This window comes from Podarcis liolepis (genome assembly GCF_965112155.1).
Source record: "Podarcis liolepis genome assembly, chromosome: 6".
NCBI classification, from domain to species: domain Eukaryota; kingdom Metazoa; phylum Chordata; class Lepidosauria; order Squamata; family Lacertidae; genus Podarcis; species Podarcis liolepis.
The window spans coordinates 78,574,033-78,718,211 of record NC_139559.1 but is presented as its reverse complement, the minus strand read 5'-3'; positions in this window follow the sequence as shown (position 1 = coordinate 78,718,211).

The window sequence follows — 144,179 nt, the reverse complement described above, 5'->3', positions numbered from 1 at the left end:
CATTCTGCCCAGACACTGAGGTCCAGGTCTGGGGGCCTTCTGGTGGTTCCCTCGCTGTGAGAAGTGAGGTCACAGGGAATCAGGTAGAGGGCCTTCGTGGTTGTGGAGCCCACCCCGTGGAACGCCCTCCCACCAGATGTCAAGGAAATAAATAACTATCTGACTTTTAAAAGAAATCTGAAGGCAGCCCTTTTTAGGGAAGTTTTTAATAGGAGGGCATAAGTAATAAATTATTTTTATTATTACTACTAATACTAATACTACTACTGTTATTATTATTATTACTACCACTGAGCTATAGCCATTTCCCATCTGCTTTAATGTTGTATTTAAAATGTTCAAACCCACTCAGAGGCCTATAGGTGAAGGGTGGGTAAATAAAAATATTAATAATCGTAACAATCACTCTCGCCTGAACATATGTGAATTCCTTTGTTACTAGACCTGCCAGCAAATTTTGCGGAAAGTGAAAGTGGTACCAAGTCTGAGCGTTCTTCCCGAAGCAAAATCTTTGAGGAATTCTAAAGAAAATGATTTCAGTGACTAGGAATATTTATTACAAGGAGTTCTTCAAACCACTATTTCTGAGCAAATCGCCATGGATTAAATGAAGCGAATGCCTCCACCTCTGTTGGGATCAATCCCCTGCCTAGCCCTCAGCTCCACACTTGAAATGTTAACAATCCAGTGACAGATTTGCCTGGCTTATTCAAATCCTGACCCAGTTTCTCAGTCATTAGGTTTACAGCGGCAACAATGAATGTGTTAAGAGTAGAAGCTCCAGGTTTTGCCACACATACGAACAATGTTAGTTTCCAGCTATGTGAATGGGAAATTAAAGAAAAGCATTCCTTTTCCAGTTACCTATGAAATGACTTTCAAATATGAGAGAGCTCAGTAATTAAAAAAAATATCTAAGGAGAATAGTAATATTTCCCTTTTAGAAAAAAGTATTTTAATTAAAGAGAGGGCTCTGTTGGGGAGGGGGGTTTGTGGAATTTTTTTTTAACAAGATACTGCAAAAATGTTAGCAGCAGCCTCGTTCAGTGTGTGTGTAGCAGGAAGCCTCATAAAGATAAGTGAGCCAGGCTTTTGCATTAATGTTCTTAAGTAGCACAGTTTAATATTCACATTAAAATGGACTCCATTTACTTTGGAAGCTTTTAGCAATGAAATGGTTAGTGACACCAGGCTGAGTTAAGAGAAGAATAAACTTGGGATATATTCTGAATGAGATGCTCTTTCGACATTATCCCAGCTGTCTTCTCCATTCAAGCAGCTCTGAAATGGCTGGGAGAATGCTTAAAATTGGGGTAGGGTGAAAGTTCCCAGAGAAGAATTTTCTAACACTTTTTTGAAAATTTTCATTTACAAACGCCTCCCAAGCCACTGGAGAATTTCAGCTGTTCCCTGCAGAAGATTCAGTGTAAGGCACCCCTGACCCCATTCCTAAATGTTGGTTGCAATTGTGGGACCTTCTTTAATATTGTATAATGCTGTCAAGAGAAGGAAGGGGTTTGACCCTCCTTCCAGCTTTCCCCAATTTGTCCACTGCTTCCTTCAGCCACCAATATAAAACAGCACTATATTTTCATTAAACATGAAGTAAGCTGAAGAGGATTTTATTAGAAAAACACATGCACACATTCAGTAAAGTTGACTTCCCTAATTTCACTGCCCAAAATGGCCTGGAGAATCCTGGGAGACCACATGGGCAAAGCCCAGTCAATGGCTCCTTCCATGTAGACCTGGAACCGTGCCGAGAAAGGGACTGATTCCACAGGAAAGCTGCAGGCTATCCATTCTCCACCCAGAGGATTGAGTCATTGAAACTTTCTCAAGCCACCCAGGAGCTTCTTACAGATAACCTACTCTATGGGTTATATGAGCAGTGATGAGCCAGAATGCTGGTGGCTACCAGGAAGTTGTTAAATCACATTCTTGGTTGCAGACTGGACAGAAGGAGTTTGCCCACTGGGATTTAGTCAGCAAAAAAGACATAATCATCACAACCAGGCACCACATACAAAATTCCTACTCAGCTCCAAAACACAACTGGCTGATCCCACACTGCTTTATGAGGTTGGTGGGGAGGGGGGGGGAGTTAGGATGCCATGTAGCCCAAAAAAACAAAACAAAAGGAGGAGGAGGTGCTAGCTTAATAGGCCAGATATATACCACCCCATACCACCTGTGCCAGGTCATCACATAGGACGATGCAGTCTTGCAGTGAAAATCCCTCAGACTATGTGGTGGGCTGGGCTATATTTTGAAGAAGAAAAAATGAATTCCTATGCCCCACAAATAACCCAGAGATGAATTTTGAATAAAAGCACACAATCTACTCATGTCAAAACACCAGGCAGGCCCCCACAAGTAAACCAGAGATGCATTTTAAATAAAAGGACACATTCTACTCATGTAAAAACACGCTGATTCCCAGACCGTCTGCAAGCCGGATTAAGAAGGTGATTGGGTCGCATCTGGCCCCTGGGCCTTAGGTTGCCTGCCCCTGCCCTAGAAGGTGGGTAGAGGCAAAGATGTCGCTACTGGAAGATGGAGTAGTCCCTGATGGAACGGACAGGACTGCAGTTCCCGAACATTCCCCTTTATTCAAACATCTGCACTTTGCTGAAATCTGCTCTCCATTTATCTCTTCTCATAGGTGATACCACAAACCGAGCTTCCTCAAATCACTTTAAGCTTTCATTTCCACCGACAACCATTTGAGTCCTCCCCCTGCACTCTTTGTGGCCTGTGGCTTTCAAAATGAAGGCAAAAAAAATGAGGGCTGAGAGCACAAAGCAGATTTGAGTTGTGTCACACTAGCCGCAGAGAGGAGCCAAGTTGTTTTCTTCCTTGCGTGTCTACTTTGTGATGCATCTTCAAAGTCATTACCGAAATGCAGCCTGTCTTCATTCACTTAGATATCCTTCATGTGAAGTGCACTCCAGAGGATGAAATTAATGATTACAGTAACAACACCGGTGTGCTCAAAAACACCAGAAGCGTAAGCAATGAAGGTCGCTTTTATAAGGAGCTGCTGTAGGCACCCGCAGCAGAATGCTGCATAGAGTTCAATCAAAGAGTCCCTCACACATGCAGTCAAAAAAAGGAGAGGCCTGCACTTGACCTCCATATCAGAGACACGTCTTCCAAGTGAATGATATGCAATTGAACGGATGCCGAAAACCTGGTGCTCAGAGGTGCTGGAGCCTACAATTCTCACTGACCTCAATTAGAGATAAAAAGTACGCAGGAGCTAACCAGACATTGCTATCCTCTATTTTTATCTTTGAGATCTAAGATGTGGCATAGCTGGTTTTCATAGTAAAGGCCTGGTTTTGTAGTAAAGAACAGGCAAGATGAAAGGAAAGAAAGGGTGGAAAGGAACACAGTGTTTCCTATTTACACCAGCATACTAAGAAATATGGGACTTGTGGATAATTTGTGGAGAGGGCAGATGAATGCAGGGGATCAAGGGTGCATAGAGGACTTTAAATTCCTTTCCCATCTCTCCACAATGCATGTTACCCACTCTGAAGTAATCTCTCACATAGCTGTGCATGGGGGGGTGGGTTTGAGAGGTTTCAGGGGGTATGCTTTTGAAGACCACAATTTCTAACCCTCTTGAAAACTTAGCAGCACCAAAACTTTAAAGGACATAAAGTTCTCTTGTATGTCTAAAGGAAGAGGACCCACATCCATTTTGTTTACTCTGCCCTGCAGTTTCATTCTCTTCACACACAAGTTCCTCCTTCGACAGCCCCATGCACACCATTTATCTAGAGATTGTCCCACCTGCTGCAGGTGTAGGCCTTGCAACTCCCATCCTCCTCCTCTTCCTGCTGCTCCCATTCTTCTCCTCAAGAGAACAGTGATATCCCCCTCTTTTCTTCCCGCCCCACCATTCCTTTTCTCCCTTGTTCCTTTTTTTTTTTTTTTTGCTGCTCACAGTATGTCCATCACTCCCTCCCTGCCTCAGTGCCTCACTCTGAGGAAAGGCCAAGAGGATCCTTCCTCAGAGCAAAGCATTCCGGGTGATCTGACCAGGGCGTGGTGGCACAAGTTGCATCATGAACTTGCACATTGATAAAACACCACACAAAGAAAGTATCAATAGAACTATGTATATGGTCATGTCAAGTTAGCGTTGGGTGTCATTTTATCAATGACACAAGTGCATGTGATGAAAATCAGTAAAAAAATGTGTAAAGTGTATTTCAACCCACAATCAACTGCTGCTTACAAATGTTGGGTTGGCTATGTGGTAGCAAGCCTAAACCATTTGCCCTCCAAATGTTGGTGGACTACAAATGTTGGTGGACTACAATTCCCACCAACTCAGATTATGTTTTCATGTTGGCTGGGGTTGATGTGAATCAATTTCCCAAGGGCCAAGTCTATACCCTGGAGTTGGTTTACTGAAACCATATTCCAAGTTTGGTTTTGATGGTTTTGCCCCTACCTATAGTGAAAGAGCAACTAGTATGAGTTCTGACCAAACTGTGGGAGGCAGTGGAAGACAGGAGTGCCTGGCATGCTCTGGTTCATGGGGTCATGAAGAGTTGGACACGACTAAATAACTAAACAACAACAACAACATAGTGGAAGAAGAGAATCTCCTCAAATGCAGATGTTTGGTCATTGCCATTCCATTGGTGACCTGACTGGAGGCGTTCAACCAATACACAGAGCAATTAGAAGATAAGGACGAAAGATAAGGAAATACGTTTTCGTGAATTCACATATTATTAAAATGAGAAGGTTGTGGCGGGCAGATCAGAAGAGCCAAAGGATTGCTGAGTGGTTTACGAATGACAGCAGTGTGATGTAACTGTTTACTTGTGATGGGAAGGATTGCTGTAATTGCTGTAATTGTCTGATTGGTTAAGTGGTCATCATTTGTGTAGTTGCACCTATATAAAATATTATGCCAGGCAACATCAAAGTGCAGCCTCTCTGATTTTGAGGAGGGTGACCCTATGTACATTTGTATTCAATAAAGGACTTTCTTTTCATTTGCAGCCTTTTCTTTTGGGTTTCTGGGCGGGATACCTTCAGTGTAGGAACTCCTTTTAAATTTCTCCATATACTTATACTTGGTTATGCTTTACCAGGTTTCTGATCTCCTCCTCAAATTATCTCCCTCTGCCCTCGATTCCCTTTTAAACAGCTTATTATTAGGGGAGCATCCCTGTGGGCCATGCTGTGTTCATTTTATCCTTGCACTGAAGAAACTAGCCATTTTAGGCACTTCCTGATGAAAAAATACTATTATTAACATAAAGCCTTTTTTTAAAAAAAGAAAAAAGTTTAAAACATTTTTAACTTTGTTCATGGCTTGCCTTCTGCTCTCGGGTTACCAGCTGACCATTAAAAAAAAGAAAGGCTTTTGGTTTTAACAGCAGCTTGATTGCTTGCCTCAGCCATGTCAGACTAACATTTGCCTTCTTTAAATTAAGAAGGGCTGGAGCAATGGAGCTCTTAATGAGCAATCATAATTGCCCTCTCTGGATTTCCCTGATCAAGGAGCACAGAGTGAAATATGTGGAAGCGAATGCATAATAATTCCAGCAGTGACACAGAAGAGTGAACATTATGTGGGCCTGGTGAGAGAAGCCAGGCCAACTCTTAAAGTGATCTCTGCACCATTGCCGAGCGCATATATGTCTAAAACAGCAAAGATTTTTCTGAGGACAAATTGGAATATAGGTAAGGTATCCTTTACAGCATAGGTAAGCAAACTAAAGCCTGGGGGCCGGATCTGGCCCAATTGCCTTCTAAATCTGGCCCATAGCTGTCAACTCTTCCCTTTTTTTGTGAGGAATCCTATTCGGAATAAGGGAATTTCCCTTTTAAAAAGGGAAACGTTGACAGCTATGATCTGGCCTGCGGACGGTCTGGGAATCAGTGTGTTTTCACATGAGTAGAATGTGTCCTTTTATTTAAAATGCATTTCTGGGTTATTTGTGGGGCATGCCTGGTGTTTTTACATGAGTAGAATGTGTGCTTTTAGTTAAAATTCATGTCTGGGTTATTTGTGGGGCATAGGAATTCGTTCCTTTTCCCCAAAAAATATAGCCTGGTCCCCCACAAGGTCTGAGGGACAGTGGACTGGCCCCCTGCTGAAAAAGTTTGCTGACCCCTGCTTTACAGCAACAGTGTCAGACATCACCACCCCCTCCACCCGTGAGGAATGTACAGGGGAATCCCCACTTACACAGTGGTTGTATTCTGGGACATGCACAAATGGGTATTCCCCCATTCCCACTCTGCCCGCCACCTTTCAGCGCCATTTTTGGCATCCATATGAGCAGGAGCGCACTTGCTGATTGTCAGGGACTTGGCAGAGGAGGAATGGTAGAGACACCCCTCCCCAGCCTGACCCTTCCAGAGAAGAAGAAGACAGTTCCAAATTACAAGAGGGGTTTGAGGGAGGTCACAGCTCAGAGGAAGATGAGGAGAAAAGTTTGGAAATAATGGGAGGGGACAAGGAGAGGCAGAGCTGGAGCAGCTGGCTGACACATTATCACTAGAAAGCATTCCAGACCCACCATCTCCCAGAGCCTGGCAAGCCTTAAAAGTAGGAGAGCAGAGAGAATTATATGAAAATGATGTATCAATGGTATATCACGCCTGTAAAAATGGCACAAATGTATAGAACAGGCTCCAATAAATGTTGGAAGTGTAAAGAGAAAGAAGGCACATTTTATCATAACATATATTTTTTTTTAAAAAAGGGGGGAATGATTTATAATGAAATGAAATGAAAAGAATGTTTAAGATAACCTTTCTTAAAAGACCAGAAGCTTTTTTTGCTAGACATTATAGGTCAAGACTTGCTAAAGGAGCAGAAGAAACTATTTATGTACGCCACAGCAGCGGCTAGGATATTGCTAACCCCAAAATGGAAGACGACAAGATACCAACTAAAGAAGAATGGCAAGAAAAACTAATGGACTATGCAGAAATGGTGAAGCTAACTGGGAAACTTAGAGACAAAGACAATAGAGAATTCAAAAAATTCAAATACAAGGTTCTTTTGAACCTTTGGACCTCCTTTCCTCCCTCCAAGGATTCCATATTTGAATTTAAGTTTGCGGCATCTTTTACCCTTATCTATCTATTAATTAACCATAATATCATAAATAATTCCACATTACAAGTGTCCTTACATCCTTGCCAAAGATTTTACCTGTTTACAGTTTACAGTTTACCACTGTAAACAGAGTACACTGTGATCCCAGTTGATTTGCAGAGATCCCTCTTTAAAATTGGATGGCTATAAGAAGTGATTCTAGGGTGGCTTGGGTGCGAAGGAGGACATGACTCTTTTCTTATAATAGTTATATAAGAAAGAGTTTCATCAGGCACAACGTGATGTTGAAGGGGTAGGAAAAATGGCCTCTACTAAAATTTCCACTTAACTATGAAAAGCAAGAGAGTGCCATTGTTGTTTTTCATCTGGCCATGGTAGAACACGAGACTCTTAATTTAAGGCTTGTGGGTTCAAGCCCCACACTAGGCAAAAAGATTCCTACATTGAAGGGGGTTGAACTAGATGACCCTCATGGTCTCTTCCAACTATGATTCTATTGTCATCTGGAAGAGAATGAATGAATCCAAAAAGCTTCATGGTGCTTTCTGAATATAGTGTGTATATATGTTAAAGGGAATGTAAGTTATGTGTATAATAACTGGCTATTGTTCACATGATCCTTCCTTGAAGAGGGAACTGTGTGCATTTCCTGGTCAATATACATCATCTCCATTAGGCCTGGAGGAATGTGCCTATCTAGGCTGAATTATTACATTTTCTGGCCATTATGCATAATATGTTGCATATTGACTGAATGATTTCATATCTACAGGCGTCTTAACTGTTTTTATATATGCAATCATTTTATATATATTCTTATTGTATTGTGAAATCACTTTCAAATGAAATAATAATAAAAACAATAAAAATAGACTACAATAGAGCCACATAAATAAAACAACTGCTGTATGTGTTTTCAGAGAGCATATTCTATAACCAATTTCTACAAACACACATATATATAATTAAATCTGTAGCACAAGCGTACCTTTCTGAAACTTTCCCCCTAAGCAGTTTTTATGAAAGTCAGACTCCCTAAGGAGGCAAGTATCTTAAAGGACAACGAATTTAAACTTTCAGTGAATCTAAACTTCTATTGCTAAGCACTATACTTGATCGTTAGCAGTAGTGAGCACTGTACATTTGCTTCAAGTTAGTCTCTGCTTTTTATAGCTTAAAGCAGGAATTCCCATAGATGTCTTTTTCATCTAGAGATACATTTTTTGAAATAATGAAATTTTAGATGCGCTAGAAGGAAAAGGCCACCTTTCTCATATATATATATATATATATATATATATATATATATATATATAATCATTCCCTGTTAAAGAACCAAGACAGGCCCAAGAAACAAATGAATGTGTCTTCCGCTCACAGTACCAGTGATTAAAATTGACCTTCTCCAATTAATCAAGTTAAGTTTTAGTTGATTAAAGTTTGCAGCCCTATTCATTTTATGTGTGCTTCACAGTGTACCACCTCCACACCTCTTCAAGTCCCTGTAGATAAAAAAGCTGTGTAGATACTATTTGGGTTACACACCATGAACCACAGAACTGCCAGTGACAATAAATAAGAACACTTCATTATTCTCTCTCTTTCTCTAAGGGATTTCTAAAACATCTATCACCTTAGTTTCGAAACACAAAACATATAATAGCGACAACGGCAGAAGAAATAGCAAGGAGTGTCCTTTACATCAAAGGTGTATTACAGAGCTCTCCAGGACCAGCCAATATACTGTTTGAAAATAGACTCCTTTTTTTTTCTTCCTTTGAGAAAGCAGGGAGGAGAAATAAATTGCAACTTTGACTCTTTTGCAGTCGCTTTGATGCCTTTTCAGACCCCATGTTAATGGAAGGGTTCTGATAACGGCGGATTTTCTTTGCGCTTGCAAAATGCAATGACTCCACAGAACATGACACCGGTTTTAGGGGAAGGGGCTGAGAATGTTGGTTTATTTTTGGACTGTGGATGTGATGAGCTTGATTCTCTATACACCGAACAGACCTTTCGAGTCATTTCTTGCTATGTGGTTGGAGCAGACGTTGCCTCGTCTTGTTGCTGGGCCAGCACAAGACATTTTGCCGCCTGAAGCTAGGGGCGAAATGATATCCCCACTCTAGGGCTGGGAAATATTTGGTTTTCAGCATCGTGATATATCACCATTGTGATATACCGAAATATCACGATGTCTGAAATAAGGATGGAGCTATGTAAAGGCAAACAGGCTGTTGTCCTGGCAACTGCTACTACTTAGGAGTCTAAAACTGATATATTTTTACTTACCTTTAATTGAAATACTTTATTATCACTTGTACAATTTGTATACAGTGAGATTACACAAGCACCCCCCACTCAGCTCTCTTAGTCTTAATTCCCCTCGTTTACTGACGCACACCCACCAAACCTGAAAGTCAGTTGCCCTGTTGTTATCTTTTCATTCAGCAGCCTAACAGCCCATGGATAGAAGCTGTTCTTTACCCTGTTGGTGCAACTAATCATGCTTCTATATCTTCTGCCTGAGGGCAGGAGATCAAGAAAGTGCCGGCCAGGGTGTGAATCATCCCTGAGAATTTTCCTCACTCTCCTGAGGCAACGTTCTTCCGCTATTTCATCCAGCGGATTCACGGGACAGCCCATAATATCTTGTGCTGTATTCACCACCCTCTGTAGGCACTTCTTATCAGATGCTGTCAAACCAGCATACCACACCGTGATGCAGTATGAAAGGACACTTTCTATTGTTGACCGATAAAACGAGATCATTAAATGTTGATTGACATCGTTCTTCTGCAATACTCTGAGGAGATGGAGTCTCTGTTGGGCTTTCTTAACCACCTGGGTTGTATTTATTTTCCAAGTAAGATCTTCACTGAGATAAACTCCTAGGAATTTAAAGGAAGAGACTCTCTCCACACAGCCCTCCCTGATGTACAGCGGGGCTAGTTCTCCTCTTTAACATATCACTGCAACCATTATTTTATAGTTCAAAGCAACAGGGGCAGAAGGAATCATGAGAGAAGCGCTGACTGGCCTCACGGTTTTTCCCATATCATAATTTTTTACATAGCACACACATACACACACATTGTGATTCGCAATCTATCGCCATGTCGAAAATTATGAAGCCATTATCATGAGGGGGACTTCAAACCAATTTGGGGTGATGTCTTGATATATCTCCCATCCCTAGTAGTGACTCAGTTGTTTCCCAACCACATACTTAACAGCCCCAGATCTTCTTAGCTTTGACAAAATGGCAGCCTCATGCACCCTCAGTAAAAAGCCACAGCTTTATTCCTACTAAACAGAGATCTTTATACAGACTCAGTGATAAGCAACCAGCATTTTAGACATTTCCATACATTTAATACATGCCGAATGCGCACTCGGAAACATAACACTTCTAAAATATATCAGAATCCTGGGAGAGAAATGGTTATTGGAAATGGTCATTACTCATGAACTTCCACACACAAAATTTAAAGGTCACCAAAAATTGAAATCTCAAAGAATATCTTCCTCCAGGGAAACATTATTATGAACCGAAAGCATTTCTGGAGTATAGTCTGAAGAGATCATGAACATCAATGCTACCGGACACGCTAAATATTGCATGTCAAAGAAAACACTGACATGCCCTTGACTAATGTGTGTTAAAAGCCCAGAAGCTGACAAATTCGTATGTTTACCTTCTGAGAGACAGTAGATAATTACCTGCATGTCATAGTGCTTAAGTAGTACATTTAGTCCCTGGCAAAGTGAACACAATAGTAGAGTGCTACAAGGTCAAGATGCGATTAGGGGATGGCACTAATTACAAGTCCTCGTGGTGATGGGACGAAAGGGAGCTATTTGGCCCAGCTGGGACAGAGGAAGACGAGGCAAAGAAGAGCTGTTGTCTTTTCAAGGCACAGGATACACAACCTAACCAGCTGACAACACACTGGCAGAGAGCCGGTTCTAATGACCTGCTTCCTCTGACTTCATGGAGGTGGGCTGCTCAATTGTGGAATGAAGGCGAAACTCACACAATGCTTATCAGTGGCACCACTGGTCACAGGGCTGAGACTCCACAGTCTGCCCTCCAGACAGGCTGGATCTACTCTGTCTAACATTATTTCCACCTAGTAGAACGATATGAGATATGTCATTCTAAAACATCAGAGGGCATACTTGTTAATTAAAACTTTTTTACCTTGTTTTTTTTGGGGGGGGTGGGTAATACCCAGACACACCATGAAATGGTTGAAAATTAAGCAATAAAAAAGACAAGGTAATAACGCATTATGAAGATAAAAAGGAGGTCGCTGTGTGTCCATCTACATTATCATAACCATCCCTTAACCCTTCCTTAATGTTAAAAACCATGAGTGAAGATCTGCCCACAATTGTGCCCCATCAGTGACAGTCTGCCACAGTGTATTTCCTCTCCCTTTTCTAACAGATTGCATGGCAAAGCCCCCGACAGTTACACCAGCTTGTTTTCCAGATAGCTGTGCCTCTGAGCCCATGTGGGATTCTGGGAAATGAAAAAGGTGAGCACAACTATGTGGAGAATTTCTCCGAAGCACCCCTGCTCTGTTAAAAAAAGTGCAATGTTGGCCACCACTGCATTAATGTGAGCAGATGCATGGACAATCTCTGTAATAAGTTGTGGAAAATGCAACATAGACCCACTCCTACCTTTTCATGTAAGCCTTTTTCTCCTCGCTTTTTCTGAAACTGATCTTAAAACATTCCCAAGCTGCATTGATTCTTATCTTGCAAAGTTTTAGCTCATGGGGTGGGGGGACTCTCCTCAAATGGAAGGCCCATTTACCTATAGAAACTTGGGGGGGGGGGTAGCCAGTGTCTGACTAGACCCTTGAGACTTTCAATTCAGTTCTGCTAATAGCATTAGAAATGTTAATGTAATTGCCAGAGCAACATTATGCAATTTAGATGTAAGATTCATGACCAGCATTTGATTTACCAAACTCTTCTTTCAAGTAAATGTGAAATATATTCCTAATTGGCATTTTAAAATCTCTGTTTGTGCTATTATTTAATCCTCTAGGAGGAAGAAATGGCATTTTCCCATCAGTTTAATAGAACTCATTTCTTAGATAATACACTCCCAAAGGGATGAAATAGGACAAAATGATATTCTTACATATATATTTCGGGTGTGTCTGTGTATGAGGCACAAGCAATTTAACATCAGTACGACAGGGGAGATATTTTCTGTCTTCGTGTTGAAAAAGAAAGAAAACACTGGTATGCACCTACAGCTGTACAAAGGAGTTTAATTCTAGGTATTTGGTATACAGTGTAGCTAGGTTTTCTGCTGCTCCTTAAAAGTTTCCCCTGTGACAAATAGGGCCGTTGTCTGCTGCTGTTTTCATTTTATGGGCATGCAAAGAAAAGGATGGAAGTGATCAGCAATGGAGACTGGATCACAGCCAGGAAGAAGAAGAGAAATGAAACATCTCTGAAGTTCATTTCGAAGCAGTGTTAGAACTAAGCCCAAGATCAGTCAAGACAAATATCCATCCAAGCATAGAGAGGCATCCCTAGTCACACCTCTTAGCTTCCTATTTGTTTAGCTAACCAGCCTTAGCCCTGGCATCCTGATCCTGATCACCTTCTGGATTTGTGGCATCAATTGTTGGTGCCTGCTAATGCTATAACACATTTAGCATAATGCACCAGTGGTTCCTTGGATCCATTCCAGTCTGGTGTCAGGTCTGCTCAGATCACTGAAACTACCTCATTGCCCTTGTTGATGACATTATCAGGAGACATGGGGAGCAAGAATCATTCTCATGATGGCCTTTGATACTGTTGACCCTGGTATCCTTCTGGAGCACCTCAGGTTGGCGGGGGTCAAGGTCACTGCACTTAAGTGTTTCCACTTCTTCTTGTTGTTTAGTCATTTAGTCGTGTCCGACTCTTTGTGACCCCATGGACCAGAGCACGCCAAGCACTCCTGTCTTCAACTGCCTCCCACAATTTGGTCAAACTCATGTTGGTAGCTTCGAGAACACTGTCCAACCATCTCATCCTCTGTCGTCCCCTTCTCCTTGTGCCCTCCATCTTTCCCAGCATCAGGGTCTTTTCCAGGGAGTCTTCTCTTCTCATGAGGTGGCCAAAGTATTGGAGCCTCAGCTTCAGGATCTGTCCTTCCAGTGAGCACTCAGGGCTGATGTCCTTAAGAATGGATAGAATCCTCCTAGAGGATTTTGATCAAACCTATCCATTTCTTGTAAGTTGTTCTAAACCATTTTTAATATTGTAACCCACCATGGGACATTAGGGTAGAAGGAAAAACAAAAACAACAATATGGCCCTAATGGAGGCAGTATCCACAACAATAGGGCCAGACCCTCCATAATCTGGGTCTGTCCATTTTCCATGGACAGTCCCAGATTTATAAAAGCTATCCCGGTTTCTGATTTGATCCGGAGATGTCTTGCTTTTCCTTAGGATGTCCCTATTTTCATCAGAGAAATGTTGGAGGGTATGGTGATGTCCTTATTTTTTATTGGAGAAATTGAGTTATGCGACCCACAAGCCAAGGAGATAAGTAACTATACAGTACAACCTTTAGATGACATCTGGATGCAGCTATGTGGATGGAAGTTTTTAAGTGTTTAATGTTTTATTGTGTTTTTCTATGTGTTGGAAGCTGCCCAGAGTGGCAGTCAGATGGGTGAAGTATAAATAGTAAAATTGTTGTTGTTGTCCCTATTTTCATCAGAGGTATTGGAGGGTATCAGGGCCTTCTATAGAGGGCCAACCCCAAGAAGCATTCTATTTGGGTAACACCAAATAGGTGTCACTACAGTGGTACCTCTAGTTACAAACTTAATTTGTTCCGGAGGTCCGTTCTTAACCTGAAACTGTTCTTAACCTGAGGTACCACTTTAGCTAATGGGGTCTCCTGCTGCCGCCGCACAATTTCTGTTCTCATCCTGAGGTAAAGTTCTTAACCCGAGGTACTACTTCCGGGCTAGTGGAGTCTGTAACCTGAAGCGTTTGTAACCTGAGGTACCACTGTAATAGCAATCTGTGCAATTTGAAGTTTACCTCACAAACACCGGTCTTTTGCTGCCTTCAGAGCTTTTCCCCTTGCAAAGGAACCCTGAGGACCCCGGTAATGGCACGGCCAGGATGCAGGTGGCAAAGAGAGATTTCTCTCCAGAATGCAAGCCCAGAGTGTTACCTTCCAGTATTCTTTGGAATTGTTTTATGCTCCCATTGCAAGTCTCTGCATTACCGGCTAATTAATGATTTATGAAGGACTTGGAAGAGCTTTAAAGGACTTTGCGTCAAGAGAAGGATGTTTTAAATATTACGGAAGATCCCAGTACTTATGTCTGAGGCAGTACAGAATCTAGAGTAGAGTATCAGACTGTTTTTACATCCCCTTGGAGGGAGACAATAAAAGAATATACTGCACCAAAAGGGCTTTTAAAAAGGGAATGTGTCTAAGGGGAACATGTAAATAAGCAAGATGTTGCCATTTTTTTTATGGGATGCAAATGTCGGCGTGTGTGGTTGCCTGAGTGGGGAACCGCCTATAGATAAACAGACACAAAAGACAAGGGCATTTGAATCACACTGGAAGACCATTCATTCAGTAGCCTCATTTTGGGATAAATGACAGCTATATGAGTTGGGTTTTCATTTGGCCACAGGAGTACAAGTCAACGTGCAAAGTCCCCAAAATAAAAGATGATCTAATATACAAGATAGGGGAACCAACCTGAAATGGTGCAGGGCTTCCTACTTATTCATGATTTGTAGCAGTCCTCCGAGAACATTAGTAACAGCCTTTCAGAAGTACTGATTACAAAGTGAGATGCTCTGCATATTAACAGCCAAGTTTTGCCCAAGAGGACGGCTGCAACCACTCCGACAGGAACGGAAAAAAAGGAAAGGAAACGAATGAATAAAGCATTGGCACAGGGAGTAAATCAGCTGGATGAATTGAATGATAAAAACACAATCGAAATAAAGTGAGTCGAGCAGGTGACACTGCAAAGAGAGATAAGCAAGGAGGGAGCCAATTATGAGTGCCAGGACTTCCCTACGCATTGCTGAAACCTCGTGAATGGATCTCCACACCAGGCAAGCAAGCAGCAGGTTAGAGGCAGACTGCTGTACTTTGAGGGGGCTATGGAGGGTTCAATGTTGGGTCAAATATTGAAACTAGTGAAACACTAGCTTAGTGTTTTCCAACCTGGCAGCCTCAATATGTTTAGGACTGCAACTCCCCTGAGCCCCTGCCAGCATGGCCATCTGGTAGGTGCTAGGTTGCCAGAGGCTGGCATAGTTGCTACACCAATGCCATCTTGAACTGTCTTCATAACATAGTTCTGCAGTGTGCCATTTGTGTATTGCCTCCAATACAATACTTTTCCCCCCCAAGAGTTACGGCACGAGAGTATTTACGGCTGTAGAGGGGAGAGTTAATTCTTCCCAACTCTTCCCTCTCTCACAAGAGGAGACCGAGAGGAGATAGGATAACCATCTTCAAATATCCCAAGGGCTGTCACACAGAAGAGGGAACAAGCTTGTTTTCTCCTGCTCTGGATTGTAGGACCTGAAGCAATGACTTCAAGTTACAAGAAAGGAGGTTCCAACTAAACTTCAGGGAAAGCTTTCTGACATTAAGAGCTATTCGACAGTGGAATTGTCTCCTTCAGTAGGTTGTGGACTCTCCTTCCTTGGAGGTTTTTAAGCAGAATTTGGAAGGCCATCTGTCATTGGTGCTTACCTGAGATTCCTGCATTGGACTAGACGACCCTCAGGGTCCCTTCCAATTCTATGATTCTGTGAACTCTGACCCTCCCAATACCAACTATGCCACCTCTACAATGATTAGGCTTGGAAGCCGCTTTCAATCATTGCTAATAAGGATATATATATATATATATATATATATATATATATATATATATATGTATAAAAGTGTAATTGCAATGGGCAAAAGACAATTGTAGAGGTGCAAGTATGGAGAGACAGATTACCCTTCCCCTCTCCATCTGTTCCCCCTGCCCCTAAAATGGCCTCTTCCCCACTGCAACTAGACTTAGGCGGAAGCCTTCTGTTGCTTCAAGCAGAGGGTTTTGTCCAAGCCTACTTGTTGTGAAGGGGTGATCTTCTTGGAGATTGCATGTGGGGTAACTCTTGCCTCCTCAGCTGCAATATCCAGGAAGATCACCACACGAATTTAGCCTTGGGGATGGAGCACAACCCTCTATTTCATGCCTAATTTCTGGTGGGGAGTTGGTATAAGGTATAAACCTTTAGCCATTTTTCATTTCTGTGTCAATTAAACCATCATCCTCAACACTGACTGGCCCACTCTTTTCTTCCAATAATAGAATATTATTAAATTTCGCAATAGAAGCAATTCTTCATCTGTGCCTTCAGATGTTTGGCGTTGCCACAGCTCCCCAAGGAAAACTTGCCTTTGTCTCCATTGTTCTTATGGCCACCCAACGCTCAGTCAAAGCTGGCTTAAGTAATTACCAGCAAAGAAGAGGGGCCTGATAGGGTACTTGCAGATTTTTTTTTAACGATTGGCTCCGAGGTGTATTAATTATTCTGAAGAGCATTTAACACAGCTTAATAAGACAACACATTGACCATAAATGTCACTTCCATTTGTTTCTGTTGTTGAGGAAGCATTGCCGTTGAGTGCTTAATGGCCTGTATCATGCAGGTATATTATTAGCTTGCATTGGCACATTTTACTCAATTGTCATTAAGGCCCTGAGATGCCTCTCCCTTCGTTTTCATTTGGAATTTCAGATAGTGAACAAGATCAGTGACAGCCTTATCAGAACAATTACATTGGGCTGCATTTTGTCACTCAAGGAATCAATGGATTTTTCATCTCAAGCTGGTTCCTGCTCTGCATATGTCAATGCCAGAATGCTCTCTCATTTACCAAATAGGCCAGCCCTGTTTTTTTTTTTTAAAAAAAATGACTGCTGTTAAATTACCACCATGGTGTTTTTTTTTAGTGTTCTACTTCACAATGCATCTCTGAGCATGTAAGCTTATTATAAGCACAAAAGAAGGGGGGGAATACCACTGGCGGGTGAATAATGATGATACCTTTAAGGGGGAGGGGAATTGTTGTAGAGATTCAAAATAAAAGCATAGATGGTCATTCGTAATACTTTTTTATTTGCATGTAAAAGTTCTGCCAAAGTATGCATCTCGTTGAGCATCACACCCTTGCGTCACTGGTAATTCGCTACCCCCATTTTAGAGATGAAAAACTGAAGCTGAGAGTAAAATGTTGAGGGTGACTTAAAGAGACCATCATTGAGGTGTGTGCAATGTCATGCTACTGCTTTAATTCTCAGAGTTCTGCTTTAATTCCCAGAGTTTAATTCCCAGAGTCCTCTGGGAAGGAATTGATTGTTAAACCACTCTGGGAATTGTAGCTCCATGAATGTAATATTTGCCTCCTAACAACTTTGTGCACCCTTGCCAAACTGTAGTTCCCATGATTCTTGGGGGGGGGGGACTATGCCTGATTAAAGTGGTATAACACTGCTTTAAATGTATTTTGCAGGCGTGGCCCAGGACTTTTTGTCAGACCTTATGCTCATATTTTCTCTTTAGCCCTCCATTGTTCTTTAGCACATACTGCTTATTTCAGCCTTAAATATTCTGGTGGCCACAGCCTTAGATGAACAACATGTCTCTACTTTGCAAAACCCTCTTCTTTTGTTCTTTGCCCAAAAGGCAGTATGAATTCTTTCAGAGTGACCCTCAGAACAACAATACGATTCTAATGCCCTGATCAATATAATTAACTACCCAGTGGAAAGGATTGTGGAAAATGGTTGTTGTTAAAAAAAAAATATTGAAGCTATTATATTGAGATGTACAGGTTTTGTTGATTGAATCCCACTCAAAAATAGGGAATAGAAGTGCTTGTTGGATAGACCTGATTTATTGGCAGCTATTTATGACCATGCTATGCCATAATCGTACATAGTTTCAAGCACTCTTGGGAAAGAATTGGCAAACGAAACCCAGAAATTTAAAAGAGGTAGGGAGACAGGAAACCACTGATCTTCCAGGCCTCTAGCTTGCTACTTAAAAGCAGAAGTTGGAATCCTAACTTCTGTAGCATCCGTAGTAAATGCCAAGAGACTGAAAAGCCATTTGCAAAGGTGTTAAACTAAAATATAAAAACCCTCCTTAAAATAATAGAAAAGAAGCCATGGATCAGATCATTTATCATGTTAAACTCTCCTATTGGCTCAAAGCAGAAAATCTATTTCTTTCCATTTTGAAAAATACCCCCTCTATATCTGTCAGATGCCTTTGCTAAAGTCCCTCACAAAAGCGGCTAAGAAATTGAATTGTCGGTTTTAGTCTTTCATTCTGTGGGGCCCTGACAGAATACAGGCACAGGAATTAATGCGACCAATGAGACATTTGTTTTCTTCCTGTTCCTTGTCACAGCTAAGATGTATTTAGAACAATGAGATATAAGAGGCTATGATAATAATAAAAAAGTGCAGAACTGATATCAACTCAGCATTGTCATGGGAGTAGCATTAAGCAGTAGATACACTGTGTGGTCTACTTTGAAAGAGGTGAGCTAAGGAGATTGTGGGGTATACACACACACACACACATACACAGACAGACATTTCCCCCCATTTTAATGCCCAAATTCAGCAGCATTATCCATTGGTGAGTGCAGCAAAGAATAATGACACTTTTTCAAGGACAAAAGTGTGAATCTTAACGAAAACTCAAATGTCAGAGCAAACATATTGGGAATAGTATGATTTTGGAGGGGGTTTTGTAGGAAGATAGCAGGCTATGGTTTAGATATATGTAAGAAAGGACATATTGTTTAGATATGAGGGAGAATAATATTCCAGATGCCCTTTCTAAGACCTCCTGTATTGTGTCAGGCTATCTCCACTGAGATGTAGGAATGGTTCTGCTTTTCTTCTTGTTCGGCACAAAGTGATTTATTTATAGCACACAAGTGAAAAGTGACTGACAGAAATCTTTTTGTTGAGACTTGGACCGCTTTCATAAGTTGTTCAAGTATGACACAGGAAAATGACAGAAAAAAGGGCAAATGCTAGGTGAAAGTGATAATAATTCTGCATGCATAAATGTAACAGCAACTTTTCTGGTAACTAAGGTCTAGGATTCGAGGATTCTATGATTAGCCCCAGTCTGTATCTATCCTGCATCAAGCATTTTCTGCCTTCTGAAATATTGTATTTTGATGGATTCCACACACACACACACACACACACACACACAGCTTCAATCCAAATTGAGAAAAACATTGACCAAGATGCATTTTAAGCTGGTAATGTGTACAAACCCTTTGTGTTGCCTGCCTTCCAAGAAAGGGAAAAGAAAAGGGAAAAAACTCCATTCAGAACAACATATCTAACCAGCATAGCTAGCATTTAATCTTCTCCTTTCATGGTTTGTGTTCATTTGTATTTGCACAATGAAGATTAATTGTGATGCAATGCCTTTTGACCATCCCCATGCAAATATTTGCAATAATTGAAAAACTGACTACATGGCTGATGGTGGAAGCTGAGTGTCAGCTGCACGATAATTTGCTATAAACAGCATATCATTGGAAAAGCTCAAAGCAGTGTACATGGCGCTCTCGAGAGGTTTCCCATCCAAGCTGTTTGGGAGGTTGCACGCTGCTGGAGAAGAGTGTAATAGAAAGAAAAGCACAGCAGCCACACAGCCGCCTCACAATGACAGTGTAAACTTGACCCGCAAGCCCAGCAACATTATAAAGAAATTCCAATGTGTCCCGCGAAAGAAGCAGAAAAATAGAAGCCTCTTTTGCATCAGAAGACAAGCAATGGCTTGTGACCATTGAGACTGCTGGGGTGGAAAGCAGAGCCCAGCCTTAGGTGGTGGCAGAGCTAATGACAGGCAGAACTAATGCTAGTTTTGTCCTGCAATGGAAGCTAACAGGCAGGGCCAGAAAGGTAATACAAGGTGTGACCGGAAAGTTCAGTGAATGGTCACAGAAATTGGACAATGAGAAATATTTGAGCATACATACGGCACAGGCCTTCAAAGTAGGCCCCCTCTGATATATTGCACTGTTTACAACGTTTGTAGAACTGTTGGAAACTTCTAGAGGAGTCCTCTTTTCGTACTGCTTTCAGTTCCCTCATCACAGCAGCTTGGAAGTGTGAAATGTTGGAAAATCTGTGCCCTTTCAGTGCAGATTTCAGTTTTGGAAAAAGAAAGAAATTCGGTGGGGCCAGATCGGGAGAATATGGAGGGTGGGACAACTCAGTAACCTCAGTAATGATTTCATGGGGCATATACAATTCTTCCACCATCATTCGGAAGGACAAGCGCCATCCTGCATCAATAACTCACAAACTCTGTTGACATTTGCTGCTGTTCTCCTCGTCAACAGTCTGCCAGACTGAGAGTCATCTTCAATGGTTTGCCGCCCTTCACGGAAATGCTTAAACCACTCATACACTGTCTTTCAAGTTACAGCTTCATCTCTGTACACAATTGTGAGCATTTCGTGGGTTTCCGATGCCGATTGAATGTTCGAATACTTGTCAATATCCAATTTCTGTAACCATTCACTGAACTTTCTGGCCACAACTTGTAATGATAATGATAATAATAATAATAATACCTTGCCCATCTGACTGGGTTGCTCCAGCCACTCTGGGCAGCTTCCAGCATATACAGAAACATAATAAAACATCAAATATTAAAGAACTTCCCTATCCAGGCCTGCCTTCAGATGTCTTCTAAAGGTTGTATAGTTACTCCTTGATATCTGATGGGAGGGCATTTCACAGCATGGGTGCCACTACCGAGAAGGTCCTCTGCCTGGTTCCCTATAACCTCACAGTGAGGGAACTGCCAGAAGGCCTTCTGAGCTGGATCTCAGTGTTCAGGCTGAATGGTGGGAGTGGAGATGCCAAGGCCATTTAGGGCTTTAAAAGTCAGCACCAGCACTGTATGAAAAGATCTGTAAGGAAGAAGGGGGGAGCTGGAGCTGACTGAGGCTGGTGGGACATTGGCCGATTTGCCCTAGCAGACCAGCCACCACTGCAGAAGGCATTCGACTAATTAGAGGAGAGGTTTGGCCACAGCACAAGAATGCATCATCCCTGCTGGCTCCCCTTCTGAATGGAGGTTGTAAGCACATTCAGCACTTTGAATCTCCCTCCTGACTGTTGTGCTAAATATATGAAGATTGGGAGCGGGTGGGATTGTGGTGTGCGCACACCTTCCTTGAATGCAAGTAGACCTAATGCCTATTGATCATTTGTAAAGCATTACGGGATTTTGTCCTGTAGGTTTCAGGTTCCAGGCACTTCCAGAAATAAATAAATAAAAATCAATGGTAATAAAGTAAGAAGACTGGCAGACCAAGGAGTAGAGCATCATAACAGGCTACAAAGTTAAAGTTATATGATATCATTTTCTGGCCAAGAGAAAAATGCTTAAAAGCAAGATTATTTAGATCCCACTTCTACTGTGGGAGGAAGTATGTTTCTGCATCCCAGTGGCTGGGAATCACAGGTGGAGAGTGCTGTTGCACTCAGTTCATGCTTGTGGGTTTCACATGGGCATCCAGTTGGCCACTGTGATGAATCCCTGGCCTGATCCAGCATGGGTCTTCTTGTGTTGCTAGCATCCCTTCACAGAAAAATAGTGTTAAGCAGGTGCACCGTCTCTTTCTCTGTTATCAATAAAGATTTAAATGCAAGTAAGTGCTTGCTGCTTGCTACTACTCTACAATAATAGGGCCAATCAAAGCCTGCTTTCTTAATGCATGCTATCATTATATTGGATTACTATCACAAAGATTCAGAATTATGTGTTTTGCGTGCCATGAGGCTGTTAACATCCTTTCCTTGTCAAAGTCCTTAAAAGCATAGGCAGGTTTTATGCATATTTTTGAATGTTCCTCTCTCTGAAATAATGGTACAAGGTGTCCTAAATGGAACATTTTGTGTATTTGGAATAAATTGTCACGTATAAAAGAGAACTGTAGAGTTGGAAGGGACCCTGAGGGTCATGTAGTCCAACTTTCCACAATGTAGGAATCTCAAAGCATCCATGACCAATGGCCATCCAAGCTCTGTTTGAAAACCTTCAAGGAAGGAGAGTCCACCACCTTCTGAGGGAGTCCATTCTACTGTCAAAAAGCATTTCCTGTCAGAAAGCTGTCTTCTGCAGCATTAGCTACCCCTCCCAGTTTGGTGTCATCTAAAATTTGATGAGTAGCCCCTCAATTCCTTTGTTCAAATTATTTATAAACATGTGCAACATGCTTAGTCATGTTTTTCCAGGATGATGAGGAACCATTAGTGAGCATACTCTGGGTTCAGCCAGTCAGTCAGTCAGTCAGTCAGTCACCTAACTATTACCTCACCCCTTCCAAATTTTACCTGCTTCTCAACAAGTATATCACAGAGGACTTTGTAAAAAGCCTTACTGAAATCAAGTCACACTATGTCCACATAATTCTTCTGATCCACGACCTTTTAACTCTATCAAAAATAGAAATGTGTTTTGTCTGGCATGACTTGTTTTTGAGAAACCCATGATGGGTCTTGGTAATCACAGCATCCTTTTTTAAGTGCTAACTGTTTAATTACCTGTTCTAGGACCTTTCCTGGTATCGATGTCAAGCTCACCAGTCAGTACTTACCTGGACGTCCCTCCCCCCTTTTTGAAGATGGGGGCATTTGCCCGCCTCCAATCTACAGCGACCTCACCAGTTCTCCAAAAATAATCATGCATTAGCTATCCTTACTGAACCCCCTTCACCTTCTTCTCTAGGTACTTGGAATATGGTTGTCAGCAGACCAGGATTACCTTTCACAGCCCAAAGATCTGCAGAGGAATCTTTTCATATCATGAATGTTGTCACCAGCCAATTTCTGTCACTCAAGTTGCTGTGAAAAGGAACTGGGGCACAGGTTAGTTGAAAAGTTGGCCGCCTTTGGTTAGGTTAAATAACATGGATGAGAAAGGATGGTTACTGGTTATGTGCATGTGTGCACACTCATGCACGCACATAGAATCATAGAACTGTAAGGTTGGAAGAGACCCAAAAGGCAATTTAATCCAATCCCCTGCAATGCGGGAATTGCAACACGCGTTCCTCCATCCAAACTGAAACCGTACTGGGTGCTGCTTAGCTTTGCAAATGCGCTAGCGCTTTTGTTGCTGCACCACCTGCTGATTTATCATTTCAAACATGTCGGTTCAAAGTTTAACCTTGGAATTCAATGACTGAACCAAAAAGAACACACACACACACACACAACCCTAAGGTCACTGCTGCTGCTCTTGAGCTTAAGAACTCAAATATATGGGACAGAGCCAAGACGTGTGCTGGGGCAGGGACTGGAGTTCATTTCTACCTTAATTGGATTAAATGGTCTCTGTTCCATACTGTGAGGATGAGGCTTCACCGGGAAACGTAACTTCCGCATTGACAGAAAGGGATTAATTTATGGGCCTCTGTCAGCTTGTTGACTAATAATATATTGATTGTATCTTTTAAGATAAGCAGAGTGTCTGTCAGAGAGGGAGGCACTGTGGAAAGGGACATTTGCTAGCATATCTGACATGATCAAAGTTAGATTAATATTAGGCAGCTGTGAGCATCCCCCATGCCTCAGAAGCACAGTGTTTTATGTTCGCCATCCTGGAGCAGACATCATAACCACTCATAATATCCACCCACAGGGCCAAGGGACCTATTTGTGTAGTTTCTGAGGGATGCCCCCCCTCCTTTTCTGCTTCCCATTAATGTGTTCCTGCAGACATATTGAGCTACTGCAGTTTAATCCCAGTGGAGCCTGCAGGTGGTATTGTCCTTGCATTGAAGAGTTATTAAATTCTTAAGGTCACCATGAAAAAAAGGTTCCATTAAATTGAGTTAATAAAAACATTGGGCAAAGGTTTGCAAAGAGTGCAGGTGTCAAAGCCTGGGAAATTGGAGTGTCTTATATGACATCAAGCTAAAAGAATAATTTAAAACATATCACAATATATAAGGATAATAATAAGAAGAGGAAAATACTGCATGTGAGGGGGGAATTGAGAGAACACAAGGATGCTGCTGTTTTGCTGGTGGACAAGCTTTTTTTAAGAGATCCTTTTTTTATATAGGTGACAATTTCTGTTCTGACACTTTCCCTCTTCCTTCAGCCCCCCTTTGCTCCTTTTTCATCCATGTTTCAGAAGATAGATAGATGATAGATTAGATAGATAGATAGATAGATAGATAGATAGATAGATGATAGATAGATAGACAGATAGATATATAGATAGATAGATGATAGATAGATATAGATAGATGATAGATAGATAGATAGATAGATAGATAGATAGATAGATAGATGATAGATAGGTAGATGATAGATAGATAGATAGATAGATAGATAGATAGATAGATAGATAGATGATTGATAGATAGATAGATAGACAGACAGACAGGTAAAGGTAAAGGTAAAGGTAAAGGTAAAGGTAAAGGTAAAGGTACCCCTGCCCGTACGGGCCAGTCGTGTCCGACTCTAGGGTTGTTTGCCCATCTCAGTTAAGAGGCCGGGGGCAAGCACTGTCCAGAGACACTTCTGGGTCACGTGGCCAGCGTGACAAAGCTGCTCTGGCGAGCCAGCACCAGCGCAGCACACGGAAACGCCGTTTACCTTCCCGCTATAAAGCTGTACCTATTTATCTACTTGCACTTAAGAGTGCTTTCAAACTGCTAGGTGGGCAGGAGCTGGGACCGAACGACGGGAGCTCACCCTGCCGCGGGGATTCGAACCGCCGACCATGCAATCGGCAAGCCCTAGGCGCTGAGGTTTTACCCACAGCGCCACCCGCGTCCCAGACAGACAGATAAAGGGTAATAATAATGAACCTGAAGTCATTTACTGCTTGCTATACTTTAAAAATATATATACAAAGATTATTTATAGATGATATTTAATGCCAACAGGCTAGCCAAAATGTACAAAACCAAGTCAAGTATGTGCTGGAAGTGCAAAATGACAGAAGTAATGTTATGAATTGGAACCACTCATGGCTTCCCCCAGTGAATCCTGGGAACTGCAGTTTGCAGAAGGTACTGAGAGTTGTTAGGAGACCCCAGAGAGCTACAATTCCCAGCCTGGTTTAGGAATCAATCCCTCTTCCCAGGGAATTCTGGGAAGTGAGACTTTGTGCGCCTATAACATCCCTGCTCAGACAGCTGCCCATTTGGTCCCTGGCTAAGTTAAAGGTATTACCGGTGCTATTTTTCCAGGAAAAGAGATGCCAGAACTCACCAGGAATGCCTCCTTGTTCTCTTAGAATGGCAATGCCACACACCTGAGAGGTGCTGGAACTGAGTTTGGGTTGGGGGAAAAAGCCCTGGGTATGACTATTTGTAAATAGAGCCCTTAGCAGCTTGAGAACAGTTTACTTGAGAGATCACCTTACCCCGTATATACCCATTCATCCGTTTCCATTTGTGCAACTGGCACTGTTGCAGGTGCCACATAATACTTGTTCCATCCTTGTATTATATTGATCATTTACTGTGGGAGCACCTAGACTTTGGAACTCCTTGCCTCTTGATATCTGCCAGTTGCCTTCCCTGGTGCCTGCTTAAAACATTTTTGTTCAGGTGAGCCTTTCCAGAAGTTAAAGGTAAAGGTAAAGGGACCCCTGACCATTAGGTCCAGTCATGGCTGACTCTGGGGTTGCGGCGCTCATCTCACATTATTGGGCAAGGGAGCCGGCGTACAGCTTCCGGGTCATGTGACCAGCATGGCTAAGCCGCTTCTGGCGAACCAGAGCAGTGCACGGAAACACCGTTTACCTTCCCGCTGGAGTGGTACCTATTTATGTACTTGCACTTTGATGTGCTTTCGAACTGCAGGAGCAGGGACCGAGCAACAGGAGCTCACCCCGTCGCGGGGATTCGAACTGCCAACCTTCTGATCGGCAAGTCCTAGGCTCTGTGGTTTAGCCCACAGTGCCACCCGTGTCCCTATATTTCCAGAAGTTACATGTGTTTTATTTCTTTTTAGCGTCTATTGATTTTAATCATCTTTTGTATTTAATCATCTTTTGTATATTTTCAAATGCCAATTTTTGTATGTTGTATTCAATAACGCTAATGTTTCATTTTATATTTTTGTAAACCGCTTAGAGGGGGTTTTTCCCTTACAATCAAAGTTACATATAAATTTTGCTAAATAAAACAAGCAAGCAAATGCTGGGCAGTTGTAGATGTCTGAGAGGAAAAGCTGGATAGCTTGGCTGGCAAAACATGATACTCTTAATCTCAGGGACGTGGATTCGAGCCCCAAGTTGGGCAAAAGATTCTTGCATTGCAGGGGGTGGACTAGGTGACCGTCATGATCTCTTCCAACTCTACAATTCTATAATTCTATGATATCTTAAATTATAATTATAATTATAATTATAATTATTATAATTATTATTTATTTATACCCCCACATCTGGCTGGGTTTCCCCACCCACTCTGGGCGGCTCCCAACAGAATATTTTAAAAATTCCCTAAACAGGGCTGCCTTCAGGTGTCTTCTAAAAGTCAGATAGTTGCTTATCTCTTTGACATCTGATGGGAGGGTGTTCCACAGGGTGGCTGCCACTACAGTGGTACCTCGGGTTAAGAACGTAATTCGTTCCGGAGGTCCGTTCTTAACCTGAAACTGTACTTAACCTGAAGCACCACTTTAGCTAATGAGGCCTCCTGCTGCCGCTGCGCTGCCAGAGCATGATTTCTGTTCTCATCCTGAAGCAAAGTTCTTAACCTGAGGTGCTATTTCTGGGTTAGTGGAGTCTGTAACCTAAAGCATCTGTAACCTGAGGTACCACTGTACAGTGAAGGCCCTCTGCCTGGTTTCCTGTAACCTCACATCACAGTGATGGAACCGCCCGAAGGCCCTCGGAGCTGGACCTCAGTGTCCGGGCTGAACGATGGGGTTGGAGACGCTCCTTCAGGTATAGTGGGCTGAGGCTGTTTTAGGGCGACAGTTCCCAGGATGCTCTGGGGGAAGCCATGGCTGTTCAAGCGGCATGATACTGATTTAAATGTGTAGTGCAGAAAGTACTTTATTTGGAAAACAGAGGAAGTACTCTAGTGAACAACAGAACCTGCCTTCTCCTTACTTCTTTGTGGTTTCTAATCTGGAATGTTTTGTGGTACAGAGTGGGCAAGGTCAGTACTTGCATGACCCCCTTTGCTGTGATCCAGACTGTCCTGCCTGCATCTGGTTTCACATCCAAATGTCAGAAGACATATGAGAGGAATTAATGGGGGGGGGTCTTTTAAGGACTCGGCTAATGGAGTATGAATTGCTCTTTCTTAATAACATTCATTTAGAACCAATCTCTCTGGGGAAGTATTTTTTAGTGACAAAATATTTAACGAATCCAATTACATAAAAGACAAGTTGGTTTTATGCTGCCATATAGGAACGAACCCAGAATTACTCTGATGCATCCCCATTATTTTCAAAGAAAATTATGTTGACTTGGGGTGTTTTCAGGATCCTTAATTCGTGCAAGTAAACATTATTCTTAAAAACAACAACCACCACTCTGTTCTATACATGTATCAATCTATTTATGCTAAACAAACTAATAATTTATCCAGGCTTTAAATAATTATCTTAAACATTTGTCTGTTCTTCCTAGTCCCAAAGTACATTTTTCATTATGACATCTAAATTTTGTTGAATTCCTGGATCTGTGAATTGTGGGCTTGCAATTTAAAAGTTAAAATGGAATGGGAAGGAGGAGGAAATAAGCAAAACTCGTGTTCAAGTTCATAGTTATAAGTTGTTCTAATGACCAGCAAGGAAGGAAAAGTTTAAGGGAAATTTCAAAATGCCATCTGTATTTTGGCAGCCATGAGAAACAAGGCTTCTAGTGGCTTGTATTGTACAACCTCCTCTCTACAGAGATGTGTTTGGCCCCAAATCCATCTTCTGTGTGTGTGTGTGCATTTTACAACCCATTATTTCCAAACTACCATTGCTTGAATAAGGCTATTTCCAGAGAACTATGTTAAAGTGGATAACTTTGTTAGCTGTTCCACTAATATTATTTAATGGTTAACACCGCTGCCTTTGTTGTTTGTAGATTATTGTTGATACTGTGAGCTATGTTGAGTGGGCTCTGCCCGCAAAAGGTGGCATATAAATAATTCTATGAATATTATATAATAAATATTTTATTCTGAAAGGAAAAAAAACCACGATTATCTATGTATGAATTTAGAATTATGCCTAGTTTTGCGACATTACTGCATTCCTAGCTCAAATTTTATGCAGCGGGTGGTAGAGAAAATTGACATTCCTTTCACATTTTCAGACACAGGTACATACATCTTAAAAGTCTCTACAAATTAATACATTCCCTTCCTTCATTCAGAAGGCAAAGATACAATTTTTAAAGAGACCATATGGCAGGTGCTTTAATGCTCTAGGGTGACACTAAAGCATACGACTCTAGCTCATTATAAGTATTTCCTGGGATCTTCTTAATTGCTTCTGTAATTAAAATTCTCTCTCTCTCTCTCAAACACACACATACACACATCCCTTCTTGAAATTGTGAAAATGCCAAACAAATAATACAGACCTAATATAACCTTAGAAATGTTACATAAAATTTTAATAGGTTGTGAATGTAGTGTTTTTTTACACAATATATTGGGGAAACTCCTTGCACAACCATGTGTTTCCAAAGATAATTCTTAAAAAAATCATTTTCTAACCCTGTAACATGAGAGGTGCCTGAACTGAGTTCTGGCTGAAAAACTCCCCCTGAATATTAGTAACAAAGCATCTCAACCAGAATTCCCTCTCTTCTGAGGGAAACTCACTTTGAGAAGAAGGCTGCTACGAACTTCCCTTTGTACAGGGAAAGAGAAACTATTTTATAATCTGATGAAAACAGTAGCCTAGAACTTTCAAGGGCGTGCCCATATTTCAAAACAAGGCACATCTCCAACTTAACATTGTCCATCTCACAACCAACTCATTTCCAGGGTAGTATTCTCCTCAGTAATTTAACAAACATTTTATTGCCGGGCTGTCTGCCACCTAGCACACCAGTATCTTAATGTCCCGACCATGTTACCTGTAAATGGGAAACAAAAAAATACAAATCACTTTGTCAGACTGTGTCTGGAAATGTAATTGGCTAAATGTCAAGAATACATCAAAACCTCTAGCTGTGGCTTCATAGTTCCTAAAGTCAAAGGCTTTCAGACAATTCTGGCGGTCCCCTGAGAGCCTGTGGCAGCCTTGCTGAGGACAGCAATTGCCAAAGGTGTCATAAGCAGTCAGTGAGTTTTGCATACATTTTACTCATGTCTCAACCTGCCTAATGTTTAAGATGATATTTCTCTCCTCTGTTCTGGATGTCAAGACTTTTCTCTATGAGGTTCAGTTTATGCAGGATTAGAAAATGCTTTTCCTCGCCTTTCTTAATTCCATTGTCAAGGGTGTTATAGATTGTGGCCAATACATGTGAAATAAAGTTGGTGCATCTTTCTATGTGAAATATCAGTCTATGATTTTGTTATGTACTGAAGTTCTCACCCTGGGCCAGCAGGGGGATACTGTAGATAGTTCAGGTCCACATATGCAAATAAGGGATCAAAAGTGACGTTTAGTGATTGGATAGTTAAAGAAAGTTGTTACAATTACATTGTTCTGGAGCTCTATATAAGCAGGCTGGCTGAACCCTTCAGTTCAGTTCTGTTCTGGCCTGTGAATAAACAAGAGCTGTTTGAAGAATCGCTGTGTTGTCTGATATGTTCACCCACAACTTAACAGATTTGATGCTACTATTATTTATTTAAGACATTTATATCCTGATATCCAAAATGCTCAGAAGAGAAGTTGCATCATCTCTCTGCAGTTTATGGGATTTGGGGCATTACTATTAATCTCTCTCCCCCCCCCCCTGCCCACCTCATATATACAGTCGTACATTGGAAGTTGAATGGAATCCATTCCGGAAGTCTATTCAGCTTTCAAAAAGTTCAGAAACCAAAGCACGGCTTCTGATTGGCAGCCATTCGGAAGCTGCAGAAGCCCTGTCGGACATTTGGGTCCTAAAGAATGTTCACAAACCAGATTCAGGTGGATAGCCATGTTGATCTGTCATAGTCATAATAAATAACAAGATGAAAGATGAAAAAAAATCTTTTTTAATAATTCCAGTGGCATCTTAAAGATCAACTAAATATAAACTTTCAAGGTATGAGCTTTCATGTGTAATACACATTTCATCAGATACTCTGAAGCAAAGGTTGATTCGACCTTATAACTGTTGGTGACTGTTACGGCAGTTGGTTCCACAGGGATTTTTAAAGGGATAGATGACCAAAATTAGTTTTAGTATGTATAATGGAACATGTAGACGCAGGTGGTGCTGTGGTCTAAACTACTGAGCCTAGGACTTGCCGATCAGAAGGTCGGCGGTTTGAATCCCCGTGACGGGGTGAGCTCCTGTTGCTCGGTCCCTGCTCCTGCCAACCTAGCAGTTCGAAAGCACGTCAAAGTAGAAGGAGATAAATAGGTACCGCTCCGGCGGGAAGGTAAACGGCGTTTCCGTGTGCTGCTCTGGTTTGCCAGAAGTGGCTTAGTCATGCTGGCCACATGACCCAGAAGCTGTACAGCGGCTCCCTCGGCCAATATAGCGAGATGAGCACCGCAACCCCAGAGTTGTCCGCGACTGGACCTAACAGTCAGGGGTCCCTTTACCCTTTACCTTTAATGGAACATGAATCCAGTATCTCTATTCAGACCACGTCTCTCCATAGTTCTTAGCGGCATTCAGGAGCCAAAACATCCGAGTACCAAGGCATTCAGGATCAAAGGTATGACTGTTTATGAGAAAAACTTGGAATAGGGTGGTATCCCATTGAACAGAGCTGTCCCCTGATAACCATACATGTTCCAAATTAGTTTATTCACAATCTAGAGGGTTTGAATAATGTCTGGATTCATTCTGAACAAACACAACTGTCAGGGCTGCCGCCCAGTCCCAGCTCACATAGGACCAAGTCAGCCAGCGTTCAGTTTCAAAGAGTCTTTATTGGATTACAGGTTCCATTTCCAAACTGCAACGTGCAGCCCTACTTCTTCTAGGTCAGAACGACGAAGACCCGTCTGAGTCTCCGCCTCTAGCGCACCAGCTTAATACCCTAGCCTTGCTCCACCTCCTGCGCCTTTCCTTCCGTCTCTGGGTCCTCCTGCCCCCCTGGGTCTCTCCTTTCCTACTCTCTTCTGGCGCGGACCCCCCTGACCCTTCCGCCTCCTTGCGGCGGGCTTTGGGACTCGGTTCACTCTCTGGGCTGCTGGCTGCGCCAGCTTCCGTTACATTTGAACTTGGCGCGCGCGCCCAACTCTCCACTTTCCTCTTGATCGTTTCCTCGCTCCCCGAGGTGGGCGTGACTACTCCTGACTCATGCCCTCCCTCCTTCTGAAAGTCTCCGGAGCCCGATATCTGGTCCCCTTTCTCCCCGCTGCTCCCGGCTGGGAACGTGGGTCCCGATCTCCAACTGCTGCTTTCTGATCCCTCTCTGGACCCTTCTTCCTGGGGTGTCCCCCTGCTCTCCCCCCTTGCTCTGGCTGCTGGCGCTCCCTTCTGGGAATCCTCGGACTCGCTAGACAGGCTCGGTGATCTCGGGTCGTCATCCCCACTCATCCTTCCTTCGTATTCCTCCCCCTCGCTCTCTGTCTCCTCCCTTCTCTGCGTCTCTGCTCCTGAACCCCTGACATCCATCCCCCCCTCGAAGCCCCCCCTTCCCCCCTCCCCGCTTTCAAGGGTGGTTGGTGGGTGCTCCGTCATCACGGGAGTGAATGTCGGATACAGTTCGCTCCCCGTTGCTGGCCGCCAACTGAAGACCTCCGAGTCTTCCTCCCCGCGTTCGTCAACGGTGGTCTCCTCCGCCTCCATCTCGGTGCCGCCGTGCTCGAAACCAAGGTCCTCCCCGCAAACGTCCATGTCCGTCCCTGCGTCTGTCGCTGGACCTGGTGTCTCCTGCCACTTCCGGCGCCACTGCTCCTCTGGCCGATCGTCCCACCAATACGAGTTGTCGGACGCCGAACCCTCCGGTGACCCCTCTGGGGAACGTGTGCGCGGTGCGGGTTCCCCTTCCGAGTCGAAGCCATGGAACGTGCTGGAGGAAAGCGTGGGCGTGAACAACCAGTCGTCGAAGAAGCCCGCTGGCATAGGTCTGTGTGGGAAAAGGGCATGAAACTCATCCTTGAGCAGGGGTTCCTCCAAGGCGTAGTCCGGCACCCAGCTATTAGTACTGGCCCGGGTGCCCTCCCTTGCTAGTAGATATTCTACTCCGTCTTCCCCCCATCTGGAGTCCAAAATCTCCGTGACTTCGTTGATGGGGTCCTGCTGTGGCAATCTTCCCACCTCCGTCCGCTCCGGAGACTGACTCGGTGCCGTTCCTGGTTCCTGGAACCTGTGCGGTGCCCTGTAGGGAGTGAGCACCGACCTGTGGAACACCGGATGCATCCTGGAACCCTCTGGTAGCACCAGCCGGAAAGCCACCGGGTTGATCTGCGCTTCGACTCGGTATGGACCGAGTTGCTTGTGCCCTAGCTTCCTCTTGGCTAACGATCGGGTCGGCACCGCGTGGGCTGCCAACCAGACCCAGTCTCCCACTCGGACCTCCTCGCCAACTCGCCTGTGCTTGTCAGCTTGGACCTTGTATGCGTGCTTCGCCAGCTCCAGCTGCCGTCTGAGTTGATCGTGGACCTCTTGCAACTCAGATGCGAAAGCGTCCGCCGTCTGTGGTTCCCCTTCCCCCACTCTGTCCAGTCCCGGGAAGGTTCTGGGATTCCTCCCATTGTTGGCGAAGAACGGCGTCACCCCTGTGGATACGTGTTTCGTGTTGTTGTAGGCGAATTCGGCGAGCAGCAGGTAATCCACCCACGTCGCAGGCTGTTGATTGGCATAGCATCTCAGGTACTGCTGCATGATGGCATTGACCCTCTCCGCTTGCCCGTTGGTCTGCGGGTGCCTTGCCGATGTCAGGTTGATCTTGACGTTCAGGAAGCCCATCAGCTTTTGCCAGAAATTCGAGATGAACTGGCGTCCGCGGTCGGACAGTATAGACCGTGGCAGCCCGTGCACTTTGAACACGTGATCTATGAACAATTTGGCTGTTTGTTCTGCCGTGGCCACCTTCGCACACGGTATGAAATGTGCCATCTTGGTGAACAAGTCCACCACCACTAGTACAGCTGTCTTGCCTCTCGAGCTGGGTAGATCCGTGACAAAGTCCAGGGCCACCCTCTCCCATGGTTCAAACGGCGTTTGCAGCGGTTCCAGCAGTCCCGCCGGTGGTTTGTGCACCGGCTTGGCCCTCTGGCAGGTGTCGCACCTCGCGACGTAGTCCGCGACTTCCCCCCTCAGTCTGGGCCACCAAAAGTCTCTTGCGACCAATTCCACCGTTTTTTCTGTGCCAAAGTGCCCGGCCGTGGGTGCGTCGTGCAGCTGCTGCAGTACCCGGGCGCGAAGTTCGTCTCCCGGCACGTAGACGGCCCCTTTACGTAAGAGCAAGCCGTCTCGTATCTGGAACTCGTCGCCCTTCGCCGTGCCCTTGTGCACCTCTGCCATCTTCGCCTGCGCGAATGAGTCGTCCGTCAACGCCCTTCGCACCGCATCCAGGTCTACTGTGGCTGAAGCGCACGCCCACGCTGTTGGCGCGAAGATGTGCATGGCCGCCGCTGGCGTCGCCTCTTCGAGGTACTGCGGTTTTCGGGACAGGGCATCCGCCATGATGTTGGTGTCGCCCGGGACGTACTCAATTCGGAAATTGAAGTCAGCAAAGAACTCCGCCCAACGGATCTGCCTCTGGTTCAGGAACCGAGCCGTGCGCCAGTGCTCCAGATTCTTGTGGTCCGTGCAGACCTGCACCGTGTGCTTGGCGCCGATCAGGAAGTGCCTCCACGCCTTGAAAGCTGCATGAATGGCAAGCAGCTCCCTATCCCAGATGGTGTAGTTCTGCTCCGACTTGCTGAGCTTTCTGGAGTAGAACGCCCCCGGCCTCCAGACCCCCTGCGGGTCCTTCTGCAGCAGTACCGCTCCCACTGCTCTATCGGACGCGTCTGTCTCCACCCTCAGCGGTCTGCTGGGGTCGATATGCAGCAGTTGCTCTTCCGACGCGAAGAGACGCTTGAGTGTCTGAAAGGAGCGCTCCGCCTGCTCCGTCCAGATGAATTTCTTTTTCTTGGAGCTTAGCGTGTCCGTAATAGCTGCCGTCTGCATCGCGAACCCCTTGATGAACTTGCGATAGAAATTGGCGAATCCGACAAACCTCTGGACCTCTTTCCGGTTGCGCGGGCTCTTCCAATCCAACACCGCACGAACCTTGGCGCTGTCCATGGCTAGCCCCTTGTCCGACAGCTTGTAACCCAAGAAATCCACCTCCGTCGTGTCGAACTGGCACTTCTCCAGTTTGGCGTACAGTCTATGCTGCTGCAGCCTCTTCAGCACCTCCCGAACGTCCTGGTCGTGTGCTTGCTGCGAGTCAGAGAATATCAGGATGTCATCCAGAAAGCAGACGCACTTCTTGTAGAGGAGTCCCGCCAACACGTGATGCATAAAAGCTTGAAAAACGTGGGAGCCATTTTGCAATCCAAAAGGCATAACTCTATATTCGTAGGTGCCCAGAGGCGTGAACATGGCTGTCTTCCACTCATCGCCCTCCCTCATACGGATGAGATTGTACGCTCCTCGCAGGTCCAACTTGGTGAACACGCGTCCCTTGCGCACCGTCGCCAGCAGGTCGTCAATCCTGGGCATAGGGAAATCGGAGGGCTTGGTCATTCTGTTTAAGAGGCGGTAATCCACGACCAATCTTTTTTGGGGCGTGTCCTTTTTCTTCACGAAGAAAACAGGACTGCCCCCTACTGCGCTGGACTCCCGGATGAAACCGCGCTGCAAATTGTGATCGATGAACTGTTTGAGTTCCTGTAGTTCGTCCTCAGACATGGAATATAGCTTCCCCTTCGGCAGCGTCGCCCCTGGCAGGAGGTCAATCTTGCAGTCATATTGCCTGTGCGGTGGTAGCTTGTCTGCCTCTTTCTCGCAGAAGACCTCCAGAAAGTCCGCGTATTTGTGGGGAACTGCTTGCAACGTTCCCAACTGCAGTTGTGAGTCCTCCTCCTCCCCCTCCTGCCTGGGCAGGATGCAGTGTTCTGCGCAGTAAGAGGAGCCGAAGATCAGCTGTCTCTGGTACCAAGCCAGCGTTGGACTGTGCCTGTCCAGCCAACTCATGCCCAACACAATGGGCGTGTCCGACAGTCGGGTGACATTAAAACTGATGACTTCCCTGTGGTTACCAAGTTGCATCACCATTGGTGGCGTCTGCTTCACCACCTGCCCCCCTAGCAACTCTCTGCCATCCACTGTGACGACTTGCAGGGGCAGAGTGGCAGGCAGCAGCTTTATAGCGTGCTGCTCCACAAAATCCTGTGCTATAAAGTCTGCGTTGCTTCCAGAATCCACAGAAAGCGGCACTTCGATGGTGACTCCATTGGGTAGCTGGAGAGACGCTGTGAGTTGCACTACTGGTTTGGGTGGGAGGGGGTCCGTGGGTTGCAATATCGCTGGGGACTGCTTCACTGATGCGTCTGGCTGGGCCCCAGTGCCTCTGTCTCCAGCCAGACATCGTCGTTTCCCTGCTGGGCTTCGCTGCATTGTGTGGCCACTTTCACCGTTGCGGAGGCTGCAGTGTGCTTGGAGCTCCTCTGGGGACACTCTTTCGCCAAGTGTTGAGGGCTCTCGCATATGTAACACTTCCTGGTCCCTCTAGGAGGTTTGGTCTTGACTGCTGTCGGTGCAGAGGCTCTGCTAGCTGACTGAGCCCTGGCGCCTCCCACTTCCATAGGTTCCATTCCCCCTCCTGGCGGAGGTGTGGATTGCGCACGCGCTGCTTCCCTTGGAACGAAAGAGAAACTTCTCGCTGCTTCGCGCCCTCCACGTCCTTCATCTCTGCACCATGGACGTTCTTCCAGCCTCACCCCCACAGTCAGCGCCCTTTGGACCACCTCCTGCGTGCTTCGGGGCCTCTCCCCCCTCGCAATTTCATCCTTCACAGCAGAGCTGAGACCCTCCCAGAACAGGTCCCTGACTGGGGGCGAGTCCCGGTCCCATTCCAATGCACTGACCAGCGCAAAAAAGCGGGCGTGGTACTGTCGGACGCTCGCCCTCCCTTGTTTCAGTCCATGAATCTCCCGTCGGGCAAGATCCACATCAATGGTAGACAAAAAACATGCATCCATCGCTTTGATAAAGGCATCTGCACTCTGAAGCGCCGGATCTTTATCCCTCCACAAATTGCGCAGCCACGCCTTCGCATCCCCATGCAAATGGGACAGTATAAACCCCACTTTCTCTTGCTCATCTCTAAAGTCTTTTGCCAGCAGTTGCAGTGCGCACATCACATCTGCTCGAAAGTTGGGGTACTGTTGTAAATTCCCATCGAAGTGAGCCACCAGCCCTCCTGCTCTCCGTGCCAACCCAACCCCCTCCGGTCTGGGTCCTGGCTGCCCATGCTTAACCCATGCTTCAAACCTGGCGTGGAGATCTCGGTAGGCGGCTGCCACATCCTCCTCCCTTTTCTTGGATGCCAGTACCTCCGCATTCAATTGGGTAACTGCCTGTTGCAGCGCTGAAACTTTCTCTGCTTCCGTCATCTTTGCCAACCGTCGTGAGCTTGCTCCCACACACCGATCCCCTCCTCCAGCTGCTTCTGTCTCCGCTGCGAGGTATCAGGTGTCAGAAGCTTGAGGGACGGGTCTTACTGTCAGGGCTGCCGCCCAGTCCCAGCTCACATAGGACCAAGTCAGCCAGCGTTCAGTTTCAAAGAGTCTTTATTGGATTACAGGTTCCATTTCCAAACTGCAACGTGCAGCCCTACTTCTTCTAGGTCAGAACGACGAAGACCCGTCTGAGTCTCCGCCTCTAGCGCACCAGCTTAATACCCTAGCCTTGCTCCACCTCCTGCGCCTTTCCTTCCGTCTCTGGGTCCTCCTGCCCCCCTGGGTCTCTCCTTTCCTACTCTCTTCTGGCGCGGACCCCCCTGACCCTTCCGCCTCCTTGCGGCGGGCTTTGGGACTCGGTTCACTCTCTGGGCTGCTGGCTGCGCCAGCTTCCGTTACATTTGAACTTGGCGCGCGCGCCCAACTCTCCACTTTCCTCTTGATCGTTTCCTCGCTCCCCGAGGTGGGCGTGACTACTCCTGACTCATGCCCTCCCTCCTTCTGAAAGTCTCCGGAGCCCGATATCTGGTCCCCTTTCTCCCCGCTGCTCCCGGCTGGGAACGTGGGTCCCGATCTCCAACTGCTGCTTTCTGATCCCTCTCTGGACCCTTCTTCCTGGGGTGTCCCCCTGCTCTCCCCCCTTGCTCTGGCTGCTGGCGCTCCCTTCTGGGAATCCTCGGACTCGCTAGACAGGCTCGGTGATCTCGGGTCGTCATCCCCACTCATCCTTCCTTCGTATTCCTCCCCCTCGCTCTCTGTCTCCTCCCTTCTCTGCGTCTCTGCTCCTGAACCCCTGACAACAACCTTCTTTTCATGATGTTTTACACTGGTAAATCACACAAATCATGTGCTTGGGAGTCATCTCAAAAATCCCTGCGTTTCATTTCTTGACCCGGATCTTTTCACTCTTGTAATATCTTCCTCCAACATCTCTGGCAGACTAACGTACTTGATGCCAGCCACATCTACACCATTGACGCTATTGTGGCACTTTTCACAGCCATGGCTCCCCACAAAGAATCCAAGGAACTGTGCTGAGAATAGTTTGGAGGCTCCTGCTCCCTTCACAGAACAACAATTTCCAGCATGATTTAACAAGCAACCCCTCTTCCCAGGGTATACTGGGAAGTTGATCTGCTTGGACAGATTGATCCGTCAGGGTCCCTGTGAGTGCCACTGGCTTAGCTGCTCTGATGTCAAAGAAAGGCTAAATAACTTTCACCTAAGCAGCTTTGTTCTAAAGCAGAGTCAATGAGCAATTTTTGCTTAATTTTTTTGTCTACACGTGCCTGTTGAATGAAACCTTTATGGTACAAAACAGTTGGTGTGCTTTAGAGCCTTACAACAGATTGTTTCGACACTTGCTTCCTATGCTTGTGGATGCCTTGCCTTTGGAGATAGGAAGCTCTTAAACGGCTAACTCTGACATCAGAAATCCTAGGAGCCCACTTCCTTCCACAGCAGTTCCAAAAAGGTTTCTCCATCTGGCAAAACTTTGCTGAACCCCATTCCCACTTTCTATAACCCTCCACCCACGTCGGGTGACTCACTGAGGACTCCATCAACCTCTTGGCTTTGCCATCTGCTTGGGACTGTATAAACAGAGGATATTTTCAAGCATTTTGCAGGCATGACTGCTAAGCTGCAAAGCATGAACCAGAGGACTCAAAAGACCTAATGCAATCTCACTAATAGCGTATCCCACCACATCCGCCAATTTATTATTCATTTTATTTATGAAAATAATGTTGATCCCTACACAATACACAAGTGGCTTACATCATAATAAATACTTAGAATAAATTATTCTTCAATCTGCCAAAGCAGTCCTGTGTGTGGTGTCTTCTTGGCTGCAAAGAATGTCAGCTGAAGCTTTCCTCCAAGGATGCTGAGGCCCTATAGGTTCTCTCCTCATATGCACCAGCTATTTGCAGTGGGATACCTTAGGGCTTGATAGAAAGCTCTGCAAATTCCTACACTCTCGGGGGGGGGGTGTCTTAGTTGCAGCTAGAGAACATTGTGCCAGGGTCTTTGGCTACAAATGACTCTCAGCCAAGGATTCCCCATCATCTGCAAGCCAAAATGGTGAAATTGAGACGGGAAAGTTTGCAGCCCAAGCTCCCCTACCTCCAATATGCCTCCTCCATGATGATGCTGGTGCTGATGATTATGATGAATGAAGCACCTAAAATTGCTAAGTGCTGCACAACAAAGACTAGAAGACAGATAGATTTAATGCATCTGGTATATAACAATTTTTGATGAGTGCATTAGTGATGTCTCTGCCAATAACGCCAACAGTTTCTTAAGGCACATGATTAGTTAATGTAGGCTTTGATTCCAGATTTTTTTTCCATCAAAAAAAAATCTTGCAACCACCATTGCAAAATCCCAGAAGCCATTTACTGAAACCGGAATGAGATGAAGTTAGCAGGTGTTATTAAGAGAACATGTCTGTTGCTTTTGCAAAATGCCAGAAGTTGATTGCAGACCAACTGGGGAAGACCTATGAGATTCTTCCAGTGTACACAAAAGGAATGAACCTATAATTAAATTACAGTTACACACAGATGGTTATTTTACAGCAGGTGCTCAACTTTGAAAGTGCATCTCTGGACTGTTTTTTTGTTCCAACACGTTGTCCATCCCCTATTGGTTTTCCAGTAGAATTTTATGGTTCAATAGAACTATTATTTTATATAAATTGAAGTCCTCTTTTTTTGCCAGAATAAAAAGCCACTGCGTGTTTTAATATTTCTAAAGGGGAGATTGGAAAGGAGGGGGGATAATTATCATTCAGAAATTAAATTTAACGTTGCAAGCTATGCTAATTTATTGCAGACAAATGTATAAGATGTAAAGCACTGGTGCATTTAATGTTTTGCTAGCTAAGATAAAATAGATGTTACTAGTTTTTGTGGTTACAGAAAATAGATTCTGCTGGGAAAGGAAAGGACTGAGAGAAAAGACCTGTTATAGTCAGAACCTGAAGTTATTTTTAAATTTTACACACTAACAATAGCTCATCCAGTAATGGCTAATCCATAAATATGATCCAATAATCTGACCATCCACTGCACTGAACATCACAGGTCTTGTTCTGTATTTTGCCTTCCTTGTTGAGGATACGAGTGTATTTTGAAGCTCCCACTCTAGAGAGGTTCTTATGATCTTTTGAAGTGGCATTAATCCTTTTTTTTCCTTATTTCCACACACCTTAATTTCCGTGCTGTTTCCCCACTGCCATGTTGGTTTGGGTTATTCTGTGCCCTTCCAGATGTTGATAAACTCCAGCTTCCATCATCCCTAACCATTGGATATGCTGGTTGGGGCTGATATGAGTTGGAATCCAGAAACATCTGGAAAACCACAGTTCAGGTCTTAACATGCTGGTTCCTCATCCACTCATTCATTCAGCCATTATCAACATAATTTAGACGATAAAAACCACCCATAAAACATTGGTAATCCAGACATATTAAACACTTAAAATGTATAAAAGACACAATACTTAAAATTAAGTAGTTTTAAATTTGATTTTAAAAATCTCAGCTAAATATCCTGAAATAATCTCAGTAGTTTGGGGAATATCATCCCTCAATAGATATTGGATTACAAATTCTTTGCAAGTAGATACTTAAAGTTTCAAAGGAGATGCCGGTGGGTCTCTCAGTAGAGCATTGAAGAGAAGACAGTCCAAAATTATATGATATATTGTATCTGGTGTACTCATACCACAAGAACAAAGTCTATTTTGAAGCAAAATCTATGCTGGTTCCTATTCTATTGGTTTTACACTCTTTGATATTTATTGTATTATATACTCTCTTTTTTGCAATTTGTACTTTTAAATTATAGGACATCTAAGGGGCCCCTGCTCATATCAGAAGGTAGAATGCACTTCTTAAAAATAAAATAAATCCGTAAATAAATTTGCATGACCTCCTATGAGAAATGAAGTATCTGAGGCCACAATCCTATAGTCACTCACCTGGAAGTAAACCTCATGGAATGCAATGGAGCATACTTTCAAGCAGACATTTTTAGGCAATCCTATCACATACCTCTGAATAAGTCTTGTTGTGCTCAATGGGTTTAACTTCTGAGCAGACAGGCCTCGGCCCAGGAGTGTCTCCACTCCCATCACTCAGCCCGGACACTGAGGTCCATCTCCAAGGGCCTTCTGATGGTACCCTCACTGCGAGAAGTGAGGTTATAAGGAACCAGGCAGAAGGCCTTCTCGGTAGTGGCACCCGCTCTGTGGAACATCCCATCAGATGTCAAGGAGATGAGTAACTATGTAACCTTAATGTTTAATGGTTCGATACATTTTTATATGTGTTAGAAGCGACCCAGTCAGATGGGTGGGGTACAAATTGATGATTGATTGATTGATTGATTGATTTGCAGCCCTGTATAGGGAAGTTTTTAATGTTTTGCATTTTTATATGTTTTTATATTTGCTGGAAGCCACCCAGACTGGCAGGGGCAGCCCAGTCAGATGGGTTAGGTAAAAGTAAAAGTAAAAGAGAAGAAAATAGTAAAATAAATAAAATAAAATAAAAATATAGAATTGTACTGTAAACAAAAGATTTGTGGTGTGCATCATCTTTGAGACATTTAGAAAACATTGGCCTAATCCTATGCAAGCATAAATACCTAGATAACTTTGGTAGTTACTGAGGGAAGATAAAACTGAGGTGGAAAGACAAAGGATGGACAATTTCAAAAATTTTAGTTTCTTTCTGTTTTGCATTTCCTCAGTCTTCAGTTCACTGCATTGTAATTTCCCCCAGTTGTCATGAATCCACATTTTAGCGCATGCTTCTGATATACACATCTTTGTACGTAGGATTGCCTAATAGATTGAATTTTACTCAATGCAATGAATTTTTGTATGCTAGGTTCACAAGTACATCCACTCATGTTCCCCTAATATATGCACTGGCTGGAGAACTGCAAAATTTGAAGAAGAACTTCTCTTATGCATTCCAACAGTGATAGCAACTCAACGACTAAAAGAGGCTGAATTTATGACCCACAGCTTGTAATTTACAACCTCCCACGTGTAAGAAAGCAGAGGCTTTTTGTGGGGGGTGACAATGCCAGTTGTTTTATTGTTGTTCAGCACATTGATATGTGATGGTTCTAGAGGGATGAATTTCCGCAGCAGGCCATGTATACACGACAGCGAGGGAGTAGCATAATATGAAGGGACACACAATGAAGGAACAGAATAATCTTGTGCATGTTTCAGAATCTCTGGCTAGCTGCTACCTTGGTTTCACAATTTCAAGCAGGTGACTAGAATAGAATTAGATCTAAGAATACTTTGGTCATTGCTTTGTGAAAGCCATTTAGCTCATATGGGAATAGAGATACAAAAGGCCCTGTGACTTGTATGGAATCAAATGCCTCCATTAACTAATTCTTGGGCAATATGCTTCCTAATGGATAGTTTGTCTCTTCTGACAAGTTGGAAGGAAAAGAAAGGAATCATTTGAAATGGTTAGTCATCAACCTCATTATAAAGCCACCTGCTGTAAGGCTTTGACTCAGTCTGATATATGACTTTTACGAGGTAGTTTTTTGAGCAGGGCTAAACCCATTATGAACACTTTACGTGAACAAAAAAAATAAAATAAATCATTTTGCTGGAGCGCTCCATATAGATGAATCACCTACTGCACCAAACTCTTATATGACAAGGGGGAGTGTAATTCGCAGGATGATGCCAACAAAGGGTTTTGAAACCATGCCATGAAACTTCTCAGTGGGGTGGCTTTTGCTGAAGACTTTCAGGTCCCGAAGCACAACAACAATCCCAGCAAACCGATTCATTACTCTTCATGGCTAGCTGAATAAATAACCAGCATGATGTGTTAAGTTATAAAGACTGGGGGTTGTTAATATTTGCCCAAATAAATGGCCAATGGGGAAAATGGAGCAAGGATTTGTCCAACTTGGAGTAAAAAGTAAAGGTAAAGGTACCCCTGCCCATACGGGCCAGTCTTGACAGACTCTAGGGTTGTGCACCCATCTCACTCAAGAGGCCGGGGGCCAGCGCTGTCCGGAGACACTTCCGGGTCACGTGGCCAGCATGACATCGCTGCTCTGGCGAGCCAGAGCCGCACACGGAAACGCCGTTTACCTTCCCACTAGTAAGCGGTCCCTATTTATCTACTTGCACCCGGGAGTGCTTTCGAACTGCTAGGTTGGCAGGCGCTGGAACTGAACAACGGGAGCGCACCCCACTGCGGGGATTCGAACTGCCGACCTTTCAATCGGCAAGCCCTAGGCGCTGAGGCTTTTACCCACAGCGCCACCCGCGTCCCGCAACTTGGAGTACTGCTGTTTAAATGCAGAAAATGTATTCAAGGCTTTTACTACACATTTTTCCTTTTGTGTATAGATCCCATGGGGCAAATAAATAGATAAATGAATATTGTTCTAGTTAAGGCAGGCAGCCATAACTAGGGGAGTACCATAGGTAGGATCCTTCATCATTTTCCTCCATTGACCCTGCCATTTTCTTCCTGTGTTGCCTCAAACTTCTATGTTGTTCATATTATCCTTCCACTCTATCCTGCATTATCCAATGAACCAGCTATGCCATCAACACAATAAGAGGAGTTGCTACAGTGTACTTCTCAGGGCTAGTTAATGGGGGAAAGTCATCTTTCCAGAGAACAAACTCTGCACACATACACAAAACTTTACTGTGGTAGTTCTGGCTAGTTATCTAAGACTTTTCAGAGCCCATCCAAGCATCTTAACTACTTACTGCAAGCATTAGCTTTCTTCCATCAGAGCCAACATAACCAGATGTATCACTGAAGAAACCTTTGGCCCTCCAGATGTTGCTGAACTACAGCTCCCATCAGCCCTTGCAAGCATGGCCGATGGTCAGGAATGATGGGAATTGTAGTTCAGCAACATCTAGAAGGCCAAAGATTCACCACACCTTCTGAAGACACTACTTCATGTTATCAGTAAATAGAATTGCTGCATTTCTACTGGTGTTTTCGACACTAGTGTAAATGTTAGAAACACGCATATGTATATGCATATTTTTTAAAAAAATAATGTGTATACAACACACATGTCATCGACACTGCTTTAGCACCTTGAGCGATTTGCATCTAACATCTTTTTTGTTTTAAAGGTGCAATTCCAGACTTAGTAATGCTTAGAGCAGACCCACTGAAAACAATGGGACTTGAGTTCCTCAAATCTAGCTGGTTCCAATGGGTCTACTCCGAATGTAACTCATGATGTAATCCTAACCCTGCCAGGGCAGTTACCTGCAGGGCTTCACTAGAGTGGCAGAGTCACTGGCACATTTGCAGCCCTATCTCTCATGCTAGCCAGGACAGAAGGAGGGGGACACAAAAATCTTGTCTTGCTTCTTTGCCAGTGCTCAAGCTGGTGCTGCAAAACAAGCCTGGATCAGGCCCTGCCACTATTTACCAGCAGTTTAAGATCAAGCAGATGCTCTGCTGGTCAAGCTCTGTTTCTCCCCACTCCAGAAAACCCAGTGGTTTATGCTGGCTATACATCATTTGTATCTTCTGTCCATTTATAGTTTGTGCAGGTACATTAAGGAGCTGTTGGGTGGTCCCCACCACCTATTGTTGGCAGAGTCCAGGGGAGTGAAAGTTATGCTTCATCCAAAATCCCTTCAGTGTGATGGACTGGGTAGTGACCTAGAACATGAGTAGGCAAACTAAGGCGCGGGGGCCGGATCCAGCCCAGTCATCTTCTAAATCTGGCCAGCGGACAGTCCAGGAATCAGCGGGTTTTAACATGAATAGAATATGTGCTTTTATTTAAAATGCATCTCTGGGTTATTTGTGGGGCACCCCCCAAAAAAAAATACAGTCTGGCCCCCCACAAGGTCTGAGGGACAGTGGACCAGGCCCCCTGCTGAAAAAAGTTTGCTGACCCGTGACCTAGAATGATCTCTTAGGCTAGATCCAACCCATGAATTCTAAATATATATTTTTTCCTTCTTCCTTTTTGAAAAAGGGAATTCATTTTTATTCATGGTTGCAATACAACAAGAGAAGATACAGTGCCATTTCTTACACTGCAGTATAATAATAAAGGATCTATGTTTTGGGGTGTTCAGTTTTCTTGATAATAATTAAGGATAGAAGAAATTACATTTACCAATTTGTTTTCCTAACCTTTCAAGTGTTTTGCTCAATTCCTCTCCTCAAAAAAATGCAGAGGGTGCTTTTCCTTCTTCTTTAGAGCACTATAAACTCAAACGCTCCAGAAATATCATACTGAAATATGGTGAGATAATATATGGGAAGTACAGATTTTTATAGTGATCAGCAATGCAGCAAATCAGATACAGCTGCAAAATATAACAGTGAAAACTTACCAAAAGAGGCAGAACATGATGGGGAATGCAGTGCTATGTTGAATGATAAAGCAGATCCTGGGTATCTGATATTTCCCCCTTTCTCACAAGAATTTTACTGCAAATGCATAATGGGAACTGTACACTGTTGTATTAAAATTACAATGAAGCTAAATAAATGTGAGAAATTAGAATAAAGCTGCAATCCTTTACTCAATTACCTTTCGATCAAGCCCCATGGAACTCAGTGGGACTGTCTTTGGAACAGACAGGTATAGAAATTCATTATACAGTTAGCATCCTGTATACACTTATTTGAGAGTTAGCACTGCAAAAGACACTAGAACTTATTTCTGAGTAAGAATCAACATAATTAGGCAGTAAGATACTTGAAGTTTTCAGGTTGCTTGTTTCTGAGTGGGTTTTTTCTTCTCCTTAAACAAAGATATTTTAAGAGGTCAGTTCTTGAATGCAAATACAAAATAAAAATAAAAATCTCAAGGTGGCCACACACTGTCCACCCATTTTGAGGACGAGTACTTTCACAGCTCTAATTTAGGTCAGAGGTTACATAAATACATGAGAGCCAGTGTGGTGTAGTGGTTAAGAGCAGTAGACTCGTAATCTAGGGAACCGGGTTCGCGTCTCTGCTCCTCCACATACAGCTGCTGGGTGACCTTGGGCTTGTCACACTTCTCTCAGACTCACTCACCTTACAGAGTGGGGGAGGAAGGGATAGGAGAATGTTAGCCACTTTGAGACTCCTTTGGGTAGTGATAAAGCGGGATATCAAAGCCAAACTCTTTTTCTTCTTTTTAATCCAGTCTACCTTTGTGAAGAAATATCACTATATTGCAAATATTAATATTGCACAGTCTGAAGCGACTGGAAGCACAAGAACTGAACCTTTGTGGAAGAAATCATTGTTCAGACCCATAAAAACATTATTCAAACTTTTACTTGCAGAACTCTTCAAAAACAGAACATAAGCATCAAAGACATATCCAAAATATACATACAGTGTCTTCTGCTGCCCAACACAAGCTCAGCATCTTAGAAAATTTGAAATAATCCAAACAGACCAATAAACAAAGGTTTCTCTCTCTCTTTAACAGCATCCATTTCCCTGGAGCTGTTTTCCTTGAGAACTTCATTTACATCTTTTGTTCCCTGTGGCATTCAAAGAAAGACTAATAGCCACCACCCTTTCAAGATGGCGAATTTGCAACTCAGTACCTTTGACGCCTGATCTAAGGTTACAACACTCACATGTTAGCTAGCAGAAAACAACAATGAGTTAATTATCAACTTTGCGAGAGCTCAGAGTCCACTTAGAAAAGCTACTGTGGAGAAACCCCAATGTTAGCAATACACATTTAGTTGTTTTCGATTTTAAACCTTCATTAATGCACATACATTTTCATTTCAGTGTGAATTATTTATTTATTAGAGTTCAAGAAAAAAAATCCAAATATACTCTCCAAAACAATTTTGCATTTTGTTTTGTCAACTTCCCTTCCCATTTTCCACAATGTTTTCATTTCAGTGTGAACTAAGTCAACTATGCTGAATGCACCTTAGGGTATTATGCAGTCTAGCACCACCAGTACACTTCATCAGGCTGTTACTGCGACTGGGAGTCCTCCACATGCCTCCTGTATACCCAGTAGTGGCCAGTGGGGGGCACATGTGGGGCTGCATTGCTCTGCTGGCTTGCATCACTGGCAGGGAGCTGGGCACAGCATGGGTGCAGAACTGGGAGCATGGGAATGGCTCCACTGCCATGCCCGCACGATGCCTAGCTCCCCACTGTCTTTCTCCTCCCCTTCCGTGATGTGCGACATCAGGAAGCCTGGAGAGCAACACAGACCTCCATCACCAACATTGCTGTAGATACCCATCCAACCCGCCCCTTCATTTGGTCAAAAAATATGACTGCACACAGACACACAGAGTAGTGTCCCTTGGGTACTCCATAGCACTGCTCTCATAGTCAAACCCTAGGTTTCGCTAACCCATATCACACAGGGAAGAGATGGCCAAGTTGTTGCTTCGGGGCCTATCAATCAAATGATGTGGGCTTTCCAAGTGTCGAGTCCAGAGAACTCACCTAGGCCTGAAATCCCTGTGCCGACAAAATGATAAAGCAGGAAGCTCTCAGCTGGTTGCTGCCTGTCTTTTAACAACATATGCGATTTTTATTCCAGCTGCCCCTCACCAACCCTTCGCTTTCCTGTGTTGCCTTTAATTACGTCGTCATCTGATCATCTCTATATACCCAAGCCCCAGAAGTGAAATATTGGCAGACAAACTTGTACTGACAATATTGTCAGAAGACTGATGCGGAGCTATTACATTCATGTTAATAATAATAATAATAATAATAATAATAATAATAATAATAATAATAATAAAAAATCCCACTGCTCATTTTCGATGTGTGTGTCATTTCCAATCAAGCTGTAATATCACTAGTCCCTGCAGGTAAAGACTTTGAGTCAGGAGGGGAAACTTTGGTACCTTTTTTTGGGGGGGGGGGAGGTCATTACTACTAGGGTTTTTCAGAGGATCTACAGCACAGCACTGCTGATGTTGGTCTGATGTGTGATCCTAGTGAGAACACAGTTACTACTGCTCCCACTGCTTGGCACTTCAAAGGGAAGTTGGGGCAGTCAGTTTTATGGATCAGAATGGCTGGGAAAGCCCAGGAATTTTTCTCCAGCTAGAATTTTGAGGCAGGCTGTTACAAACTTCCCTAATTCATACATACGTCCCAAGGTCAGAGAACATAGTCAAACATCCCAACACTTAACTACTTGCTTAGTAGGTGCGATGTTGATGATGATAATGATGATGATGATGATGATGATGATGATGGCCAGGTTTAATTCAAATCCATCAAATCTCCTTTGGGGAAGGTTCTCAGGCAGGGTGGAAGGAGAAAGAACTTGCCCATGTGAAGACCACCTGGTGGAACACATATGGTTCTTAATTGTAAACTATATGCTGATCTCCGTCAGCAATTTCTAGATCAACTCTGTATCCCCAAATGGAAGCCAGAGTTGGAGGTCATACGTTTTCTATTACTGGGGAATGATCAGGAGCTCACCAAGTTAGTGGCTAAATATCTCTATTTGTTTTTGTTTTTTTGTCATCGAAATACACTGCAGACATCTGATCTCCCTGGAGACCAAGAGATGTGACAATAGACTGCTCTGCCTCCTTTCTTTTAGCAAATATTTTGTGCCACTGGGGAAGTGGTAATTCTGTATAGATTTGTTTTGGAAGTTTGTATGTGATGCCGATAAAAGGTTTGATGATGATTTTATTTATACCCCGCCCATCGGGCTGGGTTTCCCTAGCCACTCTGGGTGGCTTACAACATATCTAAAAACATAATATAAACACCCATCCTTAAAAACTTCCCTAAACAGGGCTGCCTTCAGATGTCTTCTAAAAAACAGGTAGTTGTTTATTTCCTTGACATCTGAAGGGAGGACCTTCCACAGGGTGGGTACCACTAACAACAAGGCCCTCTGCCTGGTTCCCTGTAACTTTGCTTCTTGCAGTGACCGAGCCAGTAGAAGACCCTTGTAGGAGGACCTCAGTGTCTGGGCTGAGCTGGGGGGTGGGGTGGAGATGCTACTTCAGGTATACTGGGACCAGGCCGTTTAGGGCTTTATAGGTCAGCACCAACACCTTGAATTGTGCTCAGAAGCGCACTGGGAGCCAGTGAAGATCTCTTAGGACTGGTGTTATATTCTCCCAGTGACCACTCCCAGTCAACAGTCTAGCTGCCACATTCTGAATTAGTTGTAGTTTCTGAGTCACCTTCAAAGAAGACCCTTGTACAGCACATTGCAATAGTCCAAGTGGGAGATAACCAGGGCATGCAACACTCTGGCAAGACAGTCTTTGGGCAGGTAGGGTCTCAGCCTGCATACCAGATGGAACTGGTAGACAGCTGCTCTGGACACAGAACTGACCTGCACCTGGCTTGCCCAGGGTGGCTGGGCAAGCCAGAAATTTTTCTCCGGGTATTTTGAGGCAGTCTATTACAATATTTCCTAATTCATACATACACCCAAGGTCAGAGAACTGTATTTTTCGCCCTATAGGACACACTTTTCCCCCTCCAAAAATGAAGGGGAAATGTGTGTGTGTCCTATAGGGTGAATGCAGGCTTTTGCTGAAGCTTGGAGAGCGAGAGGGGTCAGTGCGCACCGACCCGTCTCGCTCTCCAGGCTTCAGGAAGCTATCAGCAAGCCTGGGGAGCCCGTGGGAGTTCTCGCAGGGCTCCCTAGGCTGTGGATAGCAGCCTCCTGCCAGGAGCGGGGGCGCACTGTTTGCCAGGAGCGCAGGGCACACTGAAGCAGAGCACCCCGCGCTTTGGGAAGCTATCCGCAGCCTAGGGAGCCCTGCAGAGGTTCCTGCGGCTGGGGGGGGGGAATATTTTTTTTCTTTATTTCCCCCCAAAAAACTAGGTGCATCCTATGGGCCAGTGTGTCCTATAGGGTGAAAAATACGGTAGTTGAACATCCTAACGCTTAACTAATTTGCTTAGTAGCTGCTAAGAAAATAATTGCTGTATACCAAGGTAGAGAACCCTTGCCAAATATGAAATATAGGCAGTAATTAATTTAGTCGCACATGCAGAAAACAGGAGGTAAGAGATTTTCAACACTTCACACCTGGATTAGTTAAAGTGGCAATGGAGTGCAACAAGGGCACTTCAACCATGAAAAGAGACAAAGGAAGAGGGTGGGATATTCCTCTCCCATCACTCTCTGATGGTCTGTGTGAGCTTCAGTTTTCCCCAAAGGCCATTGGGACCTTCCTGGCACCCAGAAGGGTTTTTGTGGACTGGGGGACAGCTGAGAGGGGAGCTGGTGGTGGCTGGTGGCGGGAACCAACCTCCAAAATGTTCTTGGCTTGTAAAGAAACCAATGTATGTTTCTGCCTATTTAGGAAATGCTTTGGTTTTATTTAAATTCAGGCTGAGAGGAACTGTCGTTAAGCTTTTATTTGAATATTAAACAAGTAAAAGAAAATTGTCACAAGCCCAGTTTAATGCATATGTAAAAAAATATGAGATAACAGAAATTGTTCTAAAAGCCTGCAGGGATAGTGAGCTTAAAAATACATGTGTAAAGTGGGAGGGAGGGCTGTCTTTTCTAGAAATGTGCCTTAAGAAGTACATTTGTTGTTTAAAAATAGTGTCACAAAAGGTGTTTAAGTTCTTTTCATTATTGCTCTTCACTGGGAGGTCAGAGATAATTCTCGGAGGGGCTGGTGAGGGAGGTGAAGGTTAGGGTTAACTGTTAAGAAGTGAAGTGTTTCTGTGCCATGCTCCATGTATTGCTGCCGTTATACATAATTTCAAACTTCTTTAATATTAAGCTCTAAATAAAAGTGTCATTAATCAACACCTGCAGCATATATTGCTTTCTCAAAGACTTCATTGCCTTTTACAATTCAGCATTTGTGTGTGTTCAGTCAAGCTTTGTTGTTCAAGGCCATGATGCTTTCAAATTTCAAATGGTTGCAGTTCTCTGGGTGCGAGTCCAAGTTGCACTAGAGATAAAAATGACAGTGGAATCTGCATGCAGAGAAAAGTATTGTCAAGTGTGTGTGTGTGTGTGTGTGTGTGTGTGTGAGAGAGAGAGAGAGAGAGAGAGAGAGAGAGAGAGAGAGAGATAAGCACACCATTCTAACTGCTATGTAGTATGTTTCATTTACGCTGCTTCCTCCATTTTTCTGCTTCTTCCACTCATCCTTCCTTCAGCATTGCCCCGTGTCCTTCAGCAACCCTACCTCCAAACACTTAGCTCCAAACTATTCCGCTTCCCTGGCCTCAACCAAGTGTTTGCTCAAGGCCTCATCTCTGCCCTCATTCCCCCTTGCAGCACAACCCTCTTTATCAGTTCTGGCCCAAGACATTGTGATTCGAGGACCCGATCACCGCTTGGGTAATGAAGACACGAGGAGACAGTATATTAGGTTAATGGGCAAGAAAAGGCCACAACTTTATTGATTACAGCATGTGAGAAGGTATTGGCTTAGGCATTGGACCACAGCTAATTTGACTCCACCCACTCGGAGAGGGGTGAGTCTGATGAGGGGTTAACCACCAGTAGGGGGTGCCTGTTGATGCAAATACAACTATAAGCTCTCCCCTGATGTCACCGAGGGTCGTGCCATGACCCCCCACCACACAGGGCATCGGACAGGATCCACGACCACCAGATTCCTTTAATGGAATACCCATAAGTGAAGGGGTAGGCGATGGCCACACCCTGCCCTTCCATACACCAACAACACATTCCAATGCCTAACCGCCAAATACCAAGAAAGTTGTGACGATTGCTACAAGGTAGGCGGAAAAAACCAAGAGACCGGTGCCAATTTGCCAATTGGAAAAAACTCCAGGGCGACAAACCATGGGTCCATAGCAAGGTTGAGCAAGAAGCTATTCCCTAAATGGAGTGGTAGGTGGGTGACACGTGGAAAATCTGAAGCGCAATGGTGGGGAGAGCTGGCGCGGCTGCATTTGAGCGGCTAAACCATGCCCCTGCGGTGGCACCCGATTGGGTGCCCAACTGGGAGGTGTGGCACGCCAGCGATGATGGGAGGGCAGGGGGCAGAATGTCCCCTGCGTGATGCAGGAATCGTCTCCCACTCACAATCCCTCCCCTCCAGAAGGAGGAGAGGCTTTTTGGCACCTGAGGTGAACCACAAAATGACACCCCCAGGGTGTGTGAAGATCTACCTCAGTAACAAAAGGGGAATAAATGACTACATCGTGATATGCTGCTCCTGTGGATCCTGCTGCCTGAGGCGGTCACCTCACCTTGCCTCGTGGATTGGCCGGCCCTGCTCTTGACAACCCACCCCAGACACCACTTCAGATTTTCTTGCAACCCCTCCAGCTGCTTCACCATAAAATTCTCTCTTTAACTGCTTCCCTCAGAATGTTGATGTTCTCCAAAAATTCCAGGAGAAACCCGTCTGAAATCCTATAGAACCATGCCAACCAATGTGGACAATACTGAGCTAGATGGACCAATGGTATGACTTGGTATAAGACAGCTTCACAGCATCAGTCAATGGTTAACAAGTAGGTGATAGCTTGTGCTGATGGTTATAGGACCATAGGGTTGGAAGCAACTTGATTTTAATTTGATTCTTCCTGTGGAATATCAACAGAAGGGGGTCGTATACAATTAGAAGCATGCAGAGTTCTGGACTGATTGATCAGGGTATAGACTACATTTCACATGTGTAATCTCATTGAACACTTTTCTAGTATACCTTTGCTAGCCTAATCTCCAGTTCCCTCTCATTATTTGGGGTTCAGCTATATACTTTCTGAGTACTGCATGTGTCTTCATTCACATTTTTATATTGAAAAATAGATTTCCACCTTCACTGTTATCCCTAGAAACAGGAATGAGAGAATCAGGTAAAATTTTAAAGCAATGCTATCTGTAGTGCAAAGCAATCTGTGAACAAACCAGGGAAGCTGAGGGTTTTTCTGTTTCTGTTTTTGTGTGTGTGTGTTGGTTAATTTTAGCATCCAGGAAAAAAACATGATTTAAATTCCAGGACTCTCTTCTCCTCTCCCACCAACTGCGTTAAATTAATTTCGCCAACCATTATAGGATCCTGCGAAAGGACTTGTCTGACATGAATCACAGGCCTAATTATGGCAATGTCAGCGCTCTGTTAAACTTGTAGAAACATTTATTTTCGCGTCGAGTTACATCTCTGTAATAATTACTGAGAGTTGCCAATGCTTCTTATGTAAGCTCTGACCATAAATTATACTTTAGTCCATGCATTTTTGAAGACTGGAGGCAAGGTAGCTGGCAGGTTTAATTTACGGGTCCCGTTGTCATTAGTGTGGGGAAAGTGGGAGGTAAGGTGAAAAGAGGGTCAAGGCTAAATCCTTCATAAGTTGAGAATCTGCCCACAACTGTAACAGATGATTACCCATCCTGGACAATCACTTTGACAGTCTCTTACCATGAATGACATCTACTGGCAACTGAGAGCAAACAATCAGAGTCAAGGCCTGGCGCCTTTTATCATGGTGTCAAGCCCTGACGTTCTCAAGGCAGGTCAGCAGAGTAAATAAGAGAAATCACATCAATAACCTCAGTACTAGCTGTATCTCAGTGCTTTTCTTCTAGAAAAACCCCGGTGCTGGTACTGTGTACCTTTGAGTACCCCGGGGGGGGGGGGCACTGCTATATCCTACTGAAATAGTATTAACAGAATGTTTGCTGTAGAAGAAGCCGATCAAAACATACGATCAAAAAGCTAAATTGCAAACTAAAAAATAAGTATTATTAAAAATAAAGTAGAACATATAAAATAAAATATTGTTTTTAACACTTGATTGGGAGCTGGGGAAACTCAGCCAGATGGGCAGGGCATAAATAAATTATTACTACTACTACTACTACTACTACTACTACTACTACTACTACTATGTTTCAGGTTTGATCCCCGTATGGGACAGCTGCATATTCCTGCATTACAGAGGGTTGGACTACATGATCCTTGGGTCCTGCTCACAGGTTTACAGTCTGAAGTGAAAGACAGGATATGTTAGTGAGGAAATAAAAGGAAAGCAGTTCGTTCAGCAATCAGAACAGAATTCGTTCCAGTTTTTATAAGCAAAGTTGTTGTTGTTTAGCCGTTTAGTCATGTCCGACTCTTCGTGACCCCATGGACCAGAGCACGCCAGGCACTCCTGTCTTCCACTGCCTCCCGCAGTTTGGTCAAACTCATGCTGGTAGCTTCGAGAACACTGTCCAACCATCTCGTCCTTTAGTATCCCCTTCGCCTTGTGCCCTCCATCTTTCCCAACATCAGGGTCTTTTCCAGGGAGTCTTCTCTTCTCATGAGGTGGCTAAAGTATTGGAGCCTCAGCTTCAGGATCTGTCCTTCCAGTGAGCACTCAGGGCTGATTTCCTTCAGAATGGATAGGTTTGATCTTCTTGCAGTCCATGGGACTCTCAAGAGTCTCCTCCAGCACCATAATTCAAAAGCATCAATTCTTTGGCGATCAGCCTTCTTTATGGTCCAGCTCTCACTTCCATACATCACTACTGGGAAAACCATAGCTTTTACTATACAGACCTTTGTTGGCAAGGTGATGTCTCTACTTTTTAAGATGCTGTCTAGGTTTGTCATTGCTTTTCTCCCAAGAAGCAGGCATCTTTTAATTTCGTGGCTGCTGTCACCATCTGCAGTGATCATGGAGCCCAAGAAAGTAAAATCTCTCACTATAGAACTCTCACTGTAGAATCTCTCACTGCAAAGTAGAACTTGGTAGAAATGCACGAATTGACCAAAAGTCAAAAGTTAATACATTAAGTATGACACTATCCAGCATTAGTCAAGCTCAGAGGAGACCCATTGCAATTAATGGACATGGAGACCACCAGAGACATGATCATTAGAATGAAAGAAAGGAGGGTCATAAACACCCCTTAGTTACCTTGGAAGTAAAGTAAATTCAATGAAAACACTGCTCCGAAATGATGAGAATTTCACTATTTCTCTCTCCCCCCCCCCTTTCTTAATTTTCAAATGCAATTTCTTTTCGTCATAAATAATTGGAGGAGAAATTTTCAGCACGGCACTTGTTCAAACGCTTGTGTTTGAATGGATTCAACTTGAAATTGTTAAAAGGCAAGCAGCGTCTTCTGAGAACCTTTGCTGTGATTATTTATTTATGCCTCATAATAACTTCAGCAATGTGATCAGGGCAGGTCAAACAGTCGGCTCTTTCTTTCTTTCTTTCTTAGCAAAATGTATTTCAGCCTTTCATTGGGAAGCTGAACTTAACAGCAATCAGTTCCCTTCCCCCTCATTTGCTGCTACAGTAAAGTCCACCCCCCGCAAACTGCATTTCCCTGGAAAACGTAGCGCACCAAGAAACCAGATACTAATACTAGTCTACACCAAAGGTTTGTCACACATAACATGCTGCTGTCTCTGTCGCAGTGCCCCTCACTTCACAATACTGGTGGGCTACTTTGAGGCTGACTTATCCAATGCTCTCTCAGTTACACTGCCACCCCCTCTGCCCTTCACAATATTTTAAATGGCAGGATAGCATTTTTAAATGAATTTCTTAAATACATTTTCCCTCTTTAAATTGCTTGAGAAAAAGTGTGGACGCAGGTCTTTGCTGCTGCCCTTTGCTTTTAGGTGAATATGCTGTAACAAATCATAAATCCTTGGATTTTTACATTGTTTGCTCGGAACAGTGACCACCAAAGACAGTTTCAAAAGGAACCATGGAGGGATAGAAAGTTGCTCTTTTTTTCTTTGCTTTTCTTTATTCCTTTACTATTATTTTAATGAAAGTGAAGAGCCTAGGCAGTGGACATAAGCCAATTCTCTACCAAAAAAGGGCTTCAAAATGAATGAGGAAGCCCCTTCTCCGGGCAATGGATATGTGTTATTCTAATTTTCTTTACCTTGTGGATTCCTAAACACAAGCCCCTGCTGTTACTTAATTCATTGGCTAAAAATACAAAGATGGGAGCAAGCTCATTTCTTACAAGCCCATCGGTTGGAAAGGTGCCTGCATATTTTGCCTTGTATCATTCAGTCAATGAAAGCTAGACACTTCCTCATTGTTTGAAAGGCAAAAGTTCAGAGACCAGGCCTCCTGCTGGATTTGGTATATCAGATGAATCTGTATCTTCCTACTAGTGAGCCTGAGAAAAGCTCTCCAACTTTTTAGTCTAGGCCAGACATTTCAGGAACCCCCTAGAGATAGCCACGTGAATTTTCAAGTCTATATATCAGTTCCATCACATGCCTCCTGGGTGCCCATTGTGCTATCCAGCCATTGATGGGTGTTCAGCCCCTTCAGAATATCTTATTAGTGTACTCAAGATGTTGTTGCTGATTCAACCCACTGGACTTGACTTTACACTCTTCAGATGGTTTGAAGCTGACAAAGTGCAGGTCTTTGTTTTCTGTGTCTACTGCTGTCCCCTTTGAAAATTATAACAGGAACCCCGCCAAATGAAGACAGCCAGCTGCTTTTTCTAAGCAGCCAAGAGTCCCAGTTTTCAATATCATAATGCAGGGATCCTGACAGTGTGTTAGCATTCATATTCATCCAGCTTTTTATCACCAGGCAATCATCAGAGGCATATAGCACAAGGCAGGGACAAGGGAGCTTTTTTATTTTTTAAATGAATGTGCTGCCTGTCTCGTTCAGGGCAATTATAGCCGTAAGTACTTCACATTTCTAAGGCTGCACATGGCAAATAAATAACCATGGCAGGAGCCGAACATCTTGCATCTCCTTAACTTTGCAACGTGAAAGGCTCATATACCAACTGTGAAGATAAAATTCTCTCTCTTTTCTTGCATTTTAGAGAGGGCATGGGGAGGAAAGATCAGTGATTTATGTGAACAGAATCTTCTCATTGCCATGCTTGTCGTTGTTGGAATTACTACAAGACAGCCCTTGGAAATGTCCTTTTCTGTGTTTGTTTGTTTATTTATTTATTGTGCTTGCATCCCACTCTAAGAGCAGCATATGTGGGACTTCCAGATAGCTTCTCTTCCAAGTAGGCCAAGGTCTGCTTAACTTTAATAATAGAAAGTGTGCTCAGATCCATGTCTGCTAAAGTACAATTTCACCAGGGCATATGCCTGCAAGCAGGGCAACATTCTGAGTTTTCCTTTTTAAAACAAAAAACAAAAAAAGGTAAGTCTCCAGTTCTCCTGGAAGGAAAGTTATGAATCAAAATGTGCAGGCAACATTCTCATCAATGAGGCGGCTAGGCTGTTCCCACCTTTTGGTGTTTTTAGAAAAGTAGTCAAAGCTATGCTAGAGAAATGAGTTGTCTGCAAACCAGGCAATCATCGGGGTCCTAAATAAATGCTGTTTCACCCTCCCCTTTAGTGCACTTTTCATTGAAATGTCTGCAGCTTGTCCTTCCTTTTCCTGCCTAGCAACCAGGATACATCTTTCCTGTGGTGGGTTCTTATGAGCTCAGGTTCTCCCTAGAAGTTATGTGCAAATACCACTACACAATACATGCTAGTGGATGTTAAATAATCCCCCACCCCGAAATGACAAATGAAAAATGGGCAAACTTTGCAAAGAGGCTTAGGCAGGTTTCCTGCTCCACAGAATTCACTATATAGTTATCTTTCAGTACCATTGCATGCATGGCTACTCAGAAGTAAGTCTCTTCATGTTTCATGAGGCTTACTCCAATATAAGTGGGTAAAGGTAAAAGGACCCCTGACCATTAGGTCCAGTCATGGCCGACTCTGGGGTTGCGGCGCTCATCTCGCTTTATTGGCCGAGGGAGCTGGCGTACAGCTACCGGGTCATGTGGCCAGCATGACTAAGCCGCTTCTGGCGAACCAGAGCAGCACACGGAAACGCTGTTTACCTTCCCACCAGAGCGGTACCTATTTATCTACTTGCACTTTGACGTGCTTTTGAACTGCTAGGTTGGCAGGTGCAGGGACCGAGCAACGGGAGCTCACCCCATCGCGGGGATTTGAACCGCCAACCTTCTGATCAGCAAGTCCTAGGCTCTGTGGTTTAACCCACAGCGCCACCCGCGTCTCTATATAAGTGGGTACAGGGATGCAAAATTAAATTATAATTTTAAGGCAATCATATCGCTATTTATGAGATAAAGTTTATTCTAAAACTTTTATAAATTCTGTTGTTTATCTCGTTTTGCCATCAGAGCAGAACACTGGAAAGTGGGAGCAGGGTTTTGTTTTTAACTGAGCCATTAGGGGAAATACTGACACTGCTTTCTTTTCCTACTTTACTTTCAATTTTAGGCTACAAGCCTAACATAGCTTCTCTTAGGAATCAATCTCCTGTGCCCACTAACCTGAGAGTATGCTTGGCTGAACTCAAGTGGGATTTAAGCATCTGAAACTTGCAAGAACGAGACCAGATTAAGATTGGTTGACACCCTAGGGGTAGGTGGGAAGGAGGGGGGAGGCCCTTTATAGTACAAAGTATATCACTCTGGTTAAATAAAGCAAAAGTTGATGCCTATAATACAAGCACCAATTTCCCTTTTGCAGCCATTTTATACATTTTATAGCCTCACAGCAGCTATATAAGGTATTTTAGGATGACAGTAGGTGGTTGGCCTAAGGCAGAATGTGAGCAAAAACAATCATGAGCTGAGTGAGTTCAACATGTGAAACCACATAAACTCAGAGTATTTTCTTTTCATCTTCCAAGGTTGAGAGGAAAAAATGGTTGTGTTCACTGAGAGTTTTGAAAATCCACATGCTTATGGTAATTGTTGTAGTCTATGGAAGCCATAATAAATTTGTTAGTCGTTAAAATACCACACAATTTGTTTTCTTGCGGCCTATTTCATGCATTTATTTACTTATTCTAATATGGACCCTATATCAGGAACTGCACCAAGGCCCCCAAGCATGCTAATCTAGTCTTCCTCAGACCATCGCTGGCACTTGGTTGTGATTCAAACTGAAATTATTTGCCTAGAGGGGAATCTTAAGCAAATTCTCTTCACAGATTAATATGAAAGCCCATATTAAGATGGCTCCAAACCTTCATCTATCCTGACATTCAACTTGAGTTCTTTGGAATATATTACCTTCTCTGCAAGAATTGCATTGGTCAGCCTATGTCGAGAGTTTCATTTCTTTTCTAATCCAGTCCAATTTGCCTTTGACTGATTTATAGACCTCACCCACATCCTTCATGTCAACTCCATTGTCATAGAAAAAGCAATCTGTTCTTTTAATTTGAGAATAAGCAATCATGTAGACAATCTATGCCAGGCACATTCACAGGTGTTTCTAATCGAGTTAGGTTGGTTATTGGGTACATTTTTACAAGGTCATCCTGACAGTCCTTTTTGACTTTGGGCAAATTGTTTGTAGTGTGGGTGATGGGACAAGAATATTATTTGACTGTGGCAGGTAATGGAAAAAGAAGAGAATTTATTTTAGATTATGAGCTTTCCACACCAAAAGGCATCACTACTAATAATAGTAATTTATTTATTTGCAAAACACCCACTGACTTGATCTCCAGTATTCAAAAAAAAAAAAAATCTCCTAGAATTCTGTTGATCCAGGACACAGTCCACAAACAAAATTGTCAATAGGTTCCAATGGACACAATCATATCCTAAGTATAATTGAAAATAAGCACTACAGTTCTTAATTAAAATTTAAAAAAAATCCTTCCAGTAGCACCTTAAAGACCAACTAAGTTAGTTCTTGGTATGAGCTTTCATGTGCATGCACACTTCTTCAGATACCTGCTGAAAGAGGTGGTATCTGGTATCTGAAGAAGTGTGCATGCACACGAAAGCTCATACCAAGAACTAATTTAGTTGGTCTTTAAGGTGCTACTGGAAGGAATTTTTTTATTTTGACTATGGCAGACCAACACGGCTACCTATCTGTAACTGGAACTATGGAAGTTCTTAATTAGTAGCACTACTGTGTTAAATGATTGATTCCAGGCAAATGTGTGAATAATTTCATAGTTCCCTGGGATTATGCCACATTTGATGCAGCTGTGCTTTCAAGTAAAGAAACATCACATCTGGCCGCTTGTACCATCGTTTTCTAAGCTTTGTAAGAGGACATCCCGAATGACAATTTTTCAGATCTCCCTCTTGAGGGTGGTCCATCCTTGGTGACCAAGGTATGACACTATAAGCCCCTCCTTCCCACACCTGCTGCAGAAACACCCCCTCACCCCTTCCCTTACCAAGGCCAGTAGATTTTATTGTTTATAGCCAATGGCCGTCACAATACACGATGAGCACAAATCACACGGCTACAAAACGAAAGACATTTCACGCACCAGACCAGGACCATTCCCTTTCCAATATTCGAGCTCTGACACCAGAAAAGGCAGCTCATCTGCCTTCAATTCTTGCCATCCCAACATGGTAAGCTTGCTTTGCAAGTGCAATGTTTCTGTCCACTCAGAGTTCAGCTGTGAAGTAGCCTGAGAAGATTAACAGACTCACGGTGTGTTCTCATCCCTCCTCCAAACAGCTGCCTTAAAAATACACAAATGGTGAATATTAGATTGTACAGAGGCCTGCAGTCTGTTTTAGAATATCTACCCATAGCTAGCTAGGTAGATAGATTACCTGCTGCTCAATGAATGAAATCTTGATTATAGGTAATAGTATTTTCTGCACACAGACACAAACACACCACATATGAATAAACAATTGCTCTGGAGGGGAGCATTCTTCATTTTTAAAAAGATGATGATGATAATGAATTAAATTTCTATACTTCCCTTTATCCAAGGATCACAAGGCTGTTTACAACATAAAAACACAAAAATGTATAACATAGAAAGAAAAGAAAAAAAAATAGCACTCCTCATGCAGCCATAAGGCCACCTTTTTGGAAAGACAAAGGGATGTATGAATATCTCTTCTAAGATGGCATCTGCCACATATGCACTTTTGTACATATTTTTATATTTGTAAAATTATTTTTTTATAAATAAAAAAAAACCCAAGCTGGTGCCCATTTAATTTAGCTTACATTTTTGTTGATCAGAAAAAGAAATCTTACCAACTTGGTCAGCTAAGCACTGCTATCCTGTTGTGCTTGTATTTTGGCTCCCTCCCTCCTTCTCTTTCTTTCCGATATATATGTATGGATTGCTGCTCCTCACGCTGCGTGAAAGTAGCCTTAGAGATCTCAGCAAGGGCCACATGGCTTCTTTGTACCCTGAGAGGTAACTGGGCTGCTTCACCTTCAAAGTATTTCTTCACACAGCCACTGTTTTAAACTGTAGCATTGGATATTGGCCGCTTTTCTCGCTTCAGGTTAAAAGAGAATGGCCGGCAAAGAGAGGCAATGAAGTGGCAGCAGCTGTCCAAAAGGCTAAGGTGACTGAGGACTTCCAGCAGCTGTTTTGCAAGACACACTCCAAAATACAGTCTTTTAAAAAAGTACTGGTTCAACCCCATGCCAACCAACCAGCCCATTACTTTGTGTTCTTCATGTTGAACTTGTCTTACAAAGAAGAAGCCACTGGAGTCAATAGCAACATTGCTGCCACTTGACATGACCCTAGTTTGTTACCAAATGGACACCTAGATTTTGTTGTGCCCGATTGACTGGTTCAATGACTAAATTGGAGTCATGACTACACAGATTCCCCCCCCCCCCGGGGACTGGAATTTGTCTTTTCATACATTGTCTTCCAGCATAGCTCAGCTCACTTGAATTGTATGGTCCACTTGTCCTTTGATGGTCTATGGAGATGGCAAGATTTCTGTGGTAGCTGCACCCTCCCCATAATTTTATTTCTCACTACAGTGGTACCTCGGGTTAAGAGCTTAATTCGTTCCAGAGGTCCGTTCTTAACCTGAAACTGTACTTAACCTAAAGCACCCTTTAGCTAATGGGGCTTCCCGCTGCCACTGCGCCGCTGCTGTGTGATTTCTGTTCTCATCCTGAAGCAAAGTTCTTTACCCAAGGTATTTCTGGGTTAGCGGAGTCTGTAACCTGAAGCGTCTGTAACCCGAGGTACCACTGTACTCTGGTAAAGCTTGAAGCCCAGAGAAACTGTGTGAATGAGTGGAACTATGCCAACCAAATGCTTAGCAAATCTATTACAGCAGGCATGGGAGGGTTCAGTTGTTCCACTCTGTGGGGTGGACTGAGCCATTCACCAACTCCTAAAGCTTGGCTGGACATCAACTAGAAGACAACATGCTGGTGTAGAAGTAAGTATTCTTTGTTGCTGCCACCTCTGCACTGTAGGCGCCATTTGGTGATCTCACCTGGGTTTGGTTTTATTGATTACAGGACTTGTGCCATCTGGGAACCATCTCCAGGCTGTTTCATAGCCCAAAAACTCTCAAGAAGACCAGGAAGCCATCTGAGCTGTGCAGTGCTGGAGTGAGCACTTAGGAACTGTTGTGCCAATGGTCCTCTCCACCTCCCCATTCCACAGGCAGACTTGGGCCTTGTCCAAAGTGCCAGACAAGCCAACCAGAAATCTACCAGAGCATCTAAGAATCTCTCCAATTCCTTAAGTCTCTAGAGGTGGACCCTCTTAATGGGTCTCCTATCCCTGCAAGGAGACCAGCAAGTGATCTGCCTATGACAATGAATTGCTATACCTACCCATTACCGGAGCCCTCCCAATCCACTCTGCGCCAAAGTACAGTATTTATTGCTTTTATGTTATAAAGCTACATAGAGCAAAACATCGGGAAGCAGTGTTTTAAATGCTGAAAGGGAGTGCAAGCAACAAACACTCCATAGATGGATGTAAAGTATATAAAGTAAACTAACTGCTTGGTTTTTCATTACTGTAAAGTGGAAGAAATGTTTCAGCCCAGTCAGCTGATTTTGAAACTTTTCAAGTTATTAGCTCTAATACTGAAAGAGCTACTGCTATAGGCGCTCACCCAATATTCCCATTGCCAGCTCTTGTGCAAAACACAGTCCAGCTAGTTGTTTTTTTCCCCTAATAGAGATGATGTTAGCCAAATCTGGGTATTTTAATTTGGAGAATAATTGTGTAGATACCAGTCTTGTATTTATCTATTACCTTCCATGGCATTCCTGATGTTTCGTCAGAATCTGCATTCTTGTAACTCAAAGCTATTGGTTCAAATCCTATCCTCCAGTGCAAGAGAAAACAAGCTTGTACCATCTTCCATGTGACAGCCCTTGAGATATTTGCAGGTGGTTATCATATCTCCTTTCAGTTTCCTCTTTTCCAGGCTAAGCATACCCAGCTCCTTCAACCATTCCTCATAAGGCCTGGTTTCCAGACCCTTCTTCATCATCTTGGTTGCCCTCCTCTGCATACATTCTAGCTTGTCAACATCCTTCTTAAACTGTGCTGCCCAGAACTGGACACAGTATTCCAGGCGTGGTCTGACCAAGGCAAAATAGAGCGGTACTATTACTTCCCTTGATCTGAATACTATACTTCTGTTGATGCAGCCTAGAATAGCATTGGAGGGAAAGCATCAGAAGAAAAAACCTATGGGACCCGTGACTTGAAATCATGGGACATATGTACCGTATTTTTCGCTCTATAAGACGCACCAGACCACAAGACGCACCTAGTTTTTGGAGGAGGTAAACAAGAAAAAAAATATTCTGAATCTCAGAAGCCAGAACAGCAAGAGGGATCGCTGCGCAGTGAAAGCAGCAATCCCTCTTGCTGTTCTGGCTTCTGGGATAGCTGTGCAGCCTGCATTCGCTCCATAAGACGCACACACATTTCCACTTACTTTTTAGGAGGGAAAAAGTGAGTCTTATAGAGCAAAAAATACGGTAAGTGTGGATGGCCCCAGTGTTCTAATAAGTGACACCACTTTTGTTCGGATATAGAGAATCAGTGGCCTTCCAGAAGTTGTTGGAACTTCAGCTTCCATGAGTCCCAGTCAGCATAGTCAATGATCAGGGATGCTGGATGTTGGAACCCAATGACCTCTGAACAACCACAGGTTCCTTATCCCTTATTATAGCTTATAAGTACTGTTTGGGGGATCACGATTAAAACAAAACCAAGCCATAATTGGACATGCCATCTCAAAATGCATCGAGCCTATTCTTTCCAATGCTATTTTAATCTCCCTTTCTTACACACACCTGCCCCTTTGTTCCACTTCTGCTACTTTTAGTTGGCATAAAGGCAGGTAATATGTATTTGCAGATAAGGTACATGTAAGGGAAAGCTTTCCCTGAAAAACAATGCTCACTACGCTGCCTTTACCTGGAGCAGCACTGGTTATGAGTATCCCATTTTCGGAGAGGTTTCCAACATTGGCAGAAGTTATTCTTGGGGGACGAAATCTAAGTATCAACAAAATGTGTTTCTGGTTAGATAATCAACCCTTGGTGGAATTGATCAGTTGGCAGCCTCCCAGTTCAGACGCTGCCTCACATCTGCTCTGTCTATTTGTTCTATGCCGCTTCTGTTTTTTTGAACAGGCTGTAATATTTAAGGAGAGCAGTCAGATCCCACTAATCAAATTGCTAATGTTTTCCTTCATTTAGCGCAAGGAATTCCAGATGCCAATGCCCAGTTGGCACTTACAATGCAATATGCTTCTCTGGGGCACTGAAATAGAATTAGGAAACTGCCAGCACTTCCAATCGGATATTATTCTATATCAGAAGCTGGTAAGCAAGTATGCCATTGTGGCTGAAATTGCCTAATAAGGGGACATATTAAAGCAAAGAAGGGCACAACAGTCAAAATGAGAATTTGTCACTTTCATCTTATTTCTTGTTTACAGAAAGGGAAAGGGTTTCAAAAAAGAAAAGAAAAGAAAATCAGAGGCTGAGAATGTATATTGTTAAAGCTGTTAAAGCTCCACAGCTGTGGAGACTATGTAACATATTGCTTCACCTTCAACAGCACCAATAACACCAGTTTACTATTAAGTCCCATGTTGATGCAACTCTGTGCAAACATCTCCCATTGAACTAAGCCTCCATTTATCTAAAATCATAGAATTGTAGAGTTGGAAGGTATCCTGAAGGTCATCTATTCCAACCCTCTGTGATGCAGGGATCTTTTGCCCAACGTGGGGCTTGAACCCACAACCTTGAAATTAAGAACCTTGTGCTCTACCGACTGGGCTAGACAGGTGGTAGCACCGGATATTTCCCCTTTTTTTCTAGAACAGACTTAGATGATTACCCTTCTGTCACCTCCTGCCATATGGTTAAGCCAAGCATTATCTGCCCAGCACACACGCACACACACACACACACACAAAACACCCTCTATGATTTTTGAGCATCTGCAAGGAACTCTAGGCTTAATTTCATGGTCTGAGACCACAGACTTTTAAGCAGCAACTGTATAGCTCCCAGTTGTCTGAATCCACCCAAAGACTATTTATTTAGATTTACTTTCCATGCTACACTGAAGACATCTTTCGAATGGGTTACTACCTATATCTCATTTTTACTGATGATAAAAAAAAAACCAGCTGTATGGACTGACACTCACCCAAAAAAACCCAAACCAGCGGAAACATTTGTTTACAGCAAATTCTCTCTTTCTTTGCTACCACCATCATTTTAATTGTTTAGCTGCTTGTAAAGCTGTGACATGTTTTGACCCAGCATTCAGCAGTATCCCAAATTACTAGTCTTGGCTCAAGGTGGTGGGTGCGGGTTGCAAGATGCTTTCCGATACAGCGCCATTTGAACTGCAGCTGACTGCTTGCTGACAGGTAAGGAAGTAGTTGTCAACAAGATTTAAAGTTACTGTCATGTTTACACAACTACATGGGAAAAGGTTGAGAGAGGACTGTGATTTTGTTGAAATTAAGTACCAGCAGCTACTGGACCATAGCGTCGTACACCGGTTATCATTAATGCCTGACATTTGCATCTTTTCCTCACAAATCCAAAAGTCAGTTTTGTTGCGTGAGACAAAAAATATATATCTGCCAGTATGTTCCTCATCAGCTTCATTGTAGATCACATTGCCATGGCAAGCTTTCAAGCATTAGCTCTCTCGCAGCTGTCTAGCCTGTTAGCATCCTGTTGGCATTCTGTGTTTTCGGAAAGGCAACTATCTCAAAAGATCTGGATGAATTGCAGTGGGAAAATGGGGGGGGGGGTTGCATTTGAATTTGAATAACACCCATATGTAGAGATGAGATGAAAGTAATCACAGTTTTCAGAAAACATACCCCCACCCTAGGCTATTCAATCACACTTTGCAAAGCTGTTTATCTGATTTCACTAGTCCATACTTGCCTTCACTATCCATTGTCATCAGTGACAATACAGAGGCAACTCTGTTTGGCTACTTAGTATTGTGATGTCATGGTGAGATCACCCAGGTAGCTCATACCAAAATAAGCAGGAGACATGGGGGCATGGAGATAGTGCTAAGAAAAAAACCAAGCATTTTTTTTTAATTAATAAAAACCAGAACAAAATACAGTGGTACCTCGGGTTACAAACACCTTGGATGACAAGCACTTCGGGTTTCAGACTCCACTAACCTAGAAGTAGTACCTCGGGTTAAGAACTTTGCTTCAGGATGAGAACAGAAATCGTGCGGCGGCAGTGGGAGGCCCCATTAGCTAAAGTGGTACCTCAGGTTAAGAACAGTTTCAGGTTAAGAACGGACCTCCGGAACGAATTACGTTCGTAACCAGAGGTACCACTGTAGCACCAAATATTCAAAAATAAAATTTTTCAAACAATGTAATGTATTCTAAAAAGGGAAATTGTCTACCCAGTCAAAATCACTAGTGTTCACCTGAAAATTGAAAGATATAATTTTTTTTTACCTAACTCTACTTTAAACTAAGGAAACGTTTAAGCCACAGCAGCTATTTAGCATCATTCTTTTCAAGTTGTTGCAGCTGTAGAATGGGAATCTCTCACATTCTACCATGTCTCTGAAATACACATTTTACGAAATATTTCGCTTCTGAAGAATTATCAGCTGGTAGCACATTCCCTTCCTCTTCCCATCCACTAAGTTCTAAGATCTGGTCTTAGACATTTCTTTTCCAATGTGTTACATCCTGCCTCCAATTCAAAAGCACTCAATATACCCTTAAAAAAGGACAGCGAACCCTCACAATGTGAATTTATGAAATGCAGCCCTTTCAAGTGTTATTCATGCATGGAAAATGTTATAGAGCTCCCGTTATGGGGGTGGAATTAGCCAATAATGCAATACATAGTATATATTCTCACCCAGAAATCATACTATGCAGGGCACAGAGAAACAAACATGGAAGATTGTAGCACTTTTCACATTTTTTTGTCCATGCACAGAATGTTGACATGGACAAGGAAGGGCAGAGGTGTGCCTCTGTCCCTACCCTGACATTATGCAAACTATCAGATATTGGGACCCACCCTCCTTAACCTTTGCCATCTTCTTAGGGTTTTAGATTGTTTTAACTGATTTTTAATATTTAGCTTTATGACGTAGCAGTCCTGTTGGAACCTTATGATGAAGAGCAGGTATGAAACAGCAGCAGCAGCAGCATAGAGCTATGATCAGAATATTGAAAATCTGTTTTTCTCCTTTCCCATCACTTTGCGCCTTCAAGAGAGGGTGATCTATAAAATGAAATAAATAAAAACTCAAGGTAATAAATGTAAGGAATGTGCCAACATGCCAAACAAAGAACACACTTTCATTGTTATGCTTGAGTATAAGGCATTACAGAAATCTTTTTTTCACACAGAGAGACAAATTTGTTTCACCATCGTTCCTGGGTGCATTAATTATGTCTATTACAGAGTAGTCATCTTTTCTGTTTATAAGGCCAGCGGGAGGCTTTGCAAGAATGGAAGAGGCACACCATGACAGATAAGGTAAATCATGCAGACGACCCTCATCAGCCTCTTGTGGGTTGTATAAATAGTCAACTTGATATATAGCAAGGGTACACAGCCTATGAGCTAGTGTCAGCGCCGGAAGCTGATGAGTGGAATCATAGCTCACTGCTTCTATAGCATCTTTTACTGGGCAGCCTAGAGACTTTTTAAAGGTCAGGACATGAGAATAGTGAACCCACTGTTTAAAGAAATACATCTGAGCGTAGCCGTATGCTATGCACAGTGGTTCAACCCCAGTAAAAAAATTGTTTTCCTATCTTTTCATACAGTATATACAAAAAAAGGGTAAAAGACCCCTGGATGGTTAAGTCCAGTCAAAGGTGATACCTTGACGGAAACCAGAGCACACGGAAATGCCGTTTACCTTCCCACCACAGCGGTACCTATTTATCTACTTGCACTGGTGTGCTTTCGAACTGCTAGGTTGACAGGAGCTGGGACAGTGCAACGGGAGCTCACCCCGTTGCAGGGATTCGAACCGCCAACCTTTCAATTGGCAAGACCAAGAGGCTCAGTGGTTTAGACCACAGCACCACCCACAGTATACTGTATACAACTCCTAATACAGCATTTGTAGTGTGGGGAACCATCACATGCTCAATGCAGAGTTATCAATGTGCATTACACCTGCAAAATATCTGGTAGGGTTGTTCGGCATAAATAGCACCTCCCAGATTCAACAGCAGCCACTCATCATTTTCAAGGCTGTGCCTACACAGAATACAAGGAAGGAAGCATAAAATGAGCATCTGTTTAAAAATACATGAAGGACCTAATTTCACAACTTGATTTGAGCCAACTTGGAGTGGAGGGCAGAGAAGGAGGCAAAAGCTGAGTTGGGTCGCCTCAGGCAGATCCCCTCAATAAAAGGTGGTAAGTTTCAGTGACGTAGCATGGGTTGCCAGTGCACGGGGCAAAGCAAGTATCCTTAGTACCACCTGCCATTAGGCTGGAACAAAGGGACAATAGCTTGGCACCTCACGAGCATTGAGCATGGTGGAGAGTGGGACGGGAATTTGTCGAGAGTGGGTATCTTTCTAAAACCCATGTAGGGGGTGCCCTAGCAACTGGCCATCACCCAAATCAGCTCTTCAGTCCATCCATGGGAACAATGGGAGATTTTCTATGCAAGGGGAGGGTGCAGTATTTTTAATTATTATTATTGCTACTTTCTCTTTTTTCTCTTTGTATTGGTTCAATAAATGTGGACTTATCGTTAAATGCAAACAGAATTGAATTTCTCCTGCATCCGTGTGTGTTTGTGTGTGTGTGTGTTTGTGTGTGTGTGTATGCATGCAAGAGTGCCTGTGTGCACATCACTTATGTATCGTGTGGCTTTTTTTGGGGGGGGGGCTGTCTAAATCAGCTCTGAATGGGATGTAACTCTTAACCTTCTAAGCTCAAGTGCTTTGATAAACACACTATTCTACTCTGCTACTCAGTTTTCAGTGCTCCTTTGCACTCTTACCTTTACCCATTTCATAATCGTTTACATGTTTAATCATCTCTCATGGCATCCTTGTCAAGCAACAATACGGCCTGTCTAAGGTTATATCCATGATAGTTGACCTTGCAGCAAGAGGCATGCGCTAGAGATTTATTTCCGCAGTGACAGAATAACTCTGTGCATTTCAGTAATTTTTTTATTGCCCTTCCGCTTTGCATGAATATCGACCTGCATTTCACTTCACAGTATGTGTGTGCAATATTGGCATTAGTAGAGAAAACATGGCTTTAGTAGAGGTCATAAAAGGCTTTTCTCCAAGTGATTAAAGGTAATGAATTACTCCCGATAGTTGTTTTCACTGTACTCCAATCATAACCCTTTTATTTTATTGTCAATGAGAATCAGGCAGCTTAGGTAATGAAATATTAGCCATGATGAGTTTTTAGATTTTCATTTAGATATAAGGCAGGCTGCTATTCCTGAACCACAAACTGAGATGCAATCAGTGGCCATGCATAAGGATCTTCAGCACAGAATGCCAGAGAGCCAAATCAATAGCAAGTTTGGCGTTTCCTGCTGCTACTTACTGCCTATAACACCTATCTCCCCCTCCCCTATATATAAGACACACAAAGTGCTGGAAGACACATAGACAAGTAATGAATTGAAATCTGATAAAATAGTTATGAGCTTGTAAGTTGTCCAGTGAGCAAGATGTCTGGATGTTACTGTTAAATGCTTCATTCTTCATGCCCTCCAGTGTATGATGCTTCTGATTTCTTCGTTATTGATTTTAAGTAAAGGAAGAGAGAGGAAACATGGAAGGGAGTGGATGTGACCCATTAAGCTGACAGCTACACATATTGTTTTTTTTGTACTCACCAGCAAACATTTTAGATGTCAAGAACAATGGTTAGTAGAGACGCATAGTTTGTGGCAATTGTTAAACTGTTCTCGAGAATCAGAAAAGAGATGATAAAATCATCGTTCTTGCCTGTAGCCCCTGCCTCAGAGCTTTCCAAACTTTTCATGGTTGGTGACACACTTTTCAGACATGCATCAATTCGCAATGCAGTAATTCGGTTTTACTAGCAAACCAGAGGTTAAACTAACACCTTCCCAGGCCTGGGAGGAGCATAAGGAGCGTTCATGCGACACACCGACACACAATTTGGAAAGCTCTGCCCTATCTCGTCTTATATTTCCAATGTACTGTTGCGTTTTTTAATATTGTAAATCTCTCTGTGATCCCTGGGTGAAGGGCGGTATAGAAGTCCAATAAGTAAATAATGAACTAAAGTTTACCTCATTCTGAAGGCCCGAGGTGGATATTACTAGATTTATTAATTTGCTAGTTTTTAAAGTTTATCCATTGATATATATGTACAGTGGTACCTCGGGTAAGAACTTAATTTGTTCTTGAGGTTCGTTCTTAACCTGAAACTGTTCTTAACCTGAAGCACTACTTTAGCTAATGGGGCCTCCTGCTGCAACTGCGCCACCAGAGCACGATTTCTGTTCTCATCCTGAAGCAAAGTTCTTAACCCAAGGTACTATTTCTGGGTTAGCGGAGTCTGTAACCTGAAGCATCTGTAACCTGAAGCATCTGTAACCCAAGGTACCACTGCAGTGACTTCCAGCTAGTTTCTCCCTGCAGATGGAAGGCATTGGTCAGCAGAAAAGGAAGTGGAACCAGAATGAAACTAGGTGGGTGTGGGGCTTTGATTTCACTCAGGGTGCGTCATGGACATCAGTTTGACTTGTGGAGGGGCAAATCACCCTGAATCATATCACTTCACCTAGTTATTCAGCTCCAGTACAGAGCAGCGGCACACCACTAACTAATATTTGTCCAAAATCATCTAGTCATCCAATGAATAAATGGCTCAGCTGATGCTCCCTGGTTCTAATCCAATGGTCTCTCTGGTGGACTATTCTACTCCACCCTGCCAATGTTTGCTAAGAGGAATTATCTTTCCAGATTAGGCTTGGATTTAGGGTGCATGAAATCCCACCTGATTAGTGCTCAGCCAGTAACTTGTCTCTGCAAGGTACTCACCCAAAATCAGTGAACTGTAAAAAAAAGGGGGGGTGGACATTAAGCTTCAAGGAGGACATATTGTCTTTTTTTAAGGAAGTGCATGAAAGAGATATCTGATATATTCTTAATTTATATTTTCCCCAAACAGATTCCAATCCAGACCCTGTGCTGAATCAGGCAGCCTCTGAAGGACTTTGGACCAATGTGGGCCACTTTCAAATATGCCTTGTTGGATCCAAAGGAAATCTTGTAGTCAGTGCACACCCGCAATATGTATTAAAATAGTATAACCTGCCAATGAGCTGCAACATTTGGAGAAGGGCAAAATCTTGCAGACAGCCAAGTTCTGATGTGTTCATTTAAGAAGTTCAGTTCATAAAGAAATCCACCCAGATCAAATCCTTAAGCATTCCTAGGCCCACTTTAAGTATGGGCGCAGTCTACCAGTGAGGTCCTTAGATTTCGAATACACAGGAAATAGACACAGGGAAGGACAGCCAAGCTATCTGTCAGAAATCCTTTGTCGTGGCTCATGAAAATCACCCTAAATTTGCAAGATGTGTCTTATTATTCTCATCCTCCTTTCAATATTTTCAGCTGGTATGTATTTCAAAGTCAGATATGATTGTCACTCTGAGTACTGTCAGCATTGTACAAAAGAGAATATACATGTGTTCCTTTAATAAATGATACTCGTAATGGATCTTTCCTGTTCAGATAATTCATTTTTTCCCTTGTCTTTTTCTTCTTCCCCCTGCCCCCCCCCTTTTGAAACCTGACACAGACTTTTCAGTTCCACCTTTGAAGTTTAGGGAATATTATATTATATTGTAGGTGCTGCTGTAGATCAAAGAAACACCTGAAATGAAAAGTCTTTGACTTGGTGTTGAATAAATGATTGGCATTTCATATAGGGGCACCTATAATATTTTCCCCCTCACTTAATTAAAAACATTCTTTAGCTGGGGGAAAAAGTCTCCAGTCTACAAAGATACAAATGTCTTGCTTATGAATGAGTTCAGCTTGGGCAGTTGACAGGCTGCCATGATCAAAACAAGCATTCTGATCCAATGAAATTGAGCAGGAGCTGAGCCCCTCTTTTAATGCTAAATTGCCAATGGCAGATATTGGATGGGGGAACAGCGAAACTATTCCTCCTTTTTCCCTCCCCAAAACAGATAACCAGTGGGATGTTAACTTTTTCAAAAGGGATCTTGGATCAGAGTGAAAAACTGCTCCTACAGCACCACATTGTTGTTGTTTTTTAAAGATATTTATTAGAAGTTTAAGAATTACAAAAAAGAGAGAAAACAACAAAAAATTTAACAAGACAAACATTACATTACAATACATAAAAAGAATAACATAAAAAACAATACAACAATACAGTAAAAAAGAACAATAACATAAAAAACCATACATCCAGTATCCCATATCTTTACCTTTCATTTACTTGTTTCATCGACCTCCTCACACCTCCCTTTTTGTATTCCAATTCAATTAATTGTTTCCGCAAATTCTTTCCATCTTTCTCAATTTTTGTTCTATAATTCATTTTAACGGTCTAACCTTACATTTTTCTTTTTGGTCCATTATCAATCAATCAACTTTTACTTAATTCTTTATTACATTTCTGCTAAAACCATATAACTTCATTCCAGCATCCTTCTAACATTCAGTAATTTTGCAATGTTTCTGTAAATATACTTTAAATTTTTTCCAATCTTCTTCCACCGACTCTTCTCCCTGGTCTCGGATTCTGCCAGTCATTTCCGCCAATTCCATGTAGTCCATCAGCTTCATCTGCCATTCTTCCCGAGTGGGTAGATCTTGTGTCTTCCAATGCTTTGCGATAAGTGTTCTTGCTGCTGTTGTAGCATACATAAAGAAAGTTCTATCCTTCTTTGGCACCAATTGGCCGACCATGCCCAGGAGAAAGGCCTCTGGTTTCTTCAGAAAGGTATATTTAAATACCTTTTTCATTTCATTATAAATCATCTCCCAGAATGTCTTAATCCTTGGGCATGTCCACCAAAGGTGAAAAAATGTACCTTCAGTTTCATTACATTTCCAACATTTATTACCAGGCAAATGGTAATTTTTTGCAAGCTTGACTGGTGTTATGTACCACCTGTAGATCATTTTCATTAAATTTTCTTTTAAGGCATTACATGCCATAAACTTCATACCAGTGGTCCATAACTGTTCCCAGTCAGCCATCATTATGTTATGTCCAACATCTTGTGCCCATTTAATCATAGCTGATTTCACCATTTCATCTTGAGTATTCCATTTCAACAGCAAGTTATACATTCTTGACAAATTCTTAACTTTCTGATCTAACAATTCTGTTTCCAGTTTTGATTTTTCCACTTGGAAGCCTAATTTTTTTATCCAAATTATAAGCCTCCATTCCTACAGCACCACACTGAGCAAGCTGAGTCTCATCCAGCAACAAATTAATTGACTTATTTTCCCTATGTTTATAGAATCATATAATTGTAGAGTCGAAAGGTAACCCTGTTGATCATCTAGTCGAACCCCCTGCGATGCAGGAATATGTAGCTGTCCCATATGGGGACTGACTCTGCAACCTTGGTGTTATCAACAGCTTGCTCTATCCAACTCTATCCAGCTGAGCTATCCAGGCTGAGAGTGCCGTACCTTGATAAGGGCAGCCAAATGGGATTTTCAGATGCACCCCCTCCCACTTCACTGTTACAAGCTCTGCTGGTTTGAATGGCAGATCTCTTGCTAGTTGATGCTTTTAAAGGCTCAGCTCTCAGATCCAAGATCCACATGGAGGCAACTGGAAATTGCCCCATGTGGCAGCTATCACCAGTGCTGTGCCAAAACCTGTCCCTTTCTTGCATGTTTTCCACCGCTATGAAAGAGGCTTCGATTTTTTTCTGCCTCATTCTCAAGGCACTTTGGAATTTCATTGGGTGTGAGCATTTGAACTTTCCTTATTGTCATGTGACGACTGAGGGTGTGGTGTGTGTGTGTTTCTTTCCCTGGCTATCCATGCTTCCTAATTTGAAGGGGGGGGATCAATGGAAGGGGTTAATTTATAGAATCATAGAGTTGGAAGAGACCACAAGGGCCATCGAGTCCAACCCCCTGCCAAGCAGGAAACACCATCAGAGCACTCCTAACATATGGTTGTCAAGCCTCTGCTTAAAGACCCCCAAAGAAGGAGACTCCACCACATTCCTTGGCAGCAAATTCCACTGTCAAACAGTTTATGATGTGTGACCAAGACATGAATTGCAGCAGTCCTATCTGCATTCTCCAGAAAAGAAAGCAGATTGCCTGCCAGGTGAAGCTATGAAGTGGTACACCTAGCCACCAGGACTACCACCCAAATAAGTGAGGTGACTTTGCTCAGCCTTTCCAGAACCTTCCTCTGTATAGAGGTCATGGCAGTAGATCTGCTCATATCAACTGCATAATGATTGAAAATAATATTTTCAAGTGTGAGCAGACCTACTTTAATAATAAAATATTATTAAAATGTTACTGAGATCAAACAATTTGACATCTTTGGGAGGACAGGGGTCTCAATTCCCACAAAAAGCATTGATTTCACTACCCAGCTCATGATGAGACTAAAATTCTTGCACTACCCTTCTCCTGAGATGGCCCCCAAAAGCAGTATCTTCAGTAGAACCCCTACACAAATGGGCATCATAATTATTTTTCAGCAGACTATCAATTCATGCCCTTTTATAAAAGCTTATCATCAAGGTTTTGTTTATATTCATGCATTAGACTTGTTTTGCAAAACTCCTCAGAAGGTTGAATTTCATAGCTATGGATAGTTGATGGTTTTTAAAAAAAGATCTCATAAGTAGGAACATTCCCGCCCTCCAAAAAATAGAAATAAGCTATAAATAAGTTTTTATTGGGAAAGTTTGGGAGGAGTGGAATTAAAAGTCAGCACTTTCATCTTACATGATTGCAGTGAATTTTTTTTAAAAAAAACAAGGCAAATTTATATCCTGCTGTTGCCTTTGCTATTGATTATTGCTTTTATTTAGTATTTAAGTGGCACGCTTGCCATTTATAAGGTTTATCTGGCCATTAATGTGTTTCTCTTGACATCTGCAGGACAATTTAATGGAAAGCATCATTGACACAGCTGTTTCCTCAAGGTGTAAAATCTAGAGCATGGGGGGAAAAGATTAGTCACAGTGACAGGCTGAACATTTGGGAATTACTTTTCTGTGCATATCATTAAAAAAGATCAATACCATGAATATATAGAGGCCAATACTATTTACTGTAGGAGAGCGAGAGAAAACGGAGGAGCCACGCTTTGCATTCTTTAGCTTTATTGCCATGGGTTTAGGTCTCTTGCGAAATGAAACATTTAGCGACCTTGGAAAGAAAGGCACCTCTAGCTGGCCCAGAGTGTTGCACTTCTTGATGGGAGCCTAGGAGAGTCCAGATCAAAGAAAGAAAGAAGCCAAGAACAACAGCTCTTTGTTTCATGCATAGATATTATTTAGGGTCGGTGGTGAGGAGACATGATTTCCTACAGCAGAGGAATTTTCTTTTCCAAGTTCCATTAATCATCAAAAGTTTTAGGAGCCAAAGTGCAGCGAAACTTAATAGATGCTTTTCGTTGGGGGTTTGGTGTTGACACACACTTACGTTTAATCGTTTGGCTTGCCTTTTTGTATACAAGTTTTAATGAATATCAGATTAGTAATGCTATAAAACGTGACTTGCTACTTGTCCAAAGTGATGAGAGATACTCAAAGGCACATTAATCACCTGCCTGAAATTGTGCCTGATTGCTCCACGGATATCAGGTCCTCCCCCCCCCCCCCCCCCGTTCACGTTTGATGTATGGAGCAGCATACTGAGAAATCAGGAAAAATAATAAACCATTAACTACAGCCCTACACTGTATAAAGAAACTAATGGTTCGTAGCAACACAGAGAAGGTCCAAACAAAGCTACACTGAGATTTGCCTGTCACTTGCTTCTTGGTTCATCATGTTTAATGTCATGGAAATGGTTAACTGAACCACAATCAGAAGCAGCTCTAGCTTCAAGTAAATGGAAAGAGCCATGTCGTGTAGCAGATTTTGCATACAAATTTCAATTATCAGTGTCAGGGAATTGCCATCGGAGCCAAGAGTGGAGGTAAGGCTCTCCGACGATGCGGGAGAAGGGACCAGCAGAGGGAGAGAAAACACTTCCCTTGGGGAAGGAAATCAGCGTGACACCTGGGAGGAAGGGGAGCAGGGAAGGACTTCGGAGAGAGGGCTCCAGGACTCTTCCACAGAGACCAGTGGGGAGAGTCCAGGACCTCCGCTGGCCACACCCACTCTGCGCAGAAGACTTCCGCGCAGGGAATCTAGGCGGAGACTTGGTGTCAAGGAGTTTTTATGTTGGAAGAAGTTCAGGAAACGCCCACTGACGGATTCTGCCAGTGACTGACACAGCCACGGAGTAAAGGCTGTCCAGCCAGGGAAAGGTTTAGCCAGGGAACGTTGCCTAGAGCATCCGCACCCTCTACGCGCAAGCAACCCCCAATTCCCTTTACAATCAGCGACTGAATTTATTATTATAAGTCCTCTGCTGGGAAGGGCACCATTTGGATTTTGCATCTGAGGCACAGAAATAGCTCATGCTCTCTCCAACAATACATGGTTCATTGTGGGAAAACCTGTATTAAAAGTAGTCTGAAACATGATTTTGGGTTCAAAAGGGCAGACAGGGAAATGGGGTGGCCTTTACGGTGCAATGCCAACCATGTCTGTTGTCGCAGAGTGAGCACTTAATAACGTTCTTTAATCTTCTGATGTACAGTGATACCTCAGCTGATGAATTTTATCCGTTCCAGAAGTTTGTTCTTAAACCAAAACCATTCTTAAACTGAAGCACGCTTTCCCTAATGAGGCCTCCCACCGCCGCTGCCCTTCCACCATTCGGTTCCGTTCTTAGACTGAGGTAAAGTTCTGAAACCAAGACACTATTTCCAGCTTTGTGGAGTTTGCAAACCAAATCATTCTTAAACCGGACTGTTCTTAAACCGAGGTACTACTGTAGATTAAATTTGGTATTGCTACTTTGAGGCAATTTTTTGTAGTAAGTGACAAATAAATATGATAATAATTATAGCAGGCCAGACTCAACATACAGTCATCATACATAGTGGCCATTGATCTACATGGTCATAAGTAAACCCAAACATTAAACTCTATATAGGTCTGGCTAGTGCTTTTTTTCTTTTAAAAAAAATGTTTAGGGGTACTCTCATTTTCCTACTCATATTGAAATACTGCCCCTCAATGAGGCCAAACTTAGATTCACAAAGTGTTTAGGGGTACACATACCCCTGCATACCCCCAGAACAAAAGCACTGGGTCTGGCCTTACTGTTACACAGAGTGAGACAGCTGCCTCATGCAGCATGGCACAGGGAGTGTGAACAAGGGGTGGTAGGCCAGAGCTGCCATTCATTTCTTAAGCTAGCCTACTACCCTCAGGTGTGATGGAGGATGCTGTCCTATTGGCAGCATTTGGTCAAATTGCCAGTCCAATTCTGAGCATTGAATGGCAGGACACCATTTTGTGCCTTTTTCTCAGATTGCAAGACGTCAGCCTTGCCTCCATGCTTCATTAATTTGAGGTAAATAAATACGAATAAAAACTCCTAAGTGTGTCAAAGTATGGCTGAAGGACTTGTCCGGTAAGCTGTGAAATGTTCACACACTCAAGAAACCTTTGCTTCTTCCAGCTCTGCCAATTATCTGAATTTAACATCTATGCTTGGTAACTCAAGGCAACTTGTTTGCTTTTCTTTCTTTGTAATCCTCCTTCCATTCCTTCTCTAATAGTTACGAGGTCCCCGGAGTCCCCGAAAAACTCTTTTTCTTAAGAGAGACTGGCATCATCTAACAGTTCACAGCGCCCCTGTAAGTTTGATCCCTATCCGGATTAATTGAGTTAAGACTCAAACTGTGATCACTGAGGAAAACAATAGATTTTGCCTCCACTTTCCCCCTAGTATTTAAGAGAAGCCATGAGGCTCTTTCATGGTGAAGTTGTATGTCTTAACCTACACAGCACAGATAAAGCAAACTAATGTGAATATAGAATACTTAGTTTTGCAGTCAAAACAAAACAATTTCCTATCACACACAATAATATGGAGGCTGAAAATGTATCATGCTGATAATGGCCCCCACTTCCTCCTTTGTAGTCATTATTCTTAAACACACACACACACACACACACACACACACACACTTATTTTTTCCAGAGAAGAAGAGACAAATTATCCAGCTTCTTGACATTGCAGCTAATGGTTTACAGGAGCTGACGTTGCCAACCAAATTCAGAATCCTTTCTAAAAAGAAATGTAGAACTTTCTAGGTCTGGTTTTCTCTTCAGTCACTAATGAGATGAACTTGTCTCATTAAAAATTAACACATTTTTATTATACCTAATTTACTTATAAATCTTATTGCTTCTCATTATCAGCTTTCACGGACATCTCAATCAACGTTGTGATTAAATCTATTTCATTCAGGCTACTCTTTCCCTACTGGTTTTAATTTCATCTTAATGACTTTCCTTCCGTCACTCCCATGGAGTGTTCACTCAAGCCGTAACTTTCCCACCCGACGTACATTTCCGAATTTATGCTTCCTCAGCTAGGCACCAACCAACCTGCTGTGTCTCCCCCTTCCCCCTCTGCTGGCTTCTGCCATATAGCAAGGAGGATTTCAGCTGCTTTCTGAAATGGTTTCAGATGAAGTGCGCTGCTCAAAAATTGCATTTTGAGTTCTTAATGAAAGCCTTTGACATGTAACTTATGACTGTGCGATTTTGCGCACTTCATTACCATGTCATGTTCTTGCACAGGGACAAAAAAAAAATACTCAGTTCATCAACAACACTGGAGCAATTCAAAGGATGGAAACCCAGTCACTTTGACACAACTAACGAAGAAGGAGAAGAGATTATAATAGGAATATTCATGTCAATATTTTTATTTTGTGCCTCCTACTTCATGTCCCCTGACACTATCCTTTATGCCCTGTGATGGTAGGTAGGGGAGATATGGAGGTGTGATAAGGTATAGGTGGGGCTAGTTACACCAAAGCCTTTGCCCCCCCCCCCCGCTTCACCTGCCATATTTCAGAATCTGGGGGTGCATGTCAACTGGCCCTCTGGTCTACTGTTGTTATTGCTAAATGCTAGATCTGTCCAGATTCAAAAGAAGAAGAAGAAGAGTTTGGATTTGATATCCCGCTTTATCACTACCCGAAGGAGTGTCAAAGCGGCTAACATTCTCCTTTCCCTTCCTCCCCCACAACAAACACTCTGTGAGGTGAGTGGGGCTGAGAGACTTCAGAGAAGTGTGACTAGCCCAAGGTCACCCAGCAGCTGCATGTGGAGGAGCAGGGAATCAAACCCGGTTCCCCAGATTACGAGTCTACTGCTCTTAACCACTACACCACACTGGCCAAGAAGTGATCATGGATGATGGGATCAGCTTGGCATGTATTACTGAGAGCTGGGTGGATGAGCCTGGTGGCCCCGTGCCTAAACCATCTGTGCCCACCTGAGTATTTGGCGTAGCACCATTCCAGGTCAGAGGGGTGAGGTGGGGGGATCACAATCATCCATAAAAATATTGCCTCCCTCAGCAGGTCTATCAACTCTTTGTCTGAGTTTGAGTTTTTGGGGTGGTGTTAGGCCAGAGAGACAGAACAGGGATGTTATTAGTATACTATACACCCCCTGCACTACAACCTCCCTAACCAAGCTGGCACAGGTAATCTTGGATGTGGTGTTGGTGAACCAATTTCATTGTGGTGTTGAGGACTTCAATACCCACACCAAGGCCTGCTCAAATGAGCCAGTTTGGGGCTTCAGAAAAAAAACCAGGTGACTGTTCCATTATCTAAGTGGTCCAACACATGCGGCTGGCCATACCCTCAGCCTGGACTTTCCCCCAGAGCAGATTGGTAACACTCTGCTGATTGTGGAGTTCACTGTGAGGTCACTGTGAGGTTGTTTTTGTTTTTGTCATGGACGGAGCATTCTCTGGTGAGGTTGGACTGAATGAAGCTTCTTCACTCTGCAAAGGTTGGAGATGGTCTTCCCATGGAGATTGGTGGGACATGTCTGGTTGACATAACTGGTGTTCCTGTCAATACTTTTGTCTCCCTGCGGCATGATGTTGTTTTCAGAGAGTAGCAATAAGAGTACTGCTCAGTCCCCTGGGAATTGACCTGCAGAACCCACAGGGTTTCTTGTCTTCCATAGTATTTAGCATCTATATGAAGCTGTTGGGAGACAATCCATATGCAGATTACATGCAACTCTTTCTCTCTGTTCCATCTGAATTAGGAAAGGTCCTACAGGTGCTGAACTGATGCCTGGAGACAGTAATGGACTTTATTTTCTTAGTCGACTAATCATCTACCATACTTCTACATATAACTAAAATCTCTTGGTGTATTTTTTTGAGACAGTTTGAGACAGTTTTTGAGACTATCATCTATCTATCATCTATATCTATCTATCATCTATCTATCTATCTATCTATCTATCATCTATCTATCTATCTATCTATCTATCATCTATCTATCTATCTATCAATCATCTATCTATATCTATCTATCTATCATCTATCTATCTATCTATCATCTATCTATCTATCTATCATCTATCTATCTATCTATCATCTATCTATCATCTATCTATATCTATCTATCTATCATCTATCTATCATCTATCTATCTATCTATCTATCTATCATCTATCATCATCTATCTCTATCTATCTATCTATCTATCTATCTATCTATCATCTATCTATATCTATCTATCTATCTATCATCTATCTATCTATCTATCTATCTATCTATCTATCTATCTATCTATCATCTATCTATCTATCTATCATTATCTATCTATCTATCTATCATCTATCTATCTATCTATCATCTATCTATCTATCATCTATCTATCTATCATCTATCTATATCATCTATCTATCTATCATCTATCATCTATCATCTATCATCTATCATCTATCATCTATCATCTATCATCTATCATCTATCATCTATCATCTATCATCTATCTATCTATCTAACCCTATCTCAGCAATAATAGGCAAGCAGGTCTTAATTCACAGCTCCACCAATTAAAAGTTCCCACATATTAAAATTGGCTTCCACTGATAGACCCACTGAAGACTGAAATTGATTGTCCTACTGATCATTAAACTGATGCAGTTTTGCAGCTCTGATATTTTCCTGATATAGGCAGCATATAGGTGTGCAGGCACAATTTACATTCTCTGCACCAGCTAGAATTAGAATTAATTTCTGGGGGCTGGGGAAAGAAATCAAAATGTCCTGATCTGTGATCCAAATGAATTGTTATATAGATATCCCAACTTAAAAATAAAATAAAAAGGTGATGTGAAGAGGGTTGAGGTTCTGAATTGGGGCACTGCCCTGACAGAGGGGGTATCAATCTTGTGTGCACTGCAGCTCCAATCCAATCACACCTGTATCAACTTTTATCATTTTTTAAAAAGATAGATTTAATTACAGATCTCCTGACATCATATCTGGCTTGGGCCTTAATTCTAATTTATATTCTAATTTGATATTGATATATAGAAGGTGTTGGATCAGGGGCAGGGGTGGTTAAAAAGGGTTTGAAATGATTTGATTCTAGCAAAATGTTGCAAAACATTATTATATGAAAATGTATTAACAGAAGTTCTGCATAGGAAGTAGTTCACAAACCACAGTCCTGTTTCTGAATTCCAGTAATTCCACATGTTCAAGTTAAGTTGTGGTGGCAATATTCTTTAGATAGAAAATATATCATGCAGTTCATCCTGAAACAGAGAAGGAATATGCTTTGGTCCTATCACCCTAACAGCCCGATATGCCGTATTTTGATTCTTGAATTTTCAGAACACTTACTGTGTGACTACATTGCTTTGGTCTCCTGGGTGCTAGTTTTCAAAATGTCTGTGAGGTGATTAAGTCTGTGCCAGTTATGATATGAAAGAAGATACGTCTTTGAATATCTGCCTATGAAAATAAAGTAAACCCAAACACTTTCAAGTGGATAAACATCTCCCTTTAAAAACACTCCTTCCTTTCTGATCTCCCAGGGGTCACTGCCATTTTTCTGAAGGAACCACTAGATATTCCAAAGACATCATGGCTGCCATCACCATTTAAAAGTTAGCTCTTAGAACTAACTTTCACTCATCTGTAAACAAAAGGAAGATTTTTACATGGCAAGGAGGGAGCCATTGAAGTTTCTGAGATTTACCTCTTCCCTCCTGAATGACCCATTTCGATTGTTTTCCTACCTCTTTTCTCTTTTCTTTTAAACTTGTGGTGCTGTTGTTGTCTAATGGTAAACTTCTCTCCCTGAAAAGTAGCCTTTGAATAACCATGTATGTGTATGAATGATAATACTAATATGGATGGGAAATAGAGGGGGGGAAAACTCTAGAGGCCAATTGAGCTGTAGCCAATTAAGATCTATTCAGAGCACATCCATTGACATTAGCAGACCATTCTTTTCAATGGCCATACTCTAAGTACAAGTAACATTAGGGACAACCCAAAAGGGGGAAAAGTTGAATGAATAGAGCTTGTGTGAATTTGGGCTTCCACGTGGAAATCACACATCATATGGGAGAGCGGAAGGGTATGCACCCATTTTTCTACCAAGCAAACTGGATCTCCATCCCATTGATCTGGCTAGAATGATTTTGCATTAAAATCAGAAGTAATGCTTCTCAGAATTTTACCCATTCTTATATTGAATTCATGCATGCCTATCCATCAGTTGATGAATGCTACATGAAGAAAGAACCATCACAGATCAAACACCATAGATGGAGCTTTCAATTGTTTTCTATTCTATCAAGTGAATTTCAGTGGAAGCTGTTCACACTTTAAAACTGTGAGACATCAGAAGTTGTACATGCATGTGGATAGGGATAGCCTAATTTCTGTTTTCTATGCTCTGGTAACCTCTAGGTTAGATCACTACAACATGTTATACATGCCTCTGGCTCTGAAGATGGTTTGGAAACTTCAACTGGTGCAGAATTCAGTGGCCAAGTTTGAGCCTATATTGCCAATTCTGGCCCAACTGCACAGGCTGCCAATTAATTTCCCATCCCAATTCAAAGTGCTGGTTTTGACCTAAAGATGGAAGTTGTGATGGAAGTGACCGTATTTACAAGCCCACTGAAAGCACAGTGAAAAGTGAATGGATACAAAGTTGTGTATAAATACAAGCAATAAGAATGGATGCTTTTATTCAGAGAAACATTGATTACTTGCTCACAGTTGGAATTGTGGTGGAGGCCGATTCATTAGAATATTAATAACTATCATTTTTTTCCATGTATGGGATCAGAACAAAGTCCCAGCACAAGAAAAGGTAGTGCCAAAGACTCACTCCAACTGTTTCTCTGAGCCCTCGCTTCCTTTTCATGTTAAACACTTCTGAAACCATGATTGAAATAACCAACATGAAAATGCTTAGAATGGAAAGTACGGTCATTATAGAAAATGATGCGTAGCATGCTCAACGAAGTGGGGGAAGGCGGTGGAAGCCGAGACTGGGGAAGATCTCATTGAACTGGCTTGTCAGATATTGAGACAGAGCAGCAGAAGATCTTCAAGATTTGGAATCAAGAAACTCTTTCCTCTCAACACATATTGACCCTTAACAAGAAATCCTTCTGTGTAACAGCACTAAGGGTCTTGCTTCTGCTGTACAGATGACCAAGTGCTCTTAGTTCTGATTGTGGCGATGATCATAAAAGGTTTTTCCTGGTTTTACAGACTCACAAGTTCTCTGTGAGAACCAGTGTGGTGTAGTAGTTAAGAGCGGTGGACTCGTAACCTGGTGAACCGGGTTCAATTCCCCGCTCCTCCACATGCAGCTGCTGGGTGACCTTGGGCTAGTCACAAGTCTCTCAGCCTCACTCACCTCACAGAGTGTTTGTTGTGGGGGAGGAAGGGAAAGGAGATTGTTAGCTGCTTTGACAGTCCTTCGGGTAGTGATAAAGCGGGATATCAAATCCAAATTCCTCCTCCTCCTCCTCCTCCTCCTCCTCTTCTTCTTCTGAGCTGCATCTGGTTATATGACTCATTCACTGTCTCATTGTGGTTAATGCATCTATGACTGCTACAACTACTGTGGTATCCATGTCTTGAAAATATACTATGTTTGAGAGCTGTGCATGTGAAATATATGTGAGCTATGGAGTGGCAGCATTAACTGTCGTACTGTGGATCCACATATGATTTCCTGAGAACTGTGGGGGTCTCACCACGATCTTTCCACCAGACCAACCCCCATGGCCTGGGATTACGCCTTGTCAAACGTAACGTCCTTTTTTGAGAATGCTACAAGGTCATAAATCACCTGGTCACATTTTAAAAGGTTTCATACATTGCACACCCATTCTAGGGTCGCAAGTACATCAACTTCATGCACACTTCTCTTCATAGGGGACAATGTTCCCGATTCAACATTTGTAACCAGCACAACATGACATGCAACTTTGGATCAGGGAAAATTTTGAACCTTCACACCACTTGGTTTGAGCACTTCTTGCCTTATTGTGCTTATTGTCAAAGTTAAAAGCAGGAAAATTGCCTCCACAAGAGTGCTGGATTTTCTCCGAGCCAACTTTGTGATAAATCTATATATGCTGTATGCTGTTGGTATGCATATAAAAAAAGTTGATCTTTTAAAATTTAAGCTGTTATTTTCTAACAATCTGACAACCCACATAAATTCCAAACAGCTTTTATGGTGCTTTTCCATTATTTTTTGTTGCTTGCTAATTACTTTTCTTGCCCAATTTCATTTGCAGTTTGAATAAATAAACTGTTTGGTTCTGCCTTCGGGATATTGTAGGAATAGTCAATATGCAGCTGTAATAAAATCATAAATTTCTTTGAACAGGCAATTTCCAACATATCTTTCCATGGGGCTTTAAAATGTCTATTGTTATAGCAACTTACTTGCAAGCCGAAAAGTTCCAGTGCTAATTTCTGAACTTTCAAATAATTGAGAAGGTGGGGGGTGGTTTCCCCTTGCCCTAAGGATTGCACAGGGCAATTTAAATATTTATGCCAGGTGACAGTTCCTCCAAAGTATACAAAAGTGCTGAATGCTTAATGAGCTTTTAAATTTGAATTCAAAGGAATTTGAAGATTCTTGTTTTAGCAGCGCTGCAGTGAATTAAATACACACTGGACACAATCCAGTAAAAGTTATTCATTGCGAATTCTCATTGAAATCAATGGGATATAAGTTAGTCACTCAAGTAAGGGATTCCAACAGATCAGAAATGGCCTACAGACCATCCTTGACACAGTGGTGGCAAACCTTAGGGCAGGATTGAACTAAGTAGTTCCACAGTAGTGCCACTAGTGGCTTTCCCTCCTCTCACATGCCCCCGCACCCTCCAAAGCAGCTTGGGGAGGGGGGGGGTCATTCCACTGGGCAACCAGTATGCTTGAGGAGATGGAACATTTGTTTTAGCATGATGCTGAATTCCTACCTGAGTCTACAGTTGCTCGCCTGGGTAGTAACTGAACACAGAGGGATTTTGTTCTGAGTAAATAGGATTATGCTTTCAGAAAAGGTGGTAGTAGTTAAAGCAGTAGCAATAGGATTATTGTTATTGTTATTATTAATATCCTATACAGTGGTACCTCAGTTTAAGAACAGTCCGGTTTAAAAACGATTAGGTTTACAAACTCCGCAAAAACAGAAATAGTGTCTTGTTTTGAGAACTTTACCTCGGTCTAAGAACAGAATCCAAATAGTGGAAAGGCATCAGCGGTGGGAGGCCTCATTAGGGAATGCACGCCTCGGTTTAAGAATGGTTTTGGTTTAAGAATGGACTTCCAGAACAGATTAAGTTTGTAAACCAAGGTACCACTGAATATGAAAAGCAAATGCGTTGTCTGAGTGTGCACATTTTATCCTGATAGCGACCTTGGGAGATAATGATGGCCCCAATGTCACCCCAGTAAGCTTCAAGGCTGAGTGGAAATTTGAAGAACCTGCTTCTCCCTAGTCCAACACAATAACCACAACACAAACACTGGATGGCCTGTACCACCCTGACACTTAGTCCGAGTCTACTGTAAGCAGCCAAAAGAGTCCAGCAGGAAACTGTCCAAACTGCTTCCACATATTTCCTAGCTCTGTCCAGACCTCATCCTAATCATTCCCCACGGGAGAAGTATGTCATCCACCCAACTTGAAACTGCTAACCAGTGGCAAGTTTGCAACCAGACACCAACATAAAAACTATGGGATGTCATTTCTAGAGAAACCTGCATATGGCCTATACACGTTTTCCTTTTTAAAGCATATATAAAGCTTTGAATATATTCAAAGCACACTTTCTCCCTCAAAGAATGGTGGGCCACTGTGATTTGTTAAGTGTTGCTGGGAACTGTAACTTGGGTGGGGGGTAAACTACAATGCCAAGAATTCTTTGGAGAAAAAATATGCTTCAATTGTATTTTAATACCGTGGACATAACCTTGGTCATGCTCCAACAAGCAGAAAATATATGGGACTATTATTTTAAAGGGGGGCATTTGAAGTAGAATAATTGAGTGTTGGTTTGACTGATGTTGGCTGTTTCATTCTGTTTTATTGTCAGGCATATTTCATTATTATTTAGCAGGTTCTTATTATAACTTTTTCTCTCTGAGAAAGCCGAACTCTTATTAGAGAAAAGCAGTATTACACAATAATGCAGACTTTGAAGAAGAATGGATTCCTAGCTTTGTGACCGTTGCATTTTTCAAGAACAGTAATTAAGGGTGAAAAGCTCTGATTAGTATTCAGCCCAATTAGCCATGCCAAACTGTGGGCAGATGTGCCAAGAGGAAAATCTTTGATCCTAATTCGGCTAATATCAAATACCATAATTTTGCCTCCTTCCTAAACAGCATTGCAATATTTTGTCAGGGATGCTTCCTCCACATTTCTTGAGGTTGAAGAGTTATTATCATTGTCCTCTTCTCAGTGGGGGTATTTAAATGTTGGTCCTTATTATACAGCTGGTCAGAATGCTTATTTAACCTTGCAGCTTAGTTTGACCCACTTTCTTAGGTGACTTCTTCCCCCTCGAGATCACTGAAGGCCTCACAATGAGATCATAGAAAAAGAAATGACAGCTTCAAGTAGCTTTGCATGCATAAACCTCAAGTTAATAAGACCTTAATTTCACTCCGCCTAATATGTATGTCAACACAACTGCATTTCCATTTCTGTTACCACAAAGAACTGGGCATAGGTTTCTTGGATGGCAGCATCAAGAGTGATGTTTCCTAGAGTAATAAATGCAAGAGAGAGAAAGGGAGGGAGGCAGGGAGGGAAGGAGAGACTTTGCTGCATCCCAACCACCACCAAGATAATTGTTTTCAAACTGCAAGATAGCTGCTTATTCCTGCAAGGTCAGTATCCTGGACAGTATCTGGACACCTACTTTTGCACAGCAGCTGCTGCCGGAAGTGTGAACAACTAGTATGAAATTATGAAAGTATGAAGTATGAAAGTAGGAGGTATAAAATTGTTAACAGGCCTATAAAATGGCTAAGGTTGCCTTGTCTTATGTGAAAAGTCTCTAGAAGATGAGTACAGATAGTATCAATATTTCACTGCCGTAATACTCCAGTATCTTGAGTCCCCAAACCAGGACACACATCTTCTTACCCACACAAGATCACGGAACCCAAAAGGTGTGCTTTTTTTCAGGGTGAGATCTCAGTGCAAAATTGCGCAGGATCACAGCACCCAGAATGGCCGCCGGGCTCTCGTGTGAGAAAATGGGATGTACCAGTTTTTCCGGGACACTTGCAGGGTATGGTAATGCGTTCGCTGCCCTAAGAAAGAAATTGTTGTGTTAAGGAAATGAACTCACAATATCCAGCCTGTGGTTGCATCTGCGCCATACTTTTAAAGCACTGTTATACAACTTTAAGTCATGGCCTCCCCCAAAGAATCCTGGGAACTGTGGTTTGTTAAGAGTTATTAGGAGACCCAGAGTTCCCAGGGAACAAGGACTGAAAGTTATCTTTGTGTAGGGACTAGGGGTCTCCTAACAGCTCAAAACAATCTTACTGAACTACATCTTCCAGAATCCTTTGGAGGAAGCAATGAAGAAGAAGAAGAAGAAGAAGAGGAGGAGGAGGAGGAGGAGGAGGAGGAGGAGTTTGGATTTGATATTCTGCTTTATCACTACCTGAAGGAGTCTCAAAGTGGCTAACATTCTCCTCTCCCTTCCTCCCCCACAACAAACACTCTGTGAGGTGAGTGGGGCTGAGAGACTTCAGAGAAGTGTGATTAGTCCAAGGTCACCCAGCAGCTGCATGTGGAGGAGCGGGGAAGCGAACCCGGTTCCCCAGATTACGAGTCCACCGCTCTTAACCACTACACCACACTGGCTCTTAAACAGTTAAAATAGTATAAATTGGGCTTTAAATGTATGGTACGGATGTGGCCTATGTGAAGCTAAAAGTATCAGGTGATAGCATATTTTCCTGACCAACAGCAGGATCCCAACAATGTCTACTTGGAAGTACGCTTTATTGAATTCAGTTCAGCTTACTCTCGGGTAAATCGGGTTAGAATTGCAGCCTAAATGCCCTGGCTGTTGTTTCCTTCCTTGAGTTGCTATCCATGAAGAAAGGGGTTGGTGCGCTCTTTAGCTAATAATCTTGAGGAGATTTATAAACATCATTCCCTACTGCCTGCATAATGTATCAGTTTGGGGAATATTTTAGCTGTGTACTTTCACACCTGCCAAAAGTATATTGGGCAAACAGTGAAATAATGGCTATTTAGCTTGTGGGAGAAAAACATTTTAAAAATATTTTAGTTCACTGAGGCAAACAACAAAACCTTTACATACTAGCCCTTTAATGTCTTCTGCTCACTAAGGATGCAGCCTTGCCCCAAACCCCAAAGCTGTTCATCAGCCCTTTTCAGATTATTTCACAAATATTAATGGGGGGGGGATCTAATAATAAGTCTATAGGTGTCCCACTGAGTTAAACGGGGCTTACTCCCATGTAAGTATGTAATTGCAAACTTCGTTCTGTTTCATGAGGAATGAAGAAGAAATGACTTGGCCAATTTTTAGTAGGAGAAGAAGGGAGCAGGCAGTTCCTTTTGGGGAGCGGAGCGATCTCTTGATGTGAACCATGATTGACCAAATTTTATTTAAAGGGATTCTGGACTATCCTCACTCATTTTGGGTCGCTAATTTTTTTGTGGTGAATGTTAAGATCATTTTGATTAAAAAATTTAAAACAGTTCTAGGATATGTCTCCCAGTTCTAGGGCTTATCTCTAATTGATAATACTATCATTTCCCCACATTATTCTTCTGGAAAGTGCACAATCTTCTCAGTTGAGGCTGGTGTTAAGTGTGCCCCCTAGCTAGACAATTAAAGGTACAAGTCATTAAGCTGATGGAGAGCTCAGTTTTGCTTCCCAGCTGACCATCCTACTTAGGGCAGATTCAAACGTTCATTTGTCTGAGATGTCAGCACCTCTCAGGCTGTGCCCAAACCACTTGAAAACTAGTGTGGTATGTGGTTTATCAGGTGTGTGCTTTTGAGCAAGCCACTCTTGAAATGAAAACTACTGTGGCAAAGTCCACTAAAGAGGGCCCCATCCGTACCCCTCTCTAAATCTGGAAATTCCATATGCTCAGAAAATCCAAATATGAGTGTTATATCAACTGCATAGGGAATCTCTGGAGTTAGAGAGGAGAAAGTGTGTGGCGAATACCACAGAAATCCCACCTTTCCCCCCATGCAAATACTTGTTGTTGTTTAGTCGTTTAGTCATGCCTGACTCTTCGTGATCTCATGGACCAGAGCATGCCAGGCACTCCTGTCTTCCACTGCCTCCCGCAGTTTGGTCAAACTCATGCTGGTAGCTTCAAGAACACTGTCCAACCATCTCATCCCTTGTTGTCCCCTTCTCCTTGTGCCCTCCATCTTTCCCAACCTCAGGGGCTTTTCCAGGGAGTCTTCTCTTCGCATGAGGTGGCCAAAGTATTGGAGTCTCAGCTTCAGGATCTGTCCTTCCAGTGAGCACTCAGGGCTGATTTCCCCACATAATCTGTTTGTTTGCTCTTTTTAAGCCCTATGATCTTGCATTGCTCTTATTTGACTGCTGGCTTTTTGTAGCATGGCAAGGGCAAATCTCTCAAAAGCCCAGAGCTTGAATTTCCACCAGTAACCAGTCCTGTGTAACCAGTCCATTATTGCTTTGCGCTGTGCACGATTGCCTGATCTGGGCCATCTCCTGAAGTTGAGGTTTTTTACATACTGCGCAGCTCTATGAGTCCCAAGGAGAAGACAAGTGCTACTTTCAAACACAAAGGGCTAAATATAAAAATATATCATGAAAGCTGCCACAGCCAGCATGAGCCAGCATGAGAAATGTCAGTGTTTTTCACAACCACAAAGCCATCAGAAAAGGATGTTCTTATTTTTCATTTATTTAATTAATATACCACCCTTCATCACAATATCATCTTTGGAGCCCTCCCTCAGGGGATTTTGGGCTGGCGGTTCCCAGCTCTCCTCTTCAGCAAACCAGGTCCTGATATCTGGCAGACCCTCCAAGTGTCTCGATTTTCCAGGGACAGTCCCGGATTTACAGAAGCTGTCCCAGTTTCTGATTTGATCCTGGGATGTCCCGCTTTTCCTTAGGATGTCCCTATTTTCATTGGAGAAATGTTGGAAGGAATGTCTCTGTTTTCATCGGATAAAAGTTGGAGGGGACATTTCTATTTTCATCAGAGAAATGTTGGCAGGTATGCAGTATCTCATGATTCAGGTTGCAGAAAAATTAGAACAGGGCTGGAATAAAATGGCATTTAAACTCCCCTATAAATATCCTGCTTCCTGCACATCATGGTCATTAAACAGATGCAGAACATTTGTGAAGACTTTTCTCTTGAAATGTCCACTGTCCTGTCCATACTTTAGTCATGATCATTTGAACAATTGCACATAATACTGCTGGGTATATCCAGTAATTGTTTGGTGAAAGACTCCTCAATAGAGTTATGCTCATTTCTAAGTGTTTGGAGAACCAGTGCCTTAGTTACATTTGCATTTAGACTCATATCAATTTTTCAGAGTATTCAGTTAACCTTTTGTTTCAACCTTCGCTAGTTCCCTTTGAAATGAAAGCCACCTTTCGAAATGGAAATGAAAAGGGTAATGTTGACTCCAAAAGCTTTCAGAAGAGGTTTAAATCAAGATTTAGTAGTCGGAGACAGACAGGGCCAGACAGATCCTTGTCCCAGTAAAAAGCTTACTAGCAACTTGTATTTTATCTCCCTGATTGCATTCTGTCAGCTGATGTGCTCTCAGCCTCGGAGGCCTCCCTACTGCATTGGCCATCAGTTATGATGAACAGAAGGAAAAGGCCTGCAGGTTTCTAATCAAATAAATTTGAATAGTGCTGCCATGGGTACCGTTCTGACTTTGTGACGCTGTAACACTTTATAACCCTGCCAAGAGAGTCTTACAGAAATGCCTGAAATGTAAATGAACTGCACCTCAGACAACCTTCAAACACGGCAAAGTGCAAGAGAGGAGCCAAACTTTCCAGCAAACTTTGGTTGTGGTTTAAGAGTGGACGAAATGACATGCAGATGTAGGGTCTGGGTGATCTCATGTACAGGAATGTGAGAGCAGGTGCATGTGGGTCATTCATGATCAGTTTAGAGGTGCAATGGTCTGGGTCATGGTTAGGGGTGGACATTTGAGATTTTGATCCTGTAAATGAAGCTGTGCAGGAAGAAGGGTTTGTAACTGCTGACAATCAAGCACCTGTAAACCTCATTTTCACCAGGAAGCCACATCTTTTGTCTGCTCCATACTTGATATAACTTAAGATGTCAGGTACAGGCAGATGAGTATGGCTTGGAGGAAATGGCCCTTGAAAGTTCCCAAACACTAGGGTTGTCATACGTCAGTAATTTCCCAGACATATTCAGGATTTAACTGGGATTTCGAGGTTGATTGCCTTAAAAAAGCTCAACAAAAACTTTTGTGCCCTGAATTTCACTTCTAGAAATATGACAACCCCACCAAAAACTGTTGTATTGAATAATATCAATCAATCAATTTAATGTGTACAGTGGTACCTCTGGTTACGAGTTTAATTTGTTCCAGAGGTCCGTTCTTAACGTGAAACCATTCTTAACCTGAGGTACCACTTTAGCTAATGGGGCCTCCTGCTGCTGCCGTCGCGCGATTTCTGTTCTCATCCTGAAGCAAAGTTCTTAACCCGAGATACTATTTCTGGGTTAGCGGAGTCTGTAACCTGAAGCATCTGTAACCTGAAGTGTCTGTAACCACTGTATAGCCAAAGGCCTTTGCAGTCAGCAGCAGAGGACAAGAGCAAGGCTTTCCTCTGAAATAACACGACATATAAAAACCTATAAAAGTTTACATCATTCAATATTACAGCATACAGTTTTAAAATTAGAAAGCATTAGTATGGCTGGAATGGAGCTTCTTAGCTGCCAGAGCAAATTTGTGTAATTTGTAGATCTTTATCAGCTAAGAGTTCGACTGTCACTTCCTGAGGGGATTGGCTTGAGAACCAGATAAGAATAGGCGATAATTTTTTTATCTTGGCATTGTATATAGGGGGCAAATCAGCAGGTAGCACATGATATCCTTGACCTGGTTGCATCCATAAATGCATTTGTGTTCCATACAGGGAATTCCCCTCTACGTATGCTAAAGGCATCTGTTGGAACCTTAGTTCCACAAATGCCCTACGAAGTTGCGGGAAAGTCAGTGTCTCAAGGTAATAAGGCCTTGAATGACGGACCTTAATTTGGAGGTACCAAATAGAATACCAGGCAGCAATAATGGATGTTCTATCTTGATTGGCGTCCTGGTCAAAGATCCAATTTCTGAGTTTGCATGAGCTAAGGGATAAATGAGCTCCTGTTGTTTGGTCCCTGTTCCTGCCAACCTAGCAGTTCAAAAGCACGCCAAAGTGCAAGTAGATAAATAGGAACCGCTTCGGCAGGAAGGTAAATGGCATTGCTGTCCACTGCTCTGGTTCGCCAGAAGAAGCTTAGTCATGCTAGCCACATGACCCGGAAGCTGTCTGTGGACAAACACCAACTCCCTCGGCCAGTAAAGCGAGATGAGTGCCACAACCCTAGAGTCGTCCACAACTGGATTTAACAGTCCGGGGTCCTTTAAGGGATAAATCTTTCTCCATTTGGAGATAGTAAGCCCTATATTGAATAACATGGTGCCAAGGAAAAACCAACAGCCAAGGATCTCACCAGCACCATTCCTTGAGCTCACCTACACATATGAAAATTTCTTCCTTTCTATCCCATTTGTTCTTAATTTAGCCTTCTCTAAATTCAGGTTGTCATTACACACTTAGCTAGGAATACTGCCCACAGAATGGGGCTTGTGTTAGAGGAGATACACACTGGAATGCACTGTAAAACTGACTTTAGTGGGCTTCAACATTTCAAACTATATGTTCTAAACAAGGCCACAGAGCAAAAACTCCAAGAAGAGAAAGAGTTTCTCTTTTTTTTTATTAACATCATTTTATTATTACAAGATGTCATTGACAATGCTAAAATGGGTCCTGACTTTGGACAATCCCCCAGACCCGGAGAATATGTTTTCCACTAGTTTGCTACAGACCCTGGAAATTATTTTGTAATTTAACACTCTCAGGTGTCACAGCTAGATAAAGAATTCTGCTCGGGACTCTACAGCATGTCCCTTGCCGGTGTGAAAATTTGAGCCTGATGTAATTCTGAAAAGTCCAAATGCACAACTCTGATTCCAAATTATATCTACTTTGCTATGAGGTGAACTCATAAGTTAAGATTTTTTAAAGTCATCTTCCTTGGAGGCATGTACTTTTCCTCTTCCCATCCCCTTAACAGGAAGAAAGAGTTCAGGGAGAGAAAGTAAAAGTAATTTAACCTTCTTAAAGCAGGTAAAATAGATTTGCTCCAGAGAAGATGCATGTCTGACAGTGTTCAATTTTGGGATGCTGCTTGAATAAGGAGCATCTCATCCTTCTTCCTTTCTAGTGGGTTCATCAAATTACAAGCAGTACTACACAGGGCATATCCCACTAAAAAATACTCTTCTGTGGAATTGCCTTTGAAATGAATGGCAGCAATGCAAGAACTTAAGTGTGCTGCATCCAAACATCTCTTACCCACATACAATCATGATGAAAAACTAGCACCAAAGGGTCCATAAGTTCCCAACTGGTTATTGATTTGGTTTGAATATAGTGGTTTCAGTGCAACTTATGACTGATCCACTGTGAAGAGACATTTAAAATCCTTAAGAAGTTTTGCTAATCTTAATGTAGTAGATCTTAACCTGGATCTGGGAAGCTTCTTTCTGGAGCAAGATAAACCCCAGAAGCCTGCAGCATCTAGGAATCATGTAGGCCTTGTCTTTGGCCCATCGCTGTACAAAAGCAACCCTGTAAAGTACAAGTAATTCAGTATTATAATGCCCCATACTGCAGATGGAGGCTACCAAAGAGTTCCTGGCAGAGGAGAGGTTCAAACAAAGAACTTCCTAATTTGAACCACAGCCCCTTGGCTGCAGTAGATAATTGGGTAGATCAGTTCTTGGAGATACATCAATATATAAGTGAGCACCACACATTCCAGGTTCTGTCCAGCTCATTGCTTCCCCCCACAGCACTCTCATCAGCACCAGGTGGCTTTGTTTGGAAGCCTCTATTTTGATTTTCCACAATGCTCCCCAATGTAGTGTGATTGTGAGAAATGAAAATGGCGGCTCTGAACCACCCAACACTGATCAGAGCACTGCTGCTCTGCTCCCACTGCTAGTAGGTCAATCTGTCAGGGTTTACCCACATGGGAGAAGGCCACTGATGTCAGAGTGGGGAACTGGAGGGCACTTTGCTAAAGGGAAAAGTGCCATAGCTTAGTGGCAGAGCATCCACATTGCATGCAGAAGGTCCTTGGTTCAATCCCTGGCTTCCCCATGGAACATCCCATGCCTGAAACCCGGGAGAGCCAAAGCCTGGGACCTTAGATAATACTGGGTGAGATAAACTGGTTGTCTGGCTTGGTATAAGGCAATTTCCTTCGTTCTCCACAGAACTTAAAGTCTTTTTTGTTCCACTAACTTCAATAGGAGAGATTGATGCATCTAATGAAATCAACAAGGCTTGGCAAGTGCTTCATTTTGAATGGATCATCTCCATTGTTAGCTGTCTTTGTTTTCTTGTTGTTGTTTTTAATAGAACAGATTACACATGTTTAGAGTGAATAAATAAATAAGGTGTTCTTTCTCTTTGCCTGTGAAATGCTTATTGGCCTATATTCACTTGGTTTGCTTTTAATAAACCCCTTAGGTCAAATGATAGGAGCAGAACCTCATAACATTTTATGACATCCCTTTGAAAAACTGCTGTTAACATAAACATAATTGAACATGCAATTTGCATTACAATTAAACATTAGCACCAAAGGGAAATTATTTCTACCAGAACTATGAGCACATTGGGTGTGTGGGTGTGGGTGTTATATAAGAGATTTTCCTTGGGCAAAACAACTGTTTTCTAACAAATGCTTAGAGCAGTGGCTGTCAAAATGTGGGTTCAGACCATTGCAGGGTGGTACAGGATGCCTGGGGCATGCAAAATCTATGGAACCTGCAACTGGAGGAGCCAGAGACACCTGCCACAGTGAAAGATTTAACCTTGAAGTCACCCAAACTGCCTTGTTAACCTGTAGAAAGGGAGAGAACATAGGGGAACATCTGGCCACAGTATCTTCTCCAAGTGCTTGGCTTCTGTGAGCCCAGCAAGATTCTTTGGGATGGCAGACTACAGCCCCCACTAGTGGCATAGCATGGGTTGCCAGCACGCAGAGAAGGAAAGTATTGCGCTCCCTAACCAGTGCCCCCATGTGGCTGGTATAATAAAACGTTAAACATTAAAAACTTCCCTATACAGGGCTGCCTTCAGACATACGGGGGGCTGTTCCACAGGGTGGGTGCCACTACAAAGAAGCCCTTTGCCTGGTTCCCTGTAACCTCACTTCTTGCAATGAGGGAATTGCCAGAAGGCCCTCGGTGCTGGATCTCACCTGGAACATTTCTATGTGTTAGCAGTTATAGGCAGTGGTTGGGCTACCAGCAGCCCAGCCCACAGATATTTATGCACACATCAGCAGGTAGTAAACACAGTGGTGTAGCATTTGTGGGGGGCACAGGGGCAATTGCCCCAGGAGCAAAATAGTTAGCGGTACAAAATGTCAACACCCAGTGCCGCCTCAATACAGCTGTGCACTTTGCTGGGCTCTGTTGAAAACGGCTTCTCCATGCGAAGCAGGAAGTGACCTCTTCAGACAACAGAACAACTCTTCTTATCTCTGTGGCTGTGATCTCCTGGGTGATGCAGGCGCTGTTAGGGAGTTGAATGTGCGTGCGTACTTCATCCATTCCCCTCCCTCCTACCCACCCCACTCCATGTGGCCCAGGATGCATTTCTGTAATGAAAATAGGGACGTCCTACCAAACCCTCCAACATTCTACAGAAGGAGAAAAAGGGAATGTGGAATATGCAGTTCATGACCTTCTGGAAAACACACGCACACAAACTGCCCATGCATGCTCACCCTCAGAATAAATAGCTGAGATCCCCCGTGCTTTCAGTTTTAAAAGAAAATAGGTCTCAGGCCTCATTACTGACTTGACTTTCAACATGGTTAATTTGGAGCAATTAGTGATTTTCGCTCACATCCTCTTATGTTCTTATCTCTGGGACTTAATTCTTTTTTGCTTTGTATATTCCCAAGGCTTTGCTTTGTTTTGTTACTGCCCAAACACAGCAACATTTCCGTTTAATTGGTCGGTGCCAACATCTGTGTGTGTGCGTGCTTGTGAGAGTTTGGAACTGTAAAAAAAGAAAGAAAGAAAGAAAGAAAGAAAGAAAGAAAGAAAGAAAGAAAGAAAGAAAGAAAGAACATGTATGCTGAATGGTGATTTTTTTAAAAAATTAAACAAAGAAGCAAATAACCAGCCTAAATATATAAACAATGGCTGGGGGAAAATACCAAATTAATAATGCCCAGGGATTAAAGAAACATCTCAAAATACCCCTCCACTTTTGCCTCTGGCCCCACCTAGGACTGGCTTTGTTCAGAAAGGAAATGCAGTCCTTCGGATGAAAGAGATTCTCCATCTGGGAAGCTGTCGGATTTAGTTGGAAGCCCAGCTATGCTGGGGAATGCTCAGTGTGCTACCACTAGGACCGACATGCTCACAGATGCCAGGGGGAAATGCACAGGATTTGTCAATATAGCTTCAACTCTGAATTTGCAACAGGTGAGTCTAGACATGGGTGACACAACAGTTCGGAAGTCAACTAATGAAATATGTCCAATCGCTCCTTCCCTGGTGGACCGGGCTATTAGCAGGCTGGATCGTCCTGCCACCCAAAGTGGTTAATGGTGGCAGGAATTAGAGGGAATTCCCTGGGCACAGGACCAACTGCGCAGTAGCAGTGCTTGCTCAGTCCCACGCACAGGGCCAGGATAACTTACCGGCCGGCTAGACCTTTGGCCTCTTTTTCACCATGCCGGTTATTGTCAATACAGACTGGCAGTGGCCCTCCAGAGCTTTAGGAAGGGGACATTCTCAACTCCATCACCACCTGGATATTCCAGGGGATCTTCTGCCTACAAAGCATGTGTTCTGCTCCTGAACTACGGCCCTTCCCCTACCAGCTGTGCCAGAGGATATTGTACCTCTGGTCTAGCAGAAACATAGGAGTATTCTATTTTATCTTATTTTGCGGTGCATCCGTTCCTCACTTTCCTTGATTTTGAATGGGTCAGCCCAAAATTTATCAAAAGAATGTCTCAGTTGCCTTACAAGATAAAAAAAAAATCTTCTCAAAGTGATGCACAATGGGGAAAAAATCTTGAAACAAACATAACAATTCACAATTAAACTCTCGAAAGTGGAAACGGCAATATAACCATTTCATTTTAAGTCAGCCAATAAAAAAGGTATAAAAACCCTCACTTGCAGTCATCGAAAAACAACATGCAGAGAAAAAAGCGTTAACCTACCCTCATTAAAAGCAGACTGAAATAAGAATGCATTCAGGGTGGGAATGTTGGAGAATTCCAACGAAAACAGAAACATGAGCTGAAATTGCTGATGGTTGCTTATTTGTTTGCTGATCTGGAGATGTCCAGGTCAGAAATCAATCCCACAAATATGATTTGTATTCACTGTTGTTGCTTTCAGACTGCAAAAGATAATATACATAATTGATTGTACCCCCCCCAAAAAAAAATTGCATTGCATTTCCTTCACACTGAAATGAATAAAGTGGAACAGCATAGCAGAAACATAGAATACATCATTAATATCATTACAGTGGTGCCTCGCAAGACGAAAATAATCCGTTCCGCGAGTCTCTTCGTCTAGCAGTTTTTTCGTCTTGCGAAGCAACCCTATTAGCGGCTTAGCGGATTAGCAGCTATTAAAGGCTTAGCGGCTTAGCGGCTAAAAGGCTATTAGCGGCTTAGCGGCTTAGAAAAAGGGGGGGAAGCAAAAAAAAATCGGAACACTCGCAAGACGTTTTCGTCTTGCGAAGCAAGCCCATAGGGAAATTCGTCTTGCGAAGCAGCTCAAAAACGGAAAACCCTTTCGTCTAGCGGGTTTTCCGTCTTGCGAGGCATTCGTCTTGTGGGGCACCACTGTACATATATTGTGCAAGTTCCATCATTTTTCCACATTAGTTAGCAATACAAATAATGTAGTTTCTCTTGGAAGAAGAACTGCAGCAGAATGGAAACAGTGCTACGTTCCACAAACACAGGATGGAATGGAAAAGCAATGCCTTATTATATCCCTAATTTGGGACCCACCTAAGAGGCAATAATGAAGAAGCCAATCACATGCCTCCAAGGAGGAAGTTCCACAGATATTTAGCACCTACTGGTAAGGCTTCAACTCTTGTGCCTCCCTCCCTGACTGTCATGAGCTACTGACTGTCATGAGTAGGGCCTTTTGGGCTTGCCGATTGTAATGTTAGCAGTTCGAATCCGCTTGACAGGGTGAGCTCCCATTGCTCTGTCCCTGCTCCTGCCAACCTAACAGTTTGAAAACATACCAGCATGAGTAGATAAATGAGTATCACTGTGGTGGGAAGGTAAATGTCATCTGTACTTAACCTGAAATTGTTCTTAACCTGAAGACCACTTTAGCTAATGGGGCCTCCTGCTGATGCCGCACCGCCAGAGCACGATTTCTGTTCTCATCCTGAAGCAAAGTTCTTAACCTGAAGCACTATTTTTGGGTTAGCGGAGTCTGTAACCTGAAGCGTATGTAACCTGAGGTACCACTGTATTTAAAGAAATATTACAGTATGCTGAACTTACAAGCAGGATTTGAGCTATTAGCAACAGAAGTAATTAGATTATAATATTGTAGTTAGGATCTGATAGATAGAAGATAGAGTACAGCAGAAGGAGAGAAACAACAACTCCATGAAAAAGAGGGTGGGAAGTCGACAAAAATGAGAGAAAAAATGAAATTGTGTTTTAACTGTATATGCTCATACCCTCCAACATTTCTCCAATGAAAATAGGGACGTCCCATTCCATAATGCTAATGTTACTATTCATACTCCACACATCTTATTGGGTTGCCCCAGCACTCTGGACAGCTTCCAACACATATAAAAACATAATACAACATTAAACATTTTAAAAAAGCACTTCCCTATACCGGATTGCCTTTAGACAGTTTAGGATTCGGATAACTCCATACCGTCCAAAGTTTCTCCAATGAAAACAGGGACACCCTAAGGAATAGTGGGACATTCTGGGATCAAATCAGAAACCGGGATGGCTTCTCTAAATCAGGGACGTCCCTGGAAATTAGGGATGCTTGGAGGGTCTGTATATTGAAAATGTTAAAATTTAATAAAACATAATTGCAAATAAAATAAAATAAAGTACTCAAATCTTGAGCCTCAGAATGGTTGGTGTCCAGAGTAGTTCAAGCAGAACCTGTATATTTTGGCTGGGGAGGAGATCTCATCCTGATATTAGGTCCTAAAGGGCTTATGTGAGACATCCATGTTATACACTAGCAATACCTTTGCCCAGGTTAGAAAACCTCCCTGGAGATATGAAAGCTTCAAATGTTCAATGACATCTTCTTGGATTTGCGATAGAGAATAAAACGCATTCGTTTTGATTGCAGAAACACGCTCGCTCACCCCTGTCCCTCCAGAGATGCCGTTTAGATGACAAAATGCAACGTGACAGTAATTTGGCAATATGTAATTCTAATATCAATGTAAAACATGAAGGAGTAAAAAACATCAAATTCTCTACAGGGCTGATCTGAAAAAAAATAAAAATGGGGACTTTATTGACTTATTTATTTTAATCTCCCAACCTGTCAGGAAAGCATGATGGCCTTTGGAAGATGTGGCTCTTGAATAAGAGTCAATATAAACCAAAACCGTGTGGGATTATATATCTTTAGCTAAACGGAAGCAATATGATACAGATCATTAACTCTAAACACCTTCTCCATTCGTCTTTAGCAACACACATATTGAGGTTGCTGAACTGAGAAATGTTACTGAGGGTACAGGCCATCCATTTTAAGCTGTGATAGGGGGGGGGGGGAATGATGTGTGTGTGAGAGTCAGGGGGGAATTCCTCTTTCCTATTCTGAATTATTATTGGGTTTGCTTAAATAATATTTGCTGCAGCGAGGCCTTCCCATAAAATATCTAGTATAGATCACTGGGAGATGTAAAATATGCTACATTTATATGTTGAACGGCTAGGAAGGTCGGCAATGATTTAATTCCCATACATGCATCAATGCCCTTTTAGTCATCATGGAGAAGCAGCTTGTGTAAATAGCATGAAGCGAGTTTACCTAGCATGTTACCCTAACTGTACCTAATCATGATAAGTTACGGTGTGCCATTGGCATTAAACCAGCAAGCTGTATTAAACTATATCCTCTAGCGTCTTAAAAACACATATTTATTAGCTCCTGTGGCCACTTTCCCCTTCCATAGATAAAAAATTATTTAACAACTCCTCCCCCCCCACCCCGGGAAAAAAACAACCCTGCTGTATATTTGCAACCACGGCAAACTGTTAAAATTTAGTACATCTTTTTTTGCTGTGAGCACTTCACAGCTATGCTTTATAACAGAGGGCTCAATCATCTTTTCCCACAGATTTCTCTGTGGACATTTTATATCCACATTATCGTTTTTTCGCCAGCATTCGTGTTTGAGTTGCAGAGGCATGTGCTTCTCTTAAGAGAAGGTTAAATAAATGCAGTTTATAAATACAAAAAAAGAAGGGATAAGAGGAGGAAAGGCTGCTATTATTTTGATTTAACAGATGAAGCTTGAGAAGATAAAGTAGCAGAACATGAAGCAAATAATTTGGCATTTCTGGGGATTTATATATATATATTTAAAGTCTGAACCGCAAAGTATGTGCTATTGTGGGATACAATACTAATTATGAAAGTGTGTGGCTTACTTATTTATTTAAAGTATTTCTATTTCACTGTTAATCACAGTCTTATACAGTGGTATGTGGTCAATCGACTAGAGGGGCCAGCCTAGTTCCCTAAATGTTCCCCTGGTGGCTCCTTCACAAAGCCCAGGAAACTTCCGCCCGACTTATGGAGGTGTGATGCTCATGCACACGACATCAACTCCTCCACCCCTCAAAAAAATTGCCCTCACAAGCTGCTGCCTCTGGCCCTAATTGTTCCTCTACAAAAAAAATTCACCACAAGCCACTGGTCTCATAGTAGCTTACCAAAATTAAAAGAATAATGTTTATCTGGAAATGGAACAGGGCTTTGCACACAAAGCCACTGGTTGATCTATGATGCCATGGAATATTTATAAGCGTTCTAACATTGAGAGGGAAGAGGCAATCAAAAAATGTTAGCAAGTACTGCAGCTACAGTGAATGCTAAAAAGAGAAAGGAAGACATGCAGTAGTACCTCAGAAGTCGAATGGAATCCATTCCGGAAGTCCGTTTGACTTCCAAAACGTTCAGAAACCAAGGCATGCCTTCCAATCGGAAGCCCCGGAAGCCCTGTCGGATGTTCGGGTCCCAAAGAACATTCGCAAACTGTAACACTCATTTCTGGGTTTGCGGCGTTTGGGAGCCCAAACATTTGACTCGCAGGGTGTTTGGGATCCAAGGTACAGCTGTAATGGGTAAGGGGAAAGGAAGTACGTTTGACTGGATCTAGAAATTAGAGGGGTTGTGTGCCATTGCCAGAGTTGTGGGGGTTGAGGCTGAAGAGTCAACGGAACGTAGAGATAAGAACCTAAGTGAGAAGAGGGCCTGGCAGACAGCGTGCTAAGAGGCAAGAGAGAGAGAGAGAGAGAGAGAGAGAGAGAGAGAGAGAGAGAGAGAGAGAGATCATGATGTACTGTGGTTGAAACAAGGAGAAAAGTGTAGAGAGCTGGCACAACAGTGCAGATATGAGGGAAGCTGGCAACACAGTGCAGATATGAGGGAACGTGGGACTCGGGTCAGGGTAGAGCAGGCAGGAACTGAGGTAAGGGGGCAATAAGAAATTGCTATTGCAGGGGGACTTGCATAGGGCACAAAGCAGGGTGGGGAATGGGTCGCATTACCTGTATACCTGAAGAAGCGTCTCCACCCCCATTGTTCAGCCCGGACACTGAGGTCCAGCTCCAAGGGCCTTCTGGCGGTTCCCTCACTGCAAGAAGTGAGGTTACAGGGAACCAGGCAGAGGGCTTCTTTGTAGTGGTGCCCACCCTGTGGAACGCCTCCCATCAGATGTCAAGGAAATAAACAACAATCTGACTTTTAGAAGACATCTGAAGGCAGCCCCATAAACGGAAATGTTTGATCTGTGGTGTTTTACTGTGTTTTATGTTTTAATTTGCTGGAAGCTGGCCAGAGTGGCTGGGGCAGCCCAGTCAGATGGGCGGCATATAAATAATACATTTATTTTTATTAATTGCATTAGTATTTTCCTAGTGGAAAGCTGTTGGGAGTAGCATTCCAGTAGGCTAATTCCATGAAAATGTCAATTTACGAACGCTTTTTTCATTTTCATATATAGTTAACATGTTCTGTATAATTAAAATGATCAATAGTCACATTTTAAATGCCATTTTGAGAAACTGCTGCCACATAATGAAACTTTTCAAAATGGCACTCAGCACGTGAATAAAACGAGAATCCTGACATGCAAGATGACTCAGAATTTCCCTATCGCCCCCTAAAGTTCAGTTAAAGAGCACACCAGAAAAATAGAGAATAAAAACACTTTTATTGTATCAATAGTTTTCATTTCTGAACTGACAAGTCAGATAAGCAAAGGACAATAAAACTTAAGTTGGTTGAGCGTGTTACATCCCCTTGAGGGATTTTGCGCCCAGTGATGATTTTCTTGCAGGAAGCCCTCTGAAACAACCCCAAAGACAATGCAAGAAGAAGAAGAAGAGTTTGGATTTGATATCCCACTTTATCACTACCCTAAGGAGTCTCAAAGTGGCTAACAATCTCCTTTCCCTTCCTCCCCCACAACAAAAACTCTGTGAGGTGAGTGAGGCTGAGAGACTTCAGAGAAGTGTGACTAGCCCAAGGTCACCCACATGTGGAGGAGCAGAGACGCGAACCCGGTTCACCAGATTACGAGTCTACCGCTCTTAACCACTACACCACAATGCAAGGAGAAAGGTCTTTGTTGTTTTGCTCTGGTGCCATTTGGAATGGCTGCTTTTTTGAAGTTAGAGTGTCTGAACCTTGGCGTACCAAATAAACGCGCAATTGCAATGTTTTGTTGCAGGTCTCATGCATGCCTCCCAATGTTGTTTAGTCGTGTCTGACTCTTCGTGACCCCATGGACCAGAGAATGCCAGGCACTCCTGTCTTCCACTGCCTCCCGCAGTTTGGTCAAACTCATGCTGGTAGCTTCGAGAACACTGTCCAACCATCTCGTCCTCTGTCGTCCCCTTCTCCTTGTGCCCTCCATCTTTCCCAACATCAGGGTCTTTTCCAGGGAGTCTTCTCTTCTCATGAGGTGGCCAAAGTTTTGGAGCCTCAGCTTCAGGATCTGTCCTTCCAATGAGCACTTAGGGCTGATTTCCTTAAGAATGGATAGGTTTGATCTTCTGCAGTCCATGGGACTCTCAAAAGTCTCCTCCAGCACCATAATTTCGAGGTGGTATACCTCTGTATATCAGTTTCTGGGAATCACAAGTGGAGAGAGTGCTGTTGCATCCCAGGACTTATCATGGACATTGATTGGCCACTGTGAGAACCGGATGTTTTGGGGCTAGATGGACGTTTGACCTCATCCAACAGTGTTGCTTTTATGTTCTTAAGCACACAGACCTGCTACCACTGTGTCCAGTTTAGCTCTCTATGTCCTGCTCTATGCTGGGTTGTTTGAGACTCTTAAAAATGGGAACACTTCCTTGAAGAGCATTAAATATATCTGTGGGGCTCAGTGCTATTTGAAAACCAGCCAACTTTTATGAAGGGGATTATATATGTCTGTGGAATAACAAGTACTCTGCTGCTTACGAAGTATCTAAAATTCATAGAAAAGTCCGGGAGCAGAGGATTATTTATTTATTTATTTAAAGAGAGCACGGAGGAAGAAAGGACCTTTCAAAAGAATTTAAAATTAGTAAGAGTACAATAGAGCCAGACGTTTTTGAAGATTTTCCCAGTCTCTCTGACTAGGCCCACTGTGTGTTCCTTGATATCTATAGTTTGGATGTGATACTTTTAAAGAATCTTTTTCTGTAAGTCTCAGCATAATGTTATGTTAAATCTGTTCATGGGGGAGCTGCGGTATCTACTCCAAAAGGAGGGGGAGACTGTACTAAAAGGGGATTTCACTTTGCAGATTTGATTTTGGTAAACAGAATGGGGGAAGAAAAAGTACCTAATGCAATAAAATAGCAAGCATTGAAGACAGACGTAGATTTTAAATAAAGCCGCTGAGTTGAGACTGCATAAGAGTTCCCTTTCAAATGTGGTGGATTTTAGATGAAAGTTAACATTTGGGCTTTGTGTTTGGGACATTTGCACAGTGGAAGGAAGGCTGCGGTTTAATGTTCTTATAAGCTGACCATCAAGAAACATACTTACCAAAGGCATTCACACTACTGGTTTAGGAACTGGTGAGCCACCTTGCACACCTTAAATAATAGGTCTCGTTTGTTTGTTTCTTTATTTATAACATTTCTTATACGCCCTTCGTTGAAAGGTTCCATGCCCAACGGCCTGGCGTACACTCCCACCCCGGGCGTCGGCAATTGCTGCTATGCCACTGCCTTGGACTAGTTTCAGAAACCTTCTGCAAGTGATGATCAGTTCAGCCCGCCACAGGAAAACAAATCTGATTCATTCTGATTTAAAGCACCAGCACAACAACACACCAGGTAGATCTCACTTGGGTAACTGTTCATAGATGGGGTGCCACAACTGAAAAGGCCCTCTGCCTTCCTGTTGCAGTAGTGCTTTTATTCAAAATATTCTGCCCATCACAAACAATGTAACTATAAAACATTAAGCACAAATTCACTAACTGTGACACTAAGGTAAACAAAATCTTAAAGCAATAAAAGGCATTTGAAATAATAATATCACCCCCCAATTGCATTATAGCATCAAGCAAATCAGCCTGCATGTTGATGCAAAGAGGCGGATGGCAGAAGAAAAACAAGGAATTATTTTGGCAGATCTTCCTAGGCTTGACATGTCGCCACAGAGAAGAGCTAACTAATGTGGCATGTTGAGGCATATTACGTAAAGAAAAAAAGAAGAGGAAAAGGACTTGGCATCCCACTTTGCTGAAAGTAAAAAATGGGCATGCTTGCTCCCACTTGTTTCAAATTCATTCTGAACTTAACTGTTCCCACTCCAAAACGAAAACCGAATCAGCAACTATATACCGTATTTTTTGCTCTATAAGACTCACTTCTTCCCTCCTAAAAAGTAAGGGGAAATGTGTGTGCGTCTTATGGCGCGAATACAGGCTGCGCAGCTATCCCAGAAGCCAGAACGGCAAGAGGGATTGCTGCTTTCACTGCGCAGCGATCCCTCTTGCTGTTCTGGCTTCTGAGATTCAGAATATTTTTTTTTGTTGTTTTCCTCCTCCCAAAACTAGGCGCGTCTTGTGGTCTGGTGCTTCTTATAGAGCGAAAAATACGGTAGTTTATTTGGTAAGCCAAGGTTCAGACACTCTAACTTCAAAAAAGCAGCCATTCCAAATAGCACCAGAGCAAAACAACAAAGACCTTTCTCCTTGCATTGTGGTGTAGTGGTTAAGAGCGGTAGACTCGTAATCTGGTGAACTGGGTTGTTGTTGTTGATATTTCATCCAGCAGAGCTTTGCTGCTACCAAAGGCAAATGAGCATAATGGTCACAAATCCAATACATTCAGGATTGGCACTGTCCATAAGAAATCCACTTGTGGCGGACTTAACTTAAACTTGCAATAACTTATAACAAGTCTAAACCATAACACTATATACAGAACACCACACCAGAAGGAAGAGAGGTAGAAAGAGAAAGTGAAACCCAGGCTCCTTCTGGCCCTACTTTTATAGTCAGCATGACCTTGACAGAAAACATAACAGAACCAGTTTAAGCCAGCTGTACTCAGCTTCTCTGAAGGAATAACCCAAACATCATTAAGCTTCTGCTTGTTTCTTTCACAGAGAAGCTTCCAGAAGCTTCCAGAACCCTTTTGAATTAATTAGAATAGGAAAGATCTCTACACATCAGATCAATGCACTAAGAGGTTCAAACTTACATACATAAGTCAGCATTACCCCTGATGATATAGCTTGAAACATACTTGACTCCACTCACTGGCAAAGGAAGAGGAGTGGGGGGGGGAGCGCACCGACCCCGGTGGGGTGCCATCATGGCTGCCCCCCTGTCTGCGCTGGGTGCCACACCCCCAGGATGCGTGCCAGCCCTGCCCCCGCCTGCTCTCCGCCCCTGACTCCATTGACTTTTTTTGTATGGCAGTGAAATAAATATTTTTAGTCTAGCTGGTTGAGAAATCTGTTTTCTGCAGAATGAGGCACACAACATTTAGCTCCTCGGAGGAAAGGTGAGACTATATATTTTGGAAAGTGGTTTGTCCATCTGTTCCCTAAGAATAAAACTCTTTTTCATTCATTTATTCCACACCATGTATTCTCCATAGGTTTGACCGCCTCTGGAGATATCATTACTAGCCGCCATTTTGAATCAAGATGGTGGACCAAAAAAATCACCTTGATGTGATGTTGCTCCATTCTTTTGGCATAGGTTCTGTTGCCTCTTGAGATATCATCACCAAACTCAGAATGTTGGTTCCTAAGACGGAAGGGGCAGACTTTGTCACCATTTGGATGACAGGCACCTTTTTGAATAAACATGGTGGACCAAAATGTGACTTTGGTGCACTTTCTTGGTACTGATATCTCGAGAGGTTCAGCCACCTCTCAAAATATCATTGTCAAACTCGGCATGAGAGTTTCTCAGGTGAGGACAGCCATCTTCATCGTTGTTTGAACACCAGGCACCATTTCAAATCAAGAATCATGGTGGCAGACAAAAAAATGTGGCTTCACTTGGTTTTTGGCCATTTCAAAATCACAATATTTTCAGTTTCAAGAAATTCCCAGGCAGCACCAGCCTCAATCATAGTGTGTTAATATATAAATTCTGCACAGAAGTGTGATTCTTGAACAAAAAGTATGTAAAAGTCCCATCAACTGGGCTCTATGTGGGCAGGTTCTCTGTTAGAGCATCCACATAACATATCATGTTACAAGTGTGGCCTAGTCCTTCAATGCAGAAAAATGATCATCCTCTGAAAAAGTATGTAAATTGGCTGTTAAAAGTTTTTTGCCTTGTTCTAATAAGGCTTTATATTTTTTGTGCTTCAAGGACTTTTTGTACAGCCCGAGAAGTGTAAAATAATATTACCATTTAAAAAGGGGGAGAAAGGTTCTGTATAATGTAGGCTGGGCAGAGAAAAACAATAGCCTACTATTCCATGTGGAAAAAATCTTTCAGTTGAAGTGATTAGAAGACTAATATATGGAAGCATTCATGCATTCCAAAGCAAAAGTGCATTAGCATGTATAAGGGAAGCAGACTGGGAAGGAAGCCGGCAGTATCCCAGTGGATTATGAAAATCGGAGAGTGCTTTTTGAAAATCAACTTTTATTTTCAAGGAACTCAACAACCACGAAATCAAATTACATTGACCTAAACTTATTTTGAAAAGGGCAGTGTTGGTAGAATACAACATTGATCTATCACGAATGTTATCCTCACTTACTTGATGAAAAAATGTATGTGACAAAACACCCTCCTGGAAAATTCCTACAATTAGTGGCTGCGAACATGCCAGTATTAAATTTACAGGATGCTCTATTCATCCAGCTTTCTTCTAACATTGCTAAGAATATGTTTTTGAGCAAACCTGATTAGTTAAGCAACTTTGTTACCTATTTAAATTTCCATTATGCCGGTACAGTATTTCACAATAACATAAGGCTCTGGGTAACAATAAAAATGTGAATAATGACCCATTTCATTTCAACACTGTAAGCAAGAGGGGGAGAGCATTCAGTGTTTATGAGAAAATGGTGATTGGTAGAATGAATAAATAGTAATCACTCTGCATTAAGCCAACAAAGGGAAACTATTGTATATTAATACGCACTCGGTTTTATTGCAGCTCAGTCAGATATTCTAATGAACCATGACAGGATCTGAATATATTGGCTGCACCCAAAGGTGCTGTTTATTAATTTATCTTAGCACTTAATGATGGCATGTCAAAGTAAATTATGTTGCTTCATCTGTTGCATTTCTTTGTATTCAAAAAATGCCACTATGGGGGGGGGATAGTCATCTGCTTTTCCCTTCCCTTTGTTTTGAGAAGCATTTGATATTCATGCCAATGAGTTGCCTATTCCCTGTGACATATTTTTTTGGATATTACATCCACTTGCCCTATCTGCTTTGCAAAGTCATTCCTTCATGCAATTATTCAATGTTTCAGGTCCACCACACCTTCTGTTTTCAATGCAGCAGACACTAAAGTATTGGAAGTTCATTTCAGAGCTGAGCCAATAAATTTTGCTACCTGAGGCAAAACGGCAAATAGCACGCCCCAACCCCAGGCTGAGGTGCATCATACCCAAAAGCTGTCAAATTTTTTTTTGGCAACTGAGGCAGAAATGCCCACATGTGCAAAGTAAGTATGGGATTCAAACATATTCCAAACCAAATTAGGGCATTTCAGAAAGACTCAGGGCTTGTCAAAAAACAAGTAGCATCTCTCTGAAGCAGGTTGAATTGAAGAAGAAGAAGAAGAAGAAGAAGAAGAAGAAGAAGAAGAAGTGTAGTAGTAGTAGTAGTAGTAGTAGTAGTAGTAGTAGTAGTAGTTTGGATTTGATATCCTGCTTTATCACTACCCGAAGGAGTCTCAAAGCAGCTAACATTCTCCTCCCACCCCCAACAAGCACTCTGTGAGGTGAGTGGGGCTGAGAGACTTCAAAGAAGTGTGTCTAGCCCAAGGTCACCCAGCAGCTGCATGTGGAGGAGCGGGGAAGCGAACCCGGTTCCCCAGATTACGAATCTCCCGCTCTTAACCACTACACCACACTGAAGAGACCTCCAAACAGATTATGGATGATTTAGACCTTACCCCCCCCCCAAATGCTACAGATAATGGGTCTGCAGAACCTGAAACTTATCCTCAGGCTTGGTATATAAGAAAAATGTCAGGGTGGAAGGAGGAATTCTTTTGTAACTGACAGATCTAGCTTATAATCAGTGGATGTGATTTTTCCAGGACTTTCCAATCACAGTGCTTTGGACAAAGTGATGTTGGAGCAATGTGGCAAGCTTATTGTTATGTGTTCTGTGCTCTTGGTTAGTTCTGCTAGCAGAGCTTGCTTGGAAAATGCCAGACATTCCTGCCTTTTTCCCTGTGTGCTACACGCTCGCAAATCCTCTCCTGTCAAGGTAGGTTTGTACTTTGTTTCTGTTGCTTTTGGTGCCAATTGAGCAGAGCAGGCGTCTAAAACTGTTTCTCGTCATTAAATTCCGAGCCCTTGCATCCATCCTTTCCCAGGATGCTTTCCTAGAAGCACCTCTATAATGTATGGCATTTTCATTAAAAAAAATGTTGCTCACAAAACCACAGGGAGAGAAGTGAATCCTTTTTACGTAGTTCTCCATCCCCAAAATACCTTTAAAGGTCCCCAGAACAAAAAGGGGAAAAGTAAAAGAAACTTGCATCAATTTTTCTGTAATTTGACAGCTTCTTACCTATCTGTATCCTATCTCATGCATGCTATTTTCATATAAAATGTCCCTACAAGGGAGATTAAGTGAACCCTCTTCTTGCTATGCCAAAATTGTAAAGGCTATCTATGCAGGAAAATGACAGCAGGTAGCCTTCTAAATGCTGGTAGTGTTAATTCCCTGAAAAAGGTCTACCAAGCCTGCAAATTTTATTAAATTCTGCCAAACAATTAGAAAATTACAGATGGTTCCTTTTTCAAAAATATTGAAGACCCATTTGCCTGGAATGTGGCTGGCTTTATCCACTCTAGAGGAGTGTCTGTGCCTGCAAATTTTATGAAATTCTATTAAAATAAATCAGCTATAGTCATTTTTAATTTTCCCAATAGTGAATTGGGGTGGGGACCAAAAGTTCCATTTCATTTTTCTTAATAAGAATTTGACCTTGGATCCTCAGCTGAACTCTACAGCCTCTTAATTGGTGCCTTAATCCCAGGGCCTATCATTATGTAGCCAAAATGGCATCATTCTTGCACAGGAAAGGGGTATCGGCAATCCTGGGGGAACCCCAAGATTTCTAAAAGTACAAAGAAAATCAAGAGAAAAATCTATAAAGCAGAGGATGCCAAAGCAGCTTAATGAGAATGAAGGATATTCGGTGGGCAAGGTGTGCTGACTATTGGAAGGGGTGAGATGGGAGAAGAAAAGGAATGGAGTGGCTGAAAACTTGAACAAGGATGCTCCACACTGCAGCATTTTGTTGCCCATCATACTTGTAGTAAGAAAGAAAGGAGAAATACTTAGATCTGCTAGGAAGCTGTTTGTTGGCTTGGTCTCCTCTATTTCCTCCTAAAGCAGCAAATTTATTTTTAGAAGTACAATGCACTTGTTTAATTACAAGAAGATTATTTGTAGCTGCAGATGTCTAAATTTGTATCAACCAATTATTGCATGAGTAGCGAATTAGCCAGAATACAGACAATTCAAAAACTAGAAGGTGAATTGTCTGCTGTCAAGGCAAAGGTTATTACATTAGGCTATCGTAATGCAGCACAATTGTATTATAAACTGAGTTTGCATTTCCAATTTTAATTGCACTTTGACTATTTAAATTCCACCGACATGTGTCAGAGCTTAATAACCATTGACTACATGTTCAGATTGAATGACCAAGTCAATTATTTCTCTGCAGCTACTTATTAGGGGAGCATTGAAGGCATATGAAGAGTAATAGAAACATGTTTCCAAAATTAATTTGTATCCCCTTTGGGGTGATACTTTTTTGTGCAATAATTATTCACTTGGACCACATTCACAGGGCGCTGGATTAGTGCTCAAGTAGAAGTGATTGCTCAAGGTCTATCAACAAGTTATCAAAAAAAAGTTTTTGTTTTTCAGGCAATGCAAAATCCACCCAAACATGTTCCAAAATGAGAAAGTCAGCCTTTGAACCACTTTGTAATTATTTGGTTCTTTAAAAAACAACACTAGATTCATGTGGATTGTAAATGATTTTTTCCAGGGAAAAAATGCACACAAATGGAGCAGAGCAGGCATACTGATGAACATTTGGAAATGAACGAGGTTAAAGCCTTTGTATCCAACCCTGTCGTGAGATTGGTTAGGCTGAGATACGAAGACTAGCTGAAGACCACTCAGTAAGCATCATTGAGTTGATGGTACATGACATCACAATGTCTTTAAATGTGTGGTTTCTCCCTTCCCCCAGATATGGGTTCCTGAAGGAATGGAACTGAGGATCTTTCACATGTAATGCAGAAACTATGCCCCCAGAACAGCAAACCTGGCCTAAGCTGCTAGGCAATCTGCACTATCAGTAATAACTAGCGTTGCTCCAGAAACCAGACTTCCCAACAAAAATGTTCAGGCCACATTTTAAAAGAGTTGGGCAGTATGCTACACATCATAGTAAAGCGCCGGGGACTAAATAATTAAAATTTCAGAAGTAGTTCAGATAATTAACTTTATCTCTTGTGATTGTATTTCTTTTCCACCTTTCCTTCTATCAGAGCCCAGAATTATAGCAAACGGTGAGCACAGAGAAACGGCAATGGAAGGTCTAACCAATTTACGAAGAAAGGGTGAAAATGTGAGGGTATTTTCCTTCTCCTGAAACTGCAGAGTCCAGCGGTGGAAATGTTGATGCTCTGCAGCAGTTACAAGAGCTCACATCCAGCTCTGTGTTTCAGTAGCGGAAACAAATAATTGGTTGTGGACTTCTGGAGAAAAATCGCGTGAGGGAGAGGCAAAGAGTAAGATGTAAACTAGAGTGGACAGAGAAGGGTAGGTTGCAAATTGAAGCGAAGTGGAAAAGACAGGACTGAAATTAGCTGACTTGAGAAATAGAGGCAGGTAACTCTGAAAGTGTAAAGGAAAGAAACAACTTGTGGACTAGAGTAAAAATGAAATGCAGCAATTCTGGCGACTAGCTTGTGGTTGAAGGCCTACAGATTATTCTGACAATGACCCCTCCCCAGTCTTGTCCACACAGAGTTTCTGATGCCCATAAATTTTATTTCCGAACCAGGAGGACCAACTGCACTGGAAGTCAACTGCAACCAAAAGACAGAAGCCCTAGTCTGACATCCCCCAGATTATGACTGAGCATCAAAATTATTTGTGTAGCTTTTTACTCCCCCCCCCCCCCAGTCTTGCTGCTATTCAGTGCTCTGCAGGCAGTTTCCTGGTCTTGGAAAGCTTCCTGGAGATGGCCTTACTGTAACTTTCTTTAAGCAGGAATTGTAGGGATTTGGTAGACAGAGAAGCTGGATTAAACCTGGAGGAAGAGAAGGAGGAAATTAAAGCAGTGATCTATACCGCTCAGGCACTTCATGATTATTTTAAGGTTGGTGCAACAGTTGAAACCCCAGTGTCCATCAAGCCATCCTGAATATTTCTTCAAAGTGCTAATTTCATTGTGCCCAGGATGGGGAATCTGTGGTTCTCCAGATATTATTGGCCTAAAACTCCCACCAGCTGTAGTCACCATTGCCAATGTTTCGGAAAAATGGAAGTTTTGGTACAACAATATCTGGAGGGCCACATCCTCCCCACTCCTGTTTTATGACCAGCCTCCACATAACTTGTCAAGAGAGAGAAAAACAGGTACAAATATCAGCAGAACACTGGCCCCTACAGTTTCACGTAGATGCTAAGCAGCATCTGGAACAAGATGGAGTCTTAAGAGACACCATGGAATTCAACCAAGAGATTCTCAACATCACCTGGCTGGGGAGTGGCAGAGGAACATAGAAGTGTGGCAGTGCTACGGCAAGGATTGCCCCCACTCTCACTTCTCTGTGTGGCATCATCCCCTGTCTCTGCCCATGACCTTCTTAGGCTAGGGTAGCCAAAGTGCTGTTCTCCAGACGATGTGGGCGAAAGCTCCAACAATCCTTGACTACTGGCCATCCTGGCTGGGGCAAGAGGGAGTCATTTCCCTCTGGAGGGAGCCACATTGGATTCCTACCAATGGTATCTGGTCATAGCTACCAGAAAATTTGAAAGGAAAAATTAACACCTCGGTCAATTAACTGCACAATGGCTTAACTGCACACTCAAATCCTAGTCTTGTTCCCTCAAACCTCATTCAGGTTGCTTTCATGGTTGTGTGAACTGGGCCTAAGAGGGCTGGGGGGGGGGGAACCCTGCATACAGCAATGAAGTATTTTTCAGCAGAGGACACGTACAGATATTTCTGCTATGCACAGATATGACTTGGAGTGTGGCAACTGAACCTCAGGCTACTGTTTTCAGACATCAAAAAGGGACTCATTTCGTAGGTTAATTGAGTGAGTTGAATGTAAATTTCTTATCCCATATTTTCATCTCAGGGATAAATTGGGTGAAGATGAGGTAGAAATGCCATTTTATTAATCACCAGTGCTTTCTCTGATAGATTTTCTATAGCATCTTCCATTATTAAACCCAATTTTCTTTCTTTTTTATCATACTTCGTATTCAGTCCTAAGTAAATGCCAAAAACATTTTGAAGACCAGCCTTACAGCTATAAAAGTAGTTTCCATCTCCCATTTTCTTGTTAGCAGTACTTAATTTGTTCCAGAGCTCATCCTTAGCATCTTAGTAACAGAGTACAAACCTGGAAAATAGCAGAAGCATCCCTGAACACATCTGGAGCACATTTCCTTCACCCCAGAGTCTTTACAGAAGATTGGTTCACGCATAGCACCAAGTTAATGGGCTGGCCCACCAATGAAGCAAGGTGAGGCAGTTGCCTCAGGGGTGCAGGCTCCAGACAGCTGGGAGAGGTGGCAGATCTGTCATCCAAGGAGTGCACCACTTGCCACCTCTTCTGTGTGCCCACTGCCTACCACCTACTGATATCCAGCCTCCTTTCCCCACCCCAAGGGTGCTCAAAACAAGCCCTCCATGCTTTAGACCAGGGACGGAGATGTGGCCCTCTAGATCAGTGTTTCCCAAACGTTTTTGGGCAACGGCACACCTGTTTACCGGGAAAAAATCTCGCGGCACACCACCATTAAAGCCCCGCCCCGTGACGTCAGCGCGCAGCGTCACGCCGGGAGGGACGCACAAAAGTTAAAGTTTTTTCCCTTCCCCTTGCCGGGGTGGGAGGAGGCAGCAGAGCGAGGGATTGAGGGACGGCGGCAGCGGCTGTTGTGGTGGTGGCGGCGATAGCGGGCGGAGGAGGAGCCGTCGCCGGGAGTTGCTGCTGCTGCTGCTGCTGCTGCTGCCCGGACATGCCGGCCTCCTCCTCCTCCGCTGTCTCGCGCGCCTCCCTTTTGCGCGCGCTGCCCCGCCGCTCGGCACCAGCACCGCGGAGCCGCCCCCGGCTCGACGCGGATCCTCGCCGCCGCCCCGCCTCTCGCCGCCCGACTCGCCCGCCTCCCTCCCACGGCACACCAGCCGGTGTCTCACGGCACACTAGTGTGCCGCGGAACACCGGTTGGGAAACACTGCTCTAGATGTTGATGGCTTCAAACTCTCATCAGCCCCAGCCAACATAGACAATGTTTAGGAATCTATGCTTTAGATAAATGCTGTTAGGGTTTGGTGAAACCCTACACTGTGGGTTCTATTGAAAACAGGCCATGGATTTCAGGGCAGGGGGAGAACAGTCAGTTTCCTCAGATTCATCTTGCTTCATTTGTGCTGCTGTAGTTTCAATTTGAGGTATTTTTATTTTTTAATGTGGCACAGACTCCATAGGCACACTTTACTCCAAGTCACATTGCATCACAGACTTTGCAGGCCCTGGTCGTTAGTCCTTAGAAAAGCTCTTTTTGTATCCCTACTAAGCAGCAACCTTGAATGCATAGCCCATGGTGCAGTTGTGTGCATGTGTGAATGTCAATACATGCTTGGGACCTGTATAGTTGAAGCTAAAAAGCAATCATGCAACTAGACCACTTAAGGGTTTAGCTAGACTTGAATGGAAGCCAAGAAGATTCCAACACATCTACCCCAAATGAGCCAAGAATCTACAGTATTTCATACAGAAACTAATTTGCTTCCATGCCAGTGCAAGTCCACGATGGACAGGAGTGGTTCAGGAAATTATGGACTATGTAGAAAAATAACTCAGTATGTCCACTTTATGTCTGAACTAGTAGTGAGGAAGGTCCCCCATTCATAATTTAATTTGCATCCCTTTCAGATCACATTGCAGTGTGCCTTCAGATTGGACCATAATCAACAGGAAATTCACAAAGTTAAATCCTAAACAGTATGAACAGAATGAAATTAAATGGGAGGGAGGAACATGCAAGCATAGTAGTTGGTCTGTCGAGGCACTCTGAGTGGCCTTGTTGAAAAATTGGTTCATTATTATTTAGAAGTTTCACATTTCCAAGGTTATGAAGTTGTCAAGGCAAAAGGTTCCATATTGCTTTACTAACCAAAGTTGACTGATTAAGGGTGCTGGAAGAAATATGTTTTCCTTCTAGAATCTTAATTAGTTTGACTTTAACTTGAGACAGAAGATTCTGCCAGCTGTCAGCTACTGCTTGGATCTCTTACTAATTAAAACTCTGAGGAAGCCTATTAAAGGTGTTCAAAAAGCCAAATCTTCCTTCTCAGCATCTCCAGCATTGCAGCCGACGATTGCATGACAGCTATATTATGGCTTGGATATCTTGCCTTTTGACTTTTTCCACTGGAAATGAGTATCCTTTACCTTCTTTATTCACTCTACCTGTGATTTGGATTGGGATGCATCTGTCAGTTTTCTTCCTATTCCACTTTAGCTTTCTTCTGACATGCAATACTTCTGAAAGAAGGAATATTGCTGATTTCCTCTAACCATAAGAGCTAACTTGGTTTCCCTGTTTGTGTTATGAAAGACTCGAGAGAAATGGATAGAGGGATGGTGCACATCTAGGGAAACTTTCTATTTTAACAGGATTTCAGCAGCCTAAAGGTTGGCCAATTCACCTATGCATGCTCCTCACTTGAAAGATCCAATGTCCCCTCTTCAATGCAACAATTTAAAATAGAGGAACCATGTTCCCTTGCTTTGCACCTGGTCATCTTAGAGATATCGAATGCTTAAAAAGATGGCAAAGACAGCAGTATCTTGCAAATATATCTAAAGAATCAGGATATATTATATATTACAAGTTAAAACATTTTTCTTAATTGTGGAGCATATAGTTTGAAATAGGCTTACCAACAGTGGTGAGATTCTCTGTTCAGTAAAGTGGTGACTCACCCCCCCCCCCTGCGGCGGCGATTCCAGGGTCCCCATCTTAAAGGGGTTATATATATGGGGTTCACTGGCCATACACTGAAAGGTTGTCAGTGAACTACCCTGCGCAAGTGGATATTGTCTTGCCTGCCTGTCCAACAGGTAGATCACGGGACGTCTGCAGTAGATCACTGGTAGATCATTGGCTCCCCCCAAAGAAGCTGAACAACTGTGGCTCCCCTAAAAACATTTTACCTCCTTCCTGAAAAAGCTCAACAACTTTGTCCTGAACCCCCCAAAAGAGGGTTAGATCATTACCAGTTTTTAACTCTGTGAGTAGATCACAGTCTCTTGGGAGTTAGCCACCCCTGTGCTACAGTTACGTCTCGCAGAGCACCCCCATATCCCATTCACCCTGATGAGTCCCAGTTCCCCCTGGCTGGGGGGCTGGGAGGGATACATGCCCAAGGCCTAAGCCAAGTTCTTCCTACATTTGGAAGTTTTAAAAAGTTGTGGCTTAATTTTAATTCCGTATAACTTTGTCAGAGTCTTTATTCCTTCCTTATGATCCTTGGGGGCTGGGGCTGTTGCCGCCTGGTCACACAAAGATAAATTTGAACCACAAACATTTCTTTTTTGGGTTAGTTCTGTCCCTTTTTTAAGAATTAAAAAGAAAAGAATGCTGGATAGTGGTTATATTGGTGGTCCCCAAACTCCCCCCTCCTCCACTGACAACTTGCAAATTGCTGATGGACTTGCTTATTTTTCTGCCTGTTGTAAATCACTGTGCTAGATGATGCCTGATTTAAAACTGTGTGATTATTCCTACTTTTAATTCTTCTGTATTGTATTCTATTGTACTACAATTTGAATTCCATAAAATACAGTACAAGAAATAAAAGAAGCAACAGTACACCATGAAAAATAAATATGAAGACTCAAGAAGGAATTGCTTCAAACCACCTGAATGAAGTTCATGGTCCATAGGTGGTCCATGGACCAGTTTGCAAACCCCTGGATTATAGCCAGCGTTCAAGAACTCTTAACGCAACGTATTCTCCATCCATGGTTGCACTGCTTTTTAGCAGCTCATGATAAAACAACAACAAGGAAGCCCTTTTCACACGGAAATAGAGACCTATCTTGGTTAAATGGAGTTCGGTTTTTCTCACTCCCTTTCTTTGAAAGATCACGCACTAGGGGTTTGGTATTTGATAACACTGAATTCCATCAGACATTTGCATGCCTTTTAAAATCATTTCCAGAAACCACATAGGCTCAACATGGTAAGCGCTAACCTTTGGAGCACTTGATATTTCAACTTGGCAGTGCCAGGAATACATGCATTTAATTTGCATGTCTTCCACTTAATACCAAGACTCTCATTCAGAACACAAAGGTAGCTGTTCCACTTTATCATTCCTTGTTGTATATGCTCATAAATTTGTCAGTAATTCACTAGCAGTACAGCCTTCTGTAGAAATTTCAGGTCTGTGCCCCTGTATGAGGAAGTGTTAAATGTTTTTTATTCAAACCTCTGAAAACATCCCTGCCAGTCTCCCCACTCCCTTTTAGTAACATCTCAGTGGCAGGGATCAAAAAGGCACAGATTTATCACACAGACAAGAGTTTACAGGTTGGCTCTGTCACTTAACCCATCACAAAAACATTGTTGTTAAATTTGTACCCCGCCCATCTGGCTAGGTTTCCTCAGCCACTCTGGGCGGCATCCAGCAGAATATAAAAACGTAATAAAACGTGAAATGTCAAAAAATTCCTGTGGCGTTTGCCTCCTAGGTGGGTCATAAGGAAAGAGTTAAATGAGTGTGATGTGATTGGCCAGAGAGAAACTGATAGGAGGAGTTAGAGTTAGAGTTGGAGTGTATGAAAGTCAGTTGGGAGTAGGAGAAGAAAGAGGGAGGATAAGTCTGTGGGTTGGTCAAGTTGTCTTGTGAGAGAGTGAGAGGAAGTGTTAGGTGGAGTCGGATAGATAGTTGGGATAATCAGTTTGAAGTTGTTAGGAACTTATAGGACAGTAAAAGAAACTAAGATTAAGAAACTGCCAAGAAAAATTAACTGAAACCATAAGCTTGTTCATGCCTATAAAAATAAACTTGATTATTTGTTAATGTTAACAACTTTCTGTACTCTGTGTGTACCCGAGGGAAACGGGTTGGTAACAGTGAAGAAAGCAATCACAGTGGTGGCACAGGGTCAATAGACCGTCAAACGTCTGGGGGCCCTGTGTGATCGCCACAATTCCCTATACAGGGTTGCCTTCAAATGTCTTCTAAAAGTTGTATAGTTCTTAATCTCCATGACACCTGAAGGGAGGGTGTTCCACAGGGAGGGCGCTACCACCAAGAAGACCCTATGCCTGGTTCCCTGTAACTTCAATTCTCACAGTGAGGGAATTGCCAGAAGACCCTCAGAGGCAGACCTCAGTGTCTGGGCTAAGTGATGGGGGTGGAAGCGCTCCTTCAGGTATACTGGGCCGAGGCCATTTAGGGCTTTAAAGGTCAGCACCAACACTTTGTAAGAATGACTGTTGTCCAACTGACCGAACTCTCCTGACATAACCTGATGGGTTTTTTTAATGTGATTTATAAGAAAGAAAATGAATTATTACTATTGCTGCTGCTGCTACTACTACTTATTCAATTTATATACCACCCTTTAAACGAAGATCCCAGGGCAGTGTACAACTTTTAAAACATAATTTACAAAGTGTTATAATAAGAAAACAATAAAACAATCACAGCAAGAATCATAACATCAGTCCCTCTACTTTTAAAAGGCCATATATTGCTTAATGGCCAAAGGCCAGGTAAAGAGGAATGTTTTTGCCTGGTGCCTAAAGACAAGTAATGATGGTGCCAGGCAAGCCTCTCTGGGGAGAGCATTCCACAAATGGGGAGCAACCACAGAAAAGGCCCAGAACTGCTCTGTCATTTATACATGATTTTATATTATTTTATACAGTGGTACCTCGGGTTAAGTACTTAATTTGTTCTGGAGGTCTGTTCTTAACCTGAAACTGTTCTTAACCTGAAGCACCACTTTAGCTAATAGAGCCTCCTGCTGCTGCCGCGCCGCTGGAGAACAATTTCTGTTCTCATCCTGAAGCAAAGTTCTTAACCCGATGTAATATTTCTGGGTTAGTGGAGTCTGTAACCTGAAGTGTATGTAACCCAAGGTACCATTGTATGTGATTTTATATTATTTTACTTTGCCTTGAACTTTTAAATATTGTAATTGACATTTTTTGTTTTGATCCTGGTCATTGGCCGTAATAAATGACTTGACTCGACTCACAGAAAAGGCCCATTCAAAGGGATTAATACAAATATTGGTCTGCATATTCCAACCCCTTTGAAACAGATGTCTAACGCCACCCCCGGCAGGGCAGGTTCTCCATGTGAAAAGAGTCTCCTCCTCACTTCTCGGCTATGTGGTTGCATTTCAATGGAGGTCTTGCAAAGTGGGGCTTTGACAGCCAAGCAATGTCAGCCAATGATCTTTGGCTGATAAAGATTCTGCTCATCTGCTCCTGACCCTCTAAGCGTTTGTCAGTCTGGACCTGAGAAGAATTCTGGAGTTTATCAGTCTTACTTCTTCATTGAGATGGGTCTTTAGGTCAGATTCTCAGCTGGCTAAGGAGAACTTCCCTGGTATGCATATTCCTAATTCATTTAAAAATCAGGCCTTAAAAGAACCTCTTCTCTTCCCCTGTTGCAAAATCTTGCTGAATTATAGCTTTTCTAAAAGATACTCTGGATCTGAATTTGTGGGAATCCCAGATGGTGTTGCCAAAAGACAGCAGTGGTTGTGTTTGAGGGAGGAAGGAGATCTACCAAATAGATAAGTCCTAATCTGTTTAGATATGTACAGGTTAAAAGTTAACCTGTTTGGCAGAGAGAGCATTAAATGCCCTGTTCACCTTTAGCCTTTTCGCTCCCAGCTTCCTCCTTGGAAAGCACTTTTTCCTCATTTATAGGATCTGTCAAATCCTCTCCCCCACCCCCATGCATGAGTGTATGCATGTGTTGTGTTGTTTGGATCTAAAATAGAACTAGAAAATTATGAAATAACCGTCCTTCTTGCTGACAGCCATCTCTCAATTTTCTTTTTCTTTTTTTACACAGTTCCCCATTGATTATTTTTTCTCCCTTGAACCTGAGAGCCCAGGCTAAATATGAAATAATATTATAAACACCTGCAATCAATAGAATGTGTGCTTTCAAGAATCCTTTTTTTATAAATAAGTGGCGGAAAACATATCCACATGAGGATAACAAGATAAACACGAAAGCCGTATGATTTCCTTTGCTTGGTTCTCCTTAATGAAAGTAGTGGGTCAATAATTCAATGAGAAGAGGGGGGGAAATTCATTACAGCTTTTCTTAACCCAAATTAGTTTTCCATTGGATTAATGACATCTATATTTAGGTTAAAGGGATGTCATGAAAACACTGAAGGTTAATTAGGAATGCCCCTTCGAAACATTCCCTCTCCCCTCCCACTATATTGGCATATGTGTTCCTTTAACCTAGGAAAATTGATGCGTGTGTTTCTAAAATGATCTCAGCATACATTGGCTTTCCTCATGCTATATATATGCTTGTGTGTACCATTAAGCTTTGAGTAAAATTGTAAACTGAAGTATGTACAGCAGCACACCTCACTTTCCTCTTCTGACAAATACCTTAGTTCTGGATATTTTGGTGATAAGATAAAGGGTAAAGGGACCCCTGACCATTAGGTCCAGTCGTGGCCGACTGGGGTTGCGGCGCTCATCATGCTTTATTGGCCGAGGGAGCCGGCGTACAGCTTCCGGGTCATGTGGCCAGCATGACTAAGCCGCTTCTGGTGAACCACAGCAGCGCATGGAAACAATGTTAATGCAGCACCTATTTATCTACTTGCACTTTGACGTGCTTTCGAACTGCTAGGTTGGCAGGAGCAGGGACCGAGCAATGGGAGCTCACCCCGTCGCGGGGATTCAAACCGCCGACCTTCTGATCAGCAAGTCCTAGGCTCTATGGTTTAACGCACAGCGCCACCCACGTCCCAATTTGCACCAATTTGGTGCATAGGTTTGCACTAATCCTGCTTTTCTTCTGGTAGCTGAAATACTATTGGGCTGGTACATAGGTACATTTCGACCAGTATTTTGAAAATATTATTTTCCTTAGACAAAAGATAATTTAGAGTAGAAGGAATAAAGGTACATATCTGAGAAACACTGAGCACTGGAACAGCTTGAAAGGAGAGAGGGTATGAGGGACCTCGAGTCTGTGGGGGTCAAAGGCAACCTTCCAGGCTTTTCTATCTGACCCTCAAAACTCACCTCAGGCCACACACCCTTACCTCACACCACATCGCTCACCACCCCTGCTCCACAACCCAAGAGTTTTTGCCTGCGTGGAATGTGTCCTTGAACTCTGACAGTGCCTTTTGCTTCTCTGGATGGAGAATAGAGAGGAGTGTGTGAGCATGTGCATATAAATTACTATTAGCCTACTACACTGAGGTAACATTGACATTCATTGCTCTGCCTACTTTTGCTTCTTGCCGGAGCCACCAATGGCACATGTCCCTTCACAAACTCGCCCAGGTTGACCTGAAAAACATTCCCCACTCAGCTATGAGAAGTTACAGCTCAATGCCCTCCGATCATTGCATTGTGTCACCTGAAGTCTTCTCCATTGTGTTTTAAATGTATCTCCAGTTGTTCCACCAGCATCTCCTTGTTGTAAGTGGAACTTTGGGGACTGGGCTCAGAAGTCTAGTGAAATGGATCAGGATGGGGACGAAGATAGCAGGTGGCAACTTGAGGGGCAGGCTGTGATGGTGGGTGGGCACAGAGGAGGAGGAGGCAGCAAGAGGCAGCAGAGGAGGCTGGATCTGCCGCCTGAGGCAACCACCTCACCTTGCCTCATGGGAAGGCCAGCCCTGTGTCACTCCCAGGCTGTGCAGCTATGGCTGGACAAATCCTGTGTGAGGGCAGAAGGTGGCAGCTATACTCTCCTCCACTATCCTTGGGAATACAGTAAATGTGACATCATAGTCAGACTAAAAGGACAGTTTCATTCCTCTCTCTACAGGTTTATGCCCTACATGAAGTGGTAGACTATGGTAATATGGCACCCTGAACGAGGACAAAATTTGGCACCGCCTCGCTCCAAAATAGCCCATATTTCTTATTTTCACTATAATTCATTTTGCTACAATTGCTTTTTATGGACATTATTATTATTGTTATTATTGTTATTATTATTATTATTTTGCGTCCCTTCAGCTCCCTGTGAGGGGGCAACAGCCGCACCACCCTAAATCCAGCGCTTCCTACATGTGAATAACAGATGAATGGGGCACAACTCCCCTTAGAACCTCCAAATTTAGTCAGTCCTCTGTGGCAACAATTCTTATGAGCCTTCACTTCTCAGGGTTGCATACAAATTAATCTCTATTTCTACCTTCTCTGCTCATGTAATAGGAATAGTCTCTGTGACCTTTAATGGGTGGGCACAGAAACAGTTAAATCTTAAAAGCAACTTTTGTTTCGAAAGCACAATGAGAGGGAAGATGACATATCAGTAAATAATGTGGATATTAAAAATATCTGTGCACAGCCAAACACAATATATGTTCCTTTAAATGTGAAGAGAAAAGGAATATTGTTTTCGTATTAAGAATCTGATATGGTAAGATATTAGTTTATATGATGTGATCTTTGGATTACATTAGGCTTGCTCCCTGGGAAATCAAAATCATATCATATTAGTATAAAGTACAAACAACTCTTTATTCCTTTTGCCTGGCTAAACTGTCTCCCCGTAACCCAGTCCCGTGCGATAGTTGTTGTACTGACATAAACCTCCTGCTCCTGTTTTTAAACATTATGTAGCATTCGGTTCTAATGGGATGCATTGCAGTCTTGCTCTTAATGTGCGCTGGAGAATATTTTCCTCTAGCTTACATTCTTTGCACCAAAAGGAAAACAGCTATTTTCAGATCTCTGAAAAACAGCTATTCCAAGAAGCCATGGAACTGAAAATGAAGGCCAAATAATTTACTCATCTATTAATTAGTGATATTTATAACAGCAGATATGAATTGGGCCAAATCCTCGTTGACTTTATGGATAATTATTAGGGAACCAATAATGTTAGTAAAATAAATTACCTGTCTTTATCTCGGGACGCATTCATTACTGCAATTTCAGATTCACACGGGGAGTTATTTGCTTGCTTCTTTCTGTTAAATCTACCCTCATTCCTAAATTAAAATAAGATGCAACCATTCTATAGTTAATTTAATCTTGGATTCAACCCAGAAGCCAAAGAAAAATCCTGGAACAAAATGTGTTTCTTTCCTTGCCAAAAAGCTCTTTTTCTATCCCTACTCTTTTTGGAAAGAGCTGCAGGAGTCAGAACTTGGAACCATAGACCAGTGTGCTGTTGTCCTGTTCAGTGAGCCTTATAGATCAGAGTGCTCTCTGGGCAGTGAGATGTTCCTAGGTTTGAGAGAAGCTGGCTACATCTGGATTTATTTATTTGTTTGTTTGTTTATTAATATACCAAAAAAGAAAAGAAAAACAAAAATAATACAAATGAAAATAGTGATAAACACAATATTAGTTACAAAACAATGAAGTAGAAAATGGTCTTTGGACTATAGACCCGACCTCCCGTCTAGTCCTTATTTCAGTTATATATTACTTGTTGCCAGTACACACTTTTATCATAAATTGACTAATTTTTAGTTTGTCTTAGGTCTCACATATTTCTTAAAGCTGCTACTGAAATTATTTGAATGCTGCGACAGAGTTTAAACCGCTGTAGTTATTTTTCAAACAAACTTTGAAAACCTCCCATTTTGAGCCAAATTCCTGTTTCGGTTTGTTCTTTACTTTTTCTGATAGACTATCTAATGCCGCATATTCTGTCAGTTTTTGAATCCATTCATGAATAGAGGGGATTTCATTCACTCTTCCATTTTGTAGCAATAAGAACTCTTGCTGCAACTGTAGCATATGAAAACATACCTTTCATTTTTTAAAAAAATAAATAAATTGCGGGATATCCAAATCTGTAATCCCCAGAAGATAAACTTCTGGTTTTTTCTTAAAGGAAATCTTTAGCATTTTTTGTAATTGGGAGAGTGGGTGCTCTCCCAAAATGCCTGGGTTTTCTTACATAGCCACCACATGTGATAAAAAGTGCCTGATTTATCTCCACACCTCCAGCAATTGCTTGGGACACTTTTGTACATCTTTGAGAGTTTCCAAGGTGTTAGATACCATCGGTGTTACATTTTTTACATTTGGATTTTTGAATGAGTACCATGAGCTGGGCACTTCTCCCTGACTGTTCTTTTTCTCCTCCCCCAGATCAGCACCATCTCAAGAAACAGAAAGAAAGAAACACACACACTGCTTTTCCAAGGGATCTGACTGAGTAAAATAAAGAAGTTCAGCCTTGAAAAGCATGTAGAGATGAAAGAGGAAATGGGAAAGAACATCACTCTTCCAGCTTACTCTTTCTATGCACTTTTCTCCTGTGGAAAGTTAACTACCCTCACCTCTCATGGCAATGGGGGGGGGGAATGAGAGTGGGTGGTTCAGAGGCTTCCTGGGCACCAATGCCCACAGAAGAAGAAGAAGAGAAGAGTTTGGATTTGATATCCCGCCTTTCACTCCCTTTAAGGAGTCTCAAAGTGGCTAACATGCTCCTTTCCCTTCCTCCCCCACAACAAACACTCTGTGAGGTGAGTGGGGCTGAGAGACTTCAGAGAAGTGTGACTGGCCCAAGGTCACCCAGCAGCTGCATGTGGTGGAGCGGAGACGCAAACCCGGTTCCCCAGATTACGAGTCCACTGCTCTTAACCACAACACCACACTGGCTCTCAACCTGTGTTTTAGCATTACTTCACTGCATCACTACAACCATTGACTATTTCTGTTCTCCCCTTGATCTCTGGTAGTAGGTGGCTCAGTGTTGGAATTTCTACATTATATTTGATCCACACTATTTTTTATTTCTTGGCCAAACTGGTATTTGTTTTTTTAATAGGACAATAGAATTGTAGAGTTGGAAGGGACCCCAAGGATCATCTAGTCCAACCCCCTGAAATGCAGGAATATGCAGCTGTCCCATACGGGGATCGAACCTGCAACCTTGGCGTTGTAGCACCATGCTCTAACCAACTGAGTTTCCTAGTTAACTACCATATGATTTAAATTTATCTAGAATAACCATATGATCTAAGCTTGTCTAGAATAAGTACACAGCAAATATGTCATGTAACCTTTTAAAATATTTATTTACACAGGATAATGAAGTTTAAAAAAAGAAAGATTTTTCCTCCTTTTTTTACCTATTATATGATCCAGCTTTGGGAATTCACCATGGTAACCATTGTTTTAAAGATGATGCTTTTATTTACCGTACTTTTCTGTGTATAAGACTAGGTTTTGTTTTCTTTAAAAATTATGCTAAAAAGTGGGGGTCATCTTATACATGGATAGTGCATAGGGTAGATGTTTGATTGGTTGCTGCAGCGGCTGTCAGCGGCTATTGGGCGTGTTATTGGTTGCTGCATCAATGGCTGGTGTTGATTGGCTGATGGTGTGGCAATTGGGCGGGTGATTGGCAGCTTCTGCCAGTGAGGGGACAGACGAGAGGTGGGTTTTTGGACGCGTGTGGGTGAGCGATTTTTGGCATTCCCCCTCAAAAAAGCTCAAGAACCCTGGGTAATCCTCCCCTTAAAAAAACCTGAACAACTCTGTGCCATCTCCCCCCATTTTCTTAAATTTGAGTCCCCCAAAATAGGGGGGTGTCTTATATATGAGAGCATCTTATAGACGGAAAAGTACTGTAATTAAAACACTCATTTTGCACAGAAAACATAGAAAGTCCTTGAATGGCATAGTCAACTCAGCAAGAAGCAATGGAGAAACACTATTTTTCCAGAGTGCCTACTCTAGAGCTGGCTTCTCTTATAGGTCAGAAAGGGACAGACACCTGGGTGAGGGGAATAATTGAGGGAGAGACTTCTAGAGACCTGTGCAGTTAGAGCACGCTTGCAGGATCTCAACTCAATTAGCCTATTTATAGGTAAAGACAATAGGCAAAAGAGGTACCGTTAGCAATAAACAGTTTTCCCAGTAGAGGTTTATCTGGGAACAGGAGAACCATCGTGTGCACATACTAAAAGTCTGAATGGGCAATTCATCTGTCGAGGAAGAGAAGTTACTGCCATTATGACATCCATTATCTGATTGGGGAACAGCTAATGCGACGACACCTGCTGAGAATGAGGGCAGAGAGAAAGGATGAGCAAAGAATTTCAACACAGAGATTATGTCTGCCCTCTAGAAGTAGCCCAAGTTCAAAATCAAAATATCGGAAATCCAGCACAACAATGGCAAGATGAATATTTACTGTACTAGAATGCCAGATTCACAGCCCAGACCACACATGCATGGGTTTTACACTGGAGCTATGCCATTCCTGTTATCTGGTCTGCATCCCTGTGGTTGCGGACAGCACAGTGGCAAAGCTTACAGTACAATGTCCTTTGCTCATGGTTTCCTGGTCTGTGGCCTAGGCTTCAAACCAGGGGTGAGGGAGCTTTTTCAGGCCCAGGCTCAGATTGCCTAGTCAGATTGGCCTACCTGGCAGCGAGTCAGTATGCCAAGCCCAAAGTTCAAAGTCCGAGAGTTGATCCACACAAGCAAAGTCCAAAGGTTGGGAAACACAGTCCAGGGTCAATCCAAGAATCCAAGTCTGAAGTCCAGCAGCCAGGATACAGTCCAGAGTCCAGCCCAAAGCACAGTTCCACAAAGATCTTGGTGCATCCAAGCTGAGATCCACCAACATGGGCAGTTGAGCAGACACAGCACCTCAGCTCTGCTTCCCTTTTGTCCTTTGCATGCTGATTACAGCATCTGGGCTTGTTGAGTCATGTGACCGTCACCTGCCCTGCGCCTATTTTAGCTGAGGCATCACATCTCTCCTCCCAGAACTAGTAAGCTCCACTTGGCCAGCTAGGGAGCTGGGCTTTGGGGGCTTGCCTGCCTCAGCCTCCTGGAGCACCCCGGTCACTGCTCCCTATTCTTCAGAGCCCACTGTGTTCATGGAGACATGGGCCCCTTTGCCTCTGTTGATAGGTCCTGCTGCTCTGACTCCTGTGTACTGACCCCCATCCCCTCATCATCCTCTGACACCTCGTGAGTAGTTTCTACACTAACCTCTCCTTCCCCTTCCCCAGTTTGCCCTGGTGTGTCCCAGTCCCAGCTACACCCCTTGCTGGGATCTTCTTCCTCCTCCCCATTGTCCTGCCAGTTCATGACAGAAGGCTACCCTCCAGCCATGCAAAACTTAGAGGTTTCTATACACCAGTGCAGAGGCAGCTTTAGGGCCATACAAGTGGTGTGGTTGCACTGGGCACATAGCCAAGGAAGGCACCTTCTCAAAGCCCAGTAAATGCTTGCTCGGCTTTAGGAAGCAGATGTGAGGGCACTGTCATGGTCCTAGACTTCTTCCTCCTTCCCAAAGCTGGGCAAGTGCTTGCCCGGCTTTGCGAAGGAAGTAGGAGGGCTCTTGGACCCTGCCAGAGCCTTGCGCCTCCTTCCCAAAGCTCAGCTTAAGCTGGCACAACTAGGGTGGTGGACAGAGGGCATCAAATGGCCTCACAGAGGGTGGCATATTATCAACGTCTGCCACTGACCAGTGTTTATCAAAGGGTGTGGCACACCACACTGATGTACCAGGAGAAGGTGGCAAGAATGGCAGGAAGATTCAAGGACAATCAAAGAAACCTGTAAACATTTCATCGTAGTATAGAATAATATTAAAATGTTTTGGCAGGGATATACAACCAGAAAACAGTATCCACACCTCTCTTCATGAGCATTAGCTATTCTTCTACAGCTCTCTACAACATTTTGTTGTGAACAGGGATTTCGCTGACAAATATGAAAAATCAGGAAAGAGAAGGGCTTCTTTGTTTTGATCAGATTAGAGTTTGTCTCAAATTAGACCTAATACAAATGAGATTGCCTGGCAGCTTGCACCTCTCATTGAGTCTGTATACGTACTTAAGGTACAGATGTTAGAGACTTGTTTATAATTATATTTTGGGAATGGTTTATGTTCTTATGTGGCTGCATTGTTTTATACTTTCTGGGTGTTCTATGATCACATACCCTCCAACGTTTTATATTTTGGACGTTCTAGTCCATAATAATAATTAAAAAATTATTATTTATCCCCCGCCCATCTGACTTGGTTGCCCCAACCACTCTCAGCAGCTTCCAACATATATAAATACATAATAAAACAGTAAAGATTTTTTTTTAAAAAAAAAATCCTATATAAGACTGCCTTCAGATGTCTTCTAAAGGTTGTATCTATCTATGTGGCTTGGGGATCCCATAACTCAACACCCTCCACCATTTTTCTGATGAAAATAGGCATGTCCTAAGGAAAAGCAGCACATTCCAGGATTGAATCAGAACCCGGGATGGCTTATGTAACTCTGGGACTGTTCTTGGAAAATGGGGACACTTGGAGGGTCTGTGATCATATTATAAAGAAGTTGTGGCCAATGTTATAAATCAAGCATTGCTAGAAGTTCTTTCTTTTTTGTTTTCCAATGCATTTCTTATGCATTAAAAAAATGGTGTGGGAAGAGCAAATTTTTATTCTGAAAAAAGTTTGAGAAACACCGCCATTTATGCACCTCTCCATCCAGACATGATTAGAGTTCAAGCACAAAGTCCAGCCAAGCAGAAGCACTCAAGGAGGACATTGAGCATGGCTGGGGAGAGGTATAGCTTGTGGAGAGTCCAGAGGGATGTACAGAAAATCTCAGAGAGTCATATTTGGCCTCCATGCCTGAGGTTCCCTATCCGCAGCTTACAATGGGGTTATGTTGTTGAATGTTAGTGTGTGTTGTGTACCCACAAAAGGTGTTAGTCACAGAATAATGTTCCCTCTTCTTCTTAGTGCATTCTCAGCTGCCAGAAATGTCAAAAGATTGAAATTATTTCTATTTAATTTCATTGTTCAACCACATGCCTCTTGAGCTTTTTCTTCCCTTTCAACTTTTCAATTTCCTTCTCCCTGGTTAAAATAAAACACTAATGATGACTTGTAAATTGTAGGCTACAATTAAAGCCTTTCAAAAGTCTGCTGCAAATGCAGCTATTGCTGCAAAAGCTCGTACAGTCAGGTATTCCTGTTAAAACATGCTTCTTTTGATAGATTTCAGATGGATTCTTTTTTTTTTTTTTGCGAAAACAGAAATTTAGTGCAGAAGCTTAAACACCCAATTTCACCCACCAATGTTCTCTATTCACTTTATACATTAGCTTTTTAGAGAAGGTTGATTCAGATGTTCAACAACATTAACCAGGCTACTTGCTTACTCCAGAGTAAGTAGCCTGCATTCATCCTCGGATGTAAGAGTGTTCCTATGTCATGTAAATGCAATATGGAACATTGCTTCAGTTATTAAACATTCTGGAAAATCCTAGAAGATTTATGTAGTACCCTTAAAGCCTAAGAGATTTATTATGGCACAATCTTTTTGCGCAGTAGGGCCCACTTCATCATTTGACGCTATCCTCCAAAGGCAGATAAACAGAGGTACTGACTATGGCTGCAAAACTGCTAACTGGACTCATTGTTAAAACCGTGTTTATGGAAGACAATCTTACTCGGCTTTCGAACTGCTAGGTTGGCAGGAGCAGGGACCAAGCAACGGGAGCTCACCCCGTCGCAGGGATTCGAACCGCTGACCTTCTGATGGGCAAGTCCTAGGCTCTGTGGTTTAACCCACAGCGCCACCCACGTCCCTGATTTAAGTCTTAGGGCTCCTTTATTGGTGGTTTACCCTTAGTTCGACTCCCAGCAGACAGACAGGAGTCAAGATATAGTCTAACTTCACCCAATGCTAAATCGCTCACATCTGTAACCAATAAAGTTGTGGTCTGTTTGAACCCATAAACCAGAATCTGCTTGTTTGTGTGTTTTATTCATGCACTAGGGGACCGCGGGTCACAGAGCCTTGGCATGCAATACTCACCTAATGGACAAGAATGATTTAGACCTTCATTGAAATAACAATTTACTCGCTTTTGTAGAGAAGTGTCCCCAAAATGGGAGACCATCATGTGTGAAGCAAGAAAATAGCTATAGAAATAAAATAAAAATCACAAAAAGTTGCCTTTCAAGGGGAGGGGAGGACACAATTAAGTCAATGTTAGTCACTTTTAACTCTCATTGATTTTCTTAGGAAAGTCAAGTAGGCATTTAACTTTCCCCTATTGAAATCAATGGGACATAAACATGCTTAACTTTGACTGGATCATGTCCAGAAACCATATAATATATGTGTGCATTGTACAATTTATTTGTGCACTGTTTCATTGCCTGGTGTTTGCAACAGGTGACTGAGCATGGCTTGCGGTATATTTGCAAAGGAATGGATATCTCTAAAAGATAAAACAGAATTCTGTACATTGTGGAAAACATCTGATATTTTTCCAGCTTTTAACACATGTACAATACAGACTTGGGCCATTTTCAGACTCCTCCATTCAGGGGGAAATGTGTTGCGACTTGAAAGTTGAAGAAATATATACAGGCAAACTTGCAAAAAAAACCCAACCTATTATAAATCTATATTCTTTTGCATGCACACACTTTCAAGTATTAAACAGCAAACCAAAGTGTTGCATATAAATTTGAAATGAAAAATGTGGTTTTTCATGGTTTATAAATGTACTGGAATCATGATGGATGCATCTCTGCTTTCTAAAGAGAGATTTTATATCTGGGTCAGAAGAAGTTCTCCTGAGGCAGCACATCCCTGTATATATGGTATAAAATATGAAGAAGTTGGACTAGAAAGAGAATCTTGATATCAGCAGGGAGAGGAGAATTTGTAGCTTGTTCTGAGAGCAGCCTGTATGTTGTGAATGACTCCTAGGGCATGGCTGTTGTCTAGAGAATCCCCCAAGTGACATTTGATGCATAGGAGAAGAGGTGGTTGTTGTTTAGTCGTTTAGTCGTGTCCGAATTTTGTGACCCCATGGACCAGAGCACGCCAGACACTCCTGTCTTCCACTGCCTCCTGCAGATTGGTCAAACTCATGTTAGTAGCTTCGAGAACACTGTTCAACCATTTTGTCCTCTGTCGTCCCCTTCTCCTTGTGCCCTCAATCTTTCCCAGCATCAGGGTCTTTTCCAGAGAGTCTTCTCTTCTCATGAGGTGGCCAAAGTACTGGAGCCTCAGCTTCAGGATCTGTCCTTCCAGTGAGCACTCAGGGCTGATTTCCTTAAGAATGGAGAGGTTTGAACGTCTTGCAGGTAACTATTGTCAAAAGCGGGTTGAGTTTATGCAGTTGATGATAAGGAGATGGGATTCCCAATGAAGAAATCTTTTAATTTAGAAAAGGACTGGTATGGGTGGGGTGGAAACGGAAGAGACTGAAGTAGACTCTTGACTGCAGAATCTCATGAAAAATCAGTGTGCTGACCTGTATAGTCTCACATAGGAGTGTGCAAAAAAATAATAGTCCTCAAAAACCAGTTCGTACTCCATTGCTTTGTTAGGGAAACCACTTGGTTTTGTTGCTTTGTGGGCCGAGGCTGCTTCATATCATTCCCACTTTGCATGGTCACTTCAATTTGTAAAGGAAGCTACGGTTGCATTTCCCACTGATTTTAATGTGAAAATAACAATGTAGCAATTTAAACAGATGTGGATGAAATTTGGAGGGATACCTATCCCTTGGGAGGGCATAGAATTGACCAAAGTGGAGACAAATAGGTCTAGGATTCTTCTGTGCTAGGCACCATGAAAGCTGGACCAATATAAAACTCATTTCTGTTGTCCCTGAGTATTTCCATGAAGCTCACAGGGCATGTAACCTTTAAAAAGATCCCTGCAAAATTTAAAAGAATTAGAACTAATTAACCTGCACACAACATCAAGCATTGACAGTCCCATCAATTACACTGCTGACTTGCTGTCAGTTGCTTGCTTCCAGTGTCTTCCTTATAAGAATAGACTCCAGGGTCAGTTGAGGTGAGTTGGAGGAAAAACTGTGAGGGGAGAGACTTCATCAGGCAAGGCCTTCTTCCACCTGCCTTGCCCCACCCTCCAGTCTCTGCTTCTCAATTTGTATTTTATTATTTTATGCACTATGGCTTGCCATTTATTATTGATTGTAGTTTAGAAATTATTTATTGTCATTATTCAGAGTCAATTTCTGTTTAATTTTTATATGCTGATAATTAATATTATTCTATACTATTCTATTGACTGTTGAATGTTACTTTATTTGATATAGGTTTTAAAGTTATGTTTTATTATCACATTTTTGTGTTGCATTAGATTGTTAAAAGGTGTACATTCTTTGTTTCTTCGGCTTGTAAACCACCTTGGGTATTGTAAGACAGAAAGACCGTATACAAATTAAAAGTGATGGTGATGAGGTAATGCCATGAAACTGATGAGAAATATCTTCAACGCAAACAAAAGCATGTCCCCTGCTTTATCTATCCCAGGCATGTCCAAAGTCCATTTTGGGGGCCTAATCCGGCCCGCTGGTCGGTTTAATCCGGCCCCCGTGGCACTTTATATCCTGGGGTAAAATCCTAAAAAAAAGGTCAACAACTGTGGTTGACTGTTTGGTCGGCCCTCACGGCCCTTCACTTCATCAAATCTGGCCCTCTTTGAAAAAAGTTTGGACACCACTGGTCTACCCCTTTCCCTTCTTTTGTGTCTTTTATATGGCTGTGCTCACACAAAACTTTAAGCCAAACTATGGCTTAGTGTGAATGAGAAAACTTCCAGGGATGAGATAAGATGGCGTTCCAGCGATGTGGAGGTGTTTGGTTTATCCTTTGAGGCAGTGCTATTTTTCTAGAAAAAGAGGTGCTGGAACGCACCATGAACGCCTCCCTTGTTCTTTTACAATGGTGGTCTTCTGAGAGGTGCTAGAACTGAGTTCCAGTGAGTTCTGACTGAAAAAAAGCCCGACTTTGAGGGCTCCATAACAAGGTCAAGGCTAGACATCAGTTTTGCCTTCAAATGTAAACAGAATTGAATCTTCCCCGTCATCCCTGCATGTGAACCAGGCCATTGTAATATGTAAGGTGATATAGGAGTCTGTTCAGATTGTAGAAGGGTTAAACCTCTAATTCCTCTCCTTTATGAAGGAGCATCAGTTATTAGAGCCTTCCCCTGCAGTACAAAATGGCGCCACCATCCCACAGGGTTATCGCCTCCATCAGAACTAGGCCTTCTCTTCTCTCTTTTCTTTTAAAGGCATTTGCTAATATCCTATGCAGGGCTATAATTTGTTTTAATCATCTCACAGGACAGAAAAGAAGATCTATATAACCAGGAGCGCCCGGCTTGGTCTAAAAGCTACAAGAACTCATTAATCCTTCCAGTTATTTTTAAAGCAAGCATCAGAAGGAATTGCAATCAATACCAAAGGTCAGTTCACATTAAAAGTATTCCAATGAGCTTTAGAATTCTTGCGTTTATCTATTATGTAGTTATTACTGATGAAATATTGGCCACAAAGCCAATATCTATATAAATTTGCATGATTGCCGTGAATCTCGGATATTGATAGAATTTGTGCTCCTTAGATACATTAAATTAAATTCTTGTAGAATGATATTGATGAGGACATTACTGGATTTGTTAATGCATGTAGTGGCATTAACTGCACATTGGCATCATGCCTATGCTAGACAGGTCTTCTTCTTTGGCGATCACTTGTAGCCAAGTAAGATTGTCTTCCATGGAAACAGTTTTAACAGTGAGTCCGTAAGTGACCGTGGAGGCCAATTCTGGATCCACACGTCCTTCCACAGATGGGACATAGGTTTCCGGGCGCGAGTTGATCATGGTGAGGGTTTGCCAAGCGTGCCTTCCTCTTAGCACGTTTCTCCTTTTCGTCCTGAGTTCAAGTGTCTTCAAAGTCCACAAAGTTTTTGGTAAAGTGGAATTAACTGCACATTGGCATTATGCCTATGCTAGGCACGTACAGTATGTTCCAGCAATGAAATGAATTGTTTTAAATACGGGAATTCCTGTTAAAAGGCAGCTATATGTATATTACTGGTTACTATAAAAGTGATCAGGGACTCAGCTACATTGGCAAAGAAAAAGCGCTTTATATGCGTTGTTTATGCATTATCAGACTGTGGCGCCAGATGGCAGTGTGGAGTTCTGTTTTTGCCAACCTGATTTCTCACACAAAGTTTACAACATGTTTTAACTGAAATGCTTCTTTGATGTGTCTAGCACAGGCACCCCCAAACTCGGCCCTCCAGCTGTTTTGGGACTACAACTCCCATCATCCCTAGCTAACAGGACCAGTAGTCAGGGATGATGGGAATTGTAGTCCCAAAACAGCTGGAGGGCCAAGTTTGGGGATGCCTGGTCTAGCAAAGGTTCATGCAAAGGTTATAATGTCTGGGGCTTTTTTCCGGCTTAGAGGAGAAGTGGACAGAGAAGGACATGGCTGAGGTTTATAAAATTATGCACAATTTACAGTTTTGTGATTCTCTTACGAATAAAAAACCAAGAAATAAGGATGCATAAATACAGTACAGCACTGCTTCTCTGCCCGTTCCTGGGTATCTTTTTCATACAAGCCTTCCCATGTAATTGAATAGCAGTTAGCCAGGATGGCTGCCTTACCAGGACTTCTCCCAAGAAACCAATTTAACCTAATGATACTGAATGGCAATGACTGCTCCTTAATTGTGACATTATTAGGCAAAAGCCAGCCTACGTGACAGAGATATTCAGTGAATGCTAGGAGGTTAAGTGATGCTTAACAAGGTGTTAAATCAGGGTAAATTTCTAAGCCCTTATCTTGTAATATGGAAATAAAGATTTAAGAAGGAAGGAAGGAAGGAAGGAAGGAAGGAAGGAAGGAAGGAAGGAAGGAAGGAAGGAAGGAAGGAAGGAAGGAAGGAAGGAAATACAAGCTGGTCTCCAACTGCAATAAATTATTATTATTATTATTATTATTATTATTATTATTATTATGAAGGAAACATGTGGCTGGAAGTCTCTGTTGTTGTTTTTTCCCAATTCTGTTTCAAATAGAATTTACAGTGGAACCTTGGTTCCCAAACGACTTAGTTGCCAAACAAATTGGCTCCTGAACGCTGCAAAAGTAGGTATTCCAGTTTGCGAACATTTTTCGGAAGCTGAACGTCCAACGTGGCTTCCGCTTGAGTGCAGCAAGTTCCTGCAGCCAATCGGGAGCCACGCCTTGGTTTTCAAACAGTTTCGGGAGTCGAACAGACTTCCGGAACGGATTACATTCAAGAACCAAGGTACCACTGCATTTATGTTTTTGCAAATGGTTCCTTCTGTTGTGAGATCTGTGCAGCACGTTTTAGGACTTTGCAAATTACAATTTTAAAAGTACAGAGAGAAGTTAGTTTAGAGGAAAATCACCGATTAAATGTATATAGATTTTTCACCAGACTTCACATCTTAAAAAATAGATTTGCCACCCGCATATTGCTTAAGCATCACATTTGTATTATTATTTAAGCATCACACTGTACATAGAACTAAAAAGGTAAAGGACCACTGACAGTTAAGTACAGTTGCAAACGACTCTGGGGTGGCGCGCATCTCGCTTTACTGACCAAGGGAGCCAATGTTTGTCTGCAGACAGTTTTTCTGGGTCATGTGGCCAGCATGACTAAGCCGTTTCTGGCGAAACCAGAGCAGTGCACGGAAATGCTGTTTAACTTCCCGTCGGAGCGGTTCTGATTTATCTACTTGCACTTTGATGTGCTTTCGAATTGCTAGGTTGGCAGGAGCTTGGACTGCGCAACAGGAGCTCACCCTGTCATGGGGATTCGAACTACCAACGTTTCAATCATCAAGCCCTAGGCTCAGTGATTTAGACCACAGCGCCACCCACTTCCCATGTACCTATAACTAAATCCCCCCTAATATTTTGTTCAAGTTGGTGCCTATGTATTCAACAGTGAGTGCACCATTTCCCCCCTGTGTGCCTCTCAAAATGAGGCATTTGGGAAGGAGGAGGAGGAGGAAATAGCAGCCACCAGCCACTTAGAGCAGCCTTTCTCAACCTGTGGGTCCCCAGATGTTGTTGGACTAAAACTCCCATCACCCCTAGCTAGCAAGGCCAGAGCTCAGGGAAGATGGGAGTTGTAGTCCAACAAAATCTGGGGACCCACAGGTTGAGAACCGCTGACTTAGAGTGAAGGCAGTTTGCTTTCACTGTCTCCCACTGCATCAATTCTGTCCCTTTCTCTGCTCAGATTGCCTGTAATTCAGTTCAAGTAAGATGTTGTAGACACTTCGATAGTTGGTTTAATGGAAGAAGGAAAAATAGAAATGCTTTCGAAGTTATTTCTTTAACTGTATGAACTAGAGCATTAAACATGATTTCTGGGAATCTCTAACTTTGTTGTACCAAAGATGCTTTCACATGCTTTCATTCTGTTTCTGATCTTCAGAGTACAGTGCCCACTTATTTAGTCAAAATGGCACTGCTAACACAAAAAAAGAGAAGAGGTACCTCCAAGAAAGTTTAACAGTAAGAAACACTTCAAAAACACTCCACTAAGGACTGAGCATGATCTGTTGACAGAATGGTGTTGATGGGGCTGAACCCCCTCCCCCCCCCCATTTTTTAAAATTAGTTTTTCCAATTTACATTTATATTCAAATAGTATTCATAATCATACACATAAAGGATTCCCTGAATCCTTGGACTTCCCGTGGTTCTTGTTATGTTACAAGCGTTGTTACAGTCCTGCCAAAGTTTTTAGTTGTTTACAATGTTCTCCAAGGTAAATTATAAATTTTCCCCATTCCTTAGTCAAGTTTCTATCTTCTTGATTTCTCATCTTCCCTGTCATTTTTGCCATTTCGGTGTAGTCCATCATCAACCATTCTTCTCTAGTTGGGGCTTTACCTTCCTTCCATCTTTGGGCCCAAAGTGCTACCGTCGTCGCGTACATAAATAGTCTTTTCTGCTCCTTTGGTATTTCTGCACCTACAATTCCTAATAGAAAAGCTTCTGTTTTCCCTCCACAAAGGTTATTTTAAACATTTTTTTCAACTCATTTTATATCATTTCCCAGAATGCTTTTGTTATTTTCCATGTTCACCACGATGGTGCTGAACTTACAAATCCAGAAGAGGTTGAATGGTAACGTGAACAGGGGCAATTTGCATTGCAACAATTCATCACTGGTTCCTCATCTATCGGCAGTAAAAGCTAAACAGAAGTTCTGGGTTGAGAGGTGTAGTTCTGTTCTTAACTAGCAGGTGTTGGGGACCAGTGGAAAGAAATGTTGACTTCATCATGCGTGCTTTAGGAGCTCCTTAGAAACAACTAGTTGGCCATGGCTGAAAGCAGAAGGTTGAAGGAGATGGACCTTTCCTCTGACCCAGCAGGTCTCTTACCCTGTGTTTTTACAGTAAATAATATTAAGTTATCTGTAACTGCTGGTCACATGAATAAAATTGCTGATTGGATTTTATTGATTTTGATGCAGTTTGCACTACTTGAAGAGCACTGCCGGGAACAAAATTGCTAAGAATGCCCATGAAAAGACCTTTTACTATATCCACCTAAAAAAGTGGATCCTGAGCAGCAGTGATAAGCAATATAAACTGTGGGCCTGATTCAGATAAGGAACTCAGTGGCTTATTACTTAGATGGATTTTTGGTGCTTGGAAAGATCAGTACTTCCGATACTCATTTAAAACATCTATCAATATCTGACATTGTGCTAAAAGGTTAAATTAAACATGTTATTCTCCCCTTTGCAGAAGGAGAAGCTATGGTACGTCTAAGAGCCAGCGTGATGTATTCACTTGCTTCTTGAGACTGAATTCAAATATTGCTTTCTTGGTGATTTTTAGCTCCATCTCACCTACCTGACAGGGTTATTGTGAGAATAAAATGGGAGAGCTTTGTCCTGAGCTTCCCAAAAGGAAGCTAAATAAGAGATGATGTGTTAAAAGGAAGGAATTGATCAGACATTTTCTGAACTCAAGGATACAAACCAAATCCTGAAATCCTGAGGAGTATATGAACACAATTACAGTGGTACCTCTGGTTGCAAACGGGATCCGTTCCGGAGCCCCGTTCGCAACCTGAAAGGAATGCAACCCACATCTGCGCACGCGCGGGTCGTGATTCACTGCTTCTGCGCATGAGCGTGACGTCATTTTGTGCGTCTGCGCATGCGCGAGCAGCAAAACCCAGAAGTAACCCTTTCCGGTACTTCCAGGTTGCCGTGGGACCCAGAACCAATGAGATCCTTTCTTCACCATGGAATCGTCTAAGATCTTAGTGGCAGATCTTGGTTATGGAGAGCCCTGGTTAACGCAGTCAGGAGCCAGGGGAGGTGAGTTCAATTCCAAGGCTCCCAGTCTTCAAACTGCTGCATGTTTCTTTTAAACTGCTGTTGGTTTCGATTGTTACTTTGTTTTACATTTAGGCTGAGTTTTTAATTTTGTTTTTAATCTTGTGCTTTTATCTTCTTTTGCAAAGTGTCAATTTTGCGTAAACCGCTTCCCGTACCTTTGCAGAAAGGTGGGATATACATTCTTTCCTCATCCCAGTAATTTGCCTCGACCAACCTGAAATAGATGATGAATCCTGATGAGGCAAAGAAAAAAGGATGCGAGGGCCGCAGAGGCTATAATTCCGAGTTAAAATAAGGTGCACTCACCAAAAGAAATGCGCAGTAAAGATGCCATGCAATTTGATGTACTCCTAAACAGTCTGATTTGCTTCCTTCTCCTGAATGAAGGAGTTGAGCACTGCCGACTTACTGTGCTGTGTATATCATGCGGCTAATTCTGGCAGAAGGCTAAGTATTCTGTTTTATGAAGTCAAATATAATGAAAAGCCTCAGGCAACTAACAAATGTGATGTCATTTTGGTAAATGTGCTGTTTTTCTCTCCTAATAAAATTAATGCGGCTTCTCGAGTTGGGAGCGCGGGCAGCCCTTTATTTACAACACAATTAACAGGATGCCATAGAGCGGTAATAGGTATGCATATAAACAAGAAACTTTTCCAGGCAAAGAACTCTTGTGCAATATACAACCCTGTTACAAAAACCGTGCTTCAAAGTAGTTTGATGGCATTAAGAAATTTCCATTTTGTCCTGCACTGAACCCTCTGGTGAAGTTCTGATGGCTGATAATGTAAGTTTGCGATACACTTCCGTGGAGCAGGATTTTATCCCCACTTCTTAAGTTCACTAACATCGTGTCCGGCATGGAACTTGTTGGGCAGAGGAGGGCTTCTCAAACCTCCGAAATATGCTCTGTAACTCTCCCATGTAGGAACGCAGGAACAAAAACCAAGTGGGTGGTGTCAATTTGCCAAGTGGAAAAATTCCTACCAGGCCCCTTAACGGCGACAAAACAAGGTCCATAGCAAGGTCAAGGAATAAAAACCTTATAGGGCGGGAGGGTGGGAAAGCAGGAACAGCTGGCGAGCGGCAAAGAGGGAGATCCCCAGCCACATCCTGCCTTAAATAGGGCAGGCCACACCCCCTGAGCCAGCTGATTGGCCGACTAGGGGTAGACACAGCCAGAAATCCCCCCAATCACGCAGGGGGTGGGCTCCACCCACCGCACGTGTGGAGGGGCCATGAAGCCCGCAACCCCACCTCCTCCATAGGGCGGAAGTGGCTTTGGAGGCACATAATAGAACTGCATGGATTGGTGCAGGTGACTTCCACCTCCTTTGACTATTGACTTGCTAAACTTCATTCCTCTCCCTTTAATATCCTACAAAAGAAGGATGTGTTGGGAACAGTATAGGAGAAGGACATCATCTGATTGACCTGTTTCCTGCCTGATTTCATAAGAGAGTTTCCCAACGACAAAGAGCACTCATGCTTTGTGCAACCACTACTTCACTTATGTGATTTCCATGTTTTATGTAATTTGGTTCTTGTAACTTTCAGAATAAAGAGAGATGTCTTCATTGCCAATGAACTCATTGGGCCAGGGTCAAAGTACAGATAAGTAGCAATATTTGAGGACCATTAGGGAGGGACCCAGTGAATGATCTCTCTTTCATAATGTCTTGCACAGAATCCCAGGATCATTGGCGGCTCCACCAGAAGCAATAGATGGCACGTTTTGAAAGGCACACTCCCTGTTTCCAAATACCTCTCCGTCCTGGTTTTCTCCCAGACAACTTTCCCAAGTCATCTGGCAGCTGGGGTTACACAAGCAGATGGTTAATGAGAAGTTTATATCAAGAGATTAACTCCTGAGCTTCTTCAACGCAATAATTTCTCAAATGGTGATAGCTTCAGAAGTATTTCTGCATAATGTGCAAATATTAGCATCATTTGGTTTTGATGCCAGACACTTTATTTCGTGTAAATTTTGTTTATTTCTGTTTAGTTTTGAGTAACGCCTTATCATTCCGTCAGCTTAAAGCAGAATTTTAAAATCTCACCACGCAGGATTTTCCCAATTGACTATCTTGCTCAGGCCTATGGAAGTAGGCAGGAAACCCTAGTATGATTTGAGAGGAGGAGGGGGGAGATATCTGTAAACTGATTACTGAGATCGACAGTGGGGCTCTGTTGGAGCTATTGGACCACTTGTCTGCTCTTATCCTCCACACCCCTTCTAGCCCTATAACTCTATGATTACGCTGCGAAACAGACATTGATTGATACTACTGCAGGAGAGCTGCTCAGCGATTATTCCAATGTGCTTCTGTTGGTGTTATTCTTTTTGAATGATAGGTATTGCTGAGGAGAGAAGGTATGAAGTTTTGATGATTGCCTTTTGTGCACACCACTTGCTTTCTGGATTCTTCATGATGAAGGCTTTGCATCAGTAATGTTGCTTCTAAAATACATTTTCTTCCTGTCACTATGACAAATGCATCGTAACAGTTCTTGATTTCCCATTTTGATTTGCCTATCGTTCTCCTCTTATTAGAGGGTGGAGACCCTCTTTCGAAAAGCTAATGCCTTTCTGAGCGAGGTGTTGCCTTTCATTATGGTTCAGTAATTGGCCTTCCTTCTATTATCGCAGGCAGTTTGGCCAACTGCAGTGTTTTACAATTGCAAATTATTTTATACGGCTTCCCTCAACGTGGTGTATCATGAAACATTTTACAATCATTTACACAGAGAAGGATTATGATTCCAAGGGAAAAGGGGTCAAAGTATATGCAAACCAATTTCACATATTTCTTCAACACAGAGCACCAGAACACTGCAACAGTTGAATGAGCAATGTTGTGAGGGAATTTGCTTTTATACTGAATTTCAAGGCATTTTCACTTCAGTCACACTTTAAGGGATTAAAAATCGAGGATCATTTTACAGGTTCAAGGGAGAATGCAACAGAATGCAAAAGAGCAAGAGAGGCCGTAAGCATTATCAGTTGGATGCTATTTTTCGGGACGTGACTATATACACAAACTCAAAACGTGCTGATTTTAGATGGCACATACTTACCATACAAATGAAATGATACTTAAGGAAGTTCCCTGAAAAACTCAGTGTGTGGAACGTCTATAACGTCCATAATTTGTTCTAGGAACAGAGATGGCCATTTAGCTCAGCATTGTCTATATCAGAGATAGTCAACATGGTTCCCTTGGGAAGTTGTGGACTACATATCCAATCAGCCCTAGCCAAGATGGCCAGTGATTAGGGTTAATGGGAGTTGTAGGAGTCCACAACAACTGGAGGGTGCCACATTAGCTTCCTGTAGTCTACACTAAATGGTTGTAGCTCTCCAGGGCTTCAAAATGGGTTTTCTCCAAGGCCTGGCTGAAGTTGCCAGGAAGCAGGTGCCGCCAAGTTTGCTTTGGTAGTGAACCAAGCTATTTACCAATCTGGTAGGAAATAGCTGCACACTCAGGGCCGGCCCACCCATGAGACAAGGTATATATCTACCCTCACCCCTTCTTCCCTGGCTAAGCGGTGCCATTTTGGGGTCTCTCCTTACTGCAGTTATTAATAATGTGCATGTGGAAGCAATAGGATGAAATAAAAATGGTCCAGTCCAAAAATACGTTTCAAAAGCTGGGTCTGATGGGTTTTCTCATTGTTTCATAAAAGCAGCCACAAAGCTCTCACAACCCTTTGAGTTGCTGAGAAGTCCCTTCCAAAAGAGCACTCCTCCTATTCCTTCCATCTATGACTGGTGTTGGAATATTTGTCTCTAAGCAGAGGCACTAAAGGACTTTACAGTGCTTTTTTCTATTAAAAAAATGTTCAGGGGTACTCTCATTTTGACTCAAGAAAATCACCATTTTATAGTTCAAATCGGGGGAAATAAATACAGCAAATGGACAAAAGATTCACAAAATGTTTAGGGCTATGCGTACCCCTGCATCCCCCCAGAGAAAAAAGCACTAGGACTTTACTTTTTTAATGTTTAAAATTTTTATTTTTACCAACAACCAAAACACAAACAGTGAAACCCCCCAGGCGACCGGTACATTGGGTATACATAATAATAACATATTCAAATCAACCATATGTACAATTTTAAATACGTTAATACTCCTCCATCCACAAGGTTTATTTAACTTATAACATTTTAATTGCCCCCAAATTGTTCAAACCTACCCAAATAATTCAACATCTTCTCAAACCAATCCTCCTCTTTCTCACTGATCTTAAACACTTTCATTCTGTGTATCTTCACAGTTAGATATTCTAAAATTATACATTATCACTAGGACTATACATATTA